General features: G+C 45.0%; 5 protein-coding genes across 14 annotated transcripts; 3 read left to right on the top strand and 2 right to left on the bottom strand.

Annotated features, from left to right (window-relative positions):
* The first annotated feature begins 3525 nt into the window (after window positions 1-3525).
* On the top strand, window positions 3526-11622 carry LOC120300744. 2 transcript variants are annotated; one of them, XM_039327142.1, is made up of 3 exons: window positions 6232-6527; window positions 7403-7449; window positions 9698-11622. In XM_039327142.1, exon 3 carries the CDS (start codon window positions 9716-9718, stop codon window positions 11060-11062), a length of 1347 nt encoding a protein of 448 aa, XP_039183076.1. In that variant the 5' UTR covers window positions 6232-6527; window positions 7403-7449; window positions 9698-9715; the 3' UTR covers window positions 11063-11622. The 2 variants fall into 2 exon arrangements, with proteins under 2 accessions (XP_039183078.1, XP_039183076.1); XM_039327144.1 differs by lacking the exons at window positions 6232-6527; window positions 7403-7449 and adding an exon at window positions 3526-3588.
* A 1292-nt stretch (window positions 11623-12914) lies between these two features.
* FBXW2 (F-box and WD repeat domain containing 2) lies at window positions 12915-21863 on the bottom strand. 2 transcript variants are annotated; one of them, XM_039327087.1, is made up of 8 exons: window positions 21725-21863; window positions 21046-21151; window positions 19489-19998; window positions 18696-18890; window positions 17534-17667; window positions 16762-16848; window positions 14996-15165; window positions 12915-13779 (listed from the first exon to the last, which is right to left on the bottom strand). In XM_039327087.1, the coding sequence occupies exons 3-8, from the start codon at window positions 19976-19978 to the stop codon at window positions 13491-13493; spliced, it is 1365 nt and encodes a 454-aa protein (XP_039183021.1). In that variant the 5' UTR covers window positions 19979-19998; window positions 21046-21151; window positions 21725-21863; the 3' UTR covers window positions 12915-13490. The 2 variants fall into 2 exon arrangements, with proteins under 2 accessions (XP_039183021.1, XP_039183022.1); XM_039327088.1 differs by lacking the exon at window positions 21725-21863 and adding an exon at window positions 21627-21646.
* A 232-nt stretch (window positions 21864-22095) lies between these two features.
* On the top strand, window positions 22096-30667 carry SLC2A8 (solute carrier family 2 member 8). 4 transcript variants are annotated; one of them, XM_039327083.1, is made up of 11 exons: window positions 22096-22226; window positions 23390-23534; window positions 23622-23784; window positions 24561-24767; window positions 25120-25219; window positions 26159-26370; window positions 27013-27159; window positions 27951-28059; window positions 28178-28354; window positions 29347-29492; window positions 30207-30667. In XM_039327083.1, exons 2-11 carry the CDS (start codon window positions 23440-23442, stop codon window positions 30345-30347), a joined length of 1497 nt encoding a protein of 498 aa, XP_039183017.1. In that variant the 5' UTR covers window positions 22096-22226; window positions 23390-23439; the 3' UTR covers window positions 30348-30667. The 4 variants fall into 4 exon arrangements, with proteins under 4 accessions (XP_039183017.1, XP_039183019.1, XP_039183018.1 ...); XM_039327085.1 differs by lacking the exon at window positions 22096-22226 and adding an exon at window positions 22237-22417; XM_039327084.1 differs by lacking the exon at window positions 22096-22226 and adding an exon at window positions 22237-22592.
* A 9012-nt stretch (window positions 30668-39679) lies between these two features.
* On the bottom strand, window positions 39680-91986 carry GARNL3 (GTPase activating Rap/RanGAP domain like 3). 5 transcript variants are annotated; one of them, XM_039327092.1, is made up of 29 exons: window positions 91416-91986; window positions 73558-73627; window positions 61916-61990; window positions 61488-61587; window positions 60673-60791; window positions 59943-60007; window positions 59755-59818; window positions 58701-58727; window positions 58195-58270; window positions 56131-56229; window positions 55418-55521; window positions 54307-54415; window positions 53461-53506; window positions 53119-53225; window positions 52838-52953; window positions 52599-52703; window positions 52056-52130; window positions 51378-51489; window positions 50632-50730; window positions 49225-49338; window positions 48529-48704; window positions 46944-47102; window positions 45523-45589; window positions 45323-45430; window positions 44560-44678; window positions 42808-42943; window positions 41281-41490; window positions 40719-40830; window positions 39680-40231 (listed from the first exon to the last, which is right to left on the bottom strand). In XM_039327092.1, the coding sequence occupies exons 1-29, from the start codon at window positions 91511-91513 to the stop codon at window positions 40075-40077; spliced, it is 3024 nt and encodes a 1007-aa protein (XP_039183026.1). In that variant the 5' UTR covers window positions 91514-91986; the 3' UTR covers window positions 39680-40074. The 5 variants fall into 5 exon arrangements, 4 of the variants coding, with proteins under 4 accessions (XP_039183026.1, XP_039183029.1, XP_039183027.1 ...); XM_039327095.1 differs by having other exon boundaries at window positions 91794-91845; XM_039327093.1 differs by lacking the exon at window positions 91416-91986 and adding an exon at window positions 82966-83219.
* A 6287-nt stretch (window positions 91987-98273) lies between these two features.
* Window positions 98274-113714, top strand: LOC120300728 (stomatin-like). Its single transcript, XM_039327106.1, has 7 exons — window positions 98274-98429; window positions 105586-105689; window positions 106523-106595; window positions 107371-107453; window positions 109215-109418; window positions 110135-110269; window positions 111772-113714. The coding sequence occupies exons 1-7, from the start codon at window positions 98378-98380 to the stop codon at window positions 111964-111966; spliced, it is 846 nt and encodes a 281-aa protein (XP_039183040.1). The 5' UTR covers window positions 98274-98377; the 3' UTR covers window positions 111967-113714.
* The last annotated feature ends 572 nt before the right edge of the window (window positions 113715-114286 follow it).

Genomic DNA, 114286 nt, shown 5'->3' with positions numbered 1-114286 from the left:
GGGAGGGCTTGGGCTTGGGATGGTGGGATGGTGGGACGGTGGGACGGTGGGATGATGGGAGGGCTTGGGCTTGGGATGGTGGGATGGTGGGAGGGCTTGGGCTTGGGATGGTGGGAGGGCTTGGGCTTGGGATGGTGGGATGGTGGGAGGGCTTGGGCTTGGGATGGTGGGATGGTGGGAGGGCTTGGGCTTGGGATGGTGGGAGGGCTTGGGCTTGGGATGGTGGGATGATGGGAGGGCTTGGGCTTGGGATGGTGGGATGGTGGGAGGGCTTGGGCTTGGGATGGTGGGATGATGGGAGGGCTTGGGCTTGGGATGGTGGGATGGTGGGATGTGCCTTACCTCCAGCATTTCTTACCTGTTGGTTTTCTTGCCTTCCTGCGGTGAGGTGCAAAAAAAAAACTAAAAACTATACAAATTACCTTCCCTTAAATATTCCACCATTAAAAAAAGACCTCTGCATTTTCAGATCCCACAACTTCAAAGTTACAAAGTTACAAAGTTACAAAGTTACAAAGTTACAAAGTTCCAAGCCCAAGCCCAAAGTTCTCCCTCCCTCCCGTTGCGTTGCCGTGCCCAAGATAGGACAGGCTAGGTTGGTCAGTTTGGGGGCAAAGTCATCAGAATGCAGCCTTACATCGACCTTACTCTTTTCTAACTAGAAAATTTGCAAAGAGCCTTTTTCCCGTGCCAGGGCGACGTAATGCTGTAGCCAGAACCAGCTTGGGACGCAGGCTTTGCAATAGGCTTTATGTAGGGACCGGATGCCCTGGTCCCTGCACCGTTCCAGGTTGAGTGTTGAAATCAGAACTTTGATTGAAGAATCAGTCAGAGGCCAACATAACCAGCCCTGGGAGCCTGGGAACCAGCATTAACGTTTGTAAAGTGAGGCTTACCTATAGTGTATAGCCTTACAATTGCACACCAAGTGTATTTATCTTCCAGGATCACAACAAAGAATATAATAATAATAATAACATTGGAAAGGACCTTGGAGGTCATCTGGTCCAACCCCCTGCTCAGGCAGGAAACCTTATACCATTTTGGACAAATGGCTGTCCAGTCTCTTCTTAAAAACTTCCAGTGTTGGAGCATTTACAGCTTCTGGAGGCAGGTGGTTCCACTGGCCAATTGTTGTCACTGTCAGGAAGTTTCTCCTTAGTTCTAGTTTGCGTCTCTCCTTGATGAGTTTCCATCGTTGCTTCTTATCCTGCCTTCAGGGGCTTTGGAGAACAGCTTGACTGCCTCTTCTTTGGGGCAACCCCTGAGATCTTGGAAGACTGTTTTAATGTCGCCCCCCCATCCTTCTCTTCTTTAAACTAGACAGACCCAATTCCAGCAACCGTTCCTCATGTTTTAGCCTCCAGTCCCTTATCATCTTTGTTGCTCTTCTCCCTCCCTTGCCTTCGTGCCGTGCAAAAAAAAGAATTATACAAATTAGCTTCTCTTCAATATTCCACCATTAAAAAAAACCCTCTTCTTTTTCATCTCCCACAACTTGAAACTCACAAAAGCACTCTCCATTTCCCCCCCTTCCTCCCCCCCAGACTGCATTTCTTGTCTGTTGGTTGCCTTGCGTTGCCTTCGTGCCGTGCGGTGCAAAAAAAGAACTATAAATTATACAAATTAGCTTCTCTTAAATATTCCACCATTAAAAAAAAACTTCTGCATTTTCATATCCCACAACTTGAAACTCACAAAAGCACTCTCCATCTCCCTCCCTTCCTCCCCCCTCCGCATGTCTTACATCCAGCTGATATTGCATTTCTTGCCTGTTGGTTGCCTTGCGTTGCCTTCGTGCCGTGCGGTGTAAAAAAAGAACTACAAACTATAGAAATTAGCTTCTCTTAAATATTCCGTTTTCAGATCCCACAACTTCAAACTCACAAAAGCACTCTCCATTTCCCCCCCTTCCTCCCCCCCAGACTGCATTTCTTGTCTGTTGGTTGCCTTGCGTTGCCTTCGTGCCGTGCGGTGCAAAAAAAGAACTATAAATTATACAAATTAGCTTCTCTTAAATATTCCACCATTAAAAAAAAACTTCTGCATTTTCATATCCCACAACTTGAAACTCACAAAAGCACTCTTCATTTCCCTCCCTTACTCCCCCCTCCGCATGTCTTACGTCCAGCTGATATTGCATTTCTTGCCTGTTGGTTGCCTTGCGTTGCCTTCGTGCCGTGCCGTGCCGTGTAAAAAAAGAACTACAAACTGTAGAAATTAGCTTCTCTTAAATATTCCGTTTTCAGATCCCACAACTTCAAACTCACAAAAGCACTCTCCATTTCCCCCCCCTTCCTCCCCCCCCCCCCAGACTGCATTTCTTGTCTGTTGGTTGCCTTGCCTTGCCTTCGTGCCGTGCGGTGCAAAAAAAGAACTATAAATTATACAAATTAGCTTCTCTTAAATATTCCACCATTAAAAAAAAACTTCTGCATTTTCATATCCCACAACTTGAAACTCACAAAAGCACTCTTCATTTCCCTCCCTTACTCCCCCCTCCGCATGTCTTACGTCCAGCTGATATTGCATTTCTTGCCTGTTGGTTGCCTTGCGTTGCCTTCGTGCCGTGCCGTGCCGTGCCGTGTAAAAAAAGAACTACAAACTATAGAAATTAGCTTCTCTTAAATATTCCGTTTTCAGATCCCACAACTTCAAGCGCACAAAAGCACTCTCCATTTCCCCCCCTTCCTCCCCTCCCAGACTGCATTTCTTGTCTGTTGGTTGCCTTGCCTTGCCTTCGTGCCGTGCGGTGCAAAAAAAGAACTATAAATTATACAAATTAGCTTCTCTAAAATATTCCACCATTAAAAAAAAACTTCTGCATTTTCGTATCCCACAACTTGAAACTCACAAAAGCACTCTCCATCTTCCTCCCTTCCTCCGCATGTCTTACGTCCAGCTGATATTGCATTTCTTGCCTGTTGGTTGCCTTGCGTTGCCTTCGTGCCGTGCCGTGTAAAAAAAGAACTACAAACTATACAAATTACCTTCCCTTAAATATTCCACCATTAAAAAAAAACTTCTGCATTTTCAGATCCCACAACGTCAAACGCACAAAAGCACTCTCCATTCCCCCCCCCTTCCTCCCCCCCACAGACTGCATTTCTTGTCTGTTGGTTGCCTTGCCTTCGTGCCGTGCGGTGCAAAAAAAGAACTACAAACTATACAAATTACCTTCCCTTAAATATTCCACCATTAAAAAAAGACTTCTGCATTTTCAGATCCCACAACGTCAAACGCACAAAAGCACTCTCCATCTCCCTCCCTTCCTCCCCCCCCCAGTGCCTTACCTCCAGCCGATACTGCATTTCTTGCCTGTTGGCTGCGTTTCGTTGCGTTGCCCAGCGTTGCGTTGCCCAGCGTTGCGTTGCCCAGCGTTGCGTTGCCACCAGTTGTACATCGCCTCACAAGCTGCCGGCTTCCTTGCCGGCTTGCTTGCCTAATTATATACCCAAGGCTGTTGCTGTCTCCGCCCCCTCCTACTACGCTTGCCTGAGCAGGGCTGCTTCTACCTGCCTCAGGTGGTATGCATACCCACCGGTTAATCATAATAGAGTGACGGGAGGCCCGGGGGCTGCAGAACAGGTATGGAAGCAGGAAACCCGTTTCCAAAAGCCTTAAACCGAGTTAAAAAGGCCGATGATGGCCTCGGTGCTAATGATACGGGACATGTGGTCAAGGCAGGAACAGCAGCCCCACGAGGAAATAAACGTTATCCCAAAGGGGTTTGTAAAAAAGCCAGGGTTTCCCAAGATAGGACAGGCTGTGTGGATCAAAGTCATCAGAATGCAAATTTTCTTAACTAGAACAATTGCAAAGAGCCTTTTTGCCTACACCTGTGCCCGTTTTGCAGTCCCTGAGCCTCCCGTTGTTCTATTAATACAAATAACAGGGCTTCTCATAATAAAGATGCAAAATAATAACCTTAAAATCCCATTGAATGCAGCCTTACGTTAGCCTTACTCTTTTCTAACCCCCAAAGTGGGCCAAACCTCTGGCCCTAATATTTCTTTAGCCCAAAGAGGGCAAAAAAGTCAGGCTTTCCCAAGATAGGACAGGCTAGGTTGGTCAGTTTGGGGGCAAAGTCATCAGAATGCAGCCTTACGTCGTCCTTACTCTTTTCTAACTAGAAAATTTGCAAAGAGCCTTTTTCCCTGGCAGCGTGCCAGGGCGACGTAATGCTGTAGCCAGAACCAACTCGGGATGCAGGCTTTGCAATAGGCTTTATGTAGGGACCGGATGCCCTGGTCCCTGCACGGTTCCAGGTTGAGTGTTGAAATCAGAACTTTGATTGAAGAATCAGTCAAAGGCCAACATAACCAGCCCTGGGAGCCTGGGAACTAGTATTAACGGTCGTAAAGTGAGGTTTACCTATAGTGTATAGCTTTACGATTGCACACCAAGTGTATTTCTCTTCCAGGATCACAACAAAGAAGAGACAAAAAAAGTAGCCTTTTTTATTTTGTACATTAAAGTTTTTGTTTTAATTAGTGTCATACTTGGCACAGTGCCAAGAGTATCACATCATCTTTTTATTTCTGGGGCAAGCCTTGGCACAGTGCCAAAATGATGTTGTCCCCTTTGGGGGCAATGTCATTGGAATGTAGCATTACGTCATACTTGGCACGATGCCAGGCTCTCCCTAGAAATAAAAAGCTTTCTTGTCTCTGTTTTGGAAAAGTTCTTCAATCCGGATCAGTCCCTTCCATAACACTTTTGAGAGCTGAAGCAGCCGCAGGCAAGCAAGTTGGTGCCATCTTATATATATTGCCACAAGGGAGAGGTAGGTCCACTTATTTTTCCAAACCACCAGAAGGCAAGATAAGAATTACAGTGGGTAGAATCAAGGAGAGAAGCCACCTGGAATTAAGGAGAAACTTCCTGACAGTGAGAACAATTGACCAGTGGAACCGCTTGCCTCCAGAAGTTATGGGTGCTCCATCACTGAAGGTTTTAGAGAAGAGACTGGAGAGCCACATGTCTGAAATGGAATAAGGTTTCCTGCTTGAGCAGGGGGCTGGACTAGAAGACCTCCAAAGTCCCTTCCCGCTCTGTTAGTCTGTTACCCTATAATCCCAGATCAATTAATCCGTGGAAAAGCTTGCTTCCAGGAGTGGTTATTGCTCCAACATTGGGGGGTTTAAGAATAGATTGGAAAGCCTGAATTGTCCAGAATTGTGTAGACTCTTGCTTGAGCCAGGGGTTGGACTAGAAGACCTCCAAGTTCCCTTCTAACTCTATTGTTCTGAGATAGAGATCTCTTTCCCTTCCCTAGCTAAAGATTGGTGGCATCTCCAAGTTCTAAACACAATAGATAAATAATAAGTTGCGAGAGAAAAGAACATGTAACAGCCCACCTTTCTGAATTCATGGAGCAGAGAATTGGTTTTTTTTTTTTTTAAAAAAAACAATTTTTATTAGTTTTCCATTTTACACCAACAGAAGCTTAAAAGCCAGCGTGGAGATAAGGTGGTCAATTACAAAAGAAACAATAACATTATAAATATAGAATTCACACAATGTTTCTTAAAATTTCCCTCTCTGTCTATGTAGAATATTATAATCAAGTAGATTCAAATAAATTCATTCATTAATATATCTAAATATAAGTTTCCTTAATCAATAAAAACGTTCAACCGCTCAATATCAATATAATAATCAAATTAATACAATCCTATAACCAACTCATTCATTAATATATTGCTATATATAAATTAAATGCTTAAATCAAAACTAACACTATCTGTTTAAATTATTATCTCATTAGTACATTTCTAACACAAATTTTCATTAAATATATCGCTAGATATGAATTTCATTAATCAATAAACGTTTACAAAAGGTCCTTATCTATCCCAAAGATCCTGTTTTAGACTTTATTAATTTTTCAAATATTTAAATTTTAATTGAAGTAAAACCCATTATGTATTTCTAGATGCACATCTCAAGGTAATGCAGTCCTTGTTTGAATGTCGCCATGTCTTGCTTCGTTGCTTTTTCTGTCAGATATTTCCAGTCTGCGTTAAGCTTTGCAGCCCAAGCTGTTTTGTTTTTTTTTTGTTGTTAAGCTGTGATAATCCTGAAATGTGCTGCCCACATTTTAGCATGCCAAAGCACTTCTTTTATTCTTTTTCTTTTCATAACCACAATGCATTGGCCCTCCCTGCCCATACAGAAATTGGATGGGGAAATTGGCAGATATCGAATTGAGAATTCAGGAGGAGTTTATTGAGTTTCAGTTATTTTCCATTTTTGGCTATCTGCTGTGAGTTTGATCTTTCAGAACTGTAGCCATAAAATACTTTTAGGAAGGTGGAGACTCGCTCACACGCATCAGCTGCACCCAGGCTGACATGTCACATTTTCTGCTAAGAATAATGACATTTTGGCCATAAGTCACAACCCCAGTTTTGCAAGCTAGGAATCTCAACCAGGATAGCAAGATGTTTGGTGGTATCTGAATGGGCTTCTAACAATGGCAGATGTACTTAGGAGTCCACAGCCATTATTATTCCATTAGATTTGTAAGGCTGCCCGGAATAGTTTTTTAATTGGGTGGTTGTATAAATTTAATTAAAAAGACAGATTAGACGAGAGAGAGAGAGAGAGAGAGAGAGAGAGAGAGAGAGAGAGAGAGAAACAAAGATAAATAAAATAGATAGATGAAAATAGAGAGAAATAGAAATAAAGAAATAAATATAGATACATAAAAATAGACAAGAGATAAGATAAGAGACAAAGGATAAGATAAATAGCTAGATGATAGATAGATACATACATACATAGAGATAAACATAAAGATAAATAAAATAGATACAAATAGAGAGAAACAGAAATAAAGAAATAAATATAGATACATATAGACAAGAGATAAGATAAACAAGAGACAAGGGATAAGATAAATAGCTAGCTAGCTAGAGAGATAGATAGACAGACAGAGAGAGAAAGAGAGAGAGAGAGAGACAGACAGACAGACAGAGATAAACAAAGATAAATATAGATAGATAAAAGTAGAGAGAAATAGAAATAAAGAAATAAATATAGATACACAAAGATAGACAAGGGATAAGATAAATAGATGATAGATAGATAGATAGATAGATAGATAGATAGATAGATAGATAGATAGATAGATAGATAGATAGATAGATTAGTTCATTTGGAAGAAAGGGCCTTTTTAAGATTATAGCACTTCTTCCACCTTCAACAGGGAAAAGGAGGAGGAGAAACAGGAAGCACCACTTTCCACCATTTTGAGCAGTTTATTAGCAGCCATTCCAAGAGGAGAGGAAAAGGCAGGAATTTTTATATACATTTTTATTCCTCTCTCTCCCTCTTTTCCTCATATAACTCCCCAAGGCCTAACTCTATTTCTTTCTTCCTTTCTTTTTCTTTTGAGGGGAGAAAAATAGCATTTTTCTTCAGCCTCCTGAGGAAATCCTTGAGGTGAGGATTTTAGGTTTGATTTTGCTCTCCTATTTTTTTTTTTTAAAAAATAGCCTTTAATGGCAGGGAAATATCAGTTTTTTCTTGAAAATATAGCTGATATTGATATTGATAGATATAATAATGCATACAGATAATATATATCTATATTAGATATAAATATATGTAGATGAGAATTGGAGACATCTATCTATCTATCTATCTATCTATCTATCTATCTATCTATCTATCTATCTATCTATAAAACTATATTAATTTCAGCTACATTTATATAATCTAATTATCCATTATCTATCTATCTATCTATCTATCTATCTATCTATCTATCTATCTATCTATCTATCTATCTATCTATCTAAATGATGTATAATAGATATCAATAATATATTTATATATGTGTGTGTGTGTGTATACACATTAAGAGAGATATGGATATAGAATAGAATATAGAATAAAATTCTTTATTGGCCAAGTGTGGTTGGACATACAAGGAATTTGTTTCCAGTGCATAAGCTCTCAGTGTACAGACAAGTAATAGTGATAATCATGATCATATACATTATACAACGTGAAAATACATTCATCATAAATGGTGAAATACAACACTTCATCATAAGTCATAGGATGCAACACTTAGTGATAGTCATGGAGTACTAGCTAAGCAAACAACATACATCATACTAGGGTACAACCCCCCTTCCCCAATATAAATTGTAAGATATAAGCTGCAAAATTATAATCCTAAGAAGATAAGGAGAGGTAATAGGAAAGCTGAAGAATATCATAGTAATACAATTTTACTATTTTGACAGGATTGTAGGAATTAGTTGTTAGGTAGAGTGACGGCATGGGGAAAAAAACTGTCCTTGTGTCCAGTCGTTCTGGTGTAGAGCACCTATAGTGTTGTATTTGCAGGTTAGAGACATTAAGAGGCAACACATGGTGTAATAAACAAGCTTCTTTTATTGTTCTCTTCTTACAACCAGCAACAACAAAAAGGCACGCAGGCCTTTTTTTTTTATTGAAAATTTTTGAAGTTTTACAAAAACAAAATAACCCTTCCCCAAACCTCCCATTCCCTCCCCTGACCTTCCCAGAGCTGAATATAGGCTTAATTGAAATTTCTTCAAAACATCTTTAAAAAGATAAAAACCATAAATAAATGGTTTTTTATAGTGTCCAAAACCCGGACAGTGTCAGCCACTAGAAATCTGGCTGTTTTTGCGCCTTGCGCATGCACGCAAGGCTGGCAACAGCCAGTCTGGTCCCGGGCAGCTTTTGGTCTGCCTGGGACCGTTTGCAACATTTCTGAGCCTGCTGAATGCTTCAGCAGGCTCAGGACACAACATAGAGCATCATCTGGAGGGAAGAAGTTGAAATTGTTTATGTCCAGGAGGTAGATATTTTCACAGCCCTTTTGCTGGCTTGTGCAGTATACAGGTCCTCAAGGGAAGGCAGGCTGGTAGCAATTGTTTTTTTCTGCAGTCCTAACTCTCCGTTGAAGTCTGTGTCTTTGTTTGTTTGCAGATCCAAACCAGACAATTATAGAGGTGCAAATGACAGACTCAATAATTGTTTTGTTGAACTGTATCAGTGGCTCCTGGGGCAGTCTGAGCTTTCTGAGTTGGCGCAAAAAGAATGTCCTTTGTTCTTTTTTTTTCATGACATTTTTGATGTTAGGTGTCCATTTTAAATCTTGAGATATTATAGAACCCAGAAACTGGAAGGTCTCTACTGTTGATGCTGTGTTGTCTAGTATTGTAAGAGGTTGTAGAATAGTAAAGTCTGCTGTCATTTCTACAGTTTTGAGTGTGTGCAGTTCAAGATTGTTCCGGCCGCACCACAAGGTAGAGTAGGGTAGGGTAGGGTAGAGTAGAGTAGAATAGAGGATAGAATAGGGGATAAGATAGGATAGAATAGGGTAGGGTAGGGTAGAATAGAATAGAATAGAATAGAATAGAATAGAATAGAATAGAATAGAATAGAATAGAATAGAATAGAATAACTTTATTGTCACTTTGAATGTACACGAATCAGCATACATTAAAATAAAATTCCGTTGCATTCAGTTCTCAAAAGGTCACCCCCTCCAGTAGACACTACATAAATATGACAAAAATAAATGAATACAGAGGGTTCAAGAGATTTCTCTTAAAAACCATTTCTTTTTAAGAGGGAGCCATTTGTTAAGGAGGAATAATGTTATTTCACTTACTCCTCTCCCTTGTCTAATGTATGTGTTTTGTAGCAACCTCAAAGGAATAAGATGCCCCGCTTTAAGAGCAAGATGCTTTGGATGGTCATCCCTTTCTTAGTTCTTCTGCTCTTTGAAATGTACCCCAGAAGGCCATCGTCCCCAGCCTCCCAAACCAAGCTCTCCTTGGGCCCTTGCAGAGGTGAGCTGGTGAAGGATACCATCACTGCCTTAAAACACAACAAAACCTTCGTCGTTTCGTTGTACCACGATGACCGGCAACAAAACCTCACCCGGGCAATTGCAGTGGTCCATTACAAAAAAATCCAAGATCTTTATTGCTGGTTTTGCTGCAGTCACGACAATCGCATTTCTATCATCCGGGCAAGCGTTGACATCCACCCAGAGAGGTTTGGCCTCCCAGTTGGGGCGGCAGATATTGTGTGTTTGGAACCACAACGTTGCTTGCCCCAGTATATGTCCATTCACCCGTCCACTAGGGGATCCATGGCTGAGCTCCCGTGGTTTGAAATCAACAACCGGGTTTCCAGGACTTGGTTCGTGAGAGAGTACACTGTCTGCCTGTCGGTCATGCCCGAGAATTACGACAACGTCCTACAGTTTGTGCAGAGCGTGGAAATGTACAAGACCCTCGGGGCCAACAAAGTCTTTATCTACAAAATGAGCTGCAGCTCGCTCATGGATCGGATTTTAAACTTTTATGTTCAAGAAGGCACGGTGGAGATCATCCTTTGGCCAATTACTTCCTACTTGCGTTTGTCTTCTTTTTGGTATTCTTACCAGGACTGGGGCTATGGGAAAACCACCGTTTTAAATGACTGCATTTACCGTAACATGTACAGAAGCAAATACGTGGTTTTTAACGATATCAATGAAATTATCCTTCCCCTGAAACACCCAAATTGGAAAGGGATGATCGATAGCCTTGAGGATCAGCATCCAGGAGTTGGGATCTTCTTTTTTGAAAGTCACTTTTTTTCTCAGAATGTGTTTTTGTCTTTGGACAAATTCAACGTCACTCTCTGGGAAGCCATCCCCGGAGTTAACGTATTGCAACACGTTTATCGAGAGCCCAATAAACTGCACATCAATATTTTGAAGAAAATGATTGTAAACCCAAGGAGCGTGGTCCAGGCATCCAGCCATTCCATTCTCAAAGGATACGGTCGAACGCTCGAAGTCTCCAGGGACGTCGCAATCCTTTACAATTGCAGGAGACACCTTGAAAATGAATTTGGGGAACAATATCTCATGAGGGACACAACCATTTGGAGGTTCAACGTATCGCTGATTAGCAACGTTAATAAAGTTTTTGACCAAGTTCTCGGCAAAAGAGTCGATAGCATCTCCAAGGCCATTTGGAGCATGTTCTGGGAAAGCCTTGGAAAAATCTTTTAAAAGTTTTGGTTTTTCACTCAAACAAAATTGCTGAAGCAGGAAGTGTTTTCCTTCACCCAGCCTGTGTGTGTGTCATTCGCCCCTTTAGAGAAAAATAATCAGAGATGAAATGTATAATTTAGTGTCTCTTACATCCTGGCTTTGCAGAAAACTGAGTTGCTTTATCTGCTGTTTAATTAAAAGAGGATTAACTCAGAAACGTCATTTGTCTTTTGTCCGGAGTGCGCTCTGAGAACACTTTTTTGGGAAGTTTTAATAAATTGTACTGGTTGTTAACATCATCCAAAACTAAATTTTAACCTATGATAGCTAGCAACAATGAATGAATGTAACTCTAAAATAATAATAATAATTGAATTTAGATAATTTTAGGTGGATACTGCAATCCCCAGAAAATTATCCATCATTTTATTGTACTATAGTCCTATGTGTGTCATAGTTTCTACAATGAAACGCATCGATTAAGCTAAATTTATGTTGCTTAAAAACTTAGTTTAGTCACTTAAGGCAGTTTCAGTCTTCAAGGAAAAAGAAAGACCAGTTGGCCTTGGAAAAAGCACTTTGGGACAAAAAAAAAAAAAAAAAAAAAGGAAACCCACCTGAGATTTTTAATTGAAAGCAACTTTAGGATTATGCCTGTAACAAAATGGTGGCTATTTCTTCCTTTGTGAAGAACGAATTGTCAAGAAAATGTTAATTATTTCGGAATGGGATGAGTCTGATATTAAATTTTGATAAGGTTAGTGTAACTTGTTCTTCAAGGAACCTGTTTTTCACGGAAATAGCTTCAGTTTGGGTGGCCGTAAATTACATGGACGATACATTATGTTTTTCAACAGAACTTATCAAACACAAATGATTTAACTCTGATGTCAAGATGCCTCCCCCCCCCCCCAAAAAAAAACAACCATCCTGTCTTTGATAGCAGGAACTTTTCAGGGAAGCAGAGGGAAAAAATAACTCTTAAAAAAAAAAAAGGAACCAGGGGAATCGTACCTCCATACCTGTGTGGGCCGAGAATAAATTTTACACATTCTTTTAATAGGGTGGTGATTACTCAATGCTGTAATTGAAGCTTCAGTATGCAGAAGAGATTGAGGGAGGAATATGTATCGAGGGCAATGGAAATCTTGCCCACATTTTCATGTCTGTGGTGCATGAAATCCACGCCCATTCGACATGTGGGTGCATGTCACCGGAGAGATTGCAGTTCGAATCATGACGGAAGGATTGTGAAGGCCTTAATTGTAACCAAATAAGACATCCACCAGTTCTCCAGCATCTCCTTTGGAAATTCAGTCCTGAATTACTCATACCCGCCGTCCCTTGATTTCTGCCCTTTCAAAAAGGATAGTATGCAATCATAGATTTGATCTGCAGAGTTTAGCCTTGCTTCCCTAAACACAGTGAGTTCTATGTTTATGCTTGCAACACATGTACACTCATATTTTCATTCACTACTGCACTGAGCAATGTTTCCACCTTGCCATACATCCTTCATCCTTGACAACATCCTCAAACTTGGTTTCAGAGGTTCTCATTAAACCATGGCTTCCCGGGACCTTCCAAGATTCTCCTTTTGCAACCTTACAACAAGCAAAGTCAATGGGGAAGCCAGATTCACTTCACAACTGGCTTACTAACTCAGCTTAACAATGGTGGCCAGAAAGGTAGCCAAAATGGGACAAAACGTACTTAACAACTGTCTAGTTTAGCAACAGAACTGTTGGGCTCAGCTGTGGCTGCGCGTCAAGGACTAGCTGTATTCAAATCTTACAGAATGGTGGTGAATCAAGAGGTTTTTTTAAAAAAGAAAACCCAAAAACAAACAACAAACAAACAAGCAAGCAAATTTGATTAATTTCCTTTTTTTCCTCCAAGCAGGGAGAGAGTGGTTAGAAAGAGATCTATTTCCATTGTCTTGAACTGTTGTTGTTTTTTTTCCCCCTGCCAACTTGCAAGAAACCCCAAACCAGTCACAAAATAGGCTCAAACGGGATATATTTGAATACGAATATATATATATATATATTTGAACATGTATATATATATACATGTTCAAATATATCCATATATATATATTTTTAACATATATAAGCCAATGTTGGAAACAGTCAAGATGCTGGGAAACCTTCATTGAGAAAAAGAAAGAAATTGAACAGGCTCCTATGTGTGTGTGGGGGGGGGGCTGGGTTTGTCTTCCCCGCCCCCCTCCTCTCAAAACTGGTGTTGAAAAAAAAATGGTAAAAACTATTGTGCGTTGCAGGATGGAAACCTCGTGTTAACTTTGGTTCATGCAAAGCATTGTCCCTTGGATTCGCTGCTGGCAGTCTCCGTTCTCTTTTTATTTTATATATATATATATATATATATCTTTTTATATTTATGTATATAAAAAGCCACGTGTCCCAGAGTCCGTTGGCTGAGTTCAGCCATGTTCCTTCCACAAAACCAGATGGATACTGTGGTCGGGCATGCTGGTGGCAAATACCAAGCCCAGATCGTTTTGACCGTCCAAGCCATCCAGCCAAGCCATTTCTCCGGCCAAGAAGCTTGAGCCCCTCTTCGACTTCCGGTATTCCGGCAGCGGCCAACGGCTGATCAACTTTTCTGTCCTCAGATCCATGATGTACAGGTAATGGTTATCAAACAGGAGGGCGAAAATGTCACCAAAGCCCAGCAAGGACAGGTTTGCAAATTCGGGTGGTTTGATAACCCTGCAAGAAAGGGAGAAAAATCAGATGGAAATATAAGAGATAACTCATTTGGGGGGTGGGGGGAGGGGAGAGAAGAGACCCTGTGACTTGATAATGGGAGGTCGGAAATTTTTCTGTTTCTCCCCAGCCGGGAGCATGACGGGCTCAGAACGAAATTCAGCGGTCTGATGCTGGCTGAATTGAGGAAAGTCTTGGGAATGTCCAGACAAAGGGATTGGCACGGGGAAAGAGGGATGGGTGCCTAGTGAAGGAGCAGCAGGGAGGATATGAGAAAGGGGTAAAAGGGGTTAAAAAAAAAAAAGGAGCAGTGTAACGATGGGGAAGAAGAATTGGTGTCAGACCTACGCCAAAAGAAAACAGAACAAAAGTCTAATTTTTCATTTACTTACACCTAGCAGTAAGCCTAATCAAGAAACTACCAAGAACACTCAATCAATCTTTATTAGAGTCAGACTAGCATACACACACACACAAAATAACACATTAAATAAAATAAAGCAGAACTGAACAGAACAGGACATGGTAATATATTACAACTGATGGTAAAATCATCAGTGGGTGACTAAGGCCTGCCGAATTTTAGAGACAGTGTCACAAACTTAGCTACGTTCAGAGAAACTGAATAGCATATAAAAGGAACAAACTCCACTGTCTTCTAACCCTGATGATGTTACCTGGTTGGGTAATGAAATGTCTGCAAGAAAACCATCAAGCTCAGAGAGCATCAAGGACCCCACAGCCCTCCTCCCCCACTCCACAAACCCCACTGACTTCTAGCCTGATGATGTTACCTAGTTGGGTAATGAAATGTCTGCAAGAAAACTACTAAGCTTAGAGACCACCAAGGACCCCACAATCCTCTTCCTCATCCTCTCCACAAACCCCTCTGCCTTCTAGCCCTGATGATGTTACCTAGCTGGGTAATGAAATGTTTGCAAGAAAACAACCAAGCTTAGAGACCACCAAGGACCCCACAGTTTAGAACACTCCAGGAGGAATACGGCAAGTATCAGAAGCATCTTAGGATCTCCAAGGAATATTTTCCACGGTGATATTACAAAAGCTACTGATCCAGAAAGAAACTAGCTCAGCTCAGCTCAGCTTCTTCTTTGGGGCATCTGCAAGGCCTTCCCCAGTGCATTCTGGGCAAAAGGAGCATCTAGCAACGAGGTTCTCTTTTCCATAGGTTTTTTTTTTTAAAATTCAGAATGGCTACCTGAGGATATCGTAGCTGGCGAAGTCCCACTGGTACAATCCGATCGCTGAACTGCACACAATGTACTTCCCGTCGAAGTGAAGCCGAGGCTGCAAAGAGATGCTGCGGTCTTCGGAAACTGTCAGGGTCTTCAAACATTTGCAGTTGATCTCTCTTCCGATTGGCCAGATCTGCAAAAGAAAAGAAAAAAAAAAGGGGGGGGATTTGAAAACCAGGAAATTGTAGCAACCTAGAAGTTCAGCTCCTGACTGTCTCCTGCCATCTCTGGGCCTGGAACTCCTTTCCCAAATACCCACAACCTCCCTTTAGCAAATAGACTTTTTAAAAAATGCCCCAGCCTAACGCGAGCCCCCAACCTAAACTGAAATAATTATTTCCCTTCCCAAATGTCCAATCTCCTTTTCTAGGCTACAAAACATCTCACAGCCAAGGGCAACCTCTTTTTTCCTTCTCCCTTTTATTTATTTTTTTAAAAAATATGTTTAATTGGTTTTTAACCTACACCTTAATAGTTGGTAAACATTGTGTTGTCTGGGCTAGTGTTTAAAAAACGATCCATAACGATTAATTTCTATAATTCTATAGTCCATGTAAGAACTTCATTTGATTGCCTCTTCTTCCAATCATATTCTCTTTAGCCAACCTTAAATTAATACAGTTCTTGTTTAAATAAATGACAATGAAATATAAACATTTTTCTTTTCTGCAAATAGTAACCACATCAGCACAAAGCTTCTTTTCACTGATCGTCTTGATTGCCTTGTCATAACAGCTTTATGCTGATGTGGTTATTATTTGCAGAAAGGTGAGAGAAATGTTGATATTTCATTGTCCTTTATTTAAACAAGAACTGCTTACGTTCTTATTTAAATGTGTTTTCCCCACAGTATGCAAAACATTCTTATTGGTTAAGATTGTCTCAAAATTAGTTACACTTAAATATTTAAATCTTTTTTCTCATACAAGCCATCCCATTTTTACATTTCTCCTATCTTAAAAGAAAACAAGAGGAAAAAGGAAAAAAAAAAAGAAAAAATTAAGAGAACTACTGTCCGCTCTCAAACCTGAAATTTCTTAAGAATCCATTGTAAACTCAGCATCACCTTGAGGTGACAACAGATTGAGAAACAGTCACCAAACAAAAGAACAAATGTTCTTTTCCGGGTTTTTCTTTGTTTAAAGGATTAAGGTACTTGGCACTCACCTTGGGACCTCAGAATCTTCCTTCTAACCTATCCTCACCCTTCTTTTCGCCAAGCTGCAGCCATTTTGCTTTTTCTGACTTCAAATCATCTCTTCCCAAAGAAAATTCTTACAGGGCAAATCTATCAAATTCTCGAGTACCGGTAGTCCTCGGCTTATAACAGTTCCGTTTAGTGACTGCTTGACAATACAACGGCACTAAAAAAAGGGACTTAGGACCGTTTTTCACAATAGCATCCCCAGGGTCATGAGATCGAGATTCAGATGTTGGCAACCAGTTCATACTTATGACGGTCGCAGTGTCCCAGGATCGTGTGATCTCTTTTTGCGACCTGACAAGCAAAGTCACTTAACAACCGGGTCACTAACTTAACAACGGCAGTGATTCACCTGGTTGTCACATGGGACAGCATTCACTCAACAAATGTCTCGCTTAGCCACAGAAAGTTTGGGCTCCATTGTGGTCGTTAAATCGAGAACTACCTGGCCCCTCTCTAGTCCTCAGACACCAGCCGCCTCGTTCCCCCAATGCCAACGCTTCGTAAATCAAAAGCTGGACGTACCTTGATTTCATACTTATCCGCACTTAAAAGAATGTAATCGCCAGGGCTGTGCATGAGGGATTTGACTTTACTCTCTTGTAAGACCACCTGCCGGGGAAAAAAAAGTGGATTTCAGAAAGGCTGCAGGCAGGCCCATGAGACAAGCCAACCTAACATGTTAAGATTTGTTCCGGTGCGTTCGAATCAAGTTTCGTGAGCCAGATTATCCTTTGGTGGAGCAATATCTGCACTGTTATGTGAATTATTAGTCAACTAACACTGAGGGGGGTGCTGGAATGCAGGGGTGGGAGAATGGCATTCAAACATCTGTCGGCTTCCGTGAGACAGTGCTGTCATCTCAAGGAAACAACGGGCAGATGTCCCGGCGTGGCTGATTGTTTCCCATAACAGAAGTGATTGGTGGACGTTTTGGACTGGGGGTAGCCTGGGGAATTAACGCTTACTTTTGTGCGGGAAACCCAGAGCTGCTTTTGATTCTTCGATGCCAACGTGGTATATTGAATAAAGTTGTATACTCTTAATAAAATAATGTCCCAGGAGTTCTTTTTTCTGGATTCGCCAACTGGACAGTTGACATCCCCATGCTGGCTGGGGAATACTGGGAGCTGAAGTCCACAAATCTTTAAATTGTTGAGTTTGGAGCACTCTGATCTGGAGCGTCAACAAAACGGCTCTAAGATACACAGCTGAAGCCTTTCCTACGTTGATTTGAGAAGACGTTAAGTAACCCAAGAGGTTGGCTTGGGGAAAGGAGAACATCTGAGCTACTCACCTTTGTGACCCACTCTGTGTGTCCAGTCAACGTGTTGAGGCAGACGCTTGTCGATAAGGCCCACACTTTCACAGTGAAATCCGCTGAGCCACTGACCAGGATATCCAGCTCATCGTTGTAATCCACGCTGAAAACTAGAGAAAGAGAAAAGAGAACTGTATGATACAAGGGACAGTGCCGTGTGTATAACTCTACTACAGCCCAAGCAAACTTTTGATACTGTCAGATGAGCAAAATTAGGTCTAAGCTTCTTTAGACTGGAGTCCATTCGTGAGAGGCAAAAACTGTCAGCGATTCTCACGTGAGCAAACTAATTTTGCAATGCAAAATATTTGTTCCTACAGTATATTAGCAAGCATGGTTTCAGGGGTGAGGGAAGTTGTAACCAGAGAGCTGTGGATGAGAACGGATTGTGCCAAAGACTCTTCAAGAGGCAGAATCGGAAGAGAAATTTGAAGAGTGGCAGGAACATACCAGTAGGAGGGGTCTTGGTGCTCTCTGAGCTGGGTATTTTTTTTGGCAGACATTTCATTTCCAAACTAGATCACATCATCATTTTACATGTCATTTGGGCTATGCCTATTAGCACCAATGACGTGACCTCGTTTGGTAATGAAACGTCTGCAAGAAGACAACCAAGCTCAGAGAGCACCAAGGACCCCCCCACAGTCCTCCTCCATTCTGCACACCACACTCCTTTCTAATACTGATGGTGTTACCTAGATGGGTCATGAAACCTCTGCAAGGAAACCACCAAGCTCAGAGAGCACCAAGGACCCCCACAGTCCTCCTCCATTCTGCACACTACACTTTCTAATCTGATGGTGTTACCTAGTTGGGTCATGAAACGTCTGCAAGGAAACCACCAAGCTCAGAGAGCAACAAAGACCCCCGCGGTCCTCCTCCTGCTCCTCCTAAACTCTGCAAACCCCAACACCCTTCTAGCATTGATGATGTTATTTAGTTTGGTGATGAAATAGCTACACACACACACACACATACAACCCAGGTCAAGGACCCATCATCTCAATCCTGAGCTATAAACATTTCCCCCTATCGGTATTTTTGTCCTAAGCAGTCTGCAAGTTGGGAGGCGGAAGGATGGCTAAACGGAGGAAGCAGCTCCACGTGACATGACACCCTCCTCAAAACCCCGACGTACCTGCCCCCGTGTGGCCTCGGAAATGCTGCGTCTTGGCTCCTGAGCTCCACTCCCAGCAGGCTACCGTGTTATCGAAAGAGCCGGTGACCAGCTTCTGCTCGTCAAACTTTACTGCCGCACACGTGTGGGTCTGGATGCCGTAGATGCACTGCCCCGTGCTCACGTCCCACAACTTGGCCGATAGGTCGTCTGAACCTACCACCCAAAGAGAAGAAAAGAAGGTAACTTTAGTCACCGGGGAGCCAGCGGGTTGAGAGGATGGCTGACCTGAGGCACGGCGAACTGGGAGGACCAACGTCCTGACGGTTTTGTCCGTAGGGCTTAATTTAGCTTTCTTGCCCCAGGGATGCGATTGGTTTTGAGGCCCAGTGTGTCATGTGTCTGATTAATGAAACACTTCAAAGAACTTTCAGGCATTTTTTTTAACCTAAAAAGCCTTTATTAGCGTTACAGAGATGTCAGCACGGCATGGTGGAATGCTAAGATCTGAAATTCCCTTCCTTTGCACATAACATTCCAGGTATTTCCCCTCCCCTATTTTGGGGTCAGGATTCACATCTTCCAATTAACTTGGAGGGCAAAGATTTACTTCCGTTTCCCCCCCCCCTTTCCTTATATTCTCCTCCCCTTTTGCTGTCACCTGATTTAACTCTAAAAATACCAGACAGTTCTGCATATATTGTCAAAACAAAAATATTCAATATTAGCAGCGTTGACAGTGTTTGACCGCACATGGCAACCCGTGTGCTTCCACCACTCTCCCAGCAGCTGTTTACGTTCAGGACTGCCCTACCTGTACAAAGGAGTCCATCTTTATAATACAGCGCATACACCCTGGCACTGTGTCCGATCAAGGAGGAGGTCTCGAAAGCTTCGTGGTCCTGCAGCTGCTTCATCCGCAAAACAGCCTTCAAGTAGGACTTCTTCCAGAGCAGGGCATCCTGAACGGAGTCGTCGATCTGCCAGCCCAGGTTCCTGCAGGCCGCCTGCCAGACCTCCAGACAGGCACTTATGACCTTGTTCCATTGCTTAGAGACGAGGCAACACGTGAGTAAGGTCCGAGGGTCCAGCCATTTCAACAAGTAGAAGCTCAGCTCCAGTGGGAGCAGTTTCAGGAAATCCCGCTTGAGGAGGGTCTCCAGGCTGTTGGAGAGGTGCCTGAGCTGAGCGGCCCCGCTCAGGGAGATCAGGTCATCCAACGCCTCATTTCTCTGCAAGTCCGTCAGAGAGAGGAACGTGGCGGAGAGGTTTTCAAGCCATGCTTCGAAGTCCTTCCTCTCCATAAGGTAAGGGAAACATTTACCTGCGGTACATCAAAACAGGGCATTAGACACCCGCAGCCCACAGCCCGCATAATATTTCAACCCTGTGCTGATACAGGTCGTCAACTTATAGCCATTCATTTAGTGACCGTCCAGACTTACAAGGGCACTGAAAAAAAGAGACTTAGGACCGTTTTTCACACTCGCAACATCCCTGTGTTCATGTGATCAAAATTCAGACACTGGGTTCATATTTATGACGGTCGCAGTGTCTTTGGGGGGGGGTTTCACGCGGTCCCCTTTTTGCGAGCTTCTGACAAGCAAAGTCAACGGGGGAACCCCGATTTGTTTAACAGCTGTGTTGCTAACTTAACAACTGCAGTGATTCCCTCAACAACTGTGGGCTAGAAAGGGTGTAAAATGGGGCAAAACTCACTAAACGGACGTCTCACTTAGGAAGGGAAATTTTGGGGCACAAGCGTGGTCATAATTCGAGGATTCCCTGTAATAGGACCAGTCCCAGTGAAGACTTAAACAAGAGAGAGAGATGACCTTTATTGTCATTTATTTATTTTTTTTACTGTGGGCACATTGTCACACGTTATAAATGAAATTCTGTCGCCTGCTCTCAAAAGCGTACACATACATAACACACATATAAACATGCTACATACAACACATGCATATTCCTTCCCTCCCCTTACATATAAATACGTATACAAATTAATCACTGTCCATCTTGAATACATAACCGAAGGAAGAAGCTTAAGAGTTCACAAGGTTAATATTGTACGGAACAAAACTGTGGCTGAATCCAGATGTTCCGCTTTGGATACCACAAAGCCCTCGCCTCCCAGAAGGTAACCAGGAAAACAGGTTGCGAAGAGGATGTGTCGTGTCCCAGACAACCTTGCAGATGGCCAAAGGCCCAGTTGGAAAAGGAACAACTGGTTTGGCCGTTTGATGCTCAAACAACTCAAAGAGGATTAAAGAGGACCGGTAAAATGGAAAAATCTTCTCCTCTGCCTTGCCTGCTTGCAGTTTTTACTCCTAGCCTTTGAACAGCTTAGGAAAGAGGTTACATCTACCTTAGATAGTTGTCTGTGATGGGATGATGCCCAGTAGGTTCCTGCCAATTCTTCTTCTGCTCCTTGGAACCCAGCAGGGGCTGACCTTCCTCTGTATCCATTTCTCCTGTTCAAAGAACAAGACTCATGTTAGTAACCAAGGCCACTGTGTGCACCTCAGAGACCCACAAGGCTCCCTCCTTCCTTCCTTCCTTCCTTCCTTCCTTCCTTCCTACCTACCTACCTACCTACCTACCTACCTACCTACCTACCTACCTTCTTTCCTCCCTCCCTCCCTCTGTCACTCTGTATTTTGGAGTTTAAATGGTATTTCTGACTTCAGCCCCGACCTCTCACCACCTCTGATGCCCACCCACCCCTTTTGGCTTGCAAAGGGCCAAGCTGGGGCTGAGCAGGCATTGCTTTCCTCAGGCCTGGAGGAAGAGGGAGGGGGGGGCAAGAAATAGCACCCCGTCCCATTACCGCCCTGCCCCACCAGTGGCCCCCCTCGCCCACCCACCCACTGAAAATCTGTCCCCGCCCCTCCCTCCTTCCCACCTTCCTGGCCCCGCCCCCTGGCTGCAGGGTGTCTCCATAGCAACCTGAGCGCCAGCCCAGGCTTGACCTCCTCCCCCTTCCTCTCCGCTTCGCTCCCTCCCTCCCGCCCGCCGCTTCACTTGGGGGGGGGGGTCGAACCTACCGCCACCGGATTCCAATAGAGCTTTTGGCCCGGGAGCTTCCGGCGCCGGAGCACCGACGTCATCTCCGCGCGACGCCGCCCGCTTCTCTAGCGAGGCGGGGCATCAAGTCGGGCAGAGCGTCCTTTCCGCCTCGGCCTTGGTAGTAGTGGAATTTCGTCCGGAGAAGCCGGACTCCGGGAGGGGAAAAAAAAAAGGAATAAATAAATTGAAAATGGCGAAGCTTCTTGTTTATCTCCCTTCGAATCGAGGCCGATAAGCCCGCTTTTCTTCCAGAGAGCGAGCGAGCGAGAGAGAGAGAGAGAGAGAGAGAGAGAGAGAGGACCGGATGCCGCTTTCGCTTTAGCATCGACACACTTCCGGTCCGTCGCTTTCCGGCCCCGCTCGGAAACCGGACCGCGAGGGTCTTTGGTTCCACCTTGCAAACTAGCATTGCATTGTTTGGGGTCGGCGGGGAAGCGCTGCTCGCGGGGGCCGGAATTAGAAAGGCGGGGAGGAAAGGAGGTGAGTAGGCTTTCCGGGTCAGGCTCACCCCGCTTGGGAAATTAAACTTGCCCCTTTGGAAGCGGCTTTGCCGAAGGGGTGGAAATGGCTGCTTTGCCCAGCTCCCTGCCTGGGTCCTTCCCCAACCTGGCGCCCTCTGCAAGCATCAGCCTGGCAATTCACTTTTCAGCCCAGCTGGCTGGGGAATTCAGGTCCCTGGCAGAGGCTGGGGAAGGGAGGGTGTTACAAGTGGAAAAGCTAGCCATTGCCTGGGTTTACAACGCCCAGCATCCCCTCCCTCTCGGACGCCTGGGGTGTGGCAGCTGATCCCCAGAAGGAGGAGAAAAAGGGGACGGAGGAGATCAACGCCTTCTTTCCAAGATTAATGTATTTTTTCCAGAAGGGTCTCTATAGCCCACCTTCTCTGAAGCTCTCTGAGCAGAAAAACCGGGGGGGCTACAGAACGGCAACCTCTTGGCACCCATGTCAGACATTACAGTGAAAAGCTGTCTCCCTCAAATGACTTTAGCTTAGATATAGATGAGATGGCTTTTTTCCCCAACATTAGAAAAACTGGTCTGGGCTAGAGGTGAATGGGTGGGCAAAAGCCTTAGGTGTGAAATGAGTAAGGTCTAGTCAGTTTCAAGCCGGTTTAGAGAGCCAGTTTGGTGTGATGGTTGAAAAGGAAATCCATTGTTTGGATGGAGGAGCGGGGTGTCAGACTGGACAAGGCTAACCTGAGGTTGTGTCATGTGAAGACATGAATTTGCTGCGTGTACCTCTAAATCCTGAAGCTCTGGGGGATTTTTTTTTAATAGAGAGATTTCTTCCGGCTGTTGTCATCCTTGGGGACATAATTTCCTCTTTATTTCATTCTTGCTTTCCTGGTTGCTCAGACAGAGGAGCAAGAAAGAGATCAGGGAAGAGAATTATTTGGCCATTCCAGATATAAACCCACTGCAAATATCCCTGTTTTGAGCAAAGCAAAGAACGGAGGGAGGTTGTGCCTCTTTGTCTGGTGGAAAATTAAAATGGATCACTGCAGATTTTGCCTCCCTTTAACTACTGAGTCTGCAGTTTATAATTGAGGAAGCTAGTGGTTTGAAGTCATATGATTTTCATCTTTCTGCTTATTGTGCTTTTTCTCTTGTTTTCTTTCCCCTTATATTTTCATGGGGCTTAAGGCCAAGTTGTCCTATCATTAAGCATCTTCTTTGGGGCCCAGCCAAAGAGAATGACTTCCGAGGAATACAGACCCCTTTTGGATCCTAACCCAGAGACAGAACTGCATGCTGCTGGAAGACCCTCTCAGCTGGAGATTTATTTGAGGTGTGTATGTATTTTTGTTTCTGAAATGAGGCTGCCCCTAAACTGATAATTTATCGCCGATTTGTCTCATCCTTGCTTCTCTTACAGCAAAGTCCAAAACCGCAATCTCTACTTGGCTACTTTTGCCGCTGTCTTAGGTCCGTTAAGTTTTGGCTTCGTCCTGGGGTACAGCTCGCCAGCTATCCCTAGTCTGAAGCGAAGCAACAACCCAGAATTAAGACTAGATGACACACAAGCATCATGGTTTGGGGTGAGTTGCCACGAGATCTTGTGGACCAATCAGCCACTGGAGATGGCAATTACTGTAATTTCCCAAGGACCTGGGAGAGGCAGACATTGTGGTTTGTTGGCATTAAAACTATTGGCACAGGTTGTAAGCTGTTCCAAATAAAGCTGCCTTTTGCAATTGACCGATGGTGATTTTGTCGATGCCAATGATTGTTTAAGTGGCGTTCCAGATATTTTGGGATTGTCGTTATCATCCTTGCGGCTTACGTGCCACCTTTCTGAGCATCACCAGACCTTAGATAAATGAAACAAAGCTGCTACTGAAGGCTTTATAGTGAAACTGTAGCATTTGCCTAGAAGACATTCAGACAAATGCTACAGTTGAATTTTGAATACCAATAACGGAGATTATTTGTAGCTCAGGGTTGAAATGAGGGGTCCTTGATGCTCTCTGAGCTGGGTGGTTTTCTTGCAGATGTTTCATGACCCAACTAGGTAACATCATCAGTGCTAGAAGGGAGTGGGGTTTGTGGGAGGAGGAGGAGAACAATGACTGTGGGATCCTTGATGCTCTCTGAGCTTGGTGATTTTCTTGCAGATGTTTCATGACCCAACTAGGTAACATCATCAGTGTTTGAAAGGAATGGGGTTTTCTCTCTCTCTTCTAGCACTGATGATGTCGCCTAGTTTGTGTAATGAAGTGCTCAAGAAAACAACCAACCTCAGAGAGGACTAGCCACCTCTGAATTTCATTCCCCTGCTTTTCTCACATGGCTTTTTCTTCCCTTCTTTCTGCAGTCTGTGGTCACGCTGGGGGCTGCAGCCGGCGGGACCCTTGGAGGATACGTGGTGGACAAAATTGGCCGGAAACTTAGCCTGATGCTCTGCACACTCCCATATGTGTTTGGTTTCTTGATCATCATCGCGGCCCAAAACATCTGGATGCTTTATCTGGGACGGCTGCTGTGTGGCGTGGCCAGTGGCGTCACATCTTTGGTAGTTCCGGTAAGGGAGGAAACGTGTCAATCTTTTCCCAGTGTGATTCCGCAGAGGATAAGAGAAATTTCCTACCGCTAAGTCAGCAGTAGCTGCTGAGAGGGTGTAAGCAAGCAGAAATAATTTCTGTATCCACCTGCATGGGATGCATGAATTCTCAAATTAACCTAAGCTACATCATGTGGAATTAAAGTCAATCAATCCCTGTCTTTGAACTCCTTCTCATTATGGCAAGATGGGAAAAGAGGAGAACTACCAGTTTTAATTGGCAGATGACGGTGATGGTAAGATTCTACGACTTGCCCGGTCTTCTCCATTACAGCTTCTGTTTTTAATTTAACCTTTCTGGCTTATGTCTTAGATCTATATCTCCGAAACGTCTCACTCCAAGATCCGAGGAGTCCTTGGCTCGTGCGTTCAGCTGATGGTAGTGACAGGCATCCTGGGAGCTTATCTAGCAGGTCCTGGTCTGGCTTAAGAGACATTGTTAAATCCGGACTCGGCTGGAGGGAGGGGTTTTGTCCCATGTTCCCCGGAAGGAATTGTGAAGAAGAAAAGAACAGTGATGGAGGGAGGTAGGAAGGAAGGATGGAAAAGAAGAGAGAGACAGAGACAGAGACAGAGGAAAAGACAAAGAAAGAAAAAAAAGAAAGATACAGAGAGAGAGAAAAAGAAGGAAGGAAGGAAGGAAGGAAGGAAAGAAAGAAAGAAAGAAAGAAAGAAAGAAAGAAAGAAAGAAAGAAAGAAAGAAAGAAAGAAGGGTAGGATGTAATTGTGGGGAAGAGAAGTAATGAAGGAGAAAAAGAAAAAAAGAAGAGGAAGGAAGGAAAGAAGGAATGAAAGAGAGATAAGGAAGGGAGGAAGGAAGGATGGAAAAGAAAAGAGAAAGAAAGAGACAGAAAAAAAGAAAGAAAAAGAAAAAAGGGTAGGAAGTAATTGTGGGGAAGAGAAGTAATGAAGCAGAAAAAGAGAAGAAAAGAAAAAAAAGATGAGAGAGGGAGGTAGGAAGGAACGAAGGAGAGAGAGATGAGGAAGGGAGGAAGAAAGGAGATTGAAGAAAAAATAATGGATAATAAGACATCTTGTTATGTAATTCTCATCCTGAAAACCCAAAGCAAGCAGGGCTAAATCTTAACTCAGAATATAACGGATGAACAACAGGGCAGGGAGAAGAAGCCAGCCTAGATAAAGACACGTTTTTAAAAGAGAGCTTTGGGCATCACCCTTGGGATGTGTGCCACCTCGGAGAAGGACCCCGGTAGCATCTCCACCAGCGTCTTTCTGTGTTCTCAGAAAGCAAAGGACCAGATCCAAGCCGTGGGATCAAACAGCGGCTGTTCTGTTCCCCGACTCCCTCCCTTCCAAGCCCTGAGAACAGCTGTCCTCCTCCTGTCCCCCAGGCACGGCTCTGGCATGGCGCTGGCTGGCGGTGCTGTGCTGTATCCCTCCCTGTTTCCTGCTGGTCCTCATGTGTTTCATGCCCGAAACTCCTCGCTTCCTGCTACGCCAGAATCGGCAGCCAGAAGCCATCGCGGCTTTGCAATTCCTGCGGGGCCCACTGGTGGATCACGAGTGGGAATGCCGGGAGATCGAAGCCAACGCCGGCGAACAGGTGAAAGGGGTTGCCTCTTTGTTGAAGCCTCCCTTAACTGCAGCCCTTCCCCTAAATGGGTTGAGACGCCAGCTCTGGACACGCTCTCCGAAATAATAATAATAATAACAACAACCGTTGTTTTGTTGTTGTTGATTAAATTTATTTGCTGCCTGTCTCGCTATGGGGCTACTCTAGGTGGCACACAACAAATAAACAAAAAAACAAAAAGGAAGTTTAAACCAAGCAAAAGGTAAAATACAGATAGTCCTCGACTTACGAGCACGATTGAGTCCGAAATTTCTGTTGTTAAGTGAATTTTGTCCCGTTGGATGACCTTCCTTGATGCAGTTGTTAATTGAATCGCTGCGGTGCTTAAATGGGTAACACCGTCGTTAAGTGAATCCAACTTTCCCCCCTGGACTTTGCTTGTCAAAAGGGCGCCAAAGGGGATCACGTCTCACACACACACACACGCACACACAATGCTGCGACCGTCATAAATGTGAGTCGGTTGTCCAGCGTCGGAATGTAAATCGTAACCGTGGGGAGGCTGCGAGGGTCTTAAGTGTGAAAAACAGTCCTAAGTCTCTTCCTTCTGTGCCATTGTAAATTTGAACGGTCACTAAATGAATTGCTGTAAGTCTGCATTTCCCTTTGTAGCAAGAAATGAGCCTTGCTGAGTTCAAGAATCCTGCCATTTACAAGCCGTTCCTGATTGGAGTGGCGATGATGTTCTTCCAGCAAGCGTCCGGGATCAACGCCTTGATGTTTTATGCAGAAACCATCTTTGAAGACGCCAACTTTAAGGTGAGGAGGTTGGTGGTTTCTCCTGATCTACCCCCAGCGGATCTCCCGGATCCGCTAGATTTTTATTTGAGGGCGGTGGAACTACACCCCTTGATTGTATTGACCAAATCAATCACACAGGTAGTCAATCAGAATAGAGTAGAGTAGAGTAGAGTAGAGTAGAATTAGAATAGAATAGAATAGAATAGAATAGAATAGAATAGAATAGAACATGGAATAGAACAGAACAGAATATGGAATAGAATTGAGTAGAGTAGAACAGAATAGAATAGAATAGAATAATATGGGATAGAATAGAATAGAATAGAATAGAATAGAATAGAATAGAATAGAATAGAATAGAATAGAATATGAAATGGATAGAGTAGAATAGAATCTGGAAGGGACCTTCAGAGGTCTTCTAGTCCGACCCCCTGCTCAAGTAGGAGACACTATACCATTTCAGACAAGTGACTCTCCAGTCTTTTCTTCCAAAAGTGATGGAGCACCCACAACTTCCGGAGGCAACATTGATTAATTGTCTTCACTGTCAGGAAATTTCTCCTTAGTTCCAGGTTGCTTCTCTCCTTGGTTAGTTTCCATCCGTTGCTCCTTGTCCTGCCTTCAGGTGCTTTGGAGAATAGCTTGACTCCCTCTTCTTTGGGGCCGCCCCTGAGATATTGGAACACTGTCCTTCCTTTTTTCTCTGTAACTCTTCTTCCGACATGCGTCATTAAGTTGCAAGTCGAGGACCACCTGTCCTTTTCCTAACGGGTCAAAAAAAGCTTCCATGTTCCTTGTGTGTCTTCCAGAACAGTAGTGCCGCTACCGTCATTGTTGGCTCTATCCAAGTCTTCTTCACAGCAATGGCAGCTCTCGTTATGGATAAAACCGGGCGAAAAATTCTTCTCATCATCTCAGGTAGGATGATGGAAAGACCAGCTCTCTTTCCCAAGTTCAGGCAAGTTTGGAGTTTTCCTCCCAAAAAATTAAGAGTTAACATTCCGAATGCTCTTGTCTCTCCCTCTCTCCTCCCCAGGAGTGATCATGGCTGCCAGCGCAACAGTGTTTGGGATCTATTTCAGAATCACCGGCCCCAGCCCCAGCAATTCTTCCCATCTCCAGTTGCCGAAGAGCCCCCTGGACACCCCCCTTGTGGAGGAAGGACACCCCCTGGCCTGGTTAGCAGTGCTGAGCATGAGCTTCTTCATTATGGGTGAGTGAGGGTCTTGCAGAAGTGCTGGCTCTAGAAAAAAAAGGTGGATTCCCATCATCTAGAATTATTGGGGAGGGGGTTGATCCTGGAAGATTTTCAGAAGCTTTAGATTCTCGGCTGTTAACGATTTCTGAACTGTAAGGGAATAGCAGAATTGGAAGGGAGCTTGAAGATCATCTAGTCCAACCCCCTGCTGAGACAGGAAACCGTATAACATTTCAGACAAATGGTTGTCCAATTTCTTCTTAAGAACTTCCAGTGATGGAGCACCCACAATTTCTGGAGAAAAGCTCTTCCACTGATTCATTGTTCTCACTGTCAGGACATTTCTCCTTAGTTCCAGGTTGCTTCTCTCCTTGGTTAGTTTCCATCCGTTGCTTGTTGTCCTGCTTTCTGGTGCTTTGGAAAATAGGTTGATGGATGTATTGGGAAGAAGCGATCTGCTAACCTGTGGGGCTTCCCTTGTCTTGATGGGCCCCTTTTTCCCACGTCAACCTTCCTCTTCCACTGTTGCAGTCCATGTTCTTTAAGTCTAAATAAACACATGGCCTGTACAGTGAAATCATCAAGCTGCAGATTTTCACACCAGGTTCACCAAGATCCTTCCACATCCATTTTAGCCCCTACTGACTTGGCTGCTTGAGTCTGCAACTCCTCCTGGAAAGAGGTGTGGAGAGGACAGGTCCACAGAGAGCAAAACAAAGTGGGCGGTGGACTTGGCAAGGCGCTTACTTGAGCCAATTGGCAGAGATGGCCACAGTCTTAGTTGTGATCTTGAGAGCAGAAGGTCCCTCTGGAATTCTGGAGGCGTCTGCTACATCCTCAGTGGAGTAAGCTTGATAGGTTTGGAGTCTTCATGACGACCTCAGATGTTCCTCCAGCCCCAGGCTGCACCCATCCTCACATCCATTGCGAAGGAGGGCAATCTGTTTCCGTTGCCTGATTTAATCCAGGACAAACGCCGTCTCCTTTTGCTGTTCTGCCACCCACAGGTTTTGCCTTGGGCTGGGGCCCCATCCCCTGGCTGGTGATGTCTGAAATCTTCCCTCTGAGAGCCCGGGCAATAGCCAGCGGGGCCTGCGTCCTCACCAATTGGCTCATGGCTTTCCTGGTCACCAAGGAGTTCCACGACCTCACGGTAAGCAAAGGTGACCTCAGCATAAGCCACGGAAGTCCAGCTGGCTTCTGCAGGAGAAGAGGGACAAACGTCATTGGCTGGGGAGAAGGTCCTTTGCTTGATCTGTCTGGGCTTTGATCTTGGGATGTCTCATGATGGTTTTGATCTATTTGGGGAAAGGAGCGCCGAGAGAAAGATGGAGAGGCTTTGTAAAGGCTCAGCCAATTCCAGCCCCCCCCCCCCCTGGAAAGTTATTGATAAAAATAATAAAGGCACAATAGTAAGTAAAATGATCCGGCACCATGTCCTCATTGTGGCATCTCCTTGTGATTCAGGACTGCAGTCTCTAGGTCTAGAGGTGGGTGTTATCCATGCTCCAAAATGTAGCTCCTCTCTTCTTTGTCTCAAGACACAAACACACAGCACACTTTTTTTTTTTTTCAAAGGCGCAGGTGCCTAAGAACAATACGTCTCTGGAATGTGGTGTGGAAAGACACCCATTGTGGTGCCTGAAGGTCCTTTTTTTTTTTAGATGACCATCTTCTATGAACTTTCTCCAACTGTGGTGCGCCACCCGTTGTCATTTCTCACAAGGTGGACGGCTGTCTAAATATGATTAATAAAATCAGCCGAGCATTATCCCTGTTGTGCCAGGTGGTGCAGCTCCGGCTAAGCCCTTCCCTGAATTCCAGGCCTCACCCCAACATTAACCCAACTTTATTCTTTCTCCTCTAGGTCCTCCTAACTCCTCATGGGACTTTTTGGCTGTTCTCGTCCACCTGCTTGCTCAATGTGGTCTTCACCCTTTTCTGTGTCCCTGAAACTAAAGGAAAAAGCCTAGAAGAGATAGAGACATATTTCCGCAGTCCGCGTTAAGAACTTTTGCACGCAAGATTTTATTTTTTCCCCCTCGTCGCGGATTTCATTCAATTGGTGGTTTGAAGACATTGGTTGGCGAGGTCAAAAACCTTCCGTTCTTTCCGTTTATCTCCGGAGCTTGGCCTGTTCCAGTTTCGGCTTCTTCCTCCCGGTAGGAAGGGCCAGGAGGATTACTAATAAAAAGGGTGCTATGTTTTCTGATCTGCAGGCCCGGGGTGCTCAGATTTCCTAATGTAAATGTTTCTTTTGCCTTTTGACATTTGAAACGAGGATGCTGCTTTTGAAGGTTGCTTCAATAAATGACTGTTAAAACACTACAGTAACTGAGTGTTTCTACTTATATGGAGCTGGCAACAGAGAGGAGGGTGGTGTAGCGTTCGTTACCTAAATAAAACCGTCCCTAGACCGTTTGGTAAAGAAATAGAACAAGCAGGATTGGGAGAAGGGAAAACTCTATTCGATAGCTTCAAGGAAAGAAGGTAGAAAGGGAATAGAATTATTCTCCAAAGCACCAGAAGGCAGGACAAGAAACAGTGGTTGGAAACTGATCAAGAGAGAGAAACAACCTGGAATTAAGGAGAAACTTCCTGACAGTGAGGACAATCGACCAGTGCAACAGCTTGCCTTCAGAAAACGTGGGTGCTCCCATCCCTAGAGGTTTTTAAGGTCTCCTGCCTGGGTTGGTCGTAAACTAAAATCCATTTAAGCAATGTGGATGTCAGAGAAAGAGTCTCCAAGCCAGGGGGAGGCGTCAAGCAGGAAACTAGCCTGGAATCCCTACGTAGGCACAAGACGGCGAAGTGTGACTCCTTTGAATGCTGTTGAACCTCATTTAGTGTTATCTAGGTGCAATCAAAGCAATAAAACAGCCAATTGAACTCTTTGACATATGGATGTGGTTTGTTCGCATCCAGTGGGGCCATGAATTTGATCTAGAGCTTCCTTCTGACCACCTTAAGTTGCCCCGGAAATTCAGATGGTGAGGATAAATGATCAAATGTGGCTCTAGGAAAGAGGGATCAGGACGTGTGGGTGTGGGTGTTCACAAAAGGCAAAGGGTGTATTTTTCCTCCCCTGTTCGATATTCAGAAGTCCAGGGAGAAGCCAGAACATATCCAGGGGAACAAACCAATGATGAATATAGCATTATCAAATGTCATAAATATTTATTACATATCAAGGAAGAAGAGAAAAAAAAAACCCAACAGTTGATTTTACAGCTGTGGTCTATGGAACTTTCAGAACAAATATGTTTGCCATTATATCCAAAGTATGATATTCTCTCTCTCTCTCTCTCTCTCTCTCTCTCTCTCTCTCTCTCTCTGTTTTAACAAGCTTTGAAAACACACAGGAACAAAAAAAGGGGAAATAATACAATTATTACTTGTAGCATTGAAAAAACAATGGCAAATACAATTAAGTTTAAGACACTTGGTGGTATAATTTACACTTTTGAAACTCACAGGAGGGCAAGCCACAGGCTGACAGCACAGAATCATTGAAAAATACAAAATCCCACTAGAGTTAACAGTCAAAAGGGGCACGATCCAGCAAAAACGTTAGGTGTGAAATAAAGCCACGATCCCAGAGGCGTCGAGAAAGGGAGTTGTAAACCCAAAAAGATTTCAAGAGACTTAATTCTCTGATCGACCCGTGGAGCAGGGCACGGGGAAGAGGCCGTTCCAACCCCCCCCCCTTAAACTTGTATCAAATGTGGGTTTTTAAAAATATATCTTTGAAAAGGCAATTGGACTTTTTTTTTTTTTGAGGAAAAAGAAGACGTTTTGCTTCCTATCCTAGAAGCTTCATCAGTTGTGTGGGAGATGGAAGGACAATTATCGACAGCTGAGATTAATTGGTGGGCGCAATTAATCAGTGCAAACCCCACTCCCTTGTAGCACTGATGGTGTTACCTAGTTGGGTGATGAAACGTCTGCAAGAGAACCACCCAGCCCAGAGAGCACCAAGGACCTCACAGTCCTCCTCCTCCTCTTCCTCCTCCTGCTCCACTCAACAGACCCCACTCCTGTCTAGCACTGATGATGTTACCTAGCTGGGTCATGAGACGTCTCCAAGAAAACCACCAAGCTCAGAGATCACCAGGGACCCCACGGTTCAACCCCAAGCTACAAATCTAGCAGAAAGGATTGGGAGGAGAGGATTGGTAACGCTCTCTGAGAGCCGTTGTGGTTACTTGAGGGGTTTATCTGTAACCTCAGGGTTACTTCTCTCTCACTCTCTCTCTCTCTCTCCCTCCCTCCCTCCCTCCCTCTTCTCCAGGCGTTTTCCAGGAGTTAACATTGACTCAAAGGCACAAAAACAGAAACAAAAAATTGAAGACAGCAAAGACGAGTTGAAATGGTGAGGTTTCGGGCTGTTCTCTGAGCTGGATGGTTTTCTTGCAGACGTTTCATGACCCAGCTAGGTAACGTCATCAGTGCTAGAAGGGTGGGCTGGGGTTTGCACTGATGATGTTACCTAGCGGGATCATGAAATGCCTGCAAGAAAAAAACCACCGGAGACCCCCCCCCAAGCTACAACCACCGGAGACCCCCCCCCCAAGCTACAAATCTAGCAGAGAGACTTGGGGTTTTATCTGTGACCTCAGGGTCACCTAAGAGCAGTTAAATGCCAAGGAAACACAGTCTTTCCATTCTCACCACCCCACACATACACAATCCTATCAGAATCTATCACTTCCCCCCACCACACAGACACACACACCAACTAATCTCAATGACCGTCTTTCCATCTCCCACACCATCCAATAGAACCGATCAAGCTTCCAGAATAGGAAGTGACACATCTTCTTTTTCCTGAAAAAAAATAAATAAAAAAAATCAGTCCAGTTGCCTTTTCAAAAATAACCCCCCCCTCCCAACTTTTGATACAACTGTGACCCAGCTGACGGAGGATCTTCCTAGCCACTTTTAACTTGCATTTTCTAAAATTATCCTGAAATCAGCCGGGGTTTCGTGTGCGTCACAGGGAGAGGCGGTGTGGATTTAAGCCGTAAACGTCACCTGGATTCTCCCATTCCTTCCTGCCAACGGATCGCTGGTCCCCTCTAAACCACTTGGACCATCCGCACGGGATTCCTCCCCCAGGCCCCACCCATAAATAAGAGCACCAAATTCCAGGTGGAAGTCACATCGTGCTTGGAAGCAAGAACAGGGAGGTGGGGGGGATAAAGGTGGAACGGATGTGGCCCAATCCGTCTTCCTTCTCCATCTGTCACCTGGGGAGGGGGCACAGGGCAGTCACACCTAACTCATGCCGGACGATGCTCGAGGGCGCTCTTTGGAAAGAAAAAAAAAAAGAGAGGACAGAAGAAACAAGCAACCAGTGTCCACGACAAAACGGTTTTGTACATACATCAACTTCAAAGTGCCTTCTGTCTGGCGATAGGAGTGTTTTGTAAATATTAGCAAGTCACCCTTGCAGAAAACAGCCACTCTCCCATCACCAGCTTAGAGGGAGGAGGAAGAGAGGAGGGAGGAGAGGAAGAAGGAGAAAAAGGAAAAATGGAGGAGGAATGGAGAAAGAGGAAGGGAGAAGGAGGGATGGAGGAGGAGAAGGAGAGGAGAAAGAAAAGAGGAGGAGAAGGAGTCCTTTGGAGACATCAGAATACCACAGGGAAACAAGGAAAAATTTAGACACCAAGTCAAATGGCACAAACAGAACAGACGTGCAAAGCCGTAGCAGATCAGTGTGTAATGTCAACGCTACATTTGTGGCCGTGTTCTTGGCAAGAGGCAAACCTTTGCCACGTTTTCTCGCAAAGGTGGTTCATTTCGCTAGGTCCTGTTTTTAATTTTTATTTTAAATTTGCAACAGTGGATGGTCTACCGGGCAGGCAAAGGCCGCGAAGCCTTTCCAGGACTTCCGCTCAAGAAGGAACGAAAGGCGGATCAGCCTCCCTTCATCTCTTAACCGCCCCTCCCTCTCTTAGATTACAACTCCCAACATCCCCAACCAGCCTGGACCAGCACTGATAGGAGAGGAGATTCGTTAACCTGAACAGGGGCCAGGCAGAGAAGGTTAACCCTGGTTTGGTGGTTCGAGAATAAGACCATTTGTTGGGAGGCAAAGTGGAAAATGTAGGAAATGTAGTATAGATTCTATGCCCCTTTAAATTTAAACTGGAAGAAAAAAATGTTCCCTCTCCCCATTTATGTGTGTGAAAAACCAAAGCACAGGTAATAGTTTTTTAAAAAAACTCACAACCCTGATTGCACTTTCTTTCCATAGTGGAATTAGGAGCGATTAACCGTCACGTACGCATTGCAAACGCAGCTCTGAGGCCAGCAGAAAACCTGCTTTGGTCAATAGGAAATAAACTTCAGCGTTGAATCAAGTACAAACACCTCCCCGCAGATTTTAATCCTGATCTCCTTTCAGCAGAAAACCTGGTTGTCCATCTTTTGTGGCTGGATGAGCAAAGAGGCAAAGTTTCACCTAAGAAGCTTCATCTTTCACGCCACGCCAAGAGAGTCGCCCAGGGGAATGAAAACCAAAATTAACCACGGCCAACAGCACATTAGGCAAAGTCATTGCTTTTCGGGGGGGGAGGGGGGAGTAGAAATTGAATCAGTTTCCTTCCTCTGTGTTGGGTTTCTGGGATTTCAAACATTCCTTGCTTCCCAAAACTGCCTTTGAAAAAAATAAAAATAAAAAAATCCGGTCCTGGAAGGACGAATTCTACTATCGCCGCAATTTCGAAAGGGAAGACACAAATATCGCACAAATGCAACGCCGTTTTCACCATGAAAACGGTATGGGGAGGATTAGCATGGTCCCAATTAATTACTTTTTTTTTTCTCCATTGGGAGACTCAGCTTCAAGGCAGCATTTGAACTGGGAACATCACAAGGCTGCCTCTTTTTCTGAAGCGTAAAAAGCTGGGTAAACTTGCAGTCGGGAGCTGCAAGGGAGACCTAGTTTAGGGCAGTGGTTAAGGCATCAGGCTAGAAAACCAGGAGACCGTGAGTTCTAGACTGCCTTAGGCACGAAGCCAACTGGGTGACTTTGGGCCAGTTACTCTCTCTCAGCCCAGGGAAGTTAGAGACAAGAGTAAAAAAGTCAGTTCTGAAATCTTGCCGAGAAAACTGCCAGGACTTCCTCCAGGCATTTTCCCGGAGTCGAGATTGACTCGAAGGCACAAAAACAAACAAATTGAAGACAGCGAAGAAGAGCTGAAATTGTGAAGGTGCTCTCTGAGCTGGGTGGTTTTCTTGCAGACGTTTCATGACCCAGCTAGGGAACATCTTCAGTCCTAGAAGCGGGTGGGGTTTGCACTGAGGATGTTCCCTAGCTGGGTCATGAAATGTCTGCAAGAAAACCACCCAGCTCAGAGAGCACCGAGGACCCCTCCGTTCAACTCCGAGCTTCAAATCTTCTCTTGCAGAGTTGAAATGAGTACAACCGTGTCTCCACGTTTGCTAACTCTCCCTATGTGTTCACCCAAATCTTCTTAACCAACCTGGAAGACCATTGATTGTACAACAGTCAGGGGTGCACAGCCCTCAAGCAGAAGAGAACATACCTATCAGCAAACGGGAAGGGTACGTAAGAATTACTCGGCTAATTTACCACCAGCACACCCCACCCCAACGAAATTATGCAGCAACAAGATTACACCCTGCTTTTCCACACACACACACAAAAAAATCTTTTGGAATCAAAGAGGTGATAGCAGAGAGAAGTGGGGGGAGAGGACAGTTTTCACCAAAGTTCTGCTGGCAATCTTCAGCAAACATATACTTCATTGTCTGCAGACAATGTGTTTAAAAAAAGGAAGAAACGCGAAGTGATGCTACATTCAAAAGAAATTCCGAACGTCGGAAACCACCGAGTCTGTTTCTGCCCAAATTTTGGCAACCCTTTGGAGCTGGTGTGTTGTTGCCTCTGTCCCTCATCCCAGCTTCTTTCTCTCTGAGGGTCAGGCTGTATTCCAACTCCCATCAAACATACACACACACACACAGCTGGCTCCTTCAGCAAGGGGAGGGGTGTGTGTGTTGTTCAGCGCCGCTAAATCTACGATTAGAAACTACAATTGATTTGGAACTCATTGGCAGATTCTAATTTAGCTGTGCAGGCTGACGGTTTTTGGGAACCAGTGTTTGTGAGATGTGGAAAAAGGGCCGAAGATTTGCACCGATCAGCTCGTAACTTGTGCCCTTCAAGGAACGTGGTGGTGGTGGTGGGAAAATAAACATTTGATGCTTATTTTTTTCCACCTGCAAATCCAACTCAAGGACGCTCTTCTATGAACTCTAGAAGCTCAGCGGCTGGTTTTCTCACCAGCCAAGAGTGCAAGGTTTTATCTGCTTAGAGGCCTGGCTTCCGTGGGAACTCCAAACAGTCAAAAAATTTGTTCGATATATAGCCATCCCGCCCGAGATGGATTAACTGCTCTGTCCAATGAGGAAAACATAAGGCAATTAGGCAAAGGCAGAGGGGGGCTGGGATCATGGAACCTTGGTGGGCAAAAGAGGTAGGACACCGAGGTGGGATGGAAGATCCACCAGGAAGGGTTGCAAACTGGAGATCACCACCCTCAGTGGTGGGAATCCCTTCCTTAGACCTGCCTTGTTCTAGTCTCAGAACAGATGCTACCAGGAAGGAAGGAAGGAAGGAAGGAAGGAAGGAAGGAAGGAAGGAAGGAAGGAAGGAAGGAAGGAAGGAAGGAAGGAAGGAAGGAAGGAAGGAAGGAAGGAAGGAAGGAAGAAGGAAGGAAGGAAGGAAGGAAGGAAGCTGACAACTGGAGTCTCAATTGTTGAGTCTCTAGAAAGAGTGCAGAGAAGAGCAACAAAGATGATTATTAGGGGGCTGGAGGTTCAAACATAGGAAGGACACTTGCAGGAATTGAAGAGAAGGACTACGGGAGACAGGATAGCAGTGTTCCAATATCTAAGGGGCTGCCACAAAGAGGAGGGGGACAACCTGTTCTCCAAAGCCCCTGAAGGCAGGACAAGAAGCAACGGATGAAAAATAATCAAAGAGAGAACCAACCTGACACTAAGTGAGAACAATTTATCAGTGGAACAACTTGCCTCCAGAAGTAGTGGGTGTTCCAACACTGGAGGTTTTTAAGAAGAGATTGGACAGTCATTTGTCTGAAATGGTGTAGGGTCCCCTGCCTGAGCAGGGGGTTGGATAGAAGACCTCTAAGGTCCCTTCCAACTTTGTTATTCTGTATTCTGACATTCAGGAAAGCTAAGACAAGGATTGGGTGTTCAAAAACGGGGAAAAAAAGTGATAACCTGCCGTCTTCCGTGGTCAAAGGCGAACCGTTTGGTTCTTGGAAGGACATGGGTTACCTGAAAATATTGCTTGGTTTTCTGATTGGGGGCAATAAATAAATAAATACATACATAAATAAACGAGCAGAGCAGGATTATCTGTGCAAGGGAGGACCAATCAGAGTCAACTTGATGAACTTGGCAAGGAAATGTTGGAATCGGAGCAGAGGACGGCCGTTGGGTGCCAGTGTACGTCTCCTGTGGCAGGGCTACTGACTTTTCAGATAGAGATCTGGTCTTTAAGGGTGTCTGAACCAAGCGTGTCTTTTCCAAAAAGTAACTGGACTTTCTTGTTTTGTTTTTCCCCCCCTTGAAGACGTTTTGCTTCTCATCCAAAAAGCTTCTTCAGTTCTAACTGAACGGTGGGGAATGGAAGGATTTATATTCTTTGCAGTCACCTGGTCGTTAGTACTCCCTCTGAGAGTCATTGAGTTTTTTCAAGGCAGAAGCCAAGACAGTTCAGTTTGGAAAAGCACCTTGAGCTGGATGATTGAGACAAGGGTGTCTGAATAAACCACAGGGCAGAAACTACCATTGTGAGGAAGGGCGAAGGGGATGGGTTAGGGCACGGGCAAACATCGTTGAGACAAAAGACGGCTTTGAGAGAGACTTCCCTCCCAAGAGACGGCCAGGGCACGTTTCCTGTGCCACCTTGCCTCTGGTTAAACAGGCTGCCATCTTTTTGAAACCTCCAAACCTGTTTAACCAAGGTTGGAAGTAGCTTCAGTGTCTTTTACAAGGTCTCCTTGACTTTTTTTGAACTCGTGAACTCATTAACCGGTTCATGGATCCCAGTAGCTCTTAGCCTGGGTGGTCACCTTAAAGTTTAAACTCTTCGGCCAGTCAGTTCACATTTGCTAGGAGAAGTCACCCATCCAAAGAGAACAAGGCTTTAGGCTTGTAGTTATTTTTCGGAGACGTCCAGAGATAAACAGACAGCGGTTTATGTCTAAACTTTTCTTTCCAGTTGGCAGAAATGGGGGAGGTAGAATCAAAATAAGAAAACGAGGCGAGAAGGGAAAGAACAGATGCTCGGCTTAAGAAAGGCCTGTTCTGTCTATCGGTTGGGAACCGAAGAGCAAAGCCTTATGGTTTAACAGAACTGCAATGTTTTTTTTTGTTTTCAATTGATCAGGTTCCTCAACAAGTAGAAGCAACCATCGTTATGTGGACAATGCTTATATATTTGGGGTTACGCTGTGGGTGCTCCATCTCTGGATGTTTTTCAAGAAGAGACTAGACAACTGTTTGTCTAAAATGGGATAGGATTTCCTGTTTGAGCAGGGGGTTGGACTAGAAGACCTCCCAGAATCCCTTCCAACTCTGTTATTCTGTCACACCTTTTAAAGAATTCCAGATTTCTTATTATCGCCCCCCCCCCGATCAGACCAAAAAACCTATTTCAAGAACGCACAATCTAATTTCGAGTGTGCCAAAGCAGTTGATTAAGTAGAGATGACTCAACCATAGTTAGGCTAATAATCGCTGCCTTCTGATCGCATCATAGTTTGGAAGTCATGCACAGGATTTGTGTGTTTGTGTGTGTGGGGGGGCAACTCCACACACCAATACACCTTTGAATTGTGATCTTCAGGTCCATCAGCCTTTGCCCTGCAGTGACAAACCAAATGCTTCTAGGATTGTCCTCGCAGGCAGATTGCAATGACTCCCTGCTTCTCTGCAGCTATGTAATATATAATTATATTACAATTATAATATAAGTTAAGACCCTAGAGGAGGCAGGAGCCCTGAATAGCTCCTGTTTCAGACAAGGAAGATGGAGGCCATCCTCAGCACGGACCCAGGACTCTCCTTCTAGTTCCCAACCAGGAGAAATGTCTGTCAGAAAACTTCCATTCTCCATTCTTTCCATTCTAATCTCCTAATCTGGGGACAATCCCCAGCAACTGTCCTCTAGTACTGATGGAGAAAGGGAACATGACTGTTGGCTATTGCCATGAAGGAGGGGGGGCACTTAGGACTCGCCCCACCCCTGAACTGTAAGCAGTCCGTTCCTTGAAATCCCACGTGAAAATAGAGAGACGTTTAATCAACGCACTGATTAAAACTCATCGGATCCTTCACCCGAGCTTTGTTTTTCAACAATACCACAAAAGAACTGGCTGATCGCCTCTTATCACCAAAAGGACTATACGCACACGCACGCACACCTGGCCTCTCGTTCGATCAATCCATCAACTGAAACAATTCAAGGCATCCAAAGTTGGATCCTTCGGTTCCCCTCTTGGATCGCACGTGGAGACCCCTTTCTAAAATTACTAGGGCTTTTTTGCTGTGATGGATACCGTTTTAGAGGGCTGTACAAAACGGGGGCGGGAGGGGGTGTCAATGGCAGAGAACAGGAGGGAGGGAGGGACGGGAGAGTTGCGTGCAAAGATTGATTGTCCCGGTTGTCTTCACTTCAAGTCAATGGCACCTTCCTCAAAGGAGGCCCCAAGTTGGAAGAGAGCGCTGGGCTGGCCCTCTTCCTCCTCCAGTGGGGCAGGGTCAACGTCTGAGCCAGTAGAGAAGTGGGGGTCTTCGGAACTGCTCTGGAAGGAGGTCACAAGCAGCCTGGGGAGAGGAAAGCAGAAATGGGAAGAGGGCAGGGTGCGTTGTAGAAGAGGCTGTGATCTTAGAAAGGTTTAGCCATCACAGTTGAACTAGAAGACCTCCAAGGTCCCTTCCAGCTCTATTCTATTCTATTCCATTCCGTTTATTCTATTCCATTCTACTCTACTCTACTCTACTCTCTCCATTTCATATTCTATTCTATTCTATTCTATTCTATTCTATTTTATTCTATTCTATTCTATTCTATTCTATTCTATTCTATTCTATTCTATTCTATTCTATTCTATTCCACTCCACTCTACTCTCTCCATTTCATATTCTATTGTTCTGTTCTGTACTGTAGTGTTCTGTTCTGTTCCATTCCATTCCACTCCACTCTACTCTCTCCATTTCATATTCTATTGTTCTGTTCTGTTCTGTTCTATTCTATTCATTTGCCTCACCTGTAGCCTCACTCCAACTCTCTCTTGTGTCGATCGCTGCTTACCTGTCACTGCTCGAGGACCGTAGAGTTCCCTGTTTGGGTTCTGATGATTTTGATGGAAGCTTCTTCTGCTTTGGACCACCTTCGGACTTGGAAGAAGGATCATTTAAGAGGCCTACAGAATCCAGGGAAGGATATCCGTCAATCCTTGGGAGATGTTTCCCTGCTTGCTTTTCTAACTTCAGGAAAGTTCTCTTAAGGTGGGTAATAATTGCCAGAAATAATAATAATAATAATAATAATAATAATAATAATAATAATAATAATAATAATAGAAAAACAATAAAGCAACCTGGAATTAAGGGGAAACTTCCTGACAGTGAGGACAATTAACCAGTGGGTGCTTCAGAAGTTGTGGCTGCTCCATCCCTGGAGGTTTTTAAGAAGAGACTAGACAGCCACTTGTCTCAAATTGACCTCTCCAAGGTCCCTTCCAACTCTGTTCTGATTGATTGATTGATTTTGACGATACCACCTCAGAACTTTCCCCTGGCCCTAGAGTTGGTGGCCCCATGTCTGTAAAGTCCTGTTTCATAGGATACCCAGAACATGTTGCCAACTTTACCGAGCAGTTCCTTGCGGGTTCTGCTGGCAATCTGTTTGATCTCTATCCGCGACAAGGAGAGGGAAGGTGCGACGGGCACGGGGGCCATGCCAGCCGACGTCGGGGTGGTGATGACCTTGGGCACCATGGGAGATTTCAGCGGGCGCTCGATGCTCCTGCCCACCAGATTGCTGAGGGGGATTTTGTAGATATTTCGGCCCAAAGCTTCACCTGGAAGGAGGAAGAGAACGACGCTGACACCCGACGTGGCTTCAGACGGCTGGCCAAAGAGCCGGTGGTCAATCAAGCATTTCTGGAAGCTTTGCCTTCCACGCACGCACGCTCACATTGCAGGTAGTCCTCGATTTAGTTCATTTAGCGACCGTCGGAAGTTACGACTGTTGTTCACAGTTATCACCCTTGCAGCCGCCTCCCCAGGGTCACATGATCAAAATCCAGACGCTCGGCAACGACGGTTGCAGCGTCCCAGGGGGGGTCCCTTTTGTGACCTTCTGAGCAGCAAAGTCAATCCAGACTCATTTAAGGACCATGTTATTGACTTGACTCGCTGCAGGGATTCCAGGAGATGCTAAGCCGCTTCCAGTTCAAAGGTGCTTTTTTGTCCTTGAAGACGTTTCGCGTCTCATCCTCCGTTCTGACTGAAGAAGCTTCTTGGTCCGAGCTGAAGAAGCTTCCTTGGGTGAGAAGCGAAACGTCTTCAAGGAAAAACAAAGGAAGTCCAGTTGCCTCCTGAAAGAGCACCTTTGGGACAACCCTGAGCTGGAGGACTGAGAATCTCCAGACATATTTCTGAGGAAGAACACTTACCTTTTTTTTTTTTTTAATATTTTTTTTTATTTTTCCAAACTCTCCCCCATACATATACCGTGACATTTATCAGATGTTAACATGCATTCTTTTTACATTCATATATAGAAGTACTTTTCATAAAATGAGATAAATACACACACATGACTTTTGGTGTGGCTCGCCCATTTTCCCTTTCACTGTATCCACACTCCTTCTTCTCTACCTTCTTTCTCCCTTTCTTCTCTTCCCTACTTCCCTCTTCTTCCTCTCCTCTTCTCTTTCCTTCACCACTCTCCTTCCCTTTCTCCCCACTTCTCCTCTTCTCCTCCAACCTTCCTACTCCCTTCTCCCCTCCTTTACTCTTTTCTCTCTCCTCTCCTTTCGTCCCTCTCATCCCTCTTCAGATACAATTCAGGGGTAATGTCCGAGCAACTCCTCTCTCCAAATTTCCCTATCTGTATTATATACAATAAGATTAATTTTCTCTTACATTAATAACCTTCTCGGTATATGCTTCTATAAATATTTATACAACCTCCAGTTATTCAATACTGTGTCGCCTGGGTCTCCCTCCTTATCTGCTCCTTCTAGGAAGAACAGTTATCTGATCCCCCCTCCCCCCCGAGGCAGCCTAACCTCTGTGATAGGATAAAACAGAAAGTCCAATATTTGGAATCGAGGTAGGAAAGGACCAGTGCTTTAGCAATCAGCCGCTTGTTGGCCTTCAGCCCAGCTTACCTTCTGCTGAGGAAGGAGAGAAAATGAGATTTTCTTGAACGGAAGGCGTCTGAGGGGACCCAGGCAAGCTGGTCTCCTTCGAACTGCTGTTAGACACCTCGCTCACAGCCGTGGCTGCTCTGAAGTAGATATCTGACTGGAAGGAGAAGTGAGTTGAGTTAGCAAATGTGGCTTCTCCCAGCCCTTGTCTAACAGAAGTCTCTCATCTTTATTGGCGTTCAACACCGGCGAGATTGGCTAAAATGTATAAAAATATAGACCTGAAGTGTTGGAAATGTAAAATCATGTGGTGGCTGTGCCCCAAAGCAAAAAATTATTGGGAATGTAAAATCAGAGAAGGAACATTTTATCACATGTGGTGGCTGTGCCCCAAAGCAAAAAATTATTGGGAATGTAAAATCAGAGAAGGAACATTTTATCACATGTAGTGGCTGTGCCCCAAAGCAAAAAATTATTGGGAATGTAAAATCAGAGAAGGAACATTTTATCACATGTAGTGGCTGTGCCCCAAAGCAAAAAATTATTGGGAATGTAAAATCAGAGAAGGAACATTTTATCACATGTAGTGGCTGTGCCCCAAAGCAAAAAATTATTGGGAATGTAAAATCAGAGAAGGAACATTTTATCACATGTGGTGGCTGTGCCCCAAAGCAAAAAATTATTGGGAATGTAAAATCAGAGAAGGAACATTTTATCACATGTGGTGGCTGTGCCCCAAAGCAAAAAATTATTGGGAATGTAAAATCAGAGAAGGAACATTTTATCACATGTGGTGGCTGTGCCCCAAAGCAAAAAATTATTGGGAACGAATAAGAGATTGGATACAGGAGATAACGGAGATACAAATGGATTTTAAACCAGAATTATTTCTTTTGGGCATAACAAATTTAAAGATGGGAAAACAACTCCAACATATCATTATACACATATTGACTGCAGCTCGTATAGCATATGCTCAATGTTGGAAGAGTGAAAATATTCCCACAAATGATATATGTACAAAATCTTGGAATGCGCAGAAATGAATAAACTTACGTTAGAATTAAAAGACAAGGAGGCGACAGAATTTTATGAAATTTGGAATAAATGTTATAATTGGCTAGAACAGAGAAAGGAAAAGACATAATTATTGATGTACATAAAATGTAAATAAGATGTAAAGAATGCTTAAAATGTATAGTACTGTTCTGTTAAAAGAAAAGATTTATGTTTATGTATTTTAAGTTTGTTTGGGTGTATGGTGTATGGTGAAAAATAATTTAAATTTTTTTTAAAAAAAGAAGTCTCTCATCTTTAAAAAGGATTGGAACAACTGAGGCTGAGAAAGAAGAGGCTCTTCAAACTTAACAAGAACTGAACTTCTCGTCCACTACACACACAGAAGAACAGAGTTGGGAAGGGACCTTGGAGGTCTTCTAGACCAACCTCCTGCTTGTGCAGGAAACCCTGTTATCATTTCAGGCAAACAGTTGTCCAATCTCTTCTTAAAAACCTTCAAAGACTCAAACGTTTTTGAGAGAAAGTTCCCAAGCTTTAGTAGACCTCACGAATGGGAAATGTGTCTTGGCTGTACAACTGAAGCAGGGTGGAAATTTAATGAAGGGTTGATTAATTCACTCACTAACCAAGAGGGGCTGGAGAAGAGGTGATGGAGGGCTCAAACATCTCAGAGCTAACCCAAAATGGTGAGAACAGTCTGGGTGGGGGAAAGGGAATAGATGCGGCAGATCAGGTTCCGCCCATTCTCCTTACCCTTGAAGCCACCAGCTGCAAGGCTGGGACCACCGCTGTATGGACGAGGTTCCCGTTGACCACCAAGCGGATCTCAATGGAGTCATTAGTGAAGGCCAAGATGTAAGGAAAGGCGCAAACTGCAGGAGACAAGGGGTTGGGGGAAAGAGGAGGTCCTTAATGAAGAAGACAACCCAGAAGCAGTTCAGATCCAGAAGGTCACAGGCATTCCTCAAGCTCTCCAGATGTGCTGCTGGTCAACCTCCCAGCTAAAAGTCAACCACAGCTTAATGTCTATGAAGATTCTCAAGTCATCCAGGTCATAGTTATCCCAAAGATGCTTTATCACGAGGCAACTGGACTTTCTTTTTTTCTTTGAAGACGTTTCGCTTCTCATCCAAGAATAGCGCAAATGGATGTGGAGCCTTCTTGGAACTGTTGAAAAGACTGTGTGGTAGATTAGCGATAGATGACGTTGGATCCCTCCCCCTCTGTTGAGAGAGGGCTGTTCAGTTTTGACCTAGATTGCCTCTTTGAACCCTCTTTCAAACCAGTGGTCCTCTCTGTCCAAAACTTCAAAAGAATGGCCTTTGTCTTTCAAACATAGATGGACTGCTGACTCTTGTCCTGATGGCTTTGTTCTCCTATGTTGTTTCCATTCCCCACCGTCCACTCAGAGCTGCTCCTGGGATGAGAAGCGAAATGTCTTCAAAGGAAAACAAGAGAGTCCAGTTGCCTCGTGACAAAAAACACCTTTGGGACACCCGCAGCGCAGTTTTCTTACCGATCGCATAAGGAATCTGGTTCCAGCTGAAGTGGTAGTCTGATGCCAGAGGTTGGACCAGAGCTGTGCCTCCGTTAAAGGGGCAGACTTTGCGGTAATAGCAAACATCTGCAACAGAGAAGGAAACAAGAAAAAGAGATGGGTTGACGCCAGAGAAGGCTCAGCGTCTTCGGCGCTTCTAGGGAGACAGCGGTACTTACAGTTATAGCACAATAGGAGGGCAGCTTCTCCATCTTCATACACATCAATAGCTGCAACAAAATTAACCTGCAATGATAATGGGCAAGGATAGTGGGCAGGCTGGAGGCCAAGCTGACTGCAATGTAGTTCGAGGATCTCCTTTCTCCCTCCCCTTTAGCTCCCAGACGCTGTACTCTCTAGGGCAGGGGTCCCCAATCCCTGGTCCGTGGACCAGTATCGGGCCATGGGATGCCAGCAATCGGTCCACACAAACAAGCAAAGCCCCATCCGTGGGATGCAGGCAGCACACAAAATCATGTACCCTCCTGTCCGTGGAAAACCCTCTCTCCACGGAACCGGTCCCTGGTGCCCAAAAGGTTGGGGACTTCTGCTCTAGAGAACTGTCTCTGGTGATGGTTTCATGTACCCGCTCAAGCTGATCTACTCTACCCCACTAAATTTTCAAGTAACCTTCCAAGAACCCAACGGTTCGCCTTTGGCCATGGAAGATGGCAGGACGTCAATTAATTTTTTGTTTCATTTTAGAACCAGATCTTTGTCTTAGCTTTCCTGAATGTCAGAATACAGAATAGAATAATAAGAGTTGGAAGGGACCTTGGAGGTCTTCTAGTCCAACCCCCTGCTCAGGTAGGAGATCCTACGCCATTTCAGACAAAGGATTGTCCAATGTCTTCTTCTTAAAAACCTCCAGTGTTGGAACACCCACAGCTTCCGGAGGCAGGTTGTTCCACTGATTAATTGTCCTCACTGTCAGGAAGTTTCTCCTTAGTTCTAGGTTGGTTCTCTCCTTGATTAGTTTCCATCCATTGCTTCTTGGAAGGGACCTTGGAGGTCTTCTAGTCCAACCCCTCCCCCTGCCCAGGCAGGAAACCCTACACCATTTCAGACAAATGGCTGTCCAGTCTCTTTTTGAAAACCTCCAGGGATGGAGCACCCACAACCTCTGGAGGCAAGCCATTCCGCTGATTTTCACTGTTGGAAAAATGTCTCCTAGGTTGCTTCTCTCCTTGATTAGTTTCCATCTGTTGCTTCTTGTCCTGCCTTCAGGCGCTTTGGAGAGTAGCTTGACCCCCTCATCTTTGGGGCAGCCCCTCAGATATTGGAAGACTGCTATCATGTCACCCTTGGTCCTCCTTTTTATTAAACTAGACCCACCCAATTTCTGCAACCGTCCTTTATATGTTTTAGCCTCCAGTCCCCTAACCATCTTTGTTGCTCTTCTCTGCACTCTTTCCAGAGTCTCAACATTTTTTTTTTTTTAATATCGTGATGATGAAAACGATGTACTGTTCCAAATACACTAGACTATCGGGAAAACACCTCAGTTTCTTCCCCATCCAGTTCTCAAGACAGGATCCTCCAACGGGCTCATCAGGAACCTAATTCTGAGTGGGTCTACTGAATTGTCTATTGGACCTACCCTGCTCGCGTCAACGTTGTGCATTCGGTAGCACTCGCCCGTGCTCTCGCTGACCAGGTCAAACTGGTGTCGGTAGGCCACGCAGATCAGGTTGTCGTTTTCGCCGGTGGGGCCGTCCACCAAGGTCATGACCACAGGAGGATCGGACAAGCAGATTTCCTGCAACCGAAAAATCAGACGCCGCAAAAAAGGAAACGGTGAAATTCGGTGGGAAGAGACCCCCCAAAAATGCTGAATGTGAAGAATAACATAGACAAGTTAAGGATGTCTCCTAACTGGAATTCCTATTGTCTGTTAAGGTTTTTGGCTTTTTCAAGGAATTGATAGATTTCTCTGCACCTCAAGACAGAGTCTTTGTGTTACCAATTAGGAAATGTCGCTCCTGACTTCTCCCAAAGAAGGTTTTTTTGAAGAAAAAACACAAGAAACCCAAGTGGATAGGGAATATAAAAAATAGAAAGAGCTAGTAACAGAAGAGACAGCTACACAAAGAGAAGAAGAAGGAGGAGGAGGAGGAGGAGGAGGAGGAGGAGGAGGAGGAGGAGGAGGAGGAGGAGGAGAGGAGGAGGAGGAAAAAGAAGAAGAGGAGGAGGAGAAGAAGAAGAGGAGGAGGAGGAGAAGAAGAAGAAGAAGAAGAAGAAGGAAGAAGAAGAAGAAGAAGAAAGAAAGAAAGAAAGAAAGAAAGAAAGAAAGAAAGAAAGAAAGAAAGAAAGAAAGAAGAAAATACAGATCAAGAAGGAGAGGGAGTGGCAAGAGAACAGAGATGTAAAAGGACCACGAGGAGAATAAAACCTAAGTATAAGTCAATAAGATGGAGAAGGAAAGTGGAATTCTCTCAATGAATATAAATGGATTAAACTCCCCATCAAGAAGGGGAAAAAATCTTCACAACATTACAAAAATTAAAAACGGATATAATTTGCCTCCAAGAAACAAATATAAAAAAACAACATTATAAATTACTGGGACGTCCGAAAATTGGGAAACTCTATTCTACCTCAGCACATCCAAAGAAAAGAGGAGTAGCTTGATACATTAAAGGGACTCTGGATTCCAAACAGGTCTACTCAGATGAAGAAGAAAGAATTTTAATGGTAGGAATCGTGATCAATCAAAAACAGATATTGATGGGAGCAATATATGCACCAAATAATAAACAAGAGGAATTCTACCATGACTATCAGGATCCTGGACGCTCTTTGAGTTTGGTGGTTTTCTTGCAGATGTTTCATGACCCAATTAGATAACATCAACAGTTAGAAAAGAGTGAGATTTGCTTTCGATGATGTTACTTACTTGGGTCATGAAATGGTCTGTAAGAAAGCCACCAAGCTCGGAGAGCATCAGGGACCCTACAACTCATCCCTGAGCTACAAAGATTCTCTGCTATGAGTTGACTATCAGCCTAGCTTGCTGTTTCTCAACCTCATTAACTTTAATATGTGTGGAACTCAGCTGATTGGGGAATTCTGGGAGTTGAAGTCCACGTGACTTGAACCTGTCAAGGTTGAGAAACACCAACCTCTTTCCTCTGTCACGGTTTTATCTCGGCGACTCATCTGCTGATGCTTTACCTCAAACCTACCCTGATGTACTGGAACTCCTCTACGGGGGATTCTGATTGGGGGGACACCAAGGGGGCACCGTTCAGAGTCTCCCACCGCCGGAACTTCCGGGTGACGAGAAGGAGCTTGTTTCGGATGGCGACGATGATCCGCAGTTCGTTGCTGTGGTGGGTGTTGATGGCGTACAGATGGCAGCCTGGAGGACAGAGGTTAGAGGCATCAGGAATGGTCCAAAGGGAAATTTCCCAAACAAACCATGATGCAAAAAAAAAAAAAAAAACATGAGAGGGGAGCTAACAACTTTCAGGTTAAGCTTTTCTCCTGAAGCCCAGTGAGATGCAGATCTTTCTTCCTCAAAACTGAACATAGAACATAGAATAAGAGAGCTGGAAGGGACCTGCTTCAGCAGGAGATCCTATACCCTTTCAGATAAATGGTTGTCCAGTCTCTTCTTGAAAGCCTCCAGTGATGGAGCACCCACAACTTCTGGTAGCAAGCTGTTCCACTGGTTAATTATTCTCACTGTCAGGAAGTTTCTCCTTAGTTCTAGGTTGATTCTCTCGTTGGTTAGTTTTCATCCGTTGCTTCTCGTCCTGCCTTTTAGTGCTTTGGAAAATAGTTTAACCCCCTGTCTTCAAAGAGACAGCCCAGTCATTTGATCAAAGCTACTAATTCAGGATCGTGGTTTGATTTCTGACCAGATAGTTCTGCAGTACCTTTTGTTTTCTCCAGCTTGTTTTCTCGACATTCACTTTTGCTCCTGCTTAGCCGGGCTTCGACGCCTTTCCACAGGACGTTCAGCCTGAACACCAGAAGCCGTGCCTCCTTGCCTACGGGGTGGAAGGGCAAACAACCTCATCAAGAGAGCTACCTCATCGTGATTCTCCATGACCATCAACATCGTAATTCGTTAGTGTCCCACTTTTGCTCTGCAGGAGGACAGCTGACACAAAGTACATTGTAAGGACCAAACATCCTACTGCGGGCCAGATACTCAAGTTCTCCAATTAGAGGGAGGGAGACAGTCTCAAAGGTGCTTTTTTTTCCCCAGGGGGCATCTAGACTTTTTTGTTTTTCCATGAAGACGTTTCGCTTCTCATCCAAGAAGCTTCTTCAACTCTGACTGGATGGTGGGGAATGGAAGGATTTATACTCTCTGCAGACCGCTTGGTCCTTTGCACTCTTTTAGTGAGTCGTTGAGGCCACTTGGAGGTTCACCTGCATCCTCAGGGTCACCTGAGCAATGCAAATGGATGTGGAGCCTTCTTGGCTGCAGGATGTTTTCTGCCCTGGGTCCCTTCCTTGTTGGGGATGAATCTGTGTTCTCTGCCTCTCAAACTGAAGCGCAAACGGTTCCTGCAGTCTGCAATGCTTTCTGGAAATCCATTCATATTCCCGCACCACAGATTTCAAGAATGCAAAGGATCAGCTAATAATAATAATGATAAAATTGGAAGGTACCTTGGAGGTCATCTAGTCCAACCCCCTGCTCAGGCAGGAAACCCTATACCATTTCGGACAAATGGCTGTGCAGACTTCCAGTGTTGGAGCATTCACCGCTTCTGGAGGCAGGTTGTTCCACTGGTTAATTGTTCTAACTGTCAGGAAGTTTCTCCTTAGTTCTAGGTTGCTTCTCTCTTTGGTTAGTTTCCACCCGTTGCTTCTTGTCCTGCCTTCAGGCGCTTTGGAAAATAGCTTGACTCCCTCTTCTTTGGGGCAGCCCCTGAGATATTGGAAGACTGCTATCATGCCCCCCTTCGTCCTTCTCTTCATTAAACTAGACAGACCCAATTCCAGCAATCGTCCCTTATATGCTTTAGCCTCCAGTCCCCTGATCATCTTGATTGCTCTTCTCTGCACTCTTTCTAGGGTCTTGGCATCTTTTTTACATCATGGTGACCAAAACTGGATGCAGGATTCTGCAAGGAATATAGATCCTTCCCTTCCCCACAATCCAGTCAGTGCTTCTTCAGTGAGAACTGAAATGTATTCAAGGGGGGGAGGGGGGGAACCAAAGTCCAGTTGCCTTTTGAAAAAAAGGGCTTTTGAGGCTCCATTCCTGAGCCCTCTTTTATGACGTTGAGGAATATTGTTTTCTCAAATGGCTCAATGGTTTTTCTTACCTTTGTCTGCTCTAGTAATTAGAAGGTCCAATGTTTCAAGTACGTGCATCTGTTTGATCTGCAAGGTTTTGTCGAACACTGGGATGAGAGGCTGCCCATCTGGAAAGGGAAGATTGCAAAGCATTCAACCTCTGGAATAGCTACGCAAGAATAGGGTGTGTGGCTTCCTTGGTGCGTCCTCTGAGCTTTGTGGTTTTCTTGCAGTCGTTTCATTTTCCAACTAGGTAGCCGCTTCAGTGACAGAAGGGAATGAGTGGGCTTTGCTTCTAACCCTGATGATGCTACTTAGTTGGGTCATGAAACATCTATAAGAAAACAACCACGTTCAGGGAGCATTTAAGCATGTGGTTTGTAGGATATTGTGGACAATCTAATTAAATGACACCTACACACACACAAAAAAACGCACAACCATTTCAGAACGTGATGGTCTTTTCTGTAGCAAAAGGTCTCTAATTTCTTTTCTTTTTTTTTCTTTTTAAAAAGCCATGAAGCAGAAGGATGCTAAAGTAGCTCTGTTAGATTTCTAACTGGGGTTCATGGCAAAAACTGACACCTATATTTTCAGGAACTAGGCGGAAAGCAAAGCATCGCTCTCTCTGAAAAATAAAAAACCTGCCCGGGAAGATGGCCGAGAGCTCTCTATGGCATCTCGAAAGAGGAAATTTAGCTAAAATCCACGTGTTTCGCAATGAGGAAGAATCAAAAGTACAGACTTCCACACAACGGTGGGATGGTCTACTCACCGTCTAGGAGAAGGACACCAACATCCGTTGAGACCAGCAGGGACTGTCCCCAGGAATCGGCACAAATGACTTCGTGCGGGAAATTGCTGCAGAAGCATTGGGATTCCCAGGGCTGCAGAGGAAGATAATGATGGATGGTGAGTTGATGGAGAGAGAGAGACAGAGAGACAGAGAGAGAAAGAGACATAAAGAGAGACAGAGAAAGATAGAGACAGAGAAAGCGGAATGACAGAGAGAGACACACACAGAGAGAGAGAGAGAGAGAGAGAAAGAGACACGAGACAGAAAGAGAGAAACAGACAAGGAGAGGAGACAGAGAGACAGAAAGAGAGACAGACAGAAAGAGAGAGATAAAGAGAGAGAGAGAGAAACAGAAAGAGAAAGAGTGAGAGAGAAAGAGAGAGAAAGGACACCTTGGAAATTAAGGTGTCCTTAATTGCTTTAGAATTGCATCCTCACCACCCGTGTCCCGTGTCCCGTGTCCCCATCGCCCAAAATTTCTCAAATGAAAAATGAAAAAAGGGACGTTGGTTTGTTAAGAGCAACAACATTTTTGTGGCATTCCTTTGAACTGTGCAAAGGATCCAGTGGGTTTGTACCGCAAGCGGGCTGATCTTCTTTGAAGACAAACGGCCTTCCTCCTTGCAAAAGGTTTTTGCCCATGAACGATTCACTCACCTCTTTCTTACAAAGGCTTGTAGTGGCTAAAATAGTTGGGGCGTCTCCCCTCACAATGGTCTTCAATTTGAGGGCCTTCAAAGGGAGAAATAATAATGATAATGATAATAATAATATTCTGTTAAGGTAGAATTGCAATAAAGTAGAATTTAGCTTGTCTAGTAATTCTTCGAATTCAACCTCATGTAGGAAATCCTACACCATTTTAGACAAATGGTGGTCCAGTTTCTTCTTAAAAGCCTCCAGCATTGGAGCACCACAACTTCTGGAGACAAGCCGTTCCACTGGTTAATTGAGGAAATTTCTCCTCAATTCTTCTCTCCTTGATTGGTTTCCATCCGTTGCTTCTTGTCCTGCCTTCAGGGGCTTTGGAGAAGAGGTTGACCCCCTCCTAGTCTTTGGGACATCCCTTCAAATATTGGAGCACTGCTATTGTGTCCCCCCCCCCTTGGAAGACATCTCCAGATGTTCTCCAGGTTTCCTCAAACATCTCCTCCTCCTCCTGATAAAAACCCACCACACTGCTCACCTATAAACACGTACCTGGCCAAGCCGGACAAATTCTGCCTGCCGGGCCTCTTCTTTCTTCCGGGCTGATTTGGGAGACTCGGGCAAAACGTCGCTAAAGGATCTCCTGTTAAGCATGTTCTAGAAACAAACACAACCAAGCGCCAGGGCCGGAAGTTGAAGAAAGAGGCTGACCACTCAAGAAAGACTGGAGGTTTTGGAAGATGTGATTTAAAGCAGGAGGTTGGCCCGCATCCAGACAGGGGAGGGCTTACCTTGTGCATGTCAGGCATGAGATCCTGGTATAAGGAGCGGATTAACATGTCAAGGGTTCGTTGTCGCTTCTGAGCAAAGGTGGGTGTTTCCAAGGTGGCTTTTTCCCCGTTGATCACTGCACAAAAGAGGATAGGAGAGTTGGAAGGGACCTTGGAGGTCATCTAGTCCAGCCTGCTGTCCAGGCAGGAAATCCTTTGTGGCTTTGCAGGGCAATTTCAGGAAAGCATCTTGATGCCAAGATTAAGCTTAAGATAGCAGAGGAGGAATGTTTAATATTTACATTTCACCAGAAGGAAATCCCTGAACTCCTGGTGGTCGGTAAACACGGGCGGGGAGGGAAGCGGTGGTCCAAAAAGAGGAACACTCTCTTCAGAAAAGATTTTCAGCCTGCGAAGGAAGGAGAGAAAGCGAGAATGAAAATCTGATCATTTGGAGCATAGAATTATTCCTTTAACCATCTTGTGGACTCGCTTAACCCCTGCAGGAATTCACTTAACAACGGTGGCAAGGAACATCGTAAAAAAACGGAGCAAAGCTCACTTAACAAACGTCTCATTGAGCGGCGGAAAGTTTGGGCTCAATAAGTCAGCTGTCGAGGAAGGAGTAGCTGGACCAGACTCACCTGTAGCTATCGCTTTGTTTGTTGTATCGCACTAAGGCAAAGATATCTGCAGGGTTAAGTTAAGGATACCAATCTCCGGTTAGTAAGCCCGGGGATCATAATTTCCCCTCCCACCTCAGCAAATCATGGCCAAAATGAAAGATCCAGTTCAGCAGTCCAGTAAAATTTTCAATACAGGCACCAAACTACACTCGGACGGCAGCCAAGGTGATCATTATCACAAATGTAAAAAACACAAAATAGCCGGGATGTAGCCGCCTCGGTCCTGCTAAGTCCCCAAATGTACAAGCAAACCCATTTGGAAGTAATTTAACTAAATTTCAGCTTCCAGGTTTGGAAGCCCGCTTGAGAGTTATTGGAATTCCAGTTATGATGTTCCACCTGTGATGCCAAGAAATCCCTTCTTGGTTAAAGGATCTCCTTAAACTCTTCCGCTTCTCCAAAGTGATCTCGTCAAAGAATTATAAGATTACAAGGGCAAGGGGGGGTTCTTGATACGGATGGCTAGATTTTTGTTGTAGGAGGTGATCAGGCTGAGACGGAGGGAGGGGTCAAACGCATCATCAGTCATGAGTCCCTGTGTGCCCGCAAGAGATCTAAGTCCACCTTAAATGCCTCTCTTATCTCCCGCTCATTTCTCTTGACTGTTAGTAGCTCAGATTCTTGTAGACCGCTTAAGCTTGCAATTTAATCTTTATACTCATTAGAACTGCCTGAATCTCCTGAATTTCCCCAACATCAGACAGCACCCCATTAAACCTCAGAGGGAAAGTTAGAAACCGAATCTGTTTCAAAGGAGAAAATAGCAGACACAAGTGACAAGTCAAGGACTGCAGGGAAAGATACGTGTGAAGTGAGAACGGATCATGGACGGCTTGAAAGCTGGTGAAGCTGCTTCTCCTTCCTGGAACACGATGGTGACAATGTCATTTCCGATGTGCCTCTTCCTTTCCACCTGCGAAAGAAGAATCAGACCTCAGCGTAGGATTCCCTATCGGCATTCCCTCGATCGGACGTCCATGTGAAGTCTTGGTTTTCACTTTCGGTGCTTCCCACCTAACATGTAACTATAGCTTTGTAATTGTGTTTATTAAGCATGAGGCAAAAATCACGCAACTGCATCTCAGTAGAGGAACGAAGAGCAATTAGGATAGGGGACTGTGGGGCCCTTGGTGCCCTCCAGCCTTGGCTGTTTATTTGCAGACATTTCATTACCCAGCTAGGTAATGTCATCAGTGCAAACCCTACTCCCTTCCAGCACTGATGATGTTACCTTGTTGGGTAATGAAACGTCTGCAAGAAAACAAGCTCAGAGAGCAGCAAGGATTGCACAGTCCTCCTCCTTCTCCTCCTCCATCTCCATTCTTCCATTCTCCTCCTTCTCTTCCTCCTCCTTCTCTCCCTACCCCACTCCTTTCTAGCACTGATGATGTTACCTTGTTGGGTAATGAAATGTCTGCAAGAAAACAAACAAGCCCAGAGAATATCAAGGGTTCCTCAATTCAACCCTGAGCTATAAACATTCCCTCATATTAGAGGGAAATTTAAGATTAAATACATTGGAGAAAATTAAATATATCTGAGAAAATAAGGGTGAGTATGTTTCTAGTATCAGACAGATAGAGGAGGCGAAGACCTGTTCTCCATCTCCTATTCTATTCTAATTTCTAATTTCTAATTTCTGTTCTGCTCTGCTCTGCTCTGCTCTGCTCTGCTCTGCTCTACTCTACTCTACTCTCTTCCAATTCAAAGATTCTCCCTTTAACCCTCCCTTGCCTAAACTCAGATTATTTAACCGATTGAACTGTTCTTCACTGCACTTGATCTTGCCAACCCCTGTTATCATAACGATGCTGGATCTCCTAAACATGCTTCAATGCTGTTCAGCCTCTATTTTCCTTCCATGCGATCACAGCTCAGAGCCCGCTAGGAGAAATCAATACCAGAAGCCACACACTTGCTGTTTGTTCTCTTTTGAGTATGGAAGCATGGTTGAGACGTGGAACATGATTTCGTGCCCTTGGTAGACGGTATAGATGGAATAAATCCCTGTTGTGTCATCTGCAAAAAAAAGAAAAAAGAAGAAGACGTAGAAATAATAACATTTTGGGTGGGTTGGTTTAGTGTTATTTTTCAAAGTTGGCCACTTTAAGAGATGTGGACTTCAATCCCAGGATTCTCCAGCCAGAACGCTGGCTAGAGAATTGTGGGAGTTGAAGTCCTCATCTCTTCAAGTTGCCGACTTTGAAAAACACGGAGGTAGAATCTTATCTGCAGATGCTTCCAGGACAAAAGAGGAGACTAAAACAGAAATTGACCAGCACGGCTATCTGTCTATGATGCAGATCGGCTCCTTGCTACTGCCTATAAAACTACAGTACCCAGAATTCTTCCAAAATTCTCTTATTCTTATTTTAAATGCTTTTATCCCAGCGATTTAAAGGCCATGAAATGTCAAGCTCAACTCAATTCCATCAATTTAAGTTGATTTGCATTGGACAAAACTCTCTCTCTCACACACACACACACACCCAATCTCTTTATCCTGCCTTTGTTGGGTTTCTGGAATAGAGTCCTCAAAAGATCTTCCTCCCCCTTGCAAAATAGTATCCCCCTCCCTTCACAACATTTATCTTGAGTAGGAACACAGAATACCAAGGGTCCACTTACTTTTGGTGTCCAGTCCCCCTCGGTAGCCGTTCCAGCCCTTCAAAGTCACTGTGTCCCCCAAGAGACTCAACAACCTCTGAAAACTTTCACTTCCGGTCTCTACATATCGGAGAGAAATGGGGAGCAGAGAAGGGATAGGATAGGGAGATGGTAAGCACATCCTTAGGCTGTTGAGAAGGCCAAAAGGTAGTTTTGAGTGTCAAAAAAAGACACAGCAGATTACGACGAAAGGCGTGTCTCCAGCCTGCTTCATCTCAAAAGCTGACCATCATCTTCTCCATCCCAACCTCAAGGTGTAGCACCTGACACCCCGCCATAAAGTTGCTTCAGTGGTTTTCAGTGGCATTTCAATATTTTTGCAAAATTTCCCTTAAAACTAACGGCTATTTTTTTTATTCTGAAAGAAATACAACAGCATAGGACCCAGGCAAGCAGTAACTTCTGCCTAGAGCTTGTAACTTTTCTAAAGACACAGCATGTCATTGCAGTTTGTGTCGGTGGTGATTCCTGGTTTGTTTGTTTTGTTCTTTATTCCCTCCTCTGGCCTTTTTCCTTAGGCTGGACATAAAGATAAGCCGGAGATCAGCTGGGAATCAACATGCAAACACTTATTCTTGTTCACCCATTTTGCTAAGTGGCACTTATGGTTAGAGAACCAGCAACAATCTGTGACCTTAAACTGGCATATACTATTCTAAAAGATACGGTGGTTCTTCAAGAATGGAATGGATGGGAAGGGAAGGGAAGGGAAGGGAAGGGAAGGGAAGGGAAGAGAAGAGAAGAGAAGAGAAAGGGACCTTGGAGGTCTTCTAGTCTAACCCCCTTCTCAAACAAGAGACCCTGTATCATTCCAGACAAATGGCTGTCCAATCTCTTCTTCATCCCCCCCCCCCAGTGATGGAGTACCCATAACTTCTGAAGACAAGCCATTCCACTGATTGATTCAGTTTGATTCAAGAGATGCATTCCCTCAAAACTTAGAAAGGACATATGGCAAAAGAGCAAATGGTTAAAGCAAGCATGGTTGAAAAAAAAAAAACAGGAAAAATTAAACTGATGGGTACTAACAGTTCCAAACCTACAGAGGGCAGAAGATAGATTTAAAAGCTTTTAGCAGCATCTTTTTTTAAAAAAAAAAACTGTTGCTCCATTCAAAAGCCAAGCTGAATTCTGTTCCTGACAACACGGATTATTGGGTGACGAGAACAAAGGAAAGCCTGTTGGGATGGGGATGAGGAAGCCAAGCAAATGAGGGTTTGTTTTGCATCAATCTGGCGGCAGAGCACACAAACATGTCAAGCTGGCTTTGCAAACATAACCACAGCATGAAGAGTTGCCAGCACTTTTAGTCATGTAAACACAGAATCTCCTGAAAGCACATTCTGAAATATCTCTAGCTGCCGTTGGAAGACAGGAGGAGAAAACAAATTTTGAAATGCAGGCAAACATGTTAACAGAAGACAAGATGGAGCTGTACCAGCAGCAGCTGAATAGATTTTTTTTCTTTAAATGAAATTTGTAAGAAAATTAGAGTTACTGCAAAAGCGTTTTTTTTTTTTTTCCTGCTGGCAAGAACAATGTGAAGGATGAAACTTTGGCAGTTGCATGCCTCTGCGTTTCACCTTGCCTTTAGAGTAAGGGGGGGAGAGGTGTTACTTTTGAGTGGGTTAGATGGAGAAACGAAAGTTCTACAATTCCACTGAAGACCATAAGAGCCTGAAACCTCTTCAAGTACACCAGAACAGGTGTAGATTTGAAGAGACGGTTCCCATAAACCCTAAATTCAGCACCAACTGTTCTACTGAGACTTGATGTCCCATTGGGCAGTAAAGATGATGGTGTAGGAGATGAGCAGGCTGAGCTGGAAGGCGGAGTTAAATGTGCCCTCAGTTTGGAATCTTTGCGTTGCCACAAGAGACCCAAGTCCTGTGAATTCCGTTGACCCTTATCTAGTGCCAACTTAGTTTTGCCCGCTAGTTGACCAGATTCTTGTATATAGACAGCATTGTGCTTTGAACACCACAAATGCTCCTGGTTCTCTACACTTGACAATCGCACACTTACCATTGCTAAACATCTCATCATCTGTTAGCTGTCCATCTTTGGCATAAAGAATTCCAAACTTGAAATTGACGGAGCCCTGCGAGACAGAGAAAGCACGTGTGAACAAAATTATACCAAAGTTTCCAGTAAAGGTAGTCCTTGACTTACGAGCACAATTGAGCCCAACATTTTTGTTGCTAAGCGAGACAGTTGTTGTGAGTTTTGCCCCATTTACAGCTAGTTGTAGTCATATTAATGTATTAAAGGATAGACATGCTTGGATATTTGCATTAAATAAGTAGCTATGGAATGGTAACTATTTACTGTTAAAATTATGTACTATTTCCCCCCCCCTTTGTTGTATTTTTCCCACTTCTTTAAAAAAGCACTTCCTATGTGCTTTTTTCCATTTTCTCTGACAAAATATGTATATTGGTCATAATGAGCTTTGTGGTTTTCTTTCCCTTTTTTGTCATTATATTAAAAAGCAAATAAAAATAAAGTTTAAAAATTGCCCTGCTGATTACCTCTTGCTCTTCAAGGACCAATAAATCCTGGATGAGAGAAAGAAAGAAAGAAAGAAAGAAAGAAAGAAAGAAAGAGAGAGAGAGAGAAAGAAAGAGAAAGAAAGAGAAAGAGAGAAAGAAAGAAAAAGAGAAAGAGAGAAAGAGAAAGAAAGAAAAGAGAGAAAAAGAGAGAAAGAAAAAGAGAAAGAGAGAAAGAAAGAGAGAGAGAGAGAGAGAGATAAAGAAAAAGAAAGAAAGAGGGAGGGAGGGAAAGAGAGAAATATTTTTAATATTCATTCATTTTGAAATGTTTATATACAGTTTATATACAGAATCTCTGAGCTTGCTTGTTTTCTTGCAGATGTTTCATTACCCAACTAGGTAACATCATCAGTGCTAGAAGGGAGTGGGGTTTACTCACTGTTATATACAATAGCTTGCCCTGCCATTGTTCATAGAGGTGTAGTTCCTTGATTTTTCTTTTGATGTGTCAATTGTTATTGGCTGGTTTTTTAAAAAATCTTGGCTTCTATACATGTTATTACTTGGGATCGCTCTGATCTCGTTTTAACCATTGTTAGTCCTCCAGAGTCATGTATTTGAGATGGACAGCTACGTAGGTGGCATAAAGGAACACAATTACACAGTCTAATTCCCTGGAATGTTGAGGCTTCTGCCCTCTCTCGTAAGAAACAACGGATCTATTTATTTAGAACTTTTTTTAAAAAAAAAAATAACAAACTGCCCACTAGTCAAAGCAGTCTGAGTGGCTTACGGTTAAATCTGTATTTATTACTGTACCTTCCTTGATTATCCCAGGGGGGCCCAAACGTGGCGACTTTAAGACTGGCAGACTTCAACTCCCAGAATTCCCCAGCCAGCATCAAGAATTCTGGGAGTTGAAGTCTACAAGTCTTAAAATTGCCCAGTGTGTTTTATTCCATCGTTTATCTATATGGTTTCGTGGCTTTGATACGCTTCTTTTCATTCCTCCCTTTTTAACAGTTGTGAGCCATCCTCGGGGTAGTCTTTCGCTGACCTTTAACAAAATCAATCAATCAATCAATCAATATACCTTTTGAATTTCCGGGTGAAGGATTTCCCGGGGCCCTTTCTCAAATTTGTCAAGGTTCATGGCACTGAAAAAGCAAGCAAGGTAGGAATTTAGAACAGAACACCTTTATGGTCGCTGTCAAGAACTTTCAGATCTTGTTCGTGCAACACGCCAACCGAACGGCAGGGTAATTTGTGGCTGTTGCTTACCTTAAAATGGATTTTACAGACAAGGTTTTCGTAGGGCTATACGGGAGGCAAATCTTCTGGGTTCCCTGTAAGAGAATTGGGTTAACCCAGAGGCAGAAATTGAGGATTTTCTCCCGAGCAAAAGGAGAGAGGAAAAAGCAACTCTTGAATAAGCTAGACTGAATGTCAGTTTCTCCCAAAAGAAGAGCTGGACAGATATTACAGAATTGGGCATCAAGAATAGATGCACACCTCTTGACTGTGTACAGATAGTTCTCGGCTTACGGCCACAATTAAGCCCAAAGTTCCTGTCATTATGTGAGACATTTGTTAAGTGAGTTTTGCCCCATTTTACAATCTTTCCCGCCCCGGTTGTTAAATGAACCATTCCGGCTGATAAATTAGTAACCTGGTTGTTAAGTGGCTTCCCCACTGATTTTGCTTGTCAGAGGTCGCAAAAGAGGATCACTGACCCCGGAGACGCTGCGACCGTCATAAATAGGAGCCACTTGACAAGCATTTGAATTTTGATCACGTGACCGCGGAGACACAGCAACTGTCACAAGTATAAGCCAGTTTCCAAGCATCTGAATTTCGATCACGTGACCACAAGGACGCTGCAACCGTCTTACGGGTGAAAAAACTGTGTCCTAAGTCTCTTTTTTTCCAGTGCTATCGTAACTTGGAACAGGCACTAAACGAAGGATTGTAAATTGAGGATCCCCTGTGCAGGGAGGATCTGCCCGCTTACTGTTTTTCTCCAGAGGATCGCTCGGTATTGAGGGACACGCTGATTGTTTTGATCGGAGAGCACGACGGATAAGAAAAAGGGATTCTTCTCTGCATCCATGCCGACGTAGTTCTGATGAACTGGGAAGGAAAAACGACACACATTTAGAATTGGTGATTCTCCCCCCCCCAAAAAAGTGCAAGGTCGCACAATTTCTTGAGCGACACCCGAAGAAATAAGTTAATGAAAACTCAATCATCCAGCCCAAAGGTAACTAAAAGGTTGAATCGTGGCAAACTGGACCTAACCTGGTTAATCTGAGTCGTTTCACTGCTCGTCCAAGCAACTTCATCAGTCAGAGCAAAACGCGTTAGGCAGAGAGTCCATAAGTTGTCGGAATGGACGAACTCACACCCTACCAACTTCATGGCTTTCCCCCTCCCCCCCCCCCAATGGCTTGCAATATGTTAAAGAAAGAAACTTGCAGCCAGGACAGACAGATGAAAAAATGAGGGGAGGAGGAGGAGGAGGAGGAGGAGGAAGAAGAGAAGAAAAAAAGGAGAAGGAATGGCAATAGTACCTAGACTTATATATTGCCCCATAGTGCTTTGCAGCACCTTTTTATTTGCATATGGCCCCCAACAATCTGGGTCCCCATTTTACCGACCTCGGAAGGATGGGAGGTTGAGTCAACCTCAAGCCCATCAGGATTGAACTCCTGATAGAGTTTGCCTGCAGTGCTACACTCTAACCACTGCACCACCATTCCTTATTCAGCCCTGCTTCCAATCACCTAATGTGTCATGCATGCCCACACCCCCAAAAAGCGTCACTACCTTTTCCTAGAAAATACTTGAAGTACCACCTGGTGTGGTATCCCGGGTTCTCCAAATGCACATCTGTTCTGTGCCACGTTCCAGGTGTGTAATCGGCATTCTGAAATAGAAAGAGAACCTTGGAAGGACTCTTCCACAGAGCAGGACCAATTGGAACATCTCATGCAAGACATAAAGAAATGAAAGGCAGGTATGATCCACCGTTGCTTTCTGAGATGTTTCTCCAGCTACTCTGTTGAGCCTCTAACCTTGAGTTTCAGGGCCCCACTTTAATGCACCTCTAGTTTTGAAGATCAGCCAAAACTGGCTGAGATTGGATGAGTTAGAAGAACAGTGAGAAGAAGAAGCACGATATATTTTCCCTCACCTGCCCACCCCGTTTATGCCCAAAGCCAACTCTTCATCAAAGCAGGAAGGTTTCCACCCACCTCATCCAGTGAGCCATTTTCCACTCGGAACCGGCCAGCCCTTTGAATGGCTCCATCAGCATCACTGGAGATAAGCTGCACAGCAAAGAGAAAATGTTAACCCATGTTAACATGACATGTCGTGTCCCAACGTCCAGGTCCTCTCCAGTTCTTTGGCTACTTCCACCAAAATGGCAATTAACAACTCTCCTGGAGAGATGAGAGGGAGGGTAGATTTCTTCCAAACCATTTAGATCAGGGGTCTTCAAACTTGGCCCTTTGATGACTTGTGGACGTCAACTCCCAGAATTCCTCAGCCAGGAATTCTAGGAGTTGACGCCCACAAGTCACAAAGGGGCCAAGTTTGAAGACCCCTGATTTAGATGTTTCAAAGGTGCTTTTCCAAAAGACAACTGGACTTCTAGTACTGATGACGTTACCTAGCTGGGTAATGAAACGTTTGTAAGAAAACCACCAAGCTCAGAGAACACTCAGGATCCCCTGAGTTACAAATATTCTCTTCTATCAATCCTTAAAATCCAGACAAAATCCAGACCTGCTCTGAAATTGGAACCCGTGCATGGTTTATAAGCCTGCAAGCATGCTCCATTTATAAATCTGGAAGAAAAGAAGGACCACAGGACTGGAGGCTTATACTCCGTAGCATTATTCATTCTTTACAAGAAATTATCCAGACTTATCCACTACGTCATCCCTCCAGGAAATCAGACAATTGCATCACTCAACCAGCCAGCCATAGTCTTAGCAGTAGGACAGTGAAAAGATGCTTCTTGCAAGGCTCTGCAACTGGCTGCAGGGATCCTGCACATTTCTAGCTGGGCCAGGCAAAATTTCTGGGAAGTTCCCATTCCGATTTGCTGGCTTCCTTCCTCACTTCTCCATCCTCCACCGCTTTTAAAGAAACGCCAGCAGCCAACTTCATTCTGCGGGATGACTCGCAGAATATGAAAAGCAATTTAAAAAAAAAACAAACCAGAAAGAAAGGGAAAGATAATCAAATGCACATCAGCGGGCATCAGATAAACAGGAGAGGAAAAACAGACTGCTTTCTCCACCACCAGACGCCAACTAATGGCTCGGTAAGAGCTTAATGAAAGATATTAAATCTGACATTGTTCCAGGGATACCTGATTACCCAAAATCCATTCTTCCCGGGAGAATGAAGGTGAGCGAGGCAGATGCCTGACTGGCTTCAAGGAGGAACTGGCAGGACTTCAAAGATAGCTTGGTGGCTTTAGGATCTGAGCTACCAAGAGGTTGCCAAAGGATCAGGCATCCCAAAGGTGCGTTTCCAAGAGGCAGCTGGACTTTCTTCGTTTTTTTTTCCCCTTGAAGACGTTTCACTTCTAAGCCAAGTTCTGAAGGACTAAACTTCGTGAACTGAAGAAGCTTCTGGGATGAGAAGCGAAACGTCTTCAAGGCAAAACAAGGGAGTCCGGTTGCCTCCTGGAAAAAATGAGAAAAAGAGAGAATGAGCGAATGAATAATGCTACGGAGTATAAGTCTCCAGTCCTGTGGTCCTTCCAACTTTCTTCTTCTTCTTCTTCTTCTTCTTCTTCTTCTTCTTCTTCTTCTTCTTCTTCTTCTTCTTCTTCTTCTTCTTCTTCTTCTTCTTTCTTCTTCTTTCTTCTTCTTCTTCTTCTTCTTCTTCTTCTTCTTCTTCTTCTTCTTCTTCTTCTTCTTCTTCTTCTTCTTCTTCTTCTTCTTCTTCTTCTTCTTCTTCTTCTTCTTCTTCTTCTTCCTTCTTCTTCTTCTTCTTCTTCTTCTTCTTCTTCTTCTTCTTCTTCTTTCTTCTTCTTCTTCTTCTTCTTCTTCTTCTTCTTCTTCTTCTTCTTCTTCTTCTTCTTCTTCTTCTCTTCTTCTTCTTCTTCTTCTTCTTCTTTCTTCTTCTTCTTCTTCTTCTTCTTCTTCTTCTTCTTCTTCTTCTTCTTTCTTCTTCTTCTTCTTCTTCTTCTTCTTCTTCTCTTCTTCCCTCCTCCTCCTCCTCCTCCTATGCCTCCTCCTCCTCCTCCTCCTCCTCCTCCTATTATTATTATTATTATTATTATATTATTATTATTATTATTATTATTATTATTATTATTATTATTATTATTATTATTATTATTATTATTTCCTTCAAGCACCCATCTAAGCTACCAGGGCACAGAGTGCCAGCACTGCCCTTGCAATGTCATGTCCCCCCAAAGGAAGTCATCTTTGTTTTAGAGAAGGTTGCCAAAAAAACATCTGAGAAAAAAGTATATTGAGCCCTTGCCAAGAATCGACAGTAAAATTTGGAGCGTGCTTTCGCCGGCTGGCCAGCTGGCCCAAAAGCTGTCAGTTTTCTCCCTCAGACATCGCTTGGCAAACTCACGTTCCCACGTTCCTGAAGTGGCCAGAGAGATGATAGAGATAATCGTGGCATTTCGTTTAAAACAGACAGCAAGTTTGCAATTGTGAAGCCGGCTGTATTGGGTCACTTCCGTAGAGCATGGAAGAAGAATGGGTTTTACAAGCTCACTCTTGCTTTCTGGACGCAGGTTTGAATGCACACTTGTAGGACACACCCACACCCTTCTCAAGAGCTGGGCAAATTCAACTCTGCTTCCAACTCCAGTCAGAGTTCTCACCTGGAGGGACTGAACCTTTAGGATGGGTTTGGACTATGTATGAAATATATCTGGGTAGCCGTTTCATGGAATTAAATGCTAGAACAAAACTGAATTAAAAGATGGAGGAAGCAGACCTTCACGCAAGAAATAACAGTATGGGAAGCCTGGGCTGAGGGATCTGATCTCCCCTATGTTGCTTGCAGGAGCTTGAATAGGTTGAAATTTGAAGTGCTGAAGTGTAAATAAGTGGAGACTCTTCGTGGACAACAACATGTTGTGTGAATGTGGAGACACGCAGAGCCCAGCCCATCTGCTTGGACGTTGGCTAACTCCAGAAACCTGTACCAACAAGGACTTATTTTTGGCCAACGAAAAAGCCAAGAAGCTGGGTTCCATTTGATCTGGACACAGCAGAAGAAGACGTGGTTTCATCTTTGCCAGCTTCAATTCCTTTTTCACGTCTGGATATCGCCAATAAGGAGAGGAGGCGCCACTTGGGAGAAAAACCAGCTTCTTGGGTGGAAGAGTGGCTAGACCAGAAGCCTGAACAAAAAAGGACGAGACGCAGTCTAATTTTAACTCCCTCTTGTGACGTGGGAGTGAGAGGTTGCATGCGGCACAATTGTTCTTGAGGAATAGGCTGGCATTCATAAGGCCTCTGCGCTCTGCCGCGTGAACGACACTGTGCAAATAAGAATCCAATAAAGGAGAATTATTTGCAGCTCAGGGTTGAAACGGGGGGTCCTTGTTGCTCCCTTTCTTGCTCTGCATGAAAACAAGCAAGCTCAGAGACCACCAAGGACCCCCTCAAATAAGAACTTTTTTTATTCAGCACCTTGGACAGTGATTTTTTTACAGATAAGTCCTCATTTAATGACCACTTGTTTAATGTCTTCTTTGATGTTACAACGGCACCGAATGAAGTGGCTGACAACCCGTGCTCGCACTTACGACCATCAAGGGTGTCCCCACAGTTGCAGGATTGCAATTTGAGCCCCGGGCGACCGTCCCCACATTTATGACGGTCGTGGCCTCCCGTGGGGAAACAGGCAGGAGGTTGAACGTCTCGCTTAACAACTTAAGTGATGATTCGCTTCAGGACCGCAACCAGGACTGCCAGAATTGCTGTCACTAAGCGAGGCAGTCGTGTGATGTGTCACTTAATGACAACTTAGCTGCTGGTTCCAGTCAGGTTCATTAAGCGATACTTAGGAGGGGGGGGGTCAAAGAGTCTTCTAAACTGCCCTGAGTTTTCACTTCACTAGTTTCATTGGTTTTCTTCCCTTTTTATTTGATTTTATTAACATTACTTAATCTATGTATTTAATTCCCATTGGCTTACGTCATTCTTTTCCTGTGGACTGACCAGCCACAAACTCAACAGCCAACATTTTTTTATATATATAAAGAAATATCTGAAGTCACCCAAACATCTCCCTGGTGTGATCTTTTTGTCTCCCATAACTGCAGCCAGATGCTTAGGAGCAGGAGGGTTAAGCTTTCCGGCAAATTCTCCTCCTTCCAGTGTCTCACCTCTTGTCTACAAAGCACTTACAGCAAACATGAGTGACGATGCCCAAAGGATCGCTCTGAGTTTCCGCCCAGGTGGAAAGCAGCTCGTTTCACTCTTCTAAGAGGCTTCAAGTGAGCGGCGCATTTATTTATTTAAAAAAATAGCAATTTACTGTTTGTAGAACGGTCCAGAGACAAGCAACTTTTGCCAAATTGCATCCATGAACTGGATGGAACAAGGAGGTCGGGTCACCATGTGTCTACCTAGGGGCTCTCTCTCTCTCTCTGTGTCATTCTCTCTCTCTTGCTCTCTTTCTCTCTCGTTTTTTCTCTCTCACTCTCTCATTCTCTCTGGCTCATTCTCCCTCTTTCTCTCTCGCTCATTCTCTCTTTTTCTCATTTTCATTCTCTCTTTCTCTCTCATTCTCCCTTTCTTTTGTCTTTTTCTCATTCTCATTCTCTTTCATTCTTTCTCTTTCTCTGTGTCTCTCATCCTTTTTGTCTCTCTCCCTCTTTCTCTCTTTCTCTCTCATCCTTTTTCTCATTCTCTCTCTCTTTTTCTCATTCTCTTTCATTCTTTCTCTCTTTCTCTGTCTCTCATCCTCTCTCATTCTCTCTTTTCCTCTTTCTCTCTCTCTTTCTCTCATTCTTTTTCTCATTCTCTTTCTTTCTCTCTCATTCTCCCTCTTTCTTTGTCTTTTTCTCATTCTTTCTCTCCTCTTTCATTCTCTCATTCTTTCTCTTTTCCTCTCTCTCATTCTCTCTCTCTCTCTCTCTCTCTCTCTCTCTCTCACACACACACACACACACACACACACACACACACACAGAGCCACAAGCTTCTCAGCCATCTTCAACCCTTCTCTGTACCCAAGAGATGCAGGAAAGTAAATAGATCTTAATGGAATTAGGCCTGCTCTGTCACAACAGTGTATATGTGGATCAGTGTGCCAAGAGACATCGCTCCTCTAGAGTGGAAATTTTTTTTTTTTTAAAAAAATTCACATTTGAAGACCATCTAGCATCTGGTTTACATCACCCCCGAGTCCTCGTCTCAACTGGAAATTGTATTATTTCAACATTGCTGGGCTCCAAGGCCTGTGCAGGCTTTGAGAACTGCCAGGAAAAGCTGCACATAAACACAGCGAAGATTTTACTTAGACAGAGAGAGAGAGAGAGAGAGAGAGAGAGAGGGAAAAAATGGACGGTGTATATCTTTGATGGGCCTTTGTTCGTCTTTTGCGGCGTCCAGAGAAGACGGCAGGTGTTTAAAAGGATTGCATTAGAATCTCATTAGAATCGCCGCAAGGCAGAAAAAAAGGATGGGTGGGAGGGAGCAAAGGAAACCCGTCTGAGTAACTAACATACAGGCTGATTCGCGGAATTGACTTGTCCAGCCTGCCATCCCTTCAGATGCACTGGTCATTCCTCTCCTGTCTAACTCTAAAATGCTTTTCATGCTTGCTATAGAGCTAGCCAAACAATTCTGAAGGAGGAGGCGGAGGAGGAGGAGGAGGAGGAGGAGGAGGAGGAGGAGGAGGAGGAGGAGAATAGAGCTGGAAGGGACCTTGGAGGTCTTCTAGTCCAGCCGCCTGCTCAAGCAGGAGAACCTATACCATCTCAGACAAGTGACTGTCTAGCTTCTTCTTAAAGATCTCCAGTGATGGAGCGCCCACGATTTCTGGAGGCAAGCTGTTCCACTGGTTAATTGTCCTCACTGGGAGCAAGAAGGAAGAAGGAGCAGGAGGAAAAGATAGATGAGGAGGACAAGAAGAAGGAGAAAGTAAAGGAGAAGATAGATAAGGAGGACAAGAGGGAGGAGAAGGAACAGGAGATGGAAAAGGAGGAGAAGATAGATAAGGAGGACAAGAGGGAGGAGAAGGAACAGGAGATGGAAAAGGAGGAGAAGATAGATAAGGAGGACAAGAGGGAGGAGAAGGAACAGGAGAAGAGAAAGGGAAAGAAGGAGTGGTAGAAATGAAGGAAGAGGGAGGAGGAGGAAGGAAAAGGAGAAGAAGAAGACGACGACGGACAGATGGAAAAAGAGACGGAGAAGAACACAGGGAAAAAATAGTCAGCCTTTTTAGTGAGTGTATAGGAATTTCAATCGCTTTCATTCTTTTTCTTTTCTTTTCTTCTTTTTCTGGGAACAGCATTCTGCTTCCCAGTTGAGGTCTATGGCAAAGAAAAAGCTATGGATATCTCTCTTTTTTAAAAAAAAAGAAAAGAAAAAAAAAAAGAAGAAGCCTCTTAATAATGCTCTAAATATAGAGGATGATCCTTCCCACAAACACATGCGGAAGTAGGGCTGGCCTTTGTGCCCAGCTCTTTCTCTCTCTTTTTCTCTTTATTTTTCTCATTCTCATTCTCTCCCTTTCTCTCTCATTCTTCCTCTCTTTGTCTTTTTCTCATTCTCTTTCTCTGCTAGCATGTCCCCCCTCATCCTTCTCTTCATTAAACTGGACACTCTCAATTCCAGCAACCGTTCTTTATATGTTTTAGCCTCCAGTCCCCTGATCATCTTTGTTGCTCTTCTCTGCACTCTTTCTAGAGTCTCAACACCTTTTTTGCATCGTGGTGACTAAAACTGGATGCCGCATTCCAAGCATGGCCTTACCAAGGTAATATAGAGCGGTACCATCACTTCGGAGTCACATTTACCTCAGCGCGAAGTACTACCTATTTACTTCAGAGTAGGCCTTACCCAATTCAGCGCGGCCAAAGAGGCTCGCAGAAGTTGCACGGCGGAAGTGCAACGTGGTGTCTAATTTCGATCTATGCCTCCTCACCCCGAATTTAAAGTCTCCAAAGTGCCACCTCAGTGAATAAATTAGCTCCTCCGTCAGCCGAAAGGCAATAAAACTGAAAGGAAGGAACATCGTGTACCCAATAACAAAAATTAAAAATCAAGACGAGCGATCTTTTCCGAGAAGGACGGTTTTGAAGGTCTTAAATAATAATAATAAGTAAAAAACGCCTCAAAAACCCAGCGAAATGGCCTTGTGAGGCTTTTCCAAATAAACTTTTTAAAACCCTGCTGCTGAACTCAAGGAGTGGCAAGCGCCAAAGCCGTGGATTTCACCCCAACTTATGGCCACAAGGGAGCCCCAGATTTTCGCTGCTAAGAGGAACAATTTTTTTCCAGCAAATTTTGCCCCTTTTTACTACCTCAGATGTTAAGTGAATCACTACAGTTAGTAAGTTAGTAACCGGGTTGTTAAACGAATATGGTTTCCCCTCCTTGACTTTGCTTGTCAGAAGGTCGTAAAAGTGGATCACGTGACCCCCTCCCGGGACGCTGCGTCTGTCATAAATACGGGTCAGTTGCCGAGCGTCTGAATTTTGATTAGGTGGCCAGCCGTAGGGATGCTGGAACAGTCATAACTGTGAAAAACGGTTGTAAGTCACTTTTTTTCAGCGCCATTGTAAGTTCGGTCACTAAATGAACTGTCATTAAATCAAGGACCGTGGCTACAAAGCTATGGATTTTCCCCTACAAAAAAAAACATTGCCATCTCCTAGTTAATCTTCCTAGCTTTGTGTGACTACCGTACCTTTGGAGTTAAATCTATATTTTCCCCCGCTTTTGCTGTCTCTCTCTCTCTCTCTCTCTCGTCGTTCTTTAAGGCTTGCCAAATAAACGCACGCTGCCAAATCAAACAGAAACGGTTCAAGCCAGAGTATTTCCTGCCCTGGCAGCAGAAATCAAATCGCAGTTTGTTTTTTTCCATTTTCAGGAAAAAGTGTTAGAAGGGGCAGAAATGGGACCTTTGGCTGAAGGGATACATCCGTGTGTAGGTATGTTTTGTGGCAGATCCGGGTTGTACGCCCTGGCTAGATCCTGTCAAGCGCCAGAGAGACGAGATGGATCGTCAGGGCAATCCAATTTTAGCTGATTGGATCGAGGTGGCATCTTGAAAAGCTTTTGAAAAACAGAAGCTTTTCAGACAAAAGACAGACATCCTCCTGGCCATGTTATAGTCCTGTCTCCCAGGACAGGAAAGGCCAAATGAGCATCTGTTTGCAAGGTCCAAAAGTCATTTCAAATGTCTGCCTGGCTTCTGAGAGGCCGTGCTCGAAGGAGGCCACTTGGATGAGGAGATAAAACGGCAAATCAACGGCCGTGGGTTTCCCGAAACGTCGAGAGAAAAATGACTCTCGGCGAACCTTGTGGAAATACCAAAGAACGCCCGTGGGAACTTAGTTCTGCAAAAGGAAATTGATCCGGAAGCAAAATCGATCCTTCTTCTTCCCTTCCGCAATGATGATCTTGTTCTGTTGGGCTATGAGTGATCCACAACGTGAAGTCTTATGCAGAATACAAAATGCAGTTCAAACCCCTCTCTCTTCTAGCACTGATGATGTTGCCTAGTTGGGTCATGAAATGTCTGCAAGAAAACCACCAAGCTCAGAGGGCACCAAGGACCCCATGGTTGCTGCTGCTCCTCCTCCTCCTTCTCCTCCATCTCCATTCTTCTTCCATTCTCTTCCTTCTCTTCCTCCTCCTCCTCTCCACAAACTCAACCCTCTTCTAGCACAGATGATGTTACCTAGTTGGGTAATGAAATGTCTGCAAGAAAACCACCAAGCTCAGAGAGCACCAAGGACCCCACAGTCCTCCTCCTCCTCCTCCTCCTCTTCCTCTTCCTCCTCCATTCTTCTTCCATTCTCCTCCTCCTCCTCTCCACAAACTCAACCCTCTTCTAGCACTGATGATTTTGCCTAGTTGGGTAAGGAAATGTCTGCAAGAAAACCACCAAGCTCAGAGGGAACCAAGGACCCAGTGATTCACTTAACAACCCATGGCAAAAAGGTCGTAAAATCGGGCACCACTCACTTAGCAGTCCCCTTGCTTCGCCACAGAAATTCTGGTCCCAATTATAGTCATGAGCCAGGGACTGTTGTCTTCTCCTCTTGGACAGCTTCCTCTCTAAGTGGCACTAAGAGGTACTGCCCCTGCAGCTGGAAGCTCAATTTCTCCACTGTCTCCTCTGCAGAGTCAGCCTTTGTGAACTGAGGTCTCCCGTCTTTCTGCCAGCTGGACCAGTGGACAGAGCGACAGCCATCATTTGAGGGTTGGTATCATGAAGATCAAGGTGGACAATTCTAAATCACCGAAAAAGCCTCAAACGGTGGCTTTGAAACTTGGCTGAAAGCAAACCCTGGTTAAGACAGCTGGGCCAAAATTTAAAGAATGGGAAACCAAAAGCAGGCGGTGCAAATGTGCTCACTGCACACCTTTGGTTGAGGTGGGAAAACGGATTCTTCCTGTTATCATAATTTCAATGTGCCGTTTGTCTTCTCCTTCTTTTGAGCTGTTTTTATTCCACAAGCAGCTGTTGACAGGAAGGAACCATTTAAATCCAGCTAAGCTACTCCACAAATACTTTGATTATACCATTTGCTGGGTTTTTTGTTTTGTTTCAAACCTGTTGCTTGTATTTTAAAGCGGTGGGATTAAAATTTGCTTAAAACGGACATTTAAACTCAGTGGGGTTTATTTTAGCTTCCTTGCACTAGTTTATGGCGGAGTCAGACAATTTGTTTGGCAGACTGAGAGAGGGCAGGGAAGGGAAGGAAGGAAGGAAGGAGAGAAGAGGAAGGAAGGAGAGAAGAGGAAGGAAGGAAGGAAGGAAGGAAGGAAGGAAGGAAGGAAGGAAGGAAGGAAGGAAGGAGAAGAGAGAGGGATACATGATCTAAGTATAATATACATGATAGTAGCCTTCCAGTATTTGAGGGGCTGCCACAAAGAAGAGGGAATCAAGCTATTCTCCGAAGCATCTAAAGGCAGGACAAGAAGCAATGGATGGAAACTAATCAAGGAGAGAAGCAATCTGGAACTAAGGAGAAATTTCCTGACAGCTAGAACCATTAACCAATGGAACAACCTGCCTCCAGAAGTTGTGGGTGCTCCAACACTGGAGGTTTTCGAGAAGAGACTGGACAGCCACTTGTCTGAGATGGTATAGGGTCTCCTGCTTGAGCAGGGTGGTGGTGGTGGTGGTGGTAGTGGGGTGGACTACTCCAAGGTCCCTTCCAACTCTATTCTGATTGATCAGGGGTGATGTGACGATCAGAATGAGTAATATGGACTCATACGATTCCATTTCAGGTCCTTAAAGGCCAGCCATTAACCCAATCACCTCTCATGCTTATGCTTCAACTAGAGATGGCTCAGTTCTGATTTGTTGAATACATCACAACCGGCCATGTTTACACAACACATTGAGGCGTTAAGTCCAGTTCTCAAGCCATAAGAGAGACAGATTAAGGCTTTGGACAGAGGTGAAGCAGGCCTGTAAAAGGACAAGTTGCTAGGGTGGCTCTCTGGAATGGCCACACATCCGCCAACTGAATGAATTTACTGAATGAACACAACGCGGTGGGTCTACAGGAAGTGCACAGCCATGATTTGCAGGCCCTAGTTTTGAGCTTGCCTAATGTGACAAGGCCAGCAAAAAGCCAACCTGCTTATAGTTTTACTGAGGAGGAGGAGAAGGAGGAGATAGATGAAAAGGAGGAGGAGGAGGAGATAGATGAAAAGGAGGAGAAGGAGAAGGAGAAGAAGGAGAAGGAGGAGGGGGAGGAGGAGAAGGAGGAGGAGAAGGAGAAGAAGATTCTAAATACATTTGTCGAAAACCAGCCAGCCCAGCTTAAATTAGAAAAAAATGTGATTCCTCTACATAGACATCACACTGTTTTTGCACTAGTTTTCTGTCAAATCACCAGCTCCAATGAAATCAGATTTAAAGTCCCCACGCCAGAGACAGGGAGAGACTTCATCCCTTTTAGCACACTATTGCTGTAGGGCAATAACAGACCCCTTCCTTAGCCCTGGATGCAAACAGACTCTCCAGCCAGCACCAGCCAGCACCATGCAGGTGCTTCCCAGATCAAATTCAAGGCAGGGGGGGCTTCTCCCCGCTCTCACCCTGATCCCTCCAGAACCAACTTATATCGCTCTATCTGGGCTCCAAAAATCAAAGCAGGGATTTGGCTCCTGAAAGGCACAACGGCAAAGGGGCTGTTGTTGTTGTCGTCGTCGTCGAAGGAAACCTAGCCCCAAAGGAGAGGAATTTGGAGAGGGCAAAACCTTCCCAGCCACCAGGTCGAATCTCGATTTCCCAAACACCTTCCTAATATAGATTCTCAATTTCTGGTTGGTTTCTTTTTGTTTTTTTCAATGCAACCTCTTTGGACAGACGTGCATTTTGCACCTTTCTACCCAAAGACAAGAAAGGAAAACAAGACGCCAGCAGAGACCTTCTCCGGCAGAGAGAAACCAAACGAGGATGTAAACCCGAGCCAGCCTCATTTGTAACCGTTGCAAGAGACCTCTGCATCAAACGGGAGGGCAGGCAGGCCGCAAAACAGGTACAATTTGCAAGCAGGAGGCGTTGAGAAAGGGATACCTCAAACCTTTGGGGAAGCCCCCCCCCCACTCTAAAAAAAAAAAAGAAAGCTCTGGCTTTGTATCATTTAAAAAAAAGAAAGAAAGAAGATGACGAAGAAATAAGGAGGAAAATGAAAACTTACCAGCTCTACTGAACCGTAGTGTTTCCGACTGAATTCTCCCCGTCTACATCCGAGGTCTTCGGAGACGGAACTGGAATAGAATTGCTTCATTAGTAGACATAGCTAACTGGACCCCTCTAAGCGATTGGAGAGGCAAAGAGGAAAGAGATATATATATATATATATATACAGTATATATATTTTCCCTTCCTCCCCTGTTTTAAGGGGGTTCTCAGTGCCGCCTTGCGGGAACCGGCTTCATCACTGGGGGGGGGGGATTCTCTCCTGAATGGGGAGGAGGTCTCGAAGCCACCACTGGCTTCTTGAATTAAAGGGGGGGGGAAGGGGAAGGGATGGACACGGAAACCAAAGGGCGCTCTGATTGGGAGGGAAGCAGGGGGGGCTACGATTCAATTCAATCTCTAGTCAAGGCAGGCAGATCAGGGCAGAAACGGAGAGACAGACAATGCCTTGCAATTGCATTTGGCCGTTTTCTCTCTCTTTCTGCCTCCCTCCCTCTTTCTTCTCTTTCTCTCCTTCCCTCCCTCTCCGTCTCGCCCGTCTCTCTTCTCTCTCTCCCCGTCTCTCTCTTCTCTTTTTCTTTCTCCCTCTCTTCTTTCTCTCTCCTTCCCTGCCTCCTGCTCTTTCTGCCTGCCTCTTCCCTCTTTCTCTCTCCCTGTCTCTTTCTTTCTTTATTCCCTCCCTCTCCCCGTCTCTCCCTTCTCTCTCTCTACCCCCTCTTCTATCTCTTCTTTCTGTCCTTTTTCTCTCCCTTTTCTTTCTCTCTCTCCTTCCCTGCCTCCCCCTCTCTGCCTGCCTCTCTTCCCTTTTTCTCTCTCCCTGTCCATCTCTTCTTTCTTTATTCCCTCCCTCTCCCCGTCTCTCCCTTTTCTCTCTCTCTCCCCCGTCTCTCTTCTCTTTCTGTTCTTCCTCTCTCCCTCTTCTCTTTCTCTCTCCTTTCCTGCCTCCCCTTCTCTGTCTGCCTCTCTCTCTGTCTCTTCTTTATTCCCCCCTTCTCCCCATCTCTCTCCCTTCTCTCTCTCTCTCTCTCCCCCGCCCTCTCCTCCTCTCTTTTCCCTCTCTCTCTCTCACCAAAAAAGGAAGAGGACTTTAGGTCCTGCAGCATATTTAAAACACGAGAGGGGTGGAGATGGGGATAAAGATCAGGCTGAGAACTTGACCCCAGTCTTCTAAGAAATTAGCCTCCACACAAAGGCTGCAATCAACTTTGGAAAAATGGGGCTTAGGCTACAAACATTTTTCACAGCCAAAAAACCCAGGAAGAGTCAGGTAATATCATCAGTGCTAGAAGGGAGTGGGGTCTGTTGAGTGGAGGAGGAGGAGGAGGAGAAGGAGGAGGAGGATTATTGTGGGGTCCTTGGTGCTCTCTGAGCTTGATGGTTCTCTTGCAGACGTTTCATGACCCAACTAGGTAACATCATCAGTGTTAGAAGTGAGAGGGGCTTGTGGGGAGGAGGAGGAGGAAGACTATGGGGGACCTTGCTTGTCAGAAAGTCACAAAAGGGATCACGTGACTCCAGTGGACACTGCGACCGTCATAAATATGAGTCAGTTGTCAAGCATCTGAATTTTGATCACATGACTATGGGGAGGCTGCAACAGTGTAAAAAACAGTGAAAAAAATCACTTTTTTCACTGCCGTTGCAACTTCGAACAGTCACTACTAATGAATGGCGATAAGTCAAGGATGACCTGTAAGGAAAATAAATCAGTAAATAAGGTGGATCCCACATCTCTGAAGATCCACTCTTCCCCAAGACAAGGAGAACAAACCCGGCACGTGACAAGCATCTTTGGATCAGCTCCGATCATCTCCTTTTGGTGTATATTACGAAATTGGAACAAAAGGGAGAAAGGAGAGAAAAGTTGCACGCTTGGCGCTTTTCAAAGTGAAAACTCCAATAGGGTAGCTTCCCCTTCCTTTATTTTATTTTATTTTATTTTATTTTTATTTTTAAAGGAAACCAACAGTGGTTTCTTCCTCCAATCTCTAGGACTTCTCCGGCTGGTTGCCACAGAAACTAGCCTTGGAATAATTCTTGGTCGGACGGACTTCGTGTTGCGAAGAAGATTGCGAGAGGAATTTTAAGTGAAACCTGGACATCGCAGTCTTCAAATCGTTTGGGGGAAATCTAGACGCTTTGGGGAAGGGGGCTAGGAGTCGTCAATTTGGGGTGGGGGGGCTGGCTTCCTCTCTGTCCGAAAAAGATTCTTTGGGGCAAGTTGAGACCGGAAGAAGAAGTAGACATGGGTTGACAATGAACGGTGACCGAGAAGAAAGTTTTCCCTTTTGAAAACAGGATTCACCGAGAGAGACAAAGAAAGCCACGGTCCTAAAGGATAAACGTTGAGTCTCTGAATGATAACCCGCTCCTGAGCCAGCCGTGTGCTGCAGGTGCCAAAAAAGCCAACACAGTGCTAGGCTGCATTAATAGAGGGATAGAATCAAGATCACGTGAAGTGTTGATACCGCTTTACAAGGCCTTGGTAAGGCCACACCTGGAATACTGCATCCAGTTTTGGTCACCACGATGTAAAAAAGAGGTTGAGACTCTAGAAAGAGTACAGAGAAGAGCAACAAAGATGATTAGGGGACTGGAGGCTAAAACATATAAGGAACGGTTGCTAGAATTGGGTATGTCTAGTTTAACGAAGAGAAGGACAAGGGGGGACATGATAGCAGTATTCCAATATCTCAGGGGCTGCCATAAAGAAGAGGGAATTAAGCTATTTTCCAAAGCACCTGAAGGCAGGACAAGAAGCAACGGGTGGAAACTAATCAAGGAGAGAAGCAACCTAGAACCAAGGAGAAACTTCCTGACAGTTAGAACAATTAACCAGTGGAACAACCTGCCTCCAGAAACGGTGAATGCTCCAACACTGGAAGTTTTTAAGAAGAGACTGGACAGCCATTTGTCTAGAATGTTATAGGGAGGTTAGACTAGGCCCCCAAGATCCCTTCCAACTTTATTATTATTGCTGTTGTTGTTGTTGTTGTTGTTGTTACTCTATCAGGGGAACAAGAGCCATGCTCTCACAAGGTCCCCCATAGGAAAGACGCTCTGGCAGAAAGCTGTTGGTGCTCCAGTTGGAAATGCAGATATTCCCCAAGTTGCAACAGTTTGTTTTAGCGACCGTCCAAAGTTACATCACCAGAAAAAGGGATTTATGACTGTTTTTCACACTTTTGACCATTGCGCCATCCCCATGAAAATTCAGACGCCTGGCAACTGGATCATACGCATGACGGTCGCAGCGCCTCGAGGTCACGTGATCCCCTTTTGCGACCAAAGTTGAGGGGGAAGCCCGATTCATTGACCAGCCACATTACTCACTTAAGAACTGTGCAGCGATTCACTTAACGACGATAGCAAAGAAAGTCGTAAAACAGAACTCAGGCTCTCCTGGTTTCTGGCACAACCGGCGACGCCAAATCAGCTCTCCGATCCTTAGTAGGTGATTTTTTTATTTGCTATTTTTAAACGACGGGAGTTTTTTTTTAAAAAAATAAACAAACAAACAGCAACGACAATGATTTCCTCCTGCTTAGAATCCTCTTAAAAAGATCTTGAGATCTCTTGTGAGAGAGAAAACTAATTGGATCCAGGCCACAAGTCTGCCTTTTTTTTTTTTTTCATTTGGGGGGAGGGAATAGGCGAGCTCCCTAATAGGAGACAGAAAAAATAACAAAGACAGGTTTATCCAAACAGAGAAATACAGTATACATTTTTCTCCACCGAGTAGAAATATTAGTCAGCTGAGAAAAAAAGGAGTTAGGCATGTTTTTTTTGCGTCCGGTGCCAAAAGGAGAGAGATGCATCTTAATTTAAGGCCGAAAGCAACTCCGCCTTTCAATGTGCAATATTATTTCTGCTGCGCCAGTTTGTGACTGAATCAATGGCTCTCAACCTCTGCCACCTGGGCTTGCTGGCCGGGGGACCCTGGGAATTGAAGTCCACCCCTCTTCAAATTGCCAAGCTGGCGAAGCATTGGCCTGGGTCCTCACCCACAGCAGGTGTCAAATATTTGGCTTAGCAGTCAGCAACTAAGGGGCTGCCCCAAAGAATAAGGGGTCAACCTATTCTCCAAAGCACCTGAAGGCAGGATAAGAAGCAATGGATGGAAACTCATCAAGGTGGTGAATTCAAGGGATGCTGTTGGTTGCCACAATATAAAAATATAAAATATCAAAAAGATGTTGAGACTCTGGAAAGAGTGCAGAGATGAGCAACAAAGATGTTTGGGGGACTGGAGCCTAAAACCTATAAAGAGCGGTTCCAGGAATTGGGTATGTTTAGTTTGATGAAAAGAAGGGCTAGGGGGTACAGGATAACAGTCTTCCAGTACCTAAGGGGGCTGCTGCAAAGAAGAGGGGGGGGGTCAACCTATTTCTCCAAAGCACCCGAAGGCAGGACAAGAAGCAATGGATGGAAACTGATCAAAGAGAGAAGCAACCTAGAACTAAGGAGGAATTTCCTAACAGTGAGAACAATTAACCAGTGGAACGACTTGCCTGGTGCTCCATCATTGGAGGTTTTTAAGAAGAGATTGAACAAGCAGTTGCCTGGAATGGTATAGCGTTTCCTGCTTGAGGAGAGGGTTGGACTAGAAGACCTCCAAGGTTCCCTTCCAACTCAGTTATTCTGTTACCCATAAAAGCACAGTTCACATCTGTCCACCTTTGGCGCACGGATGCTCCTTGCTGCTTCTCCCGATTGTCTCTGTGTTTTGCAAACAAAACAGGATTGGCATCTAGGAACGCCTCCATATTTCCTTTGACATACCAAGAGACTTAATACGGACACGGGCATCAGTCCAGCCAACTCTTAGGCTGGCTGACTGCAGCTTTCCAAGGTCTCTAGCCAAAAAAGCGGGGGGGGGGATTTTTCTCAGCCTGCAGAGGAGATAGGTGATCCAGTACAGATCCCCTGCCTTCTTCTCCAATGATAGATCAGCCCTGTCATTGGACCCTTGCTTTCAAGATATAGATAGTCCTTGATTTACAGCCATTTGTTTATTGACGGTTCAAAGTTACTCCAGCACTGAAGAGTGTGTTTTTCACACACATGACCATCACAACCTCCCTAAGAGCACGTAATCAAAACTGGCAACTCCACGGCAGTCGTTAAGTCAAAGGACTACCTAGACCTTGACCCACAAATTCAAGCATTTATTCTATGCTGGCCTTCAATTAGCATGCTGGAAGCTTCGGGGCAGACAAGCGTACAAGCCAGGCCTTTTGAATAAAATAAATAAATAACAAAAGCAACAGTTCCATTTTCTCTCATTTGCCTTAAATGGAATTTAAATGAATTAACCTCGGCAAAGCGGATGACTCATGCAGATGTCCTGATCGTCTCCTTCTGCAACGTTCAGGGAGTTGGACATAATGGGTACATCGGAGTTTAAGGAGCAAAGATTGGAGCACATCGTCCACAGCCAGGATGGAAAGACATCCTGTTTGCATCCATCTCCCAAAACTGTGCCAGCCCATGTTTTCTGTGTACAAGTAATCCTCGGCTTATAACAGTTTGTTTAGTGACTGTTACAACGGCAGTGAAAATAAGTGACTTATGGCCGTTTTTTTACACTTACGACCGTTCCGGCGTCTCCGTGGTCACACGATCAAAATTGAGATGCTGGGCAACTGGTCCATATCGAATCTAAACCGTCTTTTTCATTTTCTGGATTATGGAAGACAAATGTCTAGTGTCGGGGAAATCAGGAGATTCGGGCAGTTCAATTGAACGTAAAGATTCATTGCAAGCTTAAGCTCCTTACAAGAACCTGGCCAACTAACAGTAAAGGGAAATGAGCAGGAGATAAGAAAGGCATTCAAGGTGGAATGGGCTTAGATCTCTTGCGGAAGCGCAGGGACTCCTGACTTATGACGTGTTTGACCCCTCCCTTCGGCTCAGCCTGGTCACCTCCTACAATGAAAGTCCAGCCATCCATATCAAGAACCATCCTTTGCTCTTATACCCCAAATTCTTTGAAGAGATCAGATGATCTTTGAAGAACCAGAAGAGTTTAATGGCATCCTTTAAGCCAAGAAGGGGTTCATATACGCCTGGGAGACAGTCCAAAGGCATATAAACCCCTTTTCATTTAAGATGTGGGAGTCTGATTCATTCATTTCGAGGGAAATGGGTGAAATGACAATTACCAGCTGATGGAAGCAGTTCGGGGGAACGCCAAAAATAATTTTTTCAAGAAACATCTCAGTGGTTGATTGGAAGTTCAGGATCGCCAGCCAATTCCGCATGCCAAAAGTTTCAAAAATAACTTTTCAAGGAGATGGATGGGCTTCTCTCGGGCCGTTCTCACAGTTCCTTCGGGGCTTTCCAACCGTGCTTAAAGAGAGCCAGGATCCAGTTCCCAGTCCTGTCAATCCTCTAGCAGAAAGGATTTCCCCTGAGACTCTATTGCAAAGGACACTTTACCTGATTTATCTTCCAGCACAAAGCAAAGGTCCCATAGTAACAACATATATCTAATTCTTCCCCTCAAAGAGTTTGCAGGGATTGATCAGACCCCCAACAATTACCCAAAGATCAGGATGGCTGAGGCCTCGTCTACAACCAAAGGAACACGTATTTGAGAATTGTCAGGTGCTCAAAGCACAGAAGAGTTTGTTATTAAGAGTTTATGATTATATACCACAAGAATCTGGTTAACTAACGGTCAATCAATCAATCAATCAATTAGAATAGAGCTGGAAGGGACCTTGGAGGTCTTCTACTCCAAACCCTTTCTCAAGCAGGAGACCCTAGACCATCAAACCTAAAGAGGCACCAGATAAGGGTCAATGGAATTCATTGGGTTTGGGTTTCATGTGGGAATGCAAAAATCCCAAACTGATGACATGTTTAACCACACCTTCCGGCCCAGCCTGCTTTTCTCCTATAGGAATGACCTCTCCAGAGGATAACTAACACTGGGAAGTTTGTTTCTTTGGTGCCCTCTGAGCTTAGTTGTTTCCTTGCAGATGTTTCATTGTCCAAACTAGGTAATATCATCTATCTTCCTCGTCCTCCTTGCACACCCCATTCCCTTCTAACACTGATGATGTTACCTACTTGGGCAATGAGATGTCTGAAAGAAAACAACCAAGCTCAGTGAGCACCCAGGACTCCACAGTCATTGTTGTCATTGTCGCTGTCCTCCTCCTCCTCCTCCTCCTCCTCCTCCTCCTCCTCCTCCTCCTCCTCCTCCTCCTTTTCCTTCCACTCCACAAACCCCAGTCCCTTCTGATGATGTTGTAGACGAGATAGTTGGGTCATGAAACATCTGTAAGAAAACAACCAAACTCAGAGAGCACCAAGGACCCCAAAGTCCTCCTTTTCCTCCTTGCATACCCCACTCCCTTCTAGGACTGATGCTACTTGGGTATTGAAACGTCTGTAAGAAAAGCACCAAGGTCAGAGAGCACTAAGGACTCCACAGTCCTCCTCCTCCTCCCAACACCCCCTCCCTTCTAGCACTGATGATTTGCCTAGTTGGGTCATGAAATGTCTGCAATAAAACCACCCAGCTCAGAGAGCACCAAAGATCCCACAATCCTCCTCCTCCTCCTCCTACCTTCTAGCACTGATGATGTTAGCTAGTTGGGCCATGAAACATTTGCGAGAAAACAACCAAGCTCAGAGAGCACCAAGGACCCCACAGTTCTCCTCCTCCTCCTCCTCCTCCTCCTCCTCCTCCTCCTCCTTCTCCTCTTCCTCCTCTTCCTCTTCCTCTTCTTCCTCCTCCTCCTCCTCCCTCTGTCTAGGTCTGGAGTGTTGCTGAAAAGGTCCCAGTCAACGGCTTCACAGTTTTGGCATTCTCTTTGACACACTGTGCATGGAAAGGGTTGGAAACTCCCAAAGGCTTGTTCCAGCTCTCGTCATGGGAAAACCATCCGACAAAATAACTGTAATCCGATGGGACCTCATCGGCATGTTTTTCTTAAAGAATAGACATGCAAACAGCCAATTCTTCCGAGCTCGTGGCCACACTGAGATGCCAATAGAAGAGAATATTTGCAGCTCAGCGTTGAACGGTGGACTTCTTGCTGTTCTCTGAGCTTGGTTGGGGGTTCTTTTTGTAGATGTTTCATTACCCAGCTACTGAAGCATTGATTATGTTACCTAGTTGGTAGTGAAATGTCTGGAAAAAAACAAAAAACACCCCACCCAGAGATTTAAATACGCTCATTTCTTTTCTTGCTGGGCAAGACAAAACTGCACCATCTCCATCCATCTGTCTTTCTCTCCTGCTCATGGCTAGAGCGATTTTTGTCATCAGGGGGAAAGGGGTCAGCTGCAAGCACCTGGAATTTATTTTCCCTCACCTCAAATTACTACCCCAATTCAGTCAGACTTTACAAACCTACTCTTCTGCAATTCTGGGTTCTTGTTTGTTTTTTCCCCCCATCCTCTGAGGTCAGTACAATAAGGACTCAGATTGTTCGGGGGGGGCAATGCGCTGACTTTGTAAACCGCTTAGAGAAGGCTGTAAAGCAGTGTGAAGCGGTATATAAGTCTAAGCACTATTGCTATTCCTTGAGCAACCTACATTTGGTCATAACTCAAGGATGACCTGTATTTCTGAAGGCCATCCCAGGTCCTACAAAAGAATTCTATCCATTGCTTCCTGTCCTGCCCTCCGGTGCTTTGGACACTATGTTGACCCGTCAAATATTGGAAGACTGCTGTCATGTCACCCTTAGTCCTTCTTTTCATTAAACTAGACCTACTCAATTCCTGCAACCGTTCTTTATATGTTTTAGCCTCCAAGCCCCCTAATCATCTTTTGTTGTTCTTTTTTGCATGCTTTCTTTTTAAAGTTATTGTTCTATTCTATTCCATTCCATTCCATTCTATTTCCTATTCTATTCTATTCTATTCTATTCTATTCTATTCTATTCTTCCTTTACCTACTGTATTCTGTTCTATTCTATTCTATTCCCCATTCTGTTCTATTCTATTTCTATTCTACTCTATTCTTCCTTCCTTTACCTACTGTATTTTGTTCTATTCTATTCTATTCCCTATTCTATTCTATTCTTCCTTTACCTACTGTATTTTGTTCTGTTCTATTCTATTCTATTCTACTCTACTCTATTCTTCCTTCCTTTACCTACTGTATTTTGTTCTATTCTATTCTGTTCTGTTCTGTTTTGCTCTACTCTATTCTGCATCCTGTCTTATCTCAACATCTTTTTTATATTGTGACAGCCAACAGCATCCCTCCCCATCACAGCCTGCATCCCTGGACTGCAATTCCCATCACCCTACCCTCTTCCCCTCCCCCCCCAGAATTACAGGTTGCGCAACCGAGGAGCTCCGCCCACCAGCGCTGTAGCCACCCCCACGGGTGGGCGGGGATGCCTCTGGCTCCGCCCACTCGCTCTCCACCGTCCCTTACCGCTGGGTGACGCCGAAGAGGCGCGGATAAGCGGCTTCCACGCCGCTGGGCTCCATCCTGGCAGCCTCGGCCGGATACCATCTCTCCGGCCGCGGGACCAGCCGGTTCTCCGGCTCGACTGGACAGGCAGCATCCCCTTCCCTCAGGCACTAAGCACCCGCCCCTCCTCGGAGCCAGCCAATCGCTGCCCACGCCTGTACGTCGTTCAAGAGCCCGGGGGCCAATCCTAGAACTGCCTTCTAAGACCACGAACTGTCCCCGCCCCTCCGTCCCTTCCCTTTGCTGAGCACGCCCACCAATCACAGCCCCTCTCCAGAAATTAAAACCCACCAGTCCGAGCGCTGGATGGCCAATCGCCGGCTTTCCAGAGACGCAGTGCAGTTTGGGAGATGTAGTTTCCCCCCAATAAGTAAAGTGGTACCCAGTCCAGCCCCATCCCCCAAGAGGTGATGGACGTCCGAACGGCCAGAAGTGGGCTTTAAACTGGACAAATGTCCAAATCAACGGTTTAAAAACGTTTCAATCCGCCTGTATTTGAAGGCAGCAGCCACCTGTCGGAAATGGTGTAAGGCAGGGGTCCCCCAACCCCCAGTCCGTGGACCGGTACCAGCCACAGCATTCCAGCAACCGGTCTGCACAAACAAGCAAAGCCCCATCCATGGGATGCAGGCAGCACACAAAACCACACACCCTCCAGTCCGTGGAAAAACCTCTCTCCACGGAATTGGTCCCTGGTGCCCAAAAGTTTGGGGCCCTCTGGTGTAGGCTCGCCTGCTTGGGTAGGGGGTTGGACTAGATGACCTACAAGGCTTTCAACTCTGTTATTCCAAATATATTCTAACTCCTTGATGCCACAGATCCCGAAGGCCTGATCTACTGGTGTGATTGCGGTTCCTTATGTAAAGTGCAAAAACAACAAACAAGAAATTGAATTAATAGCCAGTGTACTTTGTATCTGTGGAGTAGGGTTATTTTTTGTTGTTGTTGTTTTTGAATTAGTATCCCAGTGTGGTAACTTCGTATCTACAAAATAGTTCCTAAGAATGAACAGCCCTGTTACTTTGTAGTTACAAAGTCCTTTTTGCACGAACTGTTGAATCAAAAAATAGATCCCATTTGCCTAAGTTTGCAATTGCAAATAGAGAACCTAGACACTAAACTCCATAGAACTCAATGGGCTTCACTCATGAATAGCAAACAATAAGTGAAGTTATACAATAACAATAACACTGACAGGACAACCCACTTGTATGTAAACAGAGAGAAAAACTCCACTCCCTTCCAGCAATGATGATGTTACCTAGTTGGGTGATGAAATGTCTGCAAGGAAACCACCAAGCTCAGAGAGCACCAATGTTCTAGATATATTCTAGAACAGTTCAACCATATTCTCCTCTATTGAAAAGTAAAGGCAGCAGAGGAATGTATATCTTTAGAGCATTTGCTAAATCATATTTTTCACCCGACATCCATCACCGGACAAGACTACCGTGAATAACATCTGGAAGGCAACTGTCTCTCCTTCTGATCTAGCACAGTCCCTCTGAATTAAACAGGAGTTATTTCAAGAAAGTCTAGAATATTTCCAGAATGTTGCATGCCAGAAGGAAGGGGATAGGGAGAAGATGGAGCTGTTATAAAAGGATGATTGGAATAGATAGATAAAGTTCGTTTTCTCTCAATATTGTAGCTAGTCATCAGCCACTGAAAGTAATTGGCAGGCTGTTGTGCAGGTATCACTACCATAAGTTCCAGAATACAGAATGACAAGATTGGAAGGGATCTTGGAGATCTTCTAGTCCACCCTCTTGCTCAGGCAGAAAACCATTTCAGACAAATCTCTTCTTCAAAGCCACCAGTCCAGAGGGAAGCTATTCCACTCATCAATTGTTCTTCCTGTCAGGAAATTTCTCCTTAATTCCAGGTTGCTTCTCTCCTTGATAAGTTTCCATCCATTGCTTCTTGTCCTGCTTCTTCTGGTGCTTTGGAAAACAGTTTGACCCCCTCTTCTTTGTGGCAGCCCCTCAGATACTGGAACACTGCTATCATGTCTCCACTAGTCCTTCTCTTCATTAAACTAGACATGTCTAGTTTAAGTCTCCCCATATTTGGTTCATATCTCTGCCACACAGCATTGATAATGCTCCTTTCAACCAAATTTGAGGCTCTTTTTTTTTGTGATAGGTTGCATAGTTCCCGTAATGTTTGATTGTTTCCACTTTTGCATGGTTTCGAAGAATCCTTTCTTTGTTTAAATAAAGCCTCTCTCTCTCTCTCTCTCTTTTTCTTTTTTTGCAGTTCACAAATATCTTTATGTCAACAACAACAACAAAAATGCCTCTATCGTGTCGCAATTCGCTCTTGCCTTGTGCAAGTTTGCTATCGCTCAATCCACCCTGTAAACAACGAGGAACATCTTTAATATGCCCCATTATGGGAAAGACAGTCTGTACTTTCCATCTGCCTTATCCATTCAGCCACCCTGAAGGACGGCAGTTTTAATTCATCATCATAAAACTTTTGCTCTCTCTTCAGCCGGCCTCTCTGCAGCCAGCTGATGAAGAAAAAACAAGAAAAGGGGGGGGGACTATTGTCCTTTTTTCTTCTTCAGTTCAGCTCACCTCTTTTTTCCTTGCCTCTTGCTGTCAGCTTTTTTTTTTTTTTTTTGCTATTTAGTATGAATAAAAAAAGCAATACAGGCAGTTTTTTTTATATATATATAAGGAAGGATGAAAACAGGGAAGGTTCTACAATTGTGACGCACAACAGTCAGCTGGGTTTTCAATCCAGGCTTGCCGTCTCGACCACTTCTCCAAGAATGAGATATGGGTTTGTTTTTTCTTCCTCTTTAGTACAAGTTGGGACAATCCACCCGGCCGGGCTGGGGAAGGAAAATGCACGATCTGAGAGGGAGCTAAGCACACACCACAATGCACGAACTTCGTGTTAGGGAACGTAATCTCATGCCAAGCTGAACTCCACAGACTTTTTAATAAATAACAAAGGTCACTGCCTTGATTTAACTGACTCGCTGTCAGTTCAAGTCCATTAAACAAATCAGTTGATATCGAAGGAAATAATTTTTTTGGAGGGTGGGAAAGTTTTATGACTTAAGCAGGTTATCGTGGAGAAGGGGATGTTTTCCTGGGGACGACAAACGGCGAATGGATCTTTTAAGCTTTTTTTTTTTTCATTTCTAAAGTCTGATTCTTACATCTGTGTTGGTGTTCCTCCTAAAAGTTTTGTTGGCTTCTCAGTACAGAGGGACAGAAAACCACAATGGCAATGTTCTTGACAATACACCTCTCCGGAGCAGAGGGAGGGAGGGAAGGAAGGAGGGAGGGAGATGGGAACAGAAAGCAGGGAGGGAGGGAGGGAGGAAGGAAGGAAGGAAGGAAGGAGAAGGGAAAGAGGAAGGGAGGGAGGGAATGAAGGAAAGAAATGGGAATAAGAATGAAGGAAGGAAGGTAGGAAGGAAGGAGGAAAGAGAGAGGGAGGGAGGAGGGAGGAAGGAGATGGGAATGAGAAGGAAGGAGATGGGGAGGGAGAGAAGGAAAGAAGGAAATGGAAATGGGAAGGAAGGAAGGAGATGACAAAATGAAGAGAGGAAGGAAAGAAGGAAGGAAGGAGATGGGGAGAGAGGGAAGGAAGGAAGGAAATCTGAATGGGAAGGAAGGATGGAAATAAAAAGGAAGGAAGGAAGAAAATAAAAAGGAAGGAAGGATGGAAATAAAAAGGAAGGAAGGAAGGAAATAAAAAGGAAGGAAGGAAGGAAGGAAATAAGAAGGAAGGAAGGAAGATTTGGGGATATGCATAGTGCCTTCTAAAAGATTAATAATAGATATGGGATTCCTCTTAGAACTGAAAGCACTCAAGTGTGACTGATAGATTTCACTCCATAGACACACACCATCACACTATGGGAATGCAAATATTTACCCGCCTGAACCGACACAAATGAAGAGTTCACTTAGAGCTTTCAAAATCATTTTTAAGATAATACATAGGAATCAGATGAAAGACAGTGAGCTGCTGCAAAACCCACTGAACGGGTGTTTTTTGCTGATAGCCCTGGCTAAAACATGAAAGGGCTCCTTTCATCCTGCACTGACTCTAAAGCCTTCAAAGGGATTTCGCCAGAAAGAAATCCTGCAGTTCCATGAAATGAAGCCTGTAATTTTCAAGAATTTGAGTTAGGATTGCCAAAAGCGTGTGGCTCCAGAAGGATGGCTATTATTTCCCGGTAGCCTTGCATAACATGCAAACAAACAAGCAAACAAACAAACAAAATCCCTTCCTTTAAAAACCCAGTGAAACAAAAATTAGCGAAATTAGTAGAAACAAACCGTAAGCGTTCTGATCAATATCAGCTCAGTGAAGATTTTTTAAAACAGAAATTCAACAAAGAATTTCCATCTCTGTGCTAGACAAAACTTAATGTGGAGGAGTGCTTTCTCCTATATTACACCCTTGCCCATATTCCCTTCCTTTCCTCCATCCTACTCTTCCTTCCTTCCTTCCTTCCTTCCTTCCTTCCTTCCTTCCTTCCTTCCTTCCTTCCTTCCTTCCTTCCTTCTTCCCTCCCTCCCTCCTCCCTTCCCTTCCCTTTCAGCCAGTAGGTAAGTGGTTGCTGCTGGATGGAGGGAGCGAACAAGGGACTGCACGACTGGCTGGGAAACTGTCACAAAACATTGAAAACAAAGATCATGGGATCACCACAGCAGCCCAGCAGCAGGAGCCAATAACACTGAAGCAACCATAGCTTCCCCAAATTGGGAGAGATGGGCCCTGGATTTTGGATGCAATCTGTAAGTTAGTTCATTTGAGATACCTTGGTTCACAAATTATCTCTCTACGAGGCACCATTTCAGCTAGTTCAAGATCACAGCGAAAGTTTTGTTAGTACATAGATTCTCCACACTGTGCCTTATTTCGTACACTTTTCCACCTGATTTAGACATTTTCTCTGGCTCTGGGATATTCTTTCCTGCACCTCGGTTACTAAAGAATAAGGAAACCCCCAGAATTGCACAAAACAAATAAAGCTGCATTTGCAATTTATAGCAATGTGGGCAGTCTCAGGTCCCAAGACCCCTCGCAGTTCTTCACACACACACACCCCGAACTCTAATCACGATGAGTGAAAACCGCAAGGTTGGTTTTTGCCCTGTTGAAGCGCGAAGCGTGAGAAATTCAATGGCAAACCTTAGAAAAAATCTAAACGTAAAATTTGAAGCGAGGGGGAAAAAAAATAGCGTTCTTTCCCTCCTTTGCAAAGATCCTGGAAGAGAATCACCTTGAAAAGAGCCAGCCTACATGTGTGACCCAAAGCCGCTCTCTTTGAACCTTCCCTTCGTCCTTGCTTTCATCTTTCCTACAACCCCATCAAAAATATTAACTCTGAATTACGGCCAACGGCAACCCTTCTGAATACAAATCCCTGATTTATATAACTCTGCATGCCTGCTGCCTTGTTTTGCAACAGGCCAGGCAAAGGCTGAGAGTCGGTTTTTTCATGGCACCCCTGCCAGAACTTCAAGCTAGTTTGCTTTTTGTTAATCCCAGCCCTTTTTATATTCCTTCAGAGTTCCCGGGAAGAGGCAGTGTTAAGCTCTTTCAAACGGTTTTGTACACGGTCTTCGTAGGAACATCGCTTTGCCCTCATACTGGAAGCTGGAAGACAGCCTTCGGAAGCAAAGCTGAGGCGAAAAGCAATTTCCCAGCAATGTGCTGGTTGGTAGCTTAACAATCCCCTCCCTCACCCAGCAGGAACTGGAAATGGACACAGTTGGGAAGTACATTGGGCAAAAAGTTGACCTACTTAAGTGGCTATCAAAAGACTATTTCTGGAGTCCTTTCCAAAGCAAGCCCATCTGTGGCTGCAGAGGAGATTCTGATGCACGCTGCAACAGATCTTAGCTCAGCCTTTCCAGCTCCTGGAGGCTTTTAAGAAGAGACTGGAGAGACACTTGTCTGACGTGGTCTAGGGCAGTGGTTCTCCACCTGTGGGTCGGGACCCCATTTGGGGTTGAGCGACCATTTCACGGGGGTCGCCAAACAACGCAGTCTGCCATTTTTTCCCCCTTTTCCTTAGCTGTGCTACTCCCTTTTATTCTATTGGCTTTTGAAAGCCAATAGAAGAGACTCTCTTGAATAGAGTCTAATTCTATTGGCTTTCAAAAGCCAATAGGAATTGTCCAGGCTGTCTCTGCCCTGCTGAGCCCGCCAAAAGTCCCATTCTGCAAATGGTGCTGCACCAGTTGAGTAGTCCTCGACTTACGACCGGTTGAGTAGTCCTCGACTTATGACTGGTTGGGGGTCGCGGCATTAAAAAGGTTGAAAACCACTGGTATAGGGGTTCCTGCTGGTGCAGGGGGCTGGACTAGAAGACCTCACCGTTGGATAGCATATCATCAGCCAGTCGGTGCAGAGCAACTTGATTGTGCCTCATATAAGGAAAAGAAAGAAAGAAAGAAAGAAAGAAAGAAAGAAAGAAAGAAAGAAAGAAAGAAAGAAAGAAAGAAGGAAGGAAGGAAGGAAGGAAGGAAGGAAGGAAGGAAGGAAGGAAGGAAGGAAGAAATAAGGGGAGGGAGAAGGAGGGAGGAAGAGAAATGGAGGGAGGGAGAGAGGGAAGAAATAAGGGGAGGGAGGAAGAGAAATGGAGGGAGGGAGAGAGGGAGGGAGGAAGGAAGGAAGGAAGGAATAACAGAGTTGGAAGGGACATTGGAGGTCTTCTAGTCCAACCCCCTGCTCAAGCAGGAGACCCTATACCATTTCAGACAAGTGGCTGTCTCTTCTTAAAATCCAGGAAGGAAGGAAGGAAGGAAGGAAGGAAGGAAGGAAGGAAGGAAGGAAGGAAGGAAGGAAGGAAGGAAGGAAGGAAGGAAGGAAAAGAGCAATTCTCTCCTCCCTCAAATTGTTAATCCAGATTACCATAATAGTTTGGTGCCTGCAAGCAAATAGGTATTGCAATGCTATGTGGCTAGAAATTGGGAAAAAAGCTTGGAGCCCCCATTCAGAAGAAAGGGCAAACACATCTGCCTGGGCTTAATGTCGTTTCTCTTGCCTAAGTGAAAGGCTTTTCCTCTCCTAAAGGAAAAGTGTGAATGTAAAGCTTGTCTACTTCGCTTTGAACAGAATTCATAGTTGGACATGCAAGGTGCCAGCTGGGAAGGACCAACACCCTCAATGAAACAAGGAGGACAATGCTGTGGAGCGTAGGTTCAATCTAAGGATTCCTTGACCAAAATCAAATCTGCAAGTCCTTTTGCACAACACAGCAACAACAATAGCATTTAAAACTTATACACTGCTTCACAGTCTTCACAGCCCTCTCTAAGCGGTTTACAGAGTCAGCATCTTGCCCCCCCAACAATCTGGGTCCTCATTTAACCGACCGCGGAAGGATGGAAGGCTGAGTCAACCTTGAGCCAGTCAGGATCGAACTGCCGGCAGTGGGCAGAGTCAGCCTGCAATACTGCAATCTAACCACTGCGCCACCATACCATTACATCTGGTTTCCAACCAACCCTCTATAATATTGTCTTTTCATCCCAACAACCTAATGTAGCCAATGGAGAATGCGCTTTTGTTAGAGAAGAGGAATCATTGTTCAGATGTTGGTCTCTTTTTCACCAGATCTCAGTCTGAACATCCCCTCCCCAGGTCCCTGGTTTGGCTGAGGATGATGGTAAAGGAATCAGGAAGTGCCCCAATACTCTAAGCCTCCCTTCCTCAGAGCTGGGAATCTCTCCAAGACATGTAGCGCTGTCACAACCCCACCTGGCCCAACCGAGCAAATCGAGACTTATGGGTATTGTAGTACAACACAGGTTGGCGAAGGGCTGCTTTGAGTCTGTACCACGTTAGTGGTGCTTTCCTCCAGACTCTACGGCTGGCTCCAGTGCCTCTCGGGCTGGGACGGATAGGTCCTGTAGTCCAAGACCCAGCTGGGAGAAGAGACTGCTTCAGTTTTCCCACCCATCCTAAACCAAGCGCCGGTCCCCCCGCGGGCGGCTGCCGAATCCCATCGCTTGCAGCTGGAGCCAACCACGGGGCACAGGAAGATGGGAGATGGAGTCCGGCATCGGGAAAAGTTGGAGCTGGCGGCGGCGGCGGCAGTAGCAGCAGCAGCAGCGGTGCCTCCTGGTTCCACGCCAGCGCCGCCGCTCCGCTCCAGCCCAACGTGGCAAAGCCCAAGACGCAGACCGAAAACACGGGGGGAGCCGCGGAGTCTCTCCAGATCCTTCCTTCCTTCCTTCCTTCCTTCCTTCCTTCCTTCCTTCCTTCCTTCCTTCCTTCCTTCCTTCCTCTCATTCTCATCTCCTTCCTTGCTTTCTCCCTCCCTCCCTCCTTCCTTCCCTCTCTGCCTCTCTTTCCTTCCCACCTTCCTCCCTCCCCTCCCCTTCCTTCCTCCCCCTCCCCAGCCGCCCCCTCCCCCGTTCTCTTACTGGTCTCCTTCGCTCTCGCAGTCAAAGCTGACCCCCTTTTTCAGCCAGGCGGCGCGCCGGCTCCGCAGCTGGGACAAGGGGGCTGCCTCTAGCGCCATGGCCCCAGGTCCTGGGCTGGGGGGCGGCCCGGGACAGCGGGAGGAGCGAGCGAGCGTGCTGGGGCCGGCCGGCTGGCTGGGTGGCTAGCAGCCCGGCTGGCTGCCAGTCCCCAGCTGGGCTTCTTCTGCCTCTCTGCACCGCTTCTCCTTCCCTTCCAGCGCTTGGGTCCGCCCCGTTCGGGCGAGGGGCGCCCGGAAAAAAAAGAAAAAAAAGAGCAGGAGAGGGAGGCGATGGCGAAGGGAGAAGCCCCCGAGTTCCCATCCCCAGGCTGGCCCCTACCTGGCGCAGCTCCACTCTTTCCTCGCTTGCCTCCAAGCCCTTCGCCCGGAGGCTGAGTCTCTCTGCACATGCTCGGACGCCCTGGCGCGCCACTCACCTCGCCTTCTCTTTGATCTCACCCTCTGCAATCAATTCTGCTCACCATACTACATATATATATATATATATATATATATATATATATAAAGATGTTGAGACTTTGGGAAAAGTTCAGAGAAGAGCACCTACGATGATCCAAGGCCTGGAGACTAAAATATACGAAGAACGGCTGCGGGACTTGGGTTTGGCTAGCCTAAAGAAAAGAAGAAACAAGGGATACATGATAGCAGTCTTCCAGTATTTGAGGGGCTGCCCCAAAGAAGAGGGGGTCAACCTCTTCTGCAAAGCCCCTGAAGGCAGGACAAGAAGGAATGGATGGAAACTCATCAAGGAGAGACACAACCTGGAACTAAGGAGAAACTTCCTGACAGTGAGAACAATTCACCAGTGGAAACACTTGCCTCCTGAAGTTGTGGGTGTTCCAACACTGGAAGTTTTTAAGAAGAGATTGGACAGTATAAGGTCTCCTGCTTGAGCAGGAGGTTGGACTGGAAGACCTCCAAGGTCCCTTCCAGCTGTATTCTGATTGGAAAAGGACCTGGGGCAAAGGATTGCAGGAAACAGGAGCTGCATCTGGTTAGGTACGTTCACATGTGCGGAAGACCCACTGCTGCATTTAGAGAAGGGGTTCAGCCTGTCTAGCTTAACTGGGATGGTAGATCTGTTGTGTGTCTGAGCCTGTTTTGTCTACTCAACTTCTTGGTGTCTGCTGTGACATTGTGCCAATTCTAGTAAGTAGGGTCCACGGGGATGGTCAACACAACTACGTGGCATCAAGTTTGCTCTTGATGCCGCAGGGAAGGTCTCTGGCCTTGTGATTCCAGCTTTGCTTGAGAGTTTTAGAAAATGGAAAACAAAAATCAATGGCTTGGCCCGAGATAGGTCAATGCGTATTCCTTCATTTGTTTGTGGAGCACCCTTCTAAAAAAAAAAAAAAAAAATCAGTCTTCATAAAAACCTTGGCAAAGTCAGGCAACGCCAAGGCCAAATATAAGGCCCTGGTGAATGTTAACTCAAAGGCAGCTTCACCAAATCAAATAGAAAAAAAACTCGATCAGGTTTTCTAAGGGAATTTAGCACTGCTAGATGGGATAAGTGGAAGATTCAGAACCTGTTTCCACCGCCTTGGCCTTCCATCTTGGTAGAAAACCTCATCCCATGTCGGGGGATGATGGATCAATTTCCTTTGGGAATCTCAGTGAACCTACCACAACTCCAGAAGGCTTTTAACAATGGCTTGTTGGAACAAGCTTCAGAAAACATCAATTAATCTATATCAATCAATCAGAATAAAGCTGGAAGGCACCTTGGAGGTCTTTTAGTCCAACTAGTTTCCAGCAGGAGACCCTGCACCATTCCAGACAGGTGGCTGTCCAGTCTCTTCTTAAAATCCTCCAGTGATTAGGCGCCCACGATTTCTGGAGGCAAGCTGTTCCATTGGTTAATTGTCTTCACTGTCAGGAAGTTTCTCCTTGATTAGTTTCCATCCATTGTTTCTTGTCTTGCCTTCTGGCCCTTTGCGAAATAATTTGACCCCCTCTTTTTTGTGGCAGCCCCTCAAATACTGGAATTCTGCTATCATGCCCCCCCCCCAGTCCTTCTTTTCTCTAGACTGGCCATACCCAAGTCCTCCAACCGTTCTTCATACGTTTTTTGTCTCCAGGCCCTTAATCATCTTAGTTGCTCTTCGCTGCACTTTTTACAAAGGTCTCAACATCTTTTTTGTAATGAGGTGATCAAAATGGGATGCAATATTCCAGTTGTGGTCTTACTAGGGTTTTATAAGGCGGTCCTAATACTGCATGTGATTTTGATTCTATGTTTATAAAAGCTCAAAGCTGTTGTTCCTTAATCCCAACACTGGAGCTGTGGCTGTCTAAATATTTTGACTCTTTACCAACTTCTTTGGGCTTCAGGTGACTTGTCCTAAATAGCATAGTCTGCCTCTGCTAGGTGATATTTTTCTGGCCTGAATTGAGTTTCAAGGCAACTGGAAGTGTTGCAAATGAGATCTCCAGCTCTGCTTGATCCGACTCGATGCTCAGCTGAGAAGGGAGGGGGAGGAGAAGGGAATTAAGGATTATGATTATGATTAATTGCCCTGATCATGATCAGAATTAAAAAGACTCTCCCCTTCAGCCTTCCGGTAAACGCAGTTTTGGCCTGCCGCAGCAAGAGACGAGATGGAAACGAATCAACAAGTGGATAACGAATCTTGGGATCGACAAGATGGATGGGTTGTTTCTGGAGAATAGCCACGCACAGGAAGGGATTGCATTTTGGAAGCCAATCTTTCACCTTGAAGAGATTCGCTGGTGGAGAGAGCACGGAAGGGTTATCTCTGGAATTTTATTTGCAGAGGGCTTGGATAAATAGGCACCTCCAGGCTCTCCAACAGGTTGCAGAATGTTTGAGAAGCAGCATTTATTTATTTTTTTGGATCAAAAAGGAGTTTGGGGGCAGAATTTGAGTCAAAGGTCTGTTTCAGTGTTCTGAAAATTACCCTCCCTTTTTGTATTAGAGAGGAAAAAACAGGATTGGTTTAATATTTCCTGGGGTTCTAGAGAAATCTGTCACCCTCCAGATGTTGCAAATGTTTCACATGGGGTCCTTGGTGCTCTCTGAGCTGGGTTTTTTTCTTATAGACGTTTCATTACCCAGCTAGGTAACATCATCAGTACTAGCAGTGCTGACCTAGTTGGGTAATGAAAGATCTGCAAGAAAAAACCCCAAGTTCAGAGAGTGCCAAGGACCCCACAATCCTCCTCTTCCTTCTCCTCGATTCCACAAACCCCACTCCCTTCTAGCACTGATGATGTTGCTTAGTTGGGTCATGAAATGTCTGCAAGAAAAACACAACGTCAGAGAGCACTAAGGCCTCCTGCAGGTCAACCTTGAGGACAAATGTTCTCCTCCACTGATGTTTCACAGTGGTAGGGACAGTGAGGTTGTTGGTGATGGTTGTTGAAGACCTCAGATGTCCTTCCTTCCTTCCTTCCTTCCTTCCTTCCTTCCTTCCTTCCTTCCTTCCTTCCTTCCTTCCTTCCTTCCTTTTCCTTCCTTCCTTCCTTCCTCCCTCCCTCCCTCCCTCCCTCCCTTCCTCCCTCCCTCCCTCCCTCCCTCCCTCCCTTCTTTTCCATTTCTTTTCCATTTCCCTTCCTTCCTTCTATTTTCCTTCCCTCCCTGTCTCACCGATTCTTTCAATTCTCCCAAAGGTGCACTCCTGTTACCTGTCATAAGAATTGTGATAAGCCACGTCAGAAGCCACGAGAGGGCAGCAACCACACACAGTCAGGCACTTGAAAGAGCACTACGCACATCCTGCTTTTTATTTTCCTTTGCAGTTGGTTTGTCTCTTTGTATTAAATGCACCTTTCTCCCTTCCCAATTCAGCACTTAAGCCGTCCTATAAAAGCACGTAAGGTATTTTAAACAGATAAAACACTGCGGTGCTTTCCCACATGCCTTTCTTGTATTTCAGCCCTGACCATAAAAACTTTCTCTCCTTAAAGTCCACGGCAACATAAATTCTAATAGCAGCCAGCCCCAACTTGGAGCCCTAGCAAAGTTTTTTTTTTCTTTTTCCCCATATCAGGGAAAAGCAATCAGCTAAAGATTAACAAGGGGAAATGTGAAAAGTTGCAAAGAGAGATATACAAATATTCTGCAAGCGACCGGCTCGGAAAACCACTGTCAGCCTCTATGACATGTTAGTTCTTGCCTTGCTTTTGCAACATGGGGGGGGCAACACCCAAGAAAGTGCTTGTTATTGTGGTCATATCTGAACCGACAGATCAGCGAGGCTGGCTCTATCATTAGGGAAAAATTGGGCAGGGGACACATTCACCATCAGATCCTGGAATATTCACTCCCTTGCTCCATCTCTAACCCTCAAAGTTTTTTTTTTATCTTCTTGCCTGTTTGCACACGAACCATCCTCTTTCTCATGCAGCTGCTTTTTCCCAGAAAAATCACTGCTTTTCCAAGAAACATGCGTGACACACAAAGCAAGAATTCCCGCCGAACACGATCTGCGCTTTTTTGCCAAAGGATGTCTTTCATTTCTGTTGGAAAATCTGCTGGATTTTCCAAAACAAAGAGGATAGGTTCATTTCTAAGAGCGGATGTGTTTCTCCTCCTAAACTGCGGTGGAAACTGTTATTTCCCAATTGCAACACGCATCTTTTCTTATTCATGCAGAGGCTGGGATGCACATAACAAGAGTGTGACAATCCGGAATATAGTCTGCACAGTTTTGTTGTGATGCAGCGTGTCACTCCAGGAAGTCACACTATTTCTCGACTTAACGACCAAAATTGGGAGGGAATCGGAATTTCCACTGCTAAGCAAGAAGGTGGTTAAACGGATCGTGCCCAGTTTTACAACCTTGTTTTGGCCACTGCTGCTGTTAAATGACTCACAAGGTCGTTAAGCGAATCCAACTTCCCCCTCTTTGAGTTTGCTTGTCAGGAGGTTGCCAGGGACAACCAGGGACGCTGCGACCGTCATAAATGTGAATCAATTGCCAAGGGTCCGAATTTTGATCACGTGACCCTGGGGATTCTTGCAACGGTCGTTTAAGTGCGAGGAACGGTCCTAAGTCGCTATTTGCACTGCCGTTGTAACTTGGAATGGTCACTAAACCAAGTGTTGTAAGTCGAGGAATACTTGGACATGCCGGTTGCCAAGCAGCAGAGGGAGAGAAGCAACGGAGAACAAAGGAGAAATTTTCTGACAGTTAGAACAATTAATCAGTGGAACTACCTGCCTCCAGAAGTTGTGAATGTTCCAACACTGGGAGTGTTTAAGAAGAGACTGGACAGCCATTTGTCTCAAATGGTATAGGGTTTCCTGCCGGAGTGGAGGTTGGACTAGGTGACATCCAAAGTCCCTTACAACTCCTGTTATTCTGTTATTCTGCTATTCTTTTTTCCTTCCTTCCTTCCTTCCTTTCCTTCCTTCCTTCCTTCTTCCCTCCCTTCCTCCCTCCCTCCCTCCCTAATCACTGGAGGTTTTTAAGAAGAGATTGGACAGACATGTGTCTGGAATGGCATAGGGTTTCCTGCTTGAGGACTAGAAGACCCCCAAGGTCCCTGCCAACTCCATTATTCTATGTTCTGTTATTTGAGTTAAAGATAGTCTGAACAGGAAGGAAGCCCCAAATGTCACGTGAGTCCTTTAAAATAGATCACAACAGCTGTGGCACCTAACCGGACTCCTGTTGCTTGTTTTTGACTTTCACTGGAGAGCGGGAGGCACAAGGGATCCCTTGATTTCTTTGTCTGTCTCTTTGGATATTTCCTCTTCCTTATTCAAATAAAGTCTTTACTGCTAGTCCTTAACCGGCAGCGGGTTCGCTAGCGGTGGATGGCACCTGCTGAAGGGGGTAATTCAAGTTTAAAACAAATTAGCTATTGACCAGTTAAGACTTCCTCTTTTTTTTTTTTTTTTCATTTTAGAGCTGGGGAGGAGAGGGAGAGAAGATGGCGCAATTAAGAGAGAAGAGGGTGTGATCCAGGCATAAAAGCTCAGGCAGCTTTTATGGCACAATAAAGACAACATGCCAAGGGTGAGGCCACAGGTGAGGTGTGACCGAGATGTGGCTCATGACAGCCTCTGAAAAAGGTTCAGGGGAACCATTCTGGCCACCTCAGCTGTTCTAGGAAGGAGGAACTGATCATTTCAAAACCCTGGTTTAGTGTTGTTATTATTGTTATTCTTTTTTTTTTTCCCTTCTCATAAGAAGACATTGTGTTCTTGCTTGTGGAAAGGCTGTGGGGCAGATCAAGAGTCGGCTGGTGGAATTGGTGGGACAAATGAATGAATAAGTGAATGAATGAGTGAATAAATAAATATGTAGCCAGAGTTTTAGGCAACAGATCCATCTATCATCTGTCTGTCTGTCTGTCTGTCTACCTATCTTCTATTTATCTATTACATATCTGCTATATCTATCTCTAATCCATCTTCTGTGTCCATCTATCCCTCCCTTTATCTATCTATTGTCTACCTATCATCTATGTTCTATATTTGTTTGTGTATCTATCTGTAAGCCATCTTCTTTGTCTCTGTCTGTCTGTTGGTCTATCTATCCAACTATCCATCTACCCGTCTACCTATCTGCCTGCCTGCCTGCCTGCCTGCCTGCCTGCCTGCCTATCTATCTATCTATCTATCTATCTATCTATCTATCTATCTATCTATCTATCTATCTATCTATCTATCTATCTATCTATCTATCTATCTATCTATCTATCTGTCTGTCTGTCTGTCTGTCTGTGGCTATCTATATATCTGTGTCTATCTATATATCCGGCGCTGGGCTGCGGAGGCTGGGCCGGAGCGGGGAGGCGGGCAGGCGGGTGGGGCCGAGCGGGCGAGGCGGAGCCCATCGGGGGGGTGTAAGCCCGAGCGAGGCCAGACGGCGCGGCGGGTGGCGCAGCGCTTGGCGAGGCAAGGTGGCTCGTTCCCGGGTGGCGAGCGAGATGAGCGATCCGGAGAAGGGCAGCCGCGGGCAGCGGGAGCTGCTCAAGATCGGTGAGGCAGGGGACGCTGGATCTGGCTGCTGGGACTTGCTTGGCTTGGCTCCACGGCCGTCGGGGTGGAGGTCCTGGGGTTGGAAAGGGGGGGGGCGCCTCCTTGCCCCAAAGAGGGTGGTCTCTAGGGGGTCCCCAAAGGATCCAACCCAGCCTGGTTCCCTCTCCAAGGGGGCTGCAGCCCCCCACACACTCCCCTCCTCTTTCAGTCCCACTTTGGCCAGGAGGTGCTGAAGACCAAGCCTTGGTGGACCCCCCCCCCCGTTGCTGGAAATCTCCCTTTTGCAGGTTTCTGGCTCCAGCCCTTGGCAGGGAGGCCCCCGTTGGGTTGTGACCAAGTGGGGAGGGGCACCCTTCAAAAAGGAATGCCAGGAATGGGAAGAGCCTCTCCGTTGGGGGCTGCAAGGGAGGGGGCGTCCATGCCTTGTGGGAGCCCCACCGCCAGCCATCCGCCGTGGAGGTACTCCAACCCAGACAGTGGGAAGGGTCTTCCCCTGCGGAGGGTGGTCTTCTTGGGACTGATGGAACCAGAGCTAGCTTTGGCCTGGCCCATCGGATGCCAAGCCCCCTTCTTTTTGCTAGGGGCCGCTCATGTGAACGTTGATCACAAGGAAGGAGATGTGATTGCACCTAAGGGACTGATCCTGGACTGATCCGAAAGAACAATTCGGGGTGATTTGGGTGAACCGTGTAGACTTTCTACCAGTAAATTACAGGCTGTGCGCTTTGAACTTTAACTTAGCTGCTGTTGCTGTTTCAACTTAGGAGAGATAAATGTGTGTTTTTCTCTTTTGGGATTTTTTTTTTTAAATCCACTTTTTAAATGGTTTGCTTTGGTCGGTTTCATGTGTTTCTGTCTTTTTTGTTTTTTAATCCACATTTTTCATGGTTTTTCCTCCGTGTAATGTTGTTGTGTATTTTAATCGTTTGAATAAAATAGAAGTTGTAAAAAAAGCAAACCACAAGAATGGTTAGGGGTCCAGTTAGGGACGCCAAGCCAAAGGGATAGAATAATTCTTTGGAGGGATCTGCAATTCCCAAAAAAAAGGGGGAAAAAAAGAACAAAAGGGCTTCTCCAGAGACTCATCTGTTTACTCCACAAATTGTTGCTAATTACCCAGGGTCTTTGTGTAGCTGTTGCTTGCACTAAAAAGACACAGAGATGTTGCTATGTAGCTCCTCCAGAGATTTTTGTTACAGGAAGCAGACAGGAAGGCAAATGTTCACATAAAGGTCCCTATTTGCATAGCAACACAGTGTTCTAATATTTGAGGGGCTGCCCCAAAGAAGACGGGGTCAACCTATTCTTCAAAGCTCCTGAAGGCAGGACAAGAAGCAACGGATGGAAACCAATCAAGGAGAGAAGCAACCTAGAACTAAGGAGGAATTTCCTAATAGCAAGAGCAATCAACCAGTGGAACTCCTTGCCTCCAGAAGTTGTGGGTGCTCCAACACTGGAGGTTTTTAAGAAGAGATTGGACATCCATTTGTCTGAAATAGTATAGGACAGTGATGGCGAACCTGTTAGAGACCGAGTGCCCAAAAACCACCCTGTCCCCCAACCCCTCCCTGCCCCCTCCCCCACCGCCTCCACGGCCCCCCACAGATCGCCCAGGCGGCCCAGCAGCGCCATGGCAGCCCTGCCCTCAGCCTGCACCCTGCAGCATCAACTGCGCATGACATGGCGCGAGGGCAAAGTCTTGTCTCTGCTGCCCGGCTGCCATGCCCTTGACTGCACTGCTCCACATGGACCGTGCCCAGGGGCGACTCTCCTCCAGAGTTGCTGCTGGTGAGGACGGGGCCATGGGGGGAGGCGGGGCTGGGACGATGGCGCGTGTGCCCACAGAGAAGGCTCTGAATGACACCTCTGGCACGCGTGCCATAGATTTGCCACCACTGGTATAGGATTTTCAGCTTGTGCATGGGTTGGATTAGAAGACCTCCAAGGTCCCTTCTTATTCGGTTCCTGGAGGCTCCGATTAAAGCACCACCAGTGCAATTAAAAGCACAACTTTTAATGGCCTTCCAATGGGATATGTTCCCAGATCACTCTATTTGCTTTTGTGCCGTTTAATTGATGGAGGACGCTGTCGTTAAAAACAAAGCCATCGCTGTCCTGTCTCCAAGGCTGAGTAGCTTCTAAATAGGCATGAAAGTTTGTGAACGGCAGGTAGCTTTATGGCCTACGTGCCATGGTTGATTTGTGGCAAGTGAGTAATAGGGTGATTTTGCAACCCTGAATTTGATATTTAAAATATCTCCCGGTAGGAAAAGAAATGTTCCGTTTGGCCTCCACCCTCCCTGCATAGGAGAGAATCTGTGGAAATGTCATCAGTTCTCTATGGTTTCTCTCGAAGTTACTCCAAGGTGCTAGATGAGATATAATACGTGATGAATAATGGTGGTGCCATAACCTGTAGGCATCTGAGGAAGTGTATATCTGACTCAGTCATATGATGGTGCAACCCTTTTACGATCCAGGGTGGTGCCCGCATCCAGCCTTTATGGCTTGATCAAGACACAGGGTTACAACAGCCACAATTAAGGTGATGGTCATGAACACTCCTTTAACTGATTATCTCCTGTGGGCTGAAAGATCAATCTTGTCGCCAGGATCAGCAAGTTCCAGTAGATCAGTGGTTCTCAACCTGTGGGTTGGGACCCCATTTGGGGTCGAACGACCATTTCACGGGGGTCTCCAAACAACGCAGTCCGCCATTTTTTTCCCTTTTCCTTAGCTGTGCTACTCCCTTTTATTCTATTGGCTTTTGAAAGAGAGAGAGAGAGAGAGAGAGACACCACCAAGAAAGTCCAGTTGCTGACCTGGATGATTAAGAATGCTCCACAGACATTTTCATAGATACCTTTTTTAGGAACGTAAGAGGCAGGGCTTCCAATATGACCGCAACGGCGAGCCCCACAATCTCAGCCAGAAGTTATGAAAGAAGCTAGATGTCCTTTAGAACAACGGAAAGCTACTTATTGCGTAGGCCTCTTGAAGAGAAGTTCCTTCAGAGACCGTTGGCAACAGCAATGACAAACGCCATCCTTTACACAATTGCCAGTTATTCAGATGCCCCACCTTGCTGATTTGACACGGTTTGTCAATCCTTCTTCCGAGTGTCGCCACCCCACCCCAAACTTTTTGCAAACTCCTAGGCGTGTCACAATGTTTTGGTTTCCTCGCCCGTCTTCAGAGGCCGGGCTTCTGTTCTGCTCTTATCTCTGCTCCGTTGGACTGAGGTCCCCGGGGAAAAACCCAAAGGTTGTCATTGAGACCCAAATTGGGGACAACCTGCTCGGAAGACGCAGAGGTGGAGAGAAGAAGACTTCAGAGGATCGACGGGTGGGGGGTTTTTGTGGGAGGGGCTTACAAATATCAAACGTCTGTCTTTCAGCTTCTTCTTTCTTATTTGGTTCAGATTCGCCTGCCATTTTGTGGCTCGGAGAGTTTGAGGTAGAAACAAATGTGGGGTTTTGAAGAGTTGTTCTTTTCCCATGCTCAGCTCTTCCTTCTCTGCAAATTCCCCACCCCGTTTGGAGGGCTATTCAGGGTTGCGCAAGCCTAGAATCTCCCTAGCGTGGCTCAAAACGACTGCAAGATTCACAAAGGGCCAATCCAGGACTCTTGATTCTTCTTCCCAGAATATCTGAGTCTGGATTGGGAAAGAGATTTATTTTATTTTATTTTATTTTTTGCATTTGCGCACAAGAGTGATTCTCCCTTCCGCTGGGCCCTTCTTTGATTGCAGCGGGCTAGCCTTGAATTATCTCTGTGTTGTTGGTTTTTTTTTTTTTTAAGGCCGTCACAATCCTAGAACTTGGAAACTTTGGACTTTCAGCCAGCTCTATGTGGGCTGGCTTTGGTAAGCCTGACGTTGTTGTGAAACAGGGTAGAGAGTTCAGGCAGTTGGAAAGGAAAGGAGAATTCCTGTTTAGGAATTTGCAATGCACTTCCCACAGCAGTTTTGGGGGCCCAATACAAAATAAAATAAAATAACCATATGAGCTGAGATTGTGTCCCTCTGGATGGGGGAGCCTTGAAACGACAGCTTTTTTGGGGGAATTGCAAATCAGTTTTTTTTTATTCTGAATAATATTTTTTGATCATCTTTATGCTTTTCTATGGGGATTTTATTATTCGTATTTTTCCGTTAAGTCATTTGTTATTCACATAGGACAGTGGTTCTCAACCTTTCTAATGCCGCGACCCCATAATACAGTTTCCCATGTTGTGGTGACCCCCAACCACTTATACATCACCGGGTGCCAGGGGCATGGCCAAAGAAAAAGGGGGAAAAAATGGCGGACAGCCTTGTTTGGCGACCCCTGTGAAATGGTCGTTCGACCCACAGGTTGAGAACCACTGACATAGGGTGTAGATGGCAGGCGAACATACTGTCAACAGATTTACTAGTTTAGTATCTATAGTCCTTGAGTTACAACAGTTCATTTAGTGACCGTTCAAAGCTGCAACGGCACTGAAAAAAAAGGACTGTTTCACGCTTGACACAACCGTGTCAAGCCAGGTCGGAAAATGGAGCAACACTCACTTAACAAATCTCTCACTTTGCAACATAAATTTTGGGCTCAGTTGTGGCTGTAGGTCAAGGACTACAGTACAAAGCAGGGGTTTGGACTAGATGACCTCCAAGATCCCTTCCAACTTTATTATTATTATTAGTATCATTATTATTATTATTATTATTATTATTATTATTATTATTATTATTATTATTATTATGGTATCTCTGAATTGCGGCCAAACTTTGTTACGTCGTGTGTAAAAATGAGGCAAACCGCACACGGAGAATCCATACCCACCCCAGTTGCAACCTATTATTCTATCTGTCCTTCCTTGTTTTCATTTTTAAAATCGGCGTTAGCGCTTTGAATGGTTTTGTTTGTAAATGCTGGTCCATGACCGTAAGAAAAATTGAGTGAGGGAGGGAGTTTCAGGTGCTGGTTTAGTTGTCATTTCACTGGGTGTTCTTCTCCTTGGCTTAAGAGTCAAATGTCCTGGTAAGAAATGTGTTGTTGCCATCCCAGGTCACGCCTTTCTTTGTTGTTGTTGTTAAATTGGGCCTGACTCTTCGCAACTTCCTGAAGCACAGCATCAACTGCGTCCTTCTTGGCTGAATAAATGTTTGGACTCTGTCCATTTAAATATGCATAAGAGGTCCCACACCTTGGCAATAACACGTCCAGTTCTCATTTGAAGCTTTGCTAAGTGTTTTTTTCCATTAAAAAAAAAAGGAAAAAAAAAAGCTTTAAGCATCCTGGTCAATTAATAAAATTGGGTGTCTGCAGGATGAGAGCTGGCGAGGAGAGCTTATCACTGCTGAAACATATTGTTTCTAGAACCACCCTCTTGCAGAATGCAATCCTATTTAATGCCGGATAAATGGATACGGCGTTTTCATGCTCCCCCTCTTAGGCCAGGAGCAAATGGGCCGTGACAACTTGCTTTGATGAAATTCCAACGTTTAATCTTAAAATGTAGCGTGAGTAGCAGATTTCTGCCATCATTCCTCCCCCCCCCCACTTGGTTTTCAGGTTAGGAGGGGTTGGTTGCATTTCCCTGAATATTGGCGGTCTGAAATATTATTGTGATGGAGGGGAGGAGGGGAGAGGGAGGGGGAGAAGAAGGAGAAGGAGGAGGGGGGGAGAAGAAGGAGGAAGAGGAGAAGGAAGAGGGGGAGAAGGAGGAAGATGGAGGAAGAGGAAGAAGAGGAGGAGAAGGATGAAGAGGAGGAGGAGGAGGAGGAGGAGGAGGAGGAGGAGGAAAAGAAGAAGAAGAAGAAGAAGAAGAAGAAGAAAGAAGAAGAAGAAGAAGAAGAAGAAGAAGGAGGAGGAGGAGGAGGAGGAGGAGGAGGAGGAGGAGGAGGGAGGAGGAGGAGGAGGAGGAGGACGAGGAAGAAGAAGAAGAAGCTTCTTAGTCAGTCTGGAAGGAGACACCCATCTATCTATATAGCCTTTTCATTCACTGTCATTTCATGCTTTTATGACCTGACCTTAACCATGATGTCAGGTGTCATGTTGACACACCATGCAGGAAAGGAACCTAGTCTCAGAAGAGGTCCTTGCAGGAATGCCAATTAAAACATCCTAGACTCCGTTGAGTGTCCAGCCTTTGCTTGAGTAGGTTCAACCAAGGGGAGTCCACACCTTTTCTGGGCAAGTGGCTGAACAGTTGAACGAACTAATAAGAAGCAGGATTAAGCCATGATTAAGCAGAGGCTTTTCAAATGTGGACCTCGGAGCAAATAACCGTTCCTTTTCTCCTTTGTAGACTTCTTGGAGATGGTTCAGACCGAGCTCTTTTCATGAGTGAGGCCGGAGAGAATGAACTAGCCTGGGAAAATGCATCTGCCAGTGCTTAATTGACATTTTCCTTCCTCCCTTTATTTTGTGTTGTGTTGTTTGTTTGTTTCCCTTCTCTCTTTCCCACACGGTCATTCCAGGATTTTGAAAGTTCACAGCCATGACTCTTGAACTTTCTTCAACCAGAACATTCCTCAGTCAGAATCCATTTCTCCCCCAAATTTCCCTTCCTTCTTTTTTCTTTCTCTGATCAAAAGTTGCCGTTGTTTCCTGCTCGTGCTTCCCTCTCCGAAGGAATCGCGAGGAAAGAAATGTTGTGATCATGAGAACGTTGTCCTATAGACCACCAGAACTAGAGATGGATTGTGCCATTTCCTGTATCTTCATGAAAACAGAACCACCAAGTTCAACCCAAGTTGCGTTTCAGTACCGCAAACAGAAACCTCTGCCTGTTGCTGAAGAGTGGAAGTTAATTTCTGCTCATTTCTGCAGCAGTTTTGGAAAAAAAAAAGGGTAGTTCTCAACTTACAACCATTTGTTTACTTTAGTGGTTGTTTGAAGTTGCAACAGCTCTGAAAAAAAGTGACTTCTCTTTCACGCTCGTGACGGTTGCAGCTTCCTGTCGTTGCAGTGATCAAAATTCACACTGGCTGAACTGGCTTGTACTTACGACAGTTGCAACGTCCCGGGATCATGCACCCCAAAGTCAAGGGGGAAGCCGGATTCACTTAACGACAGGGTTACTCACTTAACAACCGCAGGGATTTGCTGAATAATTTGGGCAAAATAGGCCGTAAAATGAAAAATCTCTCTCTTTTTTTCTTTTCTTGTAGATGGTGCATCCAGCAGCCTTGGTTTCTGCGGCTGGCTCCTGGTTATAATTTCATTCATACTCGTGGCCGCCACCGCCCCTATTTCCATTTGGTTGTGCATAAAGGTAAGAAGAAGAATTTTTTTTTAAATTAAATAAAATATTCATGAGATGACTTCCTCCAACTAGGCTGCGAGTTCCCTTCTCTTCCTATTTCAACAAGGAATGGCAGTGAACTTGGGACTTGGTGTCCTTCGATTGTTTGCAAACCGCAGAGAATTGCTAACTCTCCCTCTGTCTGTCTCTCAAAGCACAAAGCTGAAAACACCAGCCTGAAGATGACGAATGGGACTTCGTCGAAAGATCGCCAAGACACTTCCAATTTTACGCGGGAGAAAACCCGAATAACCAAAGACAGGCCCCTGGAATTTGCCCCATCCTGTTTCCTAGGGCTGAGAGAGTCACTGTTCAAGGTCACCCAGGTGACTTTGTGCCTTAGGCAGGACTAGAATTCACCATCTCCTGGTGATTGGCCGAAAGTCACCCAGCTGGCTTTCATGGCTAAGGCGATACTAGAATTCACCATCTCCTGGTGATTGACCCAATGTCATCCAGCTGGTTTTCATGGCTAAGGCAGGACTAGAACTCACTGTCTCCTGGTGATTGGTCCAATATCATCCAGCTGGTTTTCATGGGTAAGGCAGGACTAGAATTCACCGTCTCCTGGTGATTGGCCCTTAGTCACCCAGCCGGCTTTTGTGCCTAAGTCAGGACTACTTTTGCATCAAAAACAAAAGAGTTTTTGACATCCCTGTGTGGTCCTGTGTGATCTACTTCTCTATATTTTGGTCCACACATGCTAGATGTGAAGACTGGGGGAAAAAATAGACTGGGATGTATAGATTACTTAAAGCAACGCTTGGAAAACCAACTGTGGCTTCCTCTTATCTCTATTACAGATTGTCAAAGAATATGAGCGGGCCATCATCTTTAGACTCGGACGTATCCTCAAAGGAGGTGCAAAGGGGCCAGGTGAGTTGTGAATATGGCACACGGAGGGGAGGAGGGATTGTGTGTGTGCTGGAAAACCATATAGTGCATTTCTCCGTAGCTTCCATTCATATGGAAGTCTAGTCTAGAGAAAAGAAGGACTAGTGGTGACATGATGGCAGTCTTCCAGTATTTGAGGGGCTACCACAAAGAAGAATAAGTCAAATTATTCTCCAAAGCACCAGAGGGCAGGACGAGAAACAACAGATGGAAACTAATCAAGGAGAGAAGCAACCTGGAATTAAGGAGAAACTTCCTGACAGTGAGAACAATTAACCAGTGGAACAACCTGCCTCCAGAAGCAGTGAATGCTCCAACACTGGAAGTTTTTAGGAAGAGACTGGACAGCCATTTGTCTGAAATGGTAGAGGGTTTCCTGCCTGAGCAAGGTCCCCTTGCCTCCAGAAGTTGTGGGTGCTGGGAAGTTTTAAAGAAAAGGCTGGACAGCCATTGGTCTCAAATTGCATAGGGATTCCTGCTTGAGCAGGGGGCTGGACTAGAAGACCTCCAAGGTCCCTTCCAACTCTGTTATTCTGTTATTCTGTATGGTTATATCTCCTTCGCTCCATGCTTCTTGTTCCATCTTTCAATATTTCATAAAATGGGACTCTGGTGAAGGCAGAATGACCCTCGCGATGCCCTCCGATGCCCGTTCTTTTTTGGGGGAATTGTGAGGACTACAGAAGGGACCGGGTGGGGAAAAAGCTGGATAAAATATCTTCCGGTGCCCCTAAATTCAATATTTCCCCTCCTGCAGGGCTGTTTTTTGTGTTGCCTTGTACGGACAACATCATCAAAGTGGACATGAGGACCATCTCCTTTGATATTCCACCGCAGGAAGTAAGTGTTCCCTTCACTTGATCGCTTGGCTTCTCTCCCCACCCTGAGCCTACTGGCTATAAATAGTCTCTACTGCCCATCTCCCACTGGATTCTCCAGGCCACACCGCACGGGCAAAGTGTGCAGCTGAGATGCCAGTTCGATGCACAGCTGCACACGATGGGGTTTTTCCTGGGCAGTTTTACTTCTGCTTGATCTGCCAGGTGGCTGAGAAAATTGGGGAAGGAACCGAGCAGGTTACTGAAGTGCGAAGCGGCCACCCGTAAATGCTTGTTTATTCCTGGTTTGTGGAGCTCCTTCTTCTTTGCTTGCCTCTGAGAAGATGTGGCAGGTCCTCCTCCTCCTCCTCTTCTTCTTTCTTTTCTTCCTCCTCTTCTTCCTCTTCCTCCAACTGCTCCTCGATCACGCCGAAGGTCGTAGCTGTGAAAAACGGTCAAAAGTCGCTTTTTCCCAGTGCTGTTGTCACTCGGGACGGTCACTAAGTGAACAGTTAGTAAGTTGAGGGCTCTCTGTAGATTGCAAACTGTTTTAGCCTTCAAGGTGAGTTGAGAGGCGTGCTCTGAAGAGTGGAAAAACCCAACTGAGGGCTTTTAAGGGTTAACTGGTGTTTTGCAATGTTATGCTAACGATGTGCCAGGTACATACTAACCCCTGGGAACTCATTCCCCCACAGAGGCCAGGCACACCCTTGTGGCCGCTGCAAACTTCATCAGGAACTTTAAAAAATAAAAATAAAAATAAATGTAAAGCGTAGTACGGCACGAGTGCAAATGAGGCAGATGGCTTTCCTAGGCGGCCCTAGGAAACTGTACAGTTAACTTCTGTGAGTATCGAATCAAACTTTGGGGGTGTCTCTGCTTCAGTGACCTCAGAGGAATTAAGCAATTCTGAAGGCCAAAGGAGAATAAAGGAGAACCTTTGTAGCTCAGGGTTGAAATGAGGGGTCCTTGGTACTCTCTGAGCTTGGCTGATTTTCTTGCAGATGTTTCATGACCCAACTAGGGAATATCATCAGTGCTAGAAGGGAGAGGGGTTTGTGAAGAGGAGAAGGAGGAGGAGGAGGACTGTGAGGTCCTTGATGCTCTCTGAGCTTATTTGTTTTCTTGCAAATGTTTTATGACCCAACTAGGGAACCTCATCAGTGCTAGAAGAGAATGGGGTCTGTTGAGTGGAGGAGGAGGATGAGGAGGAGGAGAAAGGGGAGGACTGTGGGGCCCTGGGTGCTCTCTAAACTTGGTGGTTCTCTTGCAGACGTTTTCATGACCCAACTAGGTGACATCATCTGTGCTAGAAAGGAGTGGGGTTTTATCTGATTTTATACACTAGTGGCTTGCTCTAATTGTTGACGGGAATGTGTTTTTTCCCCTCTTGGTATTTCCTTGATTAAGGTATTGTTTTCTGCTTGATTGTTTGTCTGGTGCTAATCCCTGATTATCTGTGTTTCTCTTTCTATGTCATCCGTGGTGCTCTCTGAGCTTGGCTGTTTTCTTGTAGACGTTTCTTTACCCATCTAGGTAACATCCTCTGTGCTAGAAGGCAGGGAGGGTTCAGGGGTTCCCCAAACTCTTGACAACTGCTGGCTGCCAACTGAAAAGCTCTTAGCGCAGAATTATGCAATAGTCCAGAACTCCTTTTGTCTAATTAGCTGATTCCCCAAAGCAAGCTCCTCCTGTTTGTTTGGAAATAAGCTGCGGTGTCAGCCTTACTAACAGTTTGCAAACAAGCACTGACTCTCCGGGCCTTCTTCTCTGTCTCGCTCAGATTCTCACCAAGGATTCCGTGACGGTGAACGTGGATGGGGTGGTCTACTACCGGGTGCAGAATGCCACCCTCGCCGTCGCCAACATCACCAACGCAGACTCAGCTACTCGGCTGCTGGCTCAGACGACACTCAGGAACGTGCTGGGGACCAAAAACCTTTCTCAGATCCTCTCCGACCGGGAGGAAATTGCGCACAGCATGCAAGTAAGCGATTTTGGAGCTCAGACGGAAAGATTTGGGCCGCCTAAAAACAGGACCGTCGGAAGAAGTGGGAATGCCCATATATGGAGGTGATACGGGGGATGCTACAGATAGTTCTCGACTTACAACCGGAACGGAGCCCAAAATTTCCATTGCTAAGTGAGTCTTGCTCCGTTTGTACGGCCTTTCTGACCACGGTGGTTGAGTGGTTGTTAAGTGAGTAACATGGCCGTTCAGCCAATCCGGTTTCCCCATGGGCTGCGGTTGTCAGGAGGCCTCCAAAGGGGGATCCCATGAAACCGTCACAAATATGAACGAGTTGCCAAGCGCCCGGATTGTGATCGGGTGGCCACGGGGACGCTGCCGTGGGCATCAGTGGGGAAAAGGTCATAAGTCACTTTTGTCAGGGTCGTCGTAACTTGGAATGGTCACTAAAGGGAAGGGAGGGAGTTGGAGGACTTACCATCTCCCATCTCCTTCCTTCCTCCCTCCCTCTCTCCCATCCTCCCTCCCTCCCTCCCATCTTTCCTTCCTTCCTCCCTCCCTCCCTCCCTTCCTTCCCTCCCTCCTACCCTTCCTTCCTCCCTCCCATCTTTCCCTCCCTCCCTTCCTTCCCTCCCTCCCTCCTACCCTTCCTTCCTTCATTCCTCCTTCCCTCCCATCCTTCCTTCCTACCCTCCCTCCCTCCCTCCCTCCCTCTCTCCCTTCCTTCTGCACAGGCCACTTTGGACGATGCCACGGACGACTGGGGCATAAAAGTGGAGCGAGTGGAGATCAAGGATGTAAAGTTACCCGTCCAGCTTCAAAGAGCCATGGCGGCTGAAGCCGAAGCCACTCGGGAAGCCAGGGCCAAGGTGAGTAATGGTGGATACTGATTTCAGGGGGAGATGCACAAAGGAAGTTTCTGTAGAAGAGATTCTTTGTAAGCTCAGGGTTGACCTCTAGGGTCCGTGGTGCTCCGAGGTCCGTTGTTCTGAAATTTTATATATCATGTGTTAATTCATTATTCCTGCAAGGCTTTTCATTCAAGTTGAATAGGGTGGTGGTGTTTTGTTTTGTTTTCTCCTATCCTCCCTCAAAAAAACAAACAAACAAAAAACAAGGAAGCTAAGAAAATGTTTTTCTTCCTGCCCGGATTTGACCCGAAGGTTTTCGCAGGTGTTTGTATGTAGGTCTTTGGTTATTCGGGTTTTCTCCTGTGTAAAATTGGAAGTGTCTTGGCGATGTTTCGACGAAGTCCCATTCGTTATCTTCAGGCTGGTGTTTTCAGCTTCGTGCTTCGAGCAGCAATGAAGCACGAAGCTGAAAACACCAGCCTGAAGATGACGAATGGGATTTCGTCGAAACGTCACCCCGTTTTTTCCTGATTGGGAAACAGGTTCATAATAGAGCAGGGCCCTGATGCTATTTGAATAGGAGTGGAGCTTCATTTAAATGAGATCCGTGTCTTAGGAGTATCACAGACGTTCCATTTCCTCATCTGTTGGAACATGCAAGGCCTTAGGTTTACTTAATGTGTGTGACTCTGCAGGTGCACAGGAAAACCACAAGGCTAAGCGTCTTAGTGTGCTTGTTGCTGCCACCGCAAAAAACAGGAAGACAACACACACAAATGGTGTCACACGAGAAAAGCAAATATACGAGCGAGAAAGATAGTCCTGAAACCTAGATCTCATCGAGGTGGCCAAAATTTTGGAAAGACGACATATGAGCACCTCATACTTACCCTCCCCATATGTGCTATTTTCCTCCATGACATATCCTTCTAAACCTTTATACCCACCCTTTGTTAAATAGACAATTAAGTTGGGCTAATTGGGAAACGTAGCCTGGGTAGTCAAGAGGAAAAGTCACAAGAATGTAGAGGTTTATTCATAAGATGTGTGGGATGTGGGAGTGCATTCCATGTAGAAGAAGGAGGACGAGGAGGAGGAGGAGGAGGAGAAAGAGGAGGAGGAGGAGGAGGAAGAAGAAGTAGTAGTAGTTGGAAACGACCTTGGAGGCCACCTAGTCCAACCCCCTGCTCAGGCAGGAAATCCCATACCATTTCAGACAAATGGTTGTCCAGTCTCTTCTTAAAAATTTCCAGTGTTGGAGCATTCACCGCTTCTGGAGGCAGGTTGTTCCACCAGTTAATTGTTCTCACTATCAAGAAATTTCTCCTTAGTTCCAAGTTGCTTCTCTCTTTGGTTAGTTTCCATCCGTTGCTTCTTGTCCTGCCTTCAGGTGCTTTGGAGAATAGCTTGACTTCTTCTTCTTTGTGGAAACCCCTGAGAGATTAGAACACAGCTATGATGTCCCCCCTTGCCATATCCACTTTACTGGATATGGGACTTTTTGCTTTTTTCCCTTCCAGGTCATCGCTGCGGAGGGCGAAATGAACGCTTCCCGGGCGCTGAAGGAAGCCTCGATAGTCATCACGGAGTCTCCCGCCGCTCTCCAACTCCGCTATCTGCAGACCCTCACCACTATTGCAGCCGAGAAGAATTCCACCATCGTCTTCCCCCTGCCCATAGACATGCTGCAAGGGATTATGGCAATGAGGCACTAACGTTGGTGAAGGAGAGGAGAAGCTAGATTAAAAGCAAAAGTCAGCCTTCGGCTAGGAGAGAAATTGCATCCTTTGTAGAATTCATAAGTATTTTGCATCAGCTGGATCCTCTCTGTTGTCCCTCTGGACAAATATAGACCCCCCCATTTTGCTTCTCCCCGTTCTCTTCTTTTAAAGAGAGATTTCTTTTATATAAATACCAATATAATTTTTATCAATGTTTTTTCAAAAAGGAAGACAAAAACCAATACAAACTAACATCAAGGAAGAACAGGAAAAAAAGGAAAATGGAAAAGAAAGAAAAAAATTCCCAAGAAGTAACTTCCAATCTTCTTTATAGCATTTACGAGTGCAGTTATAAATTTACCTCTTACTCTAAAGTTGCAAGGTAATTCTCTTCTTTCTATAATCTGGCCTGTCTAATCCTCAAAGGTATAAATTACGTTTTTTTCCCCCCACTTCATGCAAAAAGTCTATAGGTAAGGAATTTAAAAAGAGGTTTTTTGAGTGCCTTGCATCTCTTTGGAAGGAGAGTCAAAGAATTGTTTGGCTTTTGATTTATTTTTTTTTTAAAAAACAAAAATATTTTCTTTGTTTTCTCTCATGGGAGACAGCGTCCATAGCGGCCATGTTGTCAGAGATTGTAACAACGCACAGATTGTAGTCATGGAGATAATATGCTTGTTAGCTACGTATCATGTTCAGGTTACACACAAGTGTCTCCTTGCCTTAGTGACCCATGTAATCCAATGCCTCTATCTATCTGATTTTGCTATCTACATTTTTTACACATAAAAACAGAGCATTGGTTTTTTTTTAACCATTTTTAAAAAGAGGATGGTATTTCATTTCCTGGTTTTGATTTTTTTTCTTCTTTCCAGAAAAATAAAAACCATAAAGGTATCTCATTTCCAGAAATGATGCTGAGTGCCTTTGAATCTTTCGCTGAGCTTAAATGTATTATTTCCTAAAAGCTAAGAGGCTCGATGTTTATTTTAAGACGTCTGTGGTCAGCTGCATGGCGATATAGCTACCTGCTTAATTTAACATTAGGGCCTCCCCATAGTTCTATCTCTTCTACCACATTCTCAGCCAGTTTAGAACAATTTATCTGAAAGAGCAATAAATCCCAGACGCTTCCTTTCAAGTTAAGTACAACGTTTGTGCTAAATCTCAGCTTTTTGCTAATATACCACGTTGATGTTTAGCCCCGTATATTGGTATGTTTGCGTTGCGTATTTTATAAAGTTGATATCTGGTTGGAATCAGAACTATAGGTAATTGTCACTGAATAGCGTTGTGGTTAATTGTAATTATTGTACTGTATTCCGCATTGTGTGTTAAGTTTTAATAACAGGAAAAGAGGACTGGGGTCCAGTTTTAGAAACATCATATGAAACATCATATGAACATCCGATGAAAACCTAAAGGCTTTTTCAGTTGTCTGAACAAATGAGCCTCTGTTGAAATGTTATACCATCTTTCATGTTCTCAGAAATTAAAGTGGGATCCGGCCATTTTAATTTCATGGTCATTTTAATTCAGCTCACAATTATAGGATCCAAATGAAAGTATCCCCCCCCCAAAAAAATAAAACCAAAGAACATTTTCTTTTAGCCCGTTTACCGAAAGTGCTCTTACTACCATGTACGAAAGAGAGAAAAAATTGTCAGTGAAAAAAACGTGTCTGAATTCTAAAGTGTCCTTGTTGATCAGCTGACGTTCCAATAAATTTTTCTTTTATCATGTTCCTGTTTCTGAAGTCCTTGGCAAACCTTTTCTGGAAAAGAAGACATTTTGAGAGGCCTTGGCGCTCTTTGAGCTTGGCTGTTTCCTCGCAGAGATTTCATTCCTGAGATCCTGAAATTGGGAAGCAAAAGCTTGATGGGTTTAACTCGGCTTGGTCGTCTCTCTCCAGGCGGCAGAAAACATCTGCAGAACATCTGCTAGCCTCACCCATCTCTGTTCTGCCCGGAGCTACAGCAGAGTCCTTTCCTTCTCCGCTTTCCCTGCCTAGAGATTTCCAAACCGTGTTTTAGATTTTATTTCCTTGATTAGGTCAGGCCAGCCTGGAAAAATAAATGAATCTCAAGGGATGTTTTCAAGTAATTGAATAGAGCTGGGTGATATCAGAGCTGCTTTACAGGGGAAAGAAACACCAGACGCCCACTAGCTTCAGTTTATATTCATTAGGGGTGTGTGTGTGTGTGTGTGTGTGTTGTGAGAAGCTCTGTTATCTTGTTGGTCTGCCTGTGGAAGAGTTCTCTCCTGCCCAAAATGTGCAAGCCTTTGGGGTACACTCTGTTCTACAGATCTGCAG

This window comes from Crotalus tigris, unplaced genomic scaffold (genome assembly GCF_016545835.1).
Source record: "Crotalus tigris isolate CLP2741 ecotype Arizona unplaced genomic scaffold, ASM1654583v1 scf7180000024350.909852, whole genome shotgun sequence".
Taxonomy (NCBI): domain Eukaryota; kingdom Metazoa; phylum Chordata; class Lepidosauria; order Squamata; family Viperidae; genus Crotalus; species Crotalus tigris.
Note: the sequence above shows the minus strand (reverse complement) of the source record. Positions and strands in the feature narration are given on the sequence as shown.

What these genes read in the sequence shown, in the direction of transcription:
- FBXW2 (XM_039327087.1), bottom strand. Translation starts at nt 19,978, where the DNA reads ATGGAGAGGAAGGACTTCGAAGCATGGCTTGAAAACCTCTCCGCCACG. An exon ending in AGATGGACTCCTTTGTACAG is followed by an intron (nt 18,891 to 19,488) that starts GTAGGGCAGTCC and finishes TTTGGGTGGTAG; the next exon opens with GTTCAGACGACCTATCGGCC. An exon ending in CGGATAAGTATGAAATCAAG is followed by an intron (nt 15,166 to 16,761) that starts GTACGTCCAGCT and finishes TTTCTTTTGCAG; the next exon opens with ATCTGGCCAATCGGAAGAGA.
- LOC120300744 (XM_039327144.1), top strand. Translation starts at nt 9,716, where the DNA reads ATGCCCCGCTTTAAGAGCAAGATGCTTTGGATGGTCATCCCTTTCTTA.
- LOC120300728 (XM_039327106.1), top strand. Translation starts at nt 98,378, where the DNA reads ATGAGCGATCCGGAGAAGGGCAGCCGCGGGCAGCGGGAGCTGCTCAAG. An exon ending in GCGGGAGCTGCTCAAGATCG is followed by an intron (nt 98,430 to 105,585) that starts GTGAGGCAGGGG and finishes CTTTTCTTGTAG; the next exon opens with ATGGTGCATCCAGCAGCCTT. An exon ending in AGGAGGTGCAAAGGGGCCAG is followed by an intron (nt 106,596 to 107,370) that starts GTGAGTTGTGAA and finishes CCCCTCCTGCAG; the next exon opens with GGCTGTTTTTTGTGTTGCCT.
- GARNL3 (XM_039327091.1), bottom strand. Translation starts at nt 79,051, where the DNA reads ATGGGCTGGCACAGTTTTGGGAGATGGATGCAAACAGGATGTCTTTCC. An exon ending in CAAAAGAGAACAAACAGCAA is followed by an intron (nt 54,416 to 55,417) that starts GTGTGTGGCTTC and finishes CTTCTTTCGCAG; the next exon opens with GTGGAAAGGAAGAGGCACAT. An exon ending in AGGAGTTCCAGTACATCAGG is followed by an intron (nt 47,103 to 48,528) that starts GTAGGTTTGAGG and finishes TTTCGGTTGCAG; the next exon opens with GAAATCTGCTTGTCCGATCC.
- SLC2A8 (XM_039327083.1), top strand. Translation starts at nt 23,440, where the DNA reads ATGACTTCCGAGGAATACAGACCCCTTTTGGATCCTAACCCAGAGACA. An exon ending in CCTGGGAGCTTATCTAGCAG is followed by an intron (nt 25,220 to 26,158) that starts GTCCTGGTCTGG and finishes CCTGTCCCCCAG; the next exon opens with GCACGGCTCTGGCATGGCGC. An exon ending in CATGAGCTTCTTCATTATGG is followed by an intron (nt 28,355 to 29,346) that starts GTGAGTGAGGGT and finishes TGCCACCCACAG; the next exon opens with GTTTTGCCTTGGGCTGGGGC.